The sequence below is a fragment of the Melospiza melodia genome, chromosome 2 (genome assembly GCF_035770615.1).
Source record: "Melospiza melodia melodia isolate bMelMel2 chromosome 2, bMelMel2.pri, whole genome shotgun sequence".
NCBI lineage: Eukaryota > Metazoa > Chordata > Aves > Passeriformes > Passerellidae > Melospiza > Melospiza melodia.
In genome coordinates, this window is record NC_086195.1 from 141,047,470 (window position 1) to 141,191,648 (window position 144,179).

The 144,179-nt window shown below is 40.8% G+C and overlaps 4 protein-coding genes and 1 long non-coding RNA gene across 10 annotated transcripts; 2 read left to right on the top strand and 3 right to left on the bottom strand.

The window, feature by feature from the left end:
• Positions 1-19,135: 19,135 nt before the first annotated feature.
• Positions 19,136-25,752, bottom strand: LOC134415262 (uncharacterized). The gene is made up of 3 exons (XR_010026990.1): positions 25,676-25,752; positions 25,353-25,411; positions 19,136-20,856 (listed from the first exon to the last, which is right to left on the bottom strand). It is a non-coding gene; the product is annotated as an uncharacterized LOC134415262 (long non-coding RNA).
• Positions 25,753-37,873: 12,121 nt separating this feature from the next.
• On the bottom strand, positions 37,874-51,546 carry NSUN3 (NOP2/Sun RNA methyltransferase 3). The gene is made up of 7 exons (XM_063150205.1): positions 51,457-51,546; positions 50,700-50,809; positions 49,825-49,875; positions 48,778-49,070; positions 47,364-47,518; positions 46,723-46,844; positions 37,874-38,501 (listed from the first exon to the last, which is right to left on the bottom strand). Exons 1-7 carry the CDS (start codon positions 51,544-51,546, stop codon positions 38,231-38,233), a joined length of 1,092 nt encoding a protein of 363 aa, XP_063006275.1. The 3' UTR covers positions 37,874-38,230.
• A 2,486-nt stretch (positions 51,547-54,032) lies between these two features.
• ARL13B (ADP ribosylation factor like GTPase 13B) lies at positions 54,033-84,463 on the bottom strand. Of its 5 annotated transcripts, XM_063150207.1 has the most exons (11): positions 84,324-84,463; positions 83,062-83,132; positions 81,012-81,261; positions 64,886-64,991; positions 62,410-62,612; positions 61,325-61,418; positions 59,919-60,135; positions 59,432-59,548; positions 58,912-58,980; positions 58,160-58,203; positions 54,033-56,133 (listed from the first exon to the last, which is right to left on the bottom strand). In XM_063150207.1, exons 1-10 carry the CDS (start codon positions 84,380-84,382, stop codon positions 58,196-58,198), a joined length of 1,194 nt encoding a protein of 397 aa, XP_063006277.1. In that variant the 5' UTR covers positions 84,383-84,463; the 3' UTR covers positions 54,033-56,133; positions 58,160-58,195. The 5 variants fall into 5 exon arrangements, with proteins under 5 accessions (XP_063006277.1, XP_063006280.1, XP_063006276.1 ...); XM_063150210.1 differs by lacking the exon at positions 58,912-58,980; XM_063150206.1 differs by lacking the exon at positions 58,160-58,203.
• Positions 67,442-84,864, top strand: STX19 (syntaxin 19). Its single transcript, XM_063150211.1, has 3 exons — positions 67,442-67,776; positions 76,028-77,403; positions 84,331-84,864. The coding sequence occupies exon 2, from the start codon at positions 76,128-76,130 to the stop codon at positions 77,004-77,006; it is 879 nt and encodes a 292-aa protein (XP_063006281.1). The 5' UTR covers positions 67,442-67,776; positions 76,028-76,127; the 3' UTR covers positions 77,007-77,403; positions 84,331-84,864.
• Positions 84,865-87,814: 2,950 nt separating this feature from the next.
• Positions 87,815-108,517, top strand: PROS1 (protein S). Of its 2 annotated transcripts, none has more exons than XM_063150212.1 (15): positions 87,815-87,909; positions 90,590-90,747; positions 91,170-91,194; positions 91,506-91,592; positions 92,868-92,990; positions 93,104-93,226; positions 94,956-95,081; positions 97,114-97,235; positions 98,889-99,007; positions 100,375-100,564; positions 101,227-101,394; positions 102,411-102,579; positions 103,011-103,159; positions 103,874-104,087; positions 106,169-108,517. In XM_063150212.1, the coding sequence occupies exons 1-15, from the start codon at positions 87,849-87,851 to the stop codon at positions 106,312-106,314; spliced, it is 1,980 nt and encodes a 659-aa protein (XP_063006282.1). In that variant the 5' UTR covers positions 87,815-87,848; the 3' UTR covers positions 106,315-108,517. The 2 variants fall into 2 exon arrangements, with proteins under 2 accessions (XP_063006282.1, XP_063006283.1); XM_063150213.1 differs by lacking the exon at positions 87,815-87,909 and adding an exon at positions 88,092-88,327.
• The last annotated feature ends 35,662 nt before the right edge of the window (positions 108,518-144,179 follow it).

Sequence of the window (144,179 nt, forward strand, 5' to 3'; positions counted from 1 at the left end):
GACATAAACTCTTCTTCTGCTTGGTATCATTTCCAAATGAACTTTCAGGAAGTCCTTCTGCTTTACCCAGTCACCACATTCCATCTGAAGCAGCATCCCTGCCATCAAAATAAAACTGCACTGGGCTCCAACACAATCAGCAGGCCCAGAACTGAATGAAAGTTCACAGATAATCTGAAAACAAGAACACTGAGCTTTATCTGGCTCCAGTTCCACTGAAGGCCTTATTCTTACTTATGATGGCATGCAAGCCACACCATGCAAAGCTCAGAATATATTACCCAAACAAGCTTAATTCCTTTCCTTGACAGCAGACTTCAAAATGGGTACCAGAGATAAGCAATTTGGGAATTATCTTTTTTTTTTTTGATACAAATTAGTGGAGTATCTCAGCTTAGCATGGCAGTCAGGGACCAAAGGCAATTTAATTGGATGAAATACAAAACCAAGGTCCTGACTCTCCATGTTCAGTGAAAAACTCAAGGGATTCTTGCAAGTTTGGGCATTCGGTCTCTGCTTTCTTTAAATGCCAAAGGAGATTAAATTCTGAATATCATGTTTCACCAGGGGAGGTTTAGATTGGGTATTAGGGAAAATTTCTTCATGGAAAGGGCTGTTGGGTACTCGAAGAAGCTGTCTGTGTGAGTCACCATCCCTGGAGGTTTTGAAAAGATGTGTAGATGAGGAGCTCAAGTCCGTGATTTACTGGTGGACTTGGAAGTTTGGACTTGATCTTAAAAGCCTGTTCCAACCTAAAAAATTCTTGAATTTGACTTGCGCTGTACTTGTCATTTGGAAAATTACGTATTGCAGGTCAAAAAAAAAAAATCTGTGAAATGCTGGTGGATTGCTTATTAAATGCTTCACGAGGAAAAACATAACAAATATAGCTTAAGATATCACTAAGCATTAATAGTGACAGTGGGCTATAAAAAATAAAATTAGGATAGGTAAATCTAAAAGCATGAGTCTAAAATGAAGTGTTTTCTCTGTGTAGTGCAATGAATTTGATGTAGTAAAACAGTTTTGCCTCTTTTAAAAAAATGAGAATTTTTCTCTCTCTGCAGCAACAGTTTCATCTTTTTCATTTTTCTTTTTTTCATTTTACCTAACAGCTGTGAGGTCAACAAAACATTCCCCACAGAAAAATATTTTCTTTTGTTTCCCAAATGCTGCACTTGCTCAGCACTTACCTCCACTTAGGAGAGAGCAGCAGCTGAGCACTCAGCAGTGCATCTCTCCCACGGCTGCTGGGGTACCCAAGGGCAGGAAAACATCGCTCTCAAACGCCTGACTAATGCTCTCAGCCTGAGAGAGACACGGATGCTGTCCTGGCCTCTGGAATGCTTGCCCCGACGGGGGCAGCAGGAGGAGAGCAGAGAAAAGGGCAAGGAGAGGGAGGCAGAGCAGGCTGTGCTGCTGCTGTGTCGCCAGAAATGCAACTGTGCTCTGTTTGTTTGCTAACAGAGATGTCAAACGCTTGCTTGATGCTTGGGAATTTTCACATTCTGTTCAGGGATTTCACTGCACTCTGTCTTGTGCTTGAGGAGCTTCCTGAGGACTTAGGGGTGCAGATTTTCCTTTTTTCTTTTTCCTTTTTTTTTTCCCCCTTTAATTTTGCTGACCTGTGTCTAGAACCGGAAGTCTAGAACTGACAAAATTATTGTTAATAAAGGCACAATAATCTTTCAAAGCAGCTTGAGAGACTTCTCCCGAGAGCAACACACAACCTTTGCATGTTCTGATGGCAACAGGGAGTACAAGACAGGCAGTGGTGCTGGGAATTTCATCCTTCCTCCTCCCCATTGCAAGGAGTGAACTGGAAGGGGCACCACTAAGCATTAATAGTGATAGTGGGCTATAAAAATAAAATTTGGATAGGTAAATCTGAGTGAAGTAGTTCAGTCTTTCTGCTGAGGCACACATTTAGGGCACTCGGTGAGGAAGGGAGGTGGGCAATGCAGGATGCAGAAACCACTGAAGTTTATGTACAATATATTTAGTTTATTAACACTGAAGATGTAATAAACTAAGCATAAATGTTGTAAGAATTGCTGAGAATTATTTTTGTAAATCGCTATTTGTAAAAACCAGTCTCCTCTCTACACATCTCACAGAGAAAATAAGCACATGATGTTTTCAGGATTTAGAAGATAGATTAAAAGGGTTTCCTCATTTCTGCAAATTTACTGATCCTTTGAAGAGAAACCCAAAACAAATCAGAGAAACAAAAGCTTTCTTCTGACCAGCCATTTTTAAAGGCCAACTTTTTTTTTTTTTTGCCAGAGATGCATTTGCTCCTACTTCAGACCTGCTTTGTTCCTATATTTTTTTTATTTTCCAGTATTTACTTTCTAAGCTTGTGTCTGAAACCCCAGCCTGTCCCTCACTGTGATCGTGTCACTGTGGATCCAAACAGCAGCAAGGAGGGATGAACCCTGAGGAGGATTCTCGGTCCTCTCCATGCTCCCATCATAGCAGTGATGCTCCCTTGACTGATTTGTGCCATCATGTGGCCACAGGCAGCAACGAACCAATTTTAAACAATTCCAAAGGAGGTGAAAGTGGGACAGAAGGGCAGAAAGAGCAGTGGCTGCAGGAATGCAGCATTCAGCCCTCCCTCTCCAGCAGGATCTCCACAGGTGACACTGCCCTGCCTTCTCCCCATACAGAACCAGGGGTTATAACCTCTGTGCCCCTGCTGAATGTGTTGCTGCCACAAAAATCAAACCCTAATGCATCTCCAGAGGGTTGTGCATCTCTAGTAGGCGCCTTTATATCCTGGCAGATGAGAGAGGAGCCCCATCCTGCTGGCGAGGAGGTGCTGACTGAGCACCGCGCCAAATGAACCACGCTGATGAGCTGTCTGCAGCAAACTGCCCGGGGCCCAGCACTCTGGGGTCACCTTACACACGGCAGCAGCAGCAGCACAGGAAAATTACAATTTCAAAAAACATCCAGACACTTAGCCTGAACCAGCAGATCCAGTCGTTCTCATGAGCGGCGCTCACACAGTTTCACGGCCTTGCGGCGCGGCTGAGCGGCATTTTCTGCTGGGGAGAGGGAACCAGGATGGAAGAGCTGGTGCTCCAAACACCTGGGACTTGTGTGTGTGTGTTATAAAAAACTGATGGGCACAGGGCAGTCCCTGAGTACCTGCTGGCCAGGCCACAAGCACAAACCAGAAACACAAACCACAGCCACAAACACACACCACAAATACCAACCACAAACACAAAAACACAAACCACAAATACCAACCACAAACACAAATAAAAACACAAACCACAAATACAAACCACAAACACCAACCACAAACACAAATAAAAACACAAACCACAAATACAAACCACAAATACCAAACACAAACCACAAACACCAACCCCAATCACAAACACAAACAGCAACACCAACCACTAACACAAACCACAAACAAAAACACCAACCACAAACAAAAACCATAAACACAAACCACTAACACAAACACAAACCACAACCACAAACATAAACCATGGACACAAAGACCAACCACAACCACCAGCCACAAATACAAACACAGACCATACAATCAATCCCTGGTTCAGGGATGCCCAACTGCACAGCCACCTCTCCTCCATCCCTGCATATAAATATTGGAGGGTGAAAGTAAGGCTTGAGCCAGAGAACAAAATGAAATACAAACAGCCTGTTGAATTACACAAAATGAAGGAGCTGGGCTTTAATTAAATATTTATTCATAGACCTTAAGCCCCTTACAACAGAGTTTCATGTCACTCTTTTCATCCTTGATAAGAGGAACCTTGCATCAGCCAGCCTGGGTGTTCACCTCTCAGAGACACTATTTAACATAATACTAGTAATTCCTGTGTATTTGCCATCTAACCGGTTAAAGATTATTAAGATATTATTTATTAGTATTAACCTGCCTTCCTGAAGGAGAAAGATGCATCTTCTGGGTCCTGGAGTGCAACACATGTGACATAGAAAAAAAAAAAATTAAGTTCTGGAATTTCAAATTCTACCACAATTTCACAGTATTTTTTTGTATCTCTAGTCAGTATATGCATTCTAAAGATTTTGAGTCTGAAGATTTTTCTACCTGAAGGTATCTTGAGTTGTATGACCACTGTAAGATAAAGACCACATCAACATAACAGAGAATTCCTCTCCCCTAGCACACAAGCCCCTTTTCTCACATACAAAAACTCAAATTTACACAAACTACTGACCAACAGAGCTCTGAGTCATACAGCACTGGCCACCAGACACAGGCTTGGTCAAAATAAAGTGTGAGTCAGAGAACATTAATTCCAGAACTGAAGATCTCTATCTTCCTGATGAAAATCCATGCACACCACAGCTCAGCTTAGCTGTTGAGCTAGGAAAAGCACACTTCTGCTCAGTGACAACCCAAGCTGTTTTGCAAAATATTGACTCTTGAATTTCTTGTAAAAGCAATTTGCAGTTTGATGCTGTTGTCAGAGACAAGATGGTCCTTGGGATTAGCATTAACAAGCTGCTAAAATTTGGCAGAAAGTGCACGGCTTACTTTATTTTCAAAAAATGTACTTCAACTACTTCAGGATAATAACAATTAATTCTGCAGATCAAATAGAAAAAAATTAAAATAGGCAACAGTCACTGAGATATCAGACACAGAATTAAAAATGAACAGCCAAAGCAATAAATATGAATTTCATTAACCAGATGGTGTTTCAAGGCACAGCTGAAGAACAAAACACCTTGGAGTCACAAGCTCCTTAGTCAAGATGAGTGAAATTGCCTCACCTTTATCTTTGAACTATCTTATCCTTTCATTTGGCTGTCATGAACTTCAAACAAATCACTAACCAGTCCCCAAATTTAAACATTATTGAAATGGATTGATAAGAAGATGGCAGAACTGAACTGATGGCATTGCTGTTCCAACCCCCTTTACTGAAAGAAGCTCAGAGAATCACAGAGACCCCTCCCAGAGCCAGCTGAGCCATGAAATTAATGCTGGATTTACATGGAGAAAACAGCATCAGTTCAAGGAAAAAAATCTGCCTAACCCACACCGAGTTTGGAAGTAGCACATAAAAATAAGAACTCACTAACCAAGGAATATGCTTGCCTTGGATCCACTATAAATAACACTTCAACTGGTCAGAAAGGGCTACAAAACTCAGGGATCATAATTCATTTATTGAAATGCTCCTGGAAAATGGCAGGTTACCATCAGATGAATATTTTTTATTCTTGTGAAGGAATAAAAGGTGGCTTCACATGGGAGGGCTTGTTCCTTATTTTGTGAAGGAGCAAAATGTGCGCCTCACCTGGAGACAAAAAACCTGGCAGCTCAGTTGTGACCAGCTCTGATGGTGGAACATGTTTACAGAACTATAGAGATAGAAGGGACCTTAAAAAGTGGTGACTTCATCCTGCCTCAGTCCCAACACCAGGACCATTATATCTGCTGAAGTTCAGTCCAAAATAAAAATTCTGTTTCAACCTGGGCTTAGAGAGGCAAGCATCCAACTTCCACATGGAAGATCAAAACTGGAAATATCTCCAAAACCAGAAATATCTCCAAAACCCTCAGGGAATGAAGCATGAATGCCAGGAATATTATGTTTATTGCAGCACTGAGTCTGATTTGCCATCACATATTTAACCAGGAAGTTGCCACTGCTCTTACCTTCCACACAAAGTCACAGAGGGCAACCTTCCAATCCAAAAAGTCTAACACAATGAAGCCTCATCCTGCACTTCATTAAATCAACTACCTGGAAAATTGTTCCAGACTGAATAAAAAAAAAAAAATTCTTTTGCATTTCTGTTAAGCTTCAGCATAGGTTACAAAACTCTCACAAAACACCCAATTCTGGGTGTGCTATTTGTCCATGAACTATCCTATATTTCTCATCTGTCACAGGTCATTTAGCTCAGACAGGATGATAATAATAGAAGGAAGATGCAGGAAAAAGAACACTTACAAGTTATCATGTTGACAGCGAAGGGCACAATGCATTTGGGTTTGTTTTATCTCTTACCATAAAATACTTGTCCAGACTTTGTGCTTTGTGAAGTTTTGGATATTTCAGTGCACCTTTCTTATGGATAGGGAAGATGGCACCACAGCCATTTCCACACCATATTCCTCTCAGGTTCATATCATATATAAATCTTATATAAGTATATATATAAATCTTATATAAGTATATATATAAATCATATATGCCTGACCACTGCATCTACATTAAACTTATTAATAAAAATAATGGACAATTCTAATGTACTTTTAATCTTATAAAGATATACATTTCAGATTGTTACAGACAAATATTGAGTGTTTCATATGATTTATCAGGAAGCATTAAAACTTAAAGCAGTGAGCTACAAATGAAGAGTGTCCATGAACAGAACTCTGCATCATTTGTGCTTTCTGTTTTCCTTTCCTGTAGCTATTTTTTAATTTCTAGATCCCCTTTCTGGGCAATCAATAAAAGGCTTTCACTTATGTTTTAATGTTTTATGTTGTCTCCCTCCAAATTTCATGGAGTGCAATATATTACAGTGGGCTGTCATCTGCATTACTGTCATAACTTGCTCTGTTTTAGTAAATGCAAATTATCCTTCAGTGCCTTCTGTGAAGAGTTGAAAGAACCAACCAACCACCAAGGAGCAGCCCTCCTGTGCATGGGGAGGAATTTCCCACAAGTGGGAAGGAACCCTTGTGCTGGGAGCCAAGCTACTGCAAAAACAGCTTTTGGCAGAAAATAACCTGGGGGTCCTGCTGGGCAGCACAGGGAACATGAGCCAAGGCTTCAGCAAGGAAGGCTGACAAGATCCTGGGCTGCAGAAGGCTCAGGGGACAGCTGATACTGGAGATAAATACCTGAATCATAGAATCGTTTGGGTTGGAAAACGTCTTTAAGATCTTAGAGTCCAACCCTAACCTAACACTGCTGAGTTCACACTAAACCATATCCCTTGAGCATCTCCAGAGATGTCCAGTCAACCCCTTCCTTGGGCAACCTGCTCCAGGGCTTGATGACCCTTTTGGGGTCTTCTTCATCTTTGGTGAAGAAATTTTTCCTAATATCCAATCTGAACTTCCTCTTGGGCAGCTGGAGGCCGTGTCCTCTCATCCCACTACTCATTGTTCCCACCAGCCTGAAGGGAGGCTGCAAAGAAGACTGAGCCAGGCTCTTCTCAGCAGTGCCCAGGGACAGAACAAGAGGAGATGGGCACCAGCTGAAACACAGGAGGTGCTGCCTGAACATCAGGAAACACTTTTCCACTGTGAGGGTGACAAAGCACTGGCACAGGTTAAGCAGAGAGGTTAGAGATGCATTCATGGGCCTTGGAGATATGTGGAAGGCATCTGGACAATTTCACAGTCCTATAAACCTGTGGGAAAGTCTCTTTCTAAACACAGGTTATTGCAAATTGGCATGAGGGTTTATATCCTTCATGGTCTCACCTCATTGCCAAGTGTTGCCCTTTCCATCAGGGATGAGGCCAGAATAAAGTGAATTAGCAGAGTCCCTCAGTCTGGCTGTTACATTCCTCCTGAAGTAGTTCTGGAAAACACAGAGATGAACATCTTCATCAACTTTGCACATCTGGGGAAATTATTATTTTCTGAAACAGATGTAAGCAAAGAGAAGTAAAGCATCAGTTTACAATGTTTTAAAACTGCCAGGAATCTATTTTGTTTTGTGTACTACACACACACAATTGGGATCAATGCCCATGCATATTTCTACACATATATTTTATTTCTTTTTCTCACTCAAAGATCAATAATGTTTTAAGAACTGCTTCAGTTAAGAGTGCAGCTACTTTGCCTGTTGTAAAGCCACTGAGATCTCTGGTTTGGTCAGAATTGGCCAGCTTTACAGGCTGCCTCATGGAGAGCATTTAGAGGTAAGGGTAAAAGCCACCCTCTATGAATCCCATAAGGTCTTACAGTAAGTCATATCTGACATCCCATTTGTCATCCTGAAATGCTGAGAACAGAAGACAAATAGTCCTCAAAGTTGAAGGGAATGCTTCAGACAGACCTCACTTAAAAAGTAATAAGTTAATAAAGCCATCAGGCTCATGGGCTGGGGTTTTGCTCAGACCTCTTTAAATAACTTCCTAGATAACGAAGAGAATTTAATTTTCCTGATAAAATTAGACCAATTAATCAGACAGCACAGCAAAGGATATATTTCCCTTCTATAAGAGGACAACCGGCTATGTTATGATAAAGAATTTATTAGCAAGAAGAGTTCTCCTTAGACTTCCTTGGGAAATGAAGGGCAAGCCAATAGTAAAATATTTTAAAGCTCTTTGAGGGCTTTTGGAGCACTGGTGAAATGTGCACCATCTATCAAGATTATTAAGATGAAACTATTAACCCTCTGACAGTTTAATAACCATTCTTTATGTTATAATAACACAGGGCCCCTTTGGGATCAAAGTTCCAATTTTGGAGGCGCTGTCCATCATTTGTCTGGGAAACTGAACCTTTGTGCTGGGCAAAACAGCAACAGGACCAGCCTACCCTACCTTTTGCTCCCTAAAATACAGAACCTTGCAGTTCAGGTCCAGGCTCCTCTTTTTATAGACCTTTTAGGGTAAATAGTGACCAGTAATTGTCACTGGGTCAGCACACTTGTTGGGGGATCATGATTCACAGGACCAAAGGAACAGATCTGAAAAAAGCATTAATGAAGTGTGGTCTCACAGATCTCAGCACCCTGCAGCTCATGGAGGTTTGGATCATTTCTAGGTTTGACATGTTGGGGTTCCAGACTAACATCCAATCCTACACAGCTATCAGGGTGACATGCCAGGGCTGCCCAAAACATTGCTACCATAACAAAGATGAGAACCATTCCTGCAGACAGTGAGTAATTAGTTCTGACAGAATGTGAAGATTCCACTGAAATCTCTCCCACAAGCTCATTAACGTCCTTACAGCTACCCCACACTCATAGTGTACTCTGTATGTTTTGCTTTACCCTTGTGAATATTAAATTTTACAATGCAACCAGGAACTCTGCTTCCCTAAGAAGTGGCAATGCATGATCTCCAGCAAAGGAGCCTTTTGTGGAAATGCCACTGCAGCCAGGTTAAAGTTTCAGCCAGACTGATTTCCCAGCTGTTTCTGTAGTAAAGCAAAGTGCTTTGTTGTCAGCCTGGTTTCCTTATCCAATCCATCCTCAGCTGCCACAGCTCAGCATTTGCCACATAACCCTTTGAGGGACACTGTTCTGGTTTTGGATGGGACAGAGTTAACTTTCCTCCTAGCAGCAGGTGCAGTGCTGTGCTTTGGATTTAGGATGGAATGATATTGATAACACATTAATTGCTGCTGAGCAGTGCTGGCTCCCCACCCTGCTGGGGACAGTGAGCAGCGAGCTGCACTGTTCTTTTGAGTCAGGGTTAAACCATGACAGACAATGCTCAAGACTGTGCTTGGATTTGGATCTGAGCTGTACCTGAGCTCACAAGAAAGCCAGTGATGTTTTGGAGGCTGTACCATACACCTTGCTTTCTCAAGAAAGAAACAGAAATAACAACGCCACCTATGCTTTTGCTCAGAAATGATATCCCAGCATTTAGATCATAGCTTTGTTTTTCTCTTACCTCCTCAGATTCAATTTTCTGCCTCTATTGCATCAGGGGGTAGGTTGGTTTGTCCATTCAGTGTTCCAGAAATATCTGTTCTTGAAACACCTGCAGCTCCATTTTGCAAACCAGCTGTGGCTGGACAGGCCTTGCTTCAGGTGGTGTAAGAAAACACTGCCAGGCACTGAAGCCAGCACAGCCATGGACAAAGTAGGGATACCTCTGTATTTTTTAATACAAAAGCAATCTCCAGGTGTTTTCCCAGCATCAATCACTGGCAAGATCTCAGCAAAGCTTGTGCTAGCAGTCAGGGGAAGAGCTGACAACAAATAGTGGGAATTAAAAGAAATCATACCTGAATACTCCTGAACACCAAAAAAGCCAAGGTGGGGAGAGAGGGGGAAGGAAAGGGGAACACACACAGGGCAGGAAGGATGAAATTAGAAAACTTTGGCCCAAAACCAGAGGCCCAATTAAACAGAGGTGATTATACTCACTGTCTGTAGTCAACAGTCCTCAAGAGGTGCCTTTTTTCCTCCTGTAATTTTTGCTGACTTGGTTTTACGTTTAAATGCAGAAATGACTCCAACTTTCATAAACACTGTGCACAGCAGCATTCCTAATGTGCACTTTTGGCCCTGTGCCTAATTTGATGTAGTTCACATCTGTAACCCTCGCTACTTTTTGAGAATTCAACCCTGACCTTCATCTATTCCTTCTCCAAAGCAGCTCAGCTTTCTCTCCCACCCTACACTGGGCAAAGTAGCACCGTGCTCCTGACTGACAGTGGGTGACCCCAGTGCCCTTCTGCAACTGCCAACTCTTCCCAAGCTTCTAATTTAAAACATCTCCCCCAAACCTCATCACTGTTCTGTGTCAGCAGTCTAGGAGGAAAAAAAAAAACAAACCAGAAAATGCACTCATTTGCATAACCTTTCCTTTCTGCAAGGATCTCAGTGCCTAATAAGACACTGAGGATCTTCCTAATGTCATCTTCTGTCCTCATGTTTAGGCAAGGTCAAGCTGGGCATTCCCACTGAACTGGGATCATTTCAGAAGAAGATGCTGATGTTTCCTCCTGTCTTTTCCACCCCTGGGAATTAAATGCGGCTCCCCAATACCCTCTCCCCCAGCTCATCATGCTAATTATAATGAGAGTTTCTCAGAATCCCTGCAAATGTAGGGATTTTCTTTTTGCTGTACTTACTGAAATCACTCCCAGAAAAAACACTGCATCCCAAACTTGACGTCATGTGGGAAGGCACCTCCATCATCCAACCGGTTCATCAATGTGTTCAAATTTAATGTGAATTTTTTTCATCAGAGCTCTTGAGGACTGTTCTCTTTTGACCCAAATCTTTAGGCTTCTGACAAAAAAATACCAACATAAAAATTAAGGTATTGCATCCTACATTAGATGATGATGCTAAAAAATCTCCCTCTCTGTGCAGTCCATTCTCCTCACATCAGAAGTGAAGAAATCTGCTGCAGTCAGTGCCTCTTTCTCCTCTTCCAATCCCTAAGAAGGTCTGGAGTTTCGCCCCTAGAATTAGAGTAAGGAAGAAAAGGAAGTTTTCTGTCATTTAAAGTTTTGATGGGTCAGTTGTTTTTGTCATTCTTTTCTCCAGCATGGTCTCCAAGAGTTAGTAATTTGTGCTACTCTAATTAACAAACTTGCTGTTAATTAAGCTGCACGAGAGCTTTGGCTGTCAGCAACATGGGCCCTTATTTTAAGCTTCCTTTTATTCCAAGCTTTTAAGAAGGTGTTTTTCAACTTCAGGCAGGCATTTAAGTCTCATGAAGCTCAATGGCTTTTAAGAACCTGTGCTCTTGGCTGAACACAAAAAGATTTGGAGGCATCTTTAATTAGTCTGATTAAATTGGAGCTGGAACGAACAGATTATGCTACTTTGTCTTATCTCTAAGTGTGTGCATTTTCCATGAGAGACACACAAAAAACTGCAGAGCCCTTTTGCCCATTTGCTATCCTGGTGCCTTTTAAACTCTCATGATTTATAAAAATATCCTTGGAATAGAAATCTAAATGTTTAGAATGGGAATAAATGTTTTGGAGATTACAGAACATTAAGGCACCAAGAAGCACACAGAAAAGACCCCACAGGCCAAAGACAAAAGAATTTCACATCCCTTATTACCTAAATGCTGACCATGTCTAGAGCTGAGCATCACAAAAAAAAAAAAAAGAAAAAAAAAAAAAGAAAAAAAAAAGAAAAAAAACCCCACAACAAATCAACTTAGAAATTCACTGCATACAGTTGATTAAAACAAAGAATAAAAGAGGCAAATTGGATAGAAGAGGCAGAGAACTGAAATTAGCAGCCTAAAAAGAGCATCATCAAAATTACCCTAGTTTTATAAAATAATGTTTTGCGGCAAACTCCAAAGCATTTAATTTCCTGAGAAAACTTTCAGAGAGCCTGAAGGCATTGTTTGACCAGCTGTACAATACATCAGCTAAATGTCCTCTGAGTGAATGGATTCTCCTAGCAGAGGCACCTGCAGGATGTGGAACTTGTATTTCACACATTCTTTCGAGGCAGCCATGCAGCTCCACTGGCTCATCGTTTGCATTCACAATGGACAGCTGGCATCACCCAAACGAAACATTACGTTTGTTTTTGCTGGCAAATAATCTGGAAAAAAAAAAAAAAAAACACTCCAGGAACAATAAAAACAGCAACCAAAAAAAAAAAAACCAAAAAACAAAAAAACAAAAACAAAACAAAACAAAAAAACAAACAAAAAAAAAAAAAAACCCAAAAAAAAACAAAAAACAAACAAAAAAAAAAAAAACTATGGGAATGTCTTGAAAGGTTCTTCTGGATTCTTAAATGGTTAACTGGACTTTCAACAAATCAAAATATGCAGCTTTTCATCTATAATGAGAACTAAGCAAACAAAAATAAAAACCACAAACCCTTGCAATACCCCAGAATTCCAAACAGATGAGCTTGCCAAATCAGGAAGCTTGAAGAGGGAAGCATAATTATCTTAAGTGCCTGCTTCATTAGCAGCCCACGATGCAACAGGAAAGTTAACCATATGCTGCACTTTGCTGAGGGAGAGGAGAGAACAAAACCAAAAAAGCCTGACACAGTCTCCTGAGCATCTGCTGAGTTCTGCAGGGTGAGAATCCTCCCCTTGCTTGTGTGAGTGGAAACACATCCACTGATTTTGAGATGTGGTCATGGGCTTGACACGACCCAGGTCCCAGTCTCCTGTCTAAGCTCACCCAATTGTGATGGTGCAGACACCACAGATCCTTGTTCTTTTTACATCCTGTCAACCTGCAAGGCTGAGGTTTGTTACACTGCAAGTTCTTAATGTGGAGAATTAAGCACAAGCAGTGGATGTGGGAAGCCCCACCAGACCCACTGTCGTCATTTCCAAGGCTCACTTTGCAGTGAGCAAATTGCAGCAGGAGAGATCTCAGACAGCAGCTCTCACTTACCTCCAGTCCTTCCCACTCTGGCAAATGCTGCCTGAAAAATTTCAACCCCAAGGGAGTTCTGGACTCACTTTGGTGTTGTAGAATAGTTCTCAAATTCCTTCTTTACCTCTGTGCCAGCAAAAAGAATAAAACTTCTCTCCAAGACCCTTTGATGGAAGAAAGATTTATGACTGTAAAGAACAGGATTAACTGATTACACCAAGCCATGCAGCTTTCATACAGTGAAGGCATTTCCTTCCTTTTGATGGAGGGGAAGCACAAAACAACAAGAGATTTAAAATCATCCAATCAAGTGGATGTCTATGCAAGAGAAAGCATCTTTAAACAGGCAGCCTGATGGAAAACATAATTGCATCCACAGTGAACAGAAGACACAGTCCAACTACCTCTTATCCAGGTGTTTCAGTGCTTTTATTTTTCTTACCTTCTTGCTATAATACTTTAAATGCAAAAGTGCATCTATAATTTTATTCCAAAAAATGCTAGTGAACATTTCTTGCTGTGCTCCCTTTGCCCTGCTCATTATTATTTGACAGCTCCTCACCAGGCCACCTTTTGTGATCTCATCGTAAATCCAGAACTTGGAGTTAAACACTGTTTCCTTCTCCAGCTCTGATCCCTTGGACCTCATATTTACCCCTCTGGCCCCAATCACATCAAAAACACTGGAATGGGGTGATGAGGGAAACTAGACTGAAGCTAGACTGAGTCTAGCATTCAAGAATAAATGCTGCAGGGAAGCTTAGCAATGTGATGCTCTCAGACAAAATATTTTTTAAAATTTAATTTTAATTTTTTTTAGATTTTTTTTTAATGTCTGACAAATTTACTTCCAAGTAGCACCTTTAAAATTAATGAGAAGCACATACTGGGAATATTTAAGAGCCCAGTGAGAGTTACGCTTCTTTCCTCTGGATTTTCAATGGAGCACGGAAGCCAAACCCATTTTGTGCCTTGAATAAAACCTCAGTATTATTCAAAATGCTGAGATCTGTGGAAATCTTGGTGCCTTCTTCCTCTCACTTCTGATGGCCACATTTATCAGTGGGTAAAGAGACTTGTGGCTGCAGGGATCCAGCAGTTCTCCGTCAGCTAATGCAGACGTAATTTCCTGATATTGTGAAGAAGTGCTAATTGTTGTTATCTCTCCCTTTGGTGCCATTAAGAAAAGGCTTAAACTGCTTCAAACTTCTGGACTGGTGAATCTCTTTTAAAAGCCACTTATTTAATCCTGGGAACATCAGGGAAATGCTACCAATGATAAAGTCCTGCTGTTAAAATAAATATTGAATTCTGGTTTGCATCTGTATTTATTTTTAATGCAAGCTGCTAAGGATTTGTTCAGCAGTGGGAGTCTATTTATCTGCATAATGCATGCTCTTGTTTACACATTATCCCTTGTTAAGTGTTATGTCTGCATATAAACAGACAAAAGAAAAAGCTGGACTGAAACCACATGAATCTGACAGGGGAACACTCTTGACAGAACAGACAAGGTTACGGGTTCTTAGCACAGCCTTTCGTGAATTACCAAGCGATGACAATAGCCAGAATTTTATTGAGGCTTATAAAAGGCTCTGCTTCACTCTGCTCTTAATCAATATGGTGCAAATGTTTGCATAAATAACATAAAATCCTGCACAGGCTGACTCTCAGAACAGAAGAGAGGGAGAAGAAATGGAGTTTCCATCCACTAAGAGAGGAACCACTGCATTTGAGCAGGAATTGCTAAGCCCATGTCTAACCCTCTCTAGCCATGACATTTTTGGGATGGGATTTTCTAGCACATTTATTATTGACATGACACTATTGAAATCCATCTGACTTGACTGAGTCAACATTTTGCCCACATTTAAAACATAATTCTGAATTTTCCAGGAGGCCACTTATACCTGGATGCAGCCACAGCATCAAGCCTTTCATCCATGTGATAATAAATCATTCAACAGACACCTCTCATGGCGGGTTGTGACCACTTCCAGTACCATGTAATTCCTCATTTCATACAAATTTTACAGGTAAAAATATTAATTAGGGTTAAAGATCTGCTCTTAGTCTCAAGGGAAGAGATTTAATTGATATTTCTTATGTAGCTGGAAAATAGATGTTCTAATTTATACATAATCATCATTTTTCATCACGTATTCTGCTAAATTCTTTGCTTTTACTTTTTTATTTTGTTTTTAATGGACAAACTATAAAGCATAGCACTGAATACTCTGTTAGGCTTTGCTGAGAATCCATTTTCATGCAGAATTTTTTCCATCACCCCTACAACCCAACCCAAGTCTGAAACAAGTAGTAGTGATATTTTCATTTGAATTACCTAACACTATTTCAAATTTTACATCAAGTGTAGGCTTCTTTTCTTTTTATGTGTAGCTTTTTTTTTAAGTCTGAAAACCAGCCTTCTGTTTACCAGGGAAAAATAAACATAATCTTGCTCCAAGGCAAAAACACATAGCCCAGTTTTGTGGAATACAATAAATAAATCTTGAAAGAAGCATCTGAATGAATTTGTATAAATGGCCAACTCACCATGAACTGCAGTGTGACGGGGTTATGATCTCCAAATCTTGCATTTCCCTTCCTTCAAGCACTGCCAGCCTGAGCTCCTTGTCCTGGCTGAAGTGACAGAACCAGAAAGCAGAATCAGTGCAATTTCTGTACCAGCTATCCCATTTCACATGGAAAAAGACTCTCTTAAATGCCAAGGAAAGAAATGTGCATCAAATTTATGTCCCTCAGGTACTAGCTCAGTAAATAATTTCCAGTGGACTCTTTTTGTCTATTCAGGGAGGACATGTACTATTTTAAGTCTGATAAACAGGAAATTTCTCACTTTTCTCCTGAAAATCATAATTTCTTTTTTGGGTCAGTTCTCAGGAAGCTTTATTAATAAGTGATTTATTACTGTGTAGAAACCCTGTGTTAACAATTACATCATGTTAAGCACTTAAGTGCCTATTAAATACAGCTCCCAGCATCCTGCAGACATGGGCACATCCTTTACAGCCTTCAGCTGTGCTTTCCTGGGAAAACACAGGAGCTGAACCCCAGACACTGCTGCCCCTCTCTCTCCTGTACTGGCTTTGGTCATCAGGGGAGAGAAATTATGGAGATCTGCTGTTTGCTACGTCCCCAGACTGCCTGAGATGTTTTTACCAGCTTCATCCTCTCCCCCCATAAACCAGGATAATCCTAATCTCTTTTAATGCTGGGCTCTCCACAGAACAAAGGGCAGGGAAAGATCTCATAGATTCCATCTCACTTAATAACCACTTTCTCCCTAACATTAGGAACTGGTGAAACTGAGGTTGACAAACCCATCATTCTTCTGGATTCATCCCACACTCCTAGATTCTTGGCCAGTTTTATTAATTGAACAGATTTTTTTTATAGGGATTAACTTGACAAGGTATTTGCTTCACTGTTTCTTCTTCCTTCATTATCATTTGAGAGACATTCGATGATAAACTCTTATTATATCCATCACAGCCATTGCAAAATCTGACATTTCCTGGATGATCAGATGGGAATTCACTTCGGAGTACATTGTGATAGGCAGCATGTTGTGATACCTGAAGCTGACACGCTTCACACACAGGAATCCTTTTTAGGACAGATTTGCCCACCTCTGGTGACACCAATGGATTAAGGCAGCCAAAATTTGGCCTTTACCCAGTCCCTGGCTAAGGAGGCAAAAGGCCAAATTTGGAGCATGGAAAGCAGAGCTCAGGCAAGACCCTCAAACCTCCCTGTGCTTCGTGTGTGCCATGGGGCCCCTCCAGACCCTTCCCTGTAAATATTTTATTCCCAGGAAAGCCGGGTTGTTTGTTTTTCTTCACTGTTTTAGAATGCTTTTGAGCAAAAATGCACAGAAAGAAAACCCGCTTTAGATGATCACAGCAACATAAATATGGTCAATTCAGGAAAGCTGTGCAAGGAATTCTGGTGCATCACTGTGCTGGATGATCCAAGTGTTTGCAGCTTTTATAATTTTCTAAGTTTGTATCAGTTGTTTGTAGATTTATAATTTAAAACCACTACAGATAAGAATAAGTCAGTGCAAACACATGAAAGCAGTTACAATAGCAGGGAACAATGGAAAAGCAAAAAAGCAATTACTGGGTTGTTGGTTTTGGCACGTGTTTGAGAAATGTCTAATGCCATCACATCTCCAAATTACACGTAGCTAACCCCTGCACTGAATGGAAATTCCAGAAACATCTAGCATCAGCTTCAATAACTGCTGCTGCTGCTGTGCAAACATATATATACAGAAGCACACAAATTATTTAAGCAACATTACCTTAGAGTTTAATGTGTTTGCATTTCTCGCTGCAGGCACACCACAAGGCTGGCATCATAAAATATCCCACACCTACCCATTCCTTCCCACCAGCTGGGTAGTCCCTTGAATTCCAATTATGTAGGAAACCTTCGTGTTGAAGGTGCTACTCATTTTTGCCTTCTGATTCCATATTTCTGCCTGTGACATGAGCAGCAAAAAAATCTCCCACCACAAACTGTATCTACTCCAGGCTGAATCAACACAGTACTTTTCCCTATTCCAGATCAAAATTTGCTTTGTTTTATTATTTCATGTGTATGCTGCTGTTAGTTTAAGGTAGTCTTAGTACGAAAGTCATTCCTACAGATAAAAATTATTACATCAGGACTAAAAATTCATAAAACATAAGCTACAGAATTGACTACAGTGAATGCAGAAGCAAGTGGCACTTTAGAATTATCTCGGTGAATGATATAAATCTGTCATTGTACACACATTTGACATATTTTCATATTTTTGCCTCATTTACTATAGATCAATCATTCTGAAGTAAAAGCATCAGGAAAGACAGGGACTCAATCATGAATGGTCAACTTGAAAATTAACATGGGAAATCACACAAAATTATTATGTTTGCACAAAATTCAGTCAGAAATACATCCATGAACAAGTCAGAGTGGGCCACTATATGGCAGTCACTGTATCTATGGATCATTTAGGGGATTCTTCAAGCTTCTCATTTACCAGTGAGAAAAAAAGGAAACTTACATGAAAAGCCAGGATAAATGAATGTCATGGTCCTTTCCTCACTCTTTTTCCTGAGCCTTAAACAGAAAACAAGCAGACCACCTCTCTTCTGTATATGGGGGGGGAAAGGAACACATGAGGAAAAGTGCTCCCAAAAGATGGAAAGTAATGGCAGCAGATTTCTTCATTTGGGGTGTGCCTGGGGATGGCACTGTAGGCTTGCAGGAATATTTTATTACATAGGTAGTGAAAAATATTTCAACTTTTGAGGCTCTGATCAGTGATACTTTTAAAGAACTTAAAATCCACCATTTTACACACTCACAACCTTCACCAGCTAAGCTAGAGCTGCCTAGGACCCACAATTTTCCCATGGATTGTTTTGAGAAGTGTTTTCCAAATGCTGTAGACCCAAAACCAAACACCCAAAACATTGTGAGAGGTTTCCTGCTATATATAATTAAAAAATGGGTGTTAGATACAGCTTAAGGCCTTGCAGCTAAACACAAACCTTGGCCAAATCATTCCTTTCTTCCTCAATTTGTTTAAGCAGGAAATAAGAATAAATTCTCTCCTTTCACAACAGCTTAGCCAAAAGGTTTGCATTGTGCTTGGAGATCCCAGGGGATAAGTCAGCACATAAAAATATAATATTCTGATTGCAAGGGGCAGGTATATTTTATCACCTGCTGAAAAGTCAGAGTGCAGGGATCAGAAGAAAGTGCATCAAAGGAAAAGTCTCTGTGTCTGTGAGACAGACACCTCCTATTTTTGTTTGTTTGTTTGTTTGTTTACCTTGAGAGAAGGAAGAACTCTCCCTCCAAGAACCAGCTAAACAACTTTGTGGTGAAAAAAGTGGAGCAAAAAAGACCTGGTAAGGACCCACACTTCAGTAGTGGCAGGAACCAGAAAGAGCAGTGTAGCTTTGTGAAGCAGCTGTGAACAACAGGACAGGGATTTAGAATAAATTTAGAATTTATTTTTAAATTTACCAGAATTGAGCATGCAAAACCACACAGTTTTCAGAATTACCCAGGAATTGAGGGGATCTGTATCCTGCTATCAGCAACCTGTGTCCTCGGGCACACTGGGGTCCTTTCCAACGTGGGAGAAATGGTCTCTCTCCCCCCAAATCCACACAGCATCTTCAGAGCCACTGCAAAAGTTTGGGGCAATCTTTGTCCTTCCTCAACAAAAACTTCATTACAAAAGCTGTTGAAAGACTTTCTTACACAAGTTGGAGCTTGATTCTAATGACCCTGGGACAGAATTCCAGAAATCACAGAAGATTTGTTGGCCTGAGCAATTTTACCGCAATCCTTCTCTGGGCTTTACCTAAAGCAGCATCCAACCCTCTCACACATGGGAGCAGCAATTCATCCAGAAACAGTCATTTGTTGCTGACAGCCAAAAATACTATGCAATAAACAGGATTCTTTGAAATTCTTGAAAAAAACCCCAGAATCTGCACTAGTTTTATACAACTCCAGTCACAAGCTCAGTGAAACAGCTTCTGATTTACAGCAACTGGGAACAGAACCAGGAGAAAACATCTTTACAGTAAACCCCTCAGACCACTAAGTGCAGCTAACAGAGCCATACAGGAGCAAAACAGGGATAAATCATGCTCATGTTGTGGATCTCAGTAAAAACAGATCCTGCTTCACTCCATGACTTTTCCCCACCAGGTGCAGATGTAGATTAATTCCATTATGACCACTCCAATGCACTGGCCCACCTGAAGGTCATGCCAATTCTTTGAGGGGTCTGGCCTTCTTTTTTGGTTTTTTTTGGCTTTTAGATTAGTTCCTGCTAAATCTGCTTTCTCTAAAGCAGCAGCTTTAGCAGCTCAGCCACCACTGCTAAGACAAAGTGGTTGTTGAGGAGAGCCTGAGGAAGAAAGAGGTGTGCTGCTTCCTGAAATGCAATCAGTTCTGGGGAATCAATACCACCAAAACAAAATAGGGACATTCAATAGACAGCCTTGCTTCAGAATGGCAGATCAAGTGATGATTGCACTTTTTAGGTCCATTCTCTGGATAAGTAGACCATTTTAACTTGTGCCAAAGGTGAGTCTATAAAGGTACTTACTTGCTAGAATTAGCTCAAACCAGATTGAAATCCCCTCATTATAAACAGCTGAACTCCTAAGTGCATTACAGTCCCCAGAAAGGAAGGAAAAGGGCTGAAAAGAGAAAACAATATCTGTTTCTGGGTACACCATCAGCTGTTGAAAACATAATAGTCCTTCTCTGACACCACTGCAGGCTGGAAGGATTTGGGGTTTCCATCATTCAGTCAAATTGGAATCACTCAACTCATTTTGATCAGAAACACAGCTCAGTGTTCCAACTGGCAAAAACTCAGTATGTAGAAAATCCAGTAGAACCACAGATGGATGAAGAGAAATAAGCATCTCCCCCACAAGGTAAGTAAAGGGTGACAAAACAGACAAAATCTTGTGGACAGAGTAACTGGGACATACATTGGATTTATGTATTTACATCAGCATATCCTTGCCACTGTTAGTCCCACCCACCAGCTGATCATCAATTTATTTTAATTGTGAAGGTCAGAGGCGACAGATTCAGCTGTCACATTCTCAGAACAGACATCTTTCCTTAAAAATAGTCAGCAGAATCATCCACCAGTGCATATGGCCTTTCTTCAAGCAACATTTCCCTCTGTGGATGGAACATGAGAGAAGCAACAGAATCATTTGACTTACAGGACCCTGCAAAAAAGAAAAAAAAAATTCAGGGCTCTCAAATAGCAAAGATACTTTTGGAAAGCAAGTATTTCATACTTGTAGGAAATATTTTAAGAAAGGAAAAAAAGAAAGAAGGAATGCACTTAGCACCTTATTGTAGGGAAATTATACATGTTCAGCTTAGATGTGAGAGTGCAGAGACAGCAGAGAAAAAGCGTTGGGAAGTTTTCTGAAATCAGAGCAGGTTTTGCAGCAGAGTATAAATTTTTAAAACAGAAACCAGAAATAGTAGGAGCCTCAGCATTATTGTCCCTACCAAGCAGTCACTTCCACAGGTGACAAAAGCCACACAAGCTGCTTTTGCTGCTGAGTAAAGGAGTCCAAGGGGTCAAAGAGCACCCCTGCAGCTCCCAAAATATGCTCAGTGACCTCCCTGGCTGCTCCTGCAGATAATGCTCAGTGAGAACACAGCGCCTTTGAATCTTTTTTTGCTGGTACAGTGTAAATGTCTGCACCCTCTGCTTTGCTGGTGTCCTGAAGATGAACCTGGCCGGTATAATTGACTCTCAATCTTCCTGATATAGTTACTGAAAATAACTTCATCTAATGTAATCTCTTTATTACTACTGTAAAACACTTTACTCCTCCTGCAGGTCACAGGCAGAAGGGTGAGCTCTCTGAATGCCTAGCATGGTCTCAGGAACACAAAACTCCAGCAAGCACTAATAGAGCTTCATATATAATCACCACTGCTCTCAGCTGCAAGGAAATCTGATTTACATCAGGCTACCGCTGCAGCAAAGCCAAGAAAGGTCCTGCAGAGGTGCAGAGCTCCAATAAATTCAGGCACCATTTCAGAAATTAAACCGAGGGTCACATTCTGCTCCTGGTAAGGCTGGAGAAATGGCCCCTGCATTCAGTGGAGTTGTTCTTGATTTATGTCATACCTGGAAGCATAATCTGGCCATCAGTCTCCTGAACCAGGCTTCATTCTCTAAAGAACTTCGAAATATTTCTAAGGTTGTTATTTTTAAGCTTGCAGGAACAAACAGAATAAGAGCTTTTGGAAGCAAAATATTTCCTCCTCCCTAATGAGGGTGTTAAAAGCAGGTCTCCCTTGTGTGGCTCACAAACATGCAAAATCTTGCTGAAAGTAGGAAGTAAAAGCAAAATCTGCAATAGTCTGATGGGCCATAAACCATCACTTTTCAGATGAATAGTCAACTTCCACCACTGAAGTAAGGAAAAAGACCAAAAAATCACCCTACAAACAAAATCTCACCCATTTTCTACATCCATTTACCACCAACAGAGACACCTGGGAGTGGCTATGAGGTGTGCAGGGTCTAAGGAGTGGGAAGAGACTGAAAAGCTCAGTAGCTGAAATCCTGATCTAACCAGGAATGTTAATCCTTACACTCATTTTATGGTCTGAAATTTACAAACTTTATGGTCTGGAGCAACAGCAGCAGTTGGTTGCCTCCTATCTATTGATTACAATAGCTGCACCTTATCAATGCATCAGTTAGATTTTGATAAACCACCAGGCAAGGCTATTTAAAAAAACACAAAAAAGAAAGGAAAAATCCTTTCTCTGCTGTCCATCCTTGTGGAATATGAAAAGCAAGGAAGAAAAGCAGATTGCTGCCTGGAGAACAGAAGTTTTGATGTCACCATCCCAGCTGAGCCCTTGTTTCCAGGAGAAGTGGGACAGGTCTGTGTCCTGTGCTGGTCCTGAGAACTGAAACAACCTCAGAGCCTGCAGCAAAACGAGGTCAAAGCTGCCTTGGGATCGATCCAGACCGTTTGGCTGTCACTCTGATAGGGCCACTTCTCATTTCCTAGCCAGAGCCAAACTCAAAGAGCCCTTAGAGTTGCTCTGGCTCCATCCATCCTTCCCTCGGAAAGGCAAACCTCCTTGCCTCCAGCCACTTTCATCTGTAGCACTCCACCATCAGGACTCAGCCACCCTTTGACACTTGGGGCTTGGGTCTTCTAATCAGAGATAAAACAATTGGGAAGTCAAACACACAGGCAAACAAACACCATCACCTCTTCAGAGGTCACAGCTCGTCCAACACCCAGGGCAAAGGAAGCCACACAAAGTGTGACTCATTTTGTGTTTACTGCCCTAGTGCAGAGCCCATCCACAGGTGATGCTGGGCTGTGCCCAGTATTGATTTGTGCTGGATGTTTTGATCTTAAGCCATTAGTCAGAGGAAGGAAAGCCTACATTTATATCAGACACGGCAGAGCAAGAGACCTCCACTCACTGTGTTACAAATCACAGTGCAATTAAAATGATTCATCACAAGCGATCCCCAGAAGAGTCAAAGGAAAAAATGGAAGTATTCCCACAGAGGCACTAGAAAACTGCTGTGCCAGGATACACATGCAATATGTTTTAATCAATATTTAATATTAATATTTTTATGGTATACCTGAACAGAAAGATATTGAATCCACTCAATACTACAGCAGGAGTTCAATCAGAAGGGGACAAAGCTCAAACTAAACTTTGTTCCTATCATAAGACATTAGCAGATGCCATATAAAGCAAAAAAAAAACAAAAAAAAAAAAGTATTCCAAATACACACTGCATGCAGATTGAAAAAGCAAAGATTTAGGTTTAATCTAAAATGGATGGAAAGAGTTTTTCATGAAGACAATGAAGCCATAAAGCAAGATCAATTATAACAGTGTAGCCTGAAATAATTGTAAATAATTGTCTGAGAAATATGATTCAGAAGAATCCTGTTCTTACAATGACACTTTGGAAAGGAACAATCACACCTTAACAGAACAGTGCAGGGAGGGGAGCCCAAAGCATACCTGATCTTTAGGGTAGAAGGAGTAGGAAAATTATTCAACCCCAGACTAATTTTAATGAGGAAACAGATATTTTTGCACATTCACAAACCAGATTTGAAAATGAAGAGAGATGGATGCTTTACCTGACCTTCAGTAAAATATATCTTCTCAATTTTCTGAGCCCAGTTTCAAGGAAACTGCCACAAAAATAATATGGGTAACCCTGAGCATGGCCAGGTGTGCTGGCTGTAAAAACAAAAAGATTATAGAAGCAAGATACCATGCTAGTAATTGCTCATTAACAAAACATAAAGATGGGAAGAGGCTGCAAATGAAAACAGCACAAAAGAAGAAAGATCTATAAAAAACAGGAGGAAGAGAAACTTTGCAGGAAAACCTTGTTCAGGTACAAATCTTCCCTCATTTCAGCAACTGGGTTTCAAAAACCATCTGGCATCTACAAATGGCAACCTCTCCAGCCACAGAATTTCAAGGACAAAGTGCCACCATTCTGATGCCAATCCTGTCTTTTATTATCTTAATAATATCCAACATCTTAATCCATCTAAGGTAATCGGATATGAACACACAACCTAGTATTGATCCACACAAGGCTGAATTGATGTTTACTACATACCTGCCTGACAAGCAATTTTTTTCTGACCTTTTTGTTCATGGAAAAGTACAACTGTCTCTCACATTCAGTATTCCCTCATCCTGCAAATTACAGAGAGCCTACAGATAAATTGATTTAAGATGCCTAAAAGAGCTGCTCAAGCCACCACTTATAATCTTCTGCCTCCCCACCAAAAGAGTTAGGATTAAACGTGGGGTGTCACTGATGCTAAATAAGTTTCTTTTTATCAGGTTGGAGGTAATAAACTGCATGCAACCCTTTCAAACCAATCTGTCAGAGTGCAATAGGCACGGGTTTTATTTCCCTCCACCGAGTAGGTGCTTGCTGTACCTGCAGCCATCTGTCTCGCATTCCTTGCAGAGGCAATTTCCCCCTTCCACCTTTGAAAACAGCACAGAGAGCTCCTGTCAGCACAGGGGTGACATTGGCCCGTGGGCCTGGGACAGGCAGCTCTCCTGCAGCTCTGCTGTAAGCAGAAGGAAAAATGAGGATGGAAAACCAGAGGATGTCAGTGGGAGGAGTTAAATAGAAGCGGTGGGGAGCAGGGGGTTTGGGGAAGGGGCAGTGAGTGATTTGGGAAGGACCAAAGGGATGTGAGGGATGTAACCACAAGCTCAGAGGAGAAGGTGAGTTTTCCACAGGCAGGATGCAGCCAGGGGAAGGAAGAGCAATGGCTGCGTGGGGCAAAAATCCTACAGGAATTGCTCCATTTTGACTGCTGCCCTCGAGCATCTCTGTCAGAGGAGGGCTGCAGCAAGCAGGAGAACAGAGAAGGGCGATGGATGCTGCTCCCTCCTCCCAGGCTCGGTGAGGCAATTACAGCTATTGGAATTACAATTAGCACTAAAGTGAACCAAGCTCAGTGCAGGTGAGGCTCCCACCTCTCAATCTGGATTTAGTCCAATGCTTCTAAGACAGAAGGCAGATGGTTTTTAGCTTAATTCTCTGACAAAAGCAGAACCTTTAAAAACGATGCTGTGTAAGAGCCCTGCAAGACGTTTGTTTATGAGCACTTTGCTAAATAGCGCTGCTTACTCCTTGGAGAAAACAGCATGTGTGAACTGCTCTCACCTTTCAAAGGCAGGGCACCTGCTGCAGTCAAGATTCTTCTTATTGTTGCTTCATTATTTCTGCAGACAGACGACAGAACATTAAACAGTAAAAGATGGAGCAGCCTAAATAAAGATGAGCTGACACTGACAGAAAAGAGCAGCAGAATACCATTTACTGAAGTAGTAGCCATGCACAAAGTTCATTAGGGGATAAGTTTTTTTCACTCACCACTGAAAATTAGCAAAGGCTTCTTGTTCTGATTAAGGGCAACAAAGCCATTGATTACCAAAACAGAAAGAAACAGCTCTTCTTTCCCAAGTGCCAAACCCCCTCATATTTACACATCAAAGTTGATGCCTAAAATCAATGTAGCTGTTTCCTTGATTCAGCCAGTTCTAGATCACACATGATGTGTTTGATTTTCTGAAAGGCAAAGCACATATGGTTAATCATTGATGGATATGAAGCACATACATATGTATATTAAAATGAAGAAGTGAAAAGCTCCAGCTCAGATGGAAATCACAAGCTGAGATCTGTACATTTGATTCTATACATCAAAAATACTATTAATTATACAGAATAAATAGTTATAAAAAAAGATTTGGTCAGTAACCTTCTTAAATTTTTACTGCAGTTTCCTTTTTATAAGGTGACTCCTTCAGTCAGGGACTTTGGTTCCATATAGAAAATTTCATTCAATGTTTATGCTCCTGTGCTTAATTTTATGTAAAGTGAGCACAGCACCCTTATCTTCTGTGCTAGGAGGGATTTTTCATGGCACTGTCAGCATTCGAGCAGCGGAGATCACAGAATCCCAGAGTGGGTATGGTTGGAAGGGACCAAAAAAATAAAACCCTCAAAACCCAAAACAACAAAACAAACCCCAAAATTTAATAGATGAAGGAGTAGAAGAGCCTCTCAGGCTGTGTTTGTGTCCATTCCCAAACAGGCCCAGCTGTCCTTTACTGATAACCTGCCTAAGCATTGCTTTTCTAGAGCAGGTGAAATAAGCTGCAAAAATAAAGTGTATTTGTCACACTGCTGCTAAACTTTAATTTGTTACCTGTGTGAAATCAATTGTTCAGATCTTTAGGAGGCGTGTCTGGAGGCAAAAAAGGTTAATTCTTTCTATGCCCTTACTTAGAAGGCTTCTGTATATTTAGAGAACAACCATTTAGCTAATTACTTATTCATCCTGAGCTTGAAGGATCAGAGGCCCACAGAAAACAGTGATGGAGCAGCAAACCCAGTGAAAACTGTCAAACCTGATACAGCAGGAATAAAACAAGGGTGTTTAATCGAAGCCAGGAATGTGCAGAACCGGGTACAGGACAATGTTCAGACTTTAAAGATGAATATTTCTTTGGCATGACAAATTGGACATCACTAGGCTGCATTTTTCTGATTTTGGAATCATCATCTGAATTAGGTCATTGTCTCAAGATGAAAATTCTGCTTGGTCTCTGCTCTCTCAAATAGGAATTCTCATCTCATTGGATATCAGGATTTGATATGTTGCATTCTTAACCACAGCCAGAAAGGTTTTTGGTTTTTTTCCATGCAATGTGATTAGCTGGGGGCATATACAAGGAAAATTAAAAAAAGAAAAAAGCAGCTTACTCCAGGAATGTTCACCCACTCCCACATCAACAGGAATGTGCTTCACCAGGTGTGTATTTCCCAATAAATATTCAGATGTGGAGCTGTGGGTCAGAACCCAATAACATCAGACCTTGCAGAAACACCAGAAGAGGAGGAAAAAAGGTGGAAATTGCCCTAGAAAGCCCCATAGAGTGAATGGTTTGACCTCAAAACTTTGACTTTTCTGGTGTTTTTCTCCCAGCTCCAGATTTATTTGCAGCCCCTTCACTGCAAAATTCTTGGATAAAGGGAAATACAGTAATGACTCAAAATATGCTGCCCAGCAATCTGCTGTGGAAAAAAAAAAAGTGGATTTCTGGTAGTAAAGAGTAAGTGTACTAATAATCATTTTTATGTATTATTCATACCCAGAATGCACAAGAATTTTTATAACTTTAGTAAACAGAAGTCAACACCAAGACCAGATGGGAAAGAGACTCTGGAAATTCAGCACCTATAGCAATTTTGATACAACAATGAGCAGCACATCTCTGACCCTCATTTGAATCTGAAATTTCAGATTTCTCTAATTAATGCCATTTTGCACCAGTCAATATATTTACATTATCAGAAAAGCAGGTCTGCCATAGTTACAATTAAAAAATACTAAACACCACTAAAATTAATACATCACTGAATAATTATATGCGAGTGTAAATGCCAATTCAACCATTGCTTATTTTGTCATTTCTGCAGGAATCTTTTTAAAGTCCCCTGTCAGTAACAGATTTGGTTTGTCCACATGAATCAGAATCACACAAAAATTCACCTGTTTGGAATATAAAAAAGCCCCAAACAAATAATGAAAATAAATTTTCTAGTAAACATACCTTAACCAACAGAAGAATTTTTTTCAATTAAAAGGCACACATGATCTTTTCAAGTAAGGAGTAATGCTCAGTAATCACAGACCCATCCTTGTCAAAAGTTTGGGTGTTTTTTTGCATTTTATGCTACTGGTCATACCGGGATTTCAACAAACCACAAGAAGGAGATACTCTACTTCTTTGTGGAAGGTTTTGTGCAACCTTAAAAAAGAGTAATTGGGACAATAAAATGCCATAGAAATGCCATGGATTTATGATGAAATTATTGTGAAAAAATCTGTGGGATTTGTTAGCTAGAATCTTGCTTTAAAATTGTGTTAAAACTTCCTACAGGAATGAATATCACAGATAATATTTCTATTAAACACTACAGCATGGCCCAGTTTAAGATTGGAGCTTTTCCATTAATAAGGAGTTACCTGCCGTTGTCCTTGACCCTATGTGGGCCATATGCAATATTTCATAGGTTTTTAACCTTTATATTTCACATATATCATGTTAATTTTTATTATTTATTAATAGGCCTACTAAAAAACCTCTATATTTCTAGTCCCATTCTTTGGGCTGTTTTACACCCAACAGCAACCATCAGGGGTAAACAGTTTTACATTAGAAGAAAAGAGAGAGTGAAAACTATTACTTACAGTGGCTGAAAGAGTATTAATAATTATAAATTTTGGCTGATTCGAAGCATTTAAATAAACTAAAAAATGAAAAAAAGAGATGGGATGAGCATCACCATCAATGGTGCACAACAAAGAGCAATAGTAAAGCACTTAATTTTATCTGCAGCAATAAATCAAAACCTTCTAAATAGTAATGAACAAAAAAAAAAAAAAAAAAAACAAAACAAAAAAACCTACAGAAATACAATACCAGAACTTAAACAAACTACAGGAGAATACTTATAGCATATTTTGAAAGCACTGCAGTAGGAAAATTCATGAATAATATTAGGAGCATTTATGTGATCCACTTTCCTCCTGTACAGTGTTTGTCCAACATAATGAGACCTGGATTGGCTGAATGTAATACAAATTTGAGAGTGTTATACTTGAAACTGATTGTGCATGTAAGGAGAATGGAAAAAAGGGAAATGGAGCATTTTTAATGCATAAAATGGCATATGAGAATATTGACACTCATCTGCACTAATATAGGTTATTGCTGTTGAATTAACAATGCTCACAAATTAACAGCCAGAGAAATCCCATTGATTACACTTGCATCTTCTGTGTAAATATTTTTTTTAACATTAGCTTCTCTTCAGGTCAAGGCCATGACATTCTAATTTCATTGGAAAAATTCAAGTCCCATTCTCTGAGGCAGGCAATGTGGGAGAACTATGACCCACAGAAGATGGCTTTGCTTTATTCTCCAAAATTGAAATGAAAATTACATTTGTGTCATTACATTACAATACAGTCTCCCATGAGTATACATACCAATATACATCTCTCTCTCTATATATATTTATATATATATATATTGAACTTATTACTATTCCAGACACTAAAAGTTTACAGCTGCAGGAATTCAAATAGGATTAGACAGAAAACTTTTACTTGTTTGCAAGCCCTGCATAAATTTTGAACAGCAGTTTTCACCAGGCAGAGAGCATAAAAGTCTCTGCCATTCTGAGAAGAAAGCCAGAAAATATTAGGTGGGATAGGATGGGTAGGAAGGACTGCAAAATTTCATGTTTTCATTAAATTCATGCCTTTTCAGGCCTGATCCTGCTTCATTCACTATAGGAATAATCCATTAAATAGTGTATACCAGTTGCAGATATTCCAGCAAAACTTTACCTTTGCTTTTCCCACACAAGTCTACACAATATTTTTATTAAAATCCCCCCACAGCAGATCAACAGGACTTTCCTCCACCAGCAGTTGTGTACCCGAGGAGCTGTCTTACAGAACTGAAACTTTGTCCATTTGGAGCATTAAGTTTAACATTTTCAAAGTGCTGAAATTATTTTGAAGGCCCAAGGAAGTGAAAAGGAAAAAAACTTTTTCAGGGTCACTTAGGCACTGTTAACCCTGCAGACAGACTAAAGGGATCATGTAAAGACAGAAAGGGAATTCCCATTTTCCTTTTAATTCAACAGAGGATGTGCTTTCCTGAGAAGTTTTTCTGAAATAGCCTGTAAAAAGGATCATATAAAAAGCACATTTCCTGCTTTCTTTTCCTCAACAGAAAGAAAAAGAAGAAACTTTAGATTTAAGAATTCTAAGATACTTCTCCCCAGCATAGGTTTGTTTCTTTCCAGATGCTCCTCTTATTCAAAGTCTATGAAGAAAAATCAATAATCAAACATGTTCAATAAAACAGACAAAACAAAACATACCCAAGTTTTAATGGTTAAGAATATGCTACTTGCATATTGTTAGGAGCTCCACAGCTACAAATTGATGCAAATCAGACATTGAAAAGGGACAAACCCACAAGTTCAGAGTTCTGTTCCCAACATTCTTAAGACTCTTTTTTCAAAGTTGTCTGCCACTTGAAAACACCTGGAAGTAACTGAAAAATTGGTGTTCCAGCCATTACTAAAATTACCTTAATTTTCTTTTTACTAGATCTGCTAGAGAGCTGTTGCACTCTACAGTATTTTGGTTCCAGCATGGGAAATCTGGGCTCAAAATCCATTTTATGTGTAATTTGCTAGTTCATGGGTCAAGCATCAATAACTTGAAAAAGCAGCTTATATCTTAGACTAAAACAAAGCTGAGTTTGGAAGCTAAAGCATTTTGAATTCTGCAAAAAAATAATAATAAAAAAAAGGAAGTAGTCTTTTGTCAGAAAGCCAGGCATCTGTGCTTTGGGGTTGGTGGATTTTTTTGTTTGTGTTGGTGGTTTTTTTTTTTTTTTGTCTAAGAAAGAACATTTTATACAATTTTTGTTTCACAACTTCCACATATTCTCATCTTTGCCATCTCTGCATGTCACAGTGTATTGCCAAGAGCCACTGTGACATCTGCTAGGGAGGGCAGAAATAATTTGCAGGTTACTGACAGCTGCTGTGGGTTGCCAGACTGTCATTTGAGAGTGTACATTGGAATAAAAATGTGTGGTAAAAAGCTTTCTTCATTCGCACCCTCTGCTATTAAAGTATTGTACATTCTCAGCAAAACCAGGGAATCCTCTTAGCACTAAATAGCCCTTGTAACTTAGAAAATAAATTCCCAGATCAGCTGTCTTCTGAAAATTGGTGGAGTTGAGTCAGAATTTTACAAAGATGTGAATTGCAGCAGGGGAGGCTCAGGGTGGAAATCAGGAAGAATTTCTTTACTGAGAGGATTTTCAAGCACTGGGACAGATTTTTCTCAGAGGTGGTGGAGTCACCATCCATAAAAGTGTCCAAGAAGTGACTGGATGTGACACTCAGTGCTATGGTTTTGTCAAAGCTTGAAATTCATGATCTTGGAGGTATTTTCCAGCTTCTGGGATTCTGTGGAAGTTAGCAAATGCTACTGGGGCAAGCCTGGTTTTGTTCTCCAAGATCTGTATGGCTCATAGGTGTGATTATCAGGAGAGAGATGAAAAAAAGAAATCCTGGAGACTTTGAGGGTAAACCGGCAACTAAGTCTTAAATCCAATCTCCAATAAGTCTTAAATCTGTTTTTGGGTAAGGCAATGGGAAAATTTGATTTTTGATAGCACTTAGGCCTACGCTGATTGCTTTTAAAAGCAATTTTCAAAGGAAATCAATAGAAATAGAAAAAGGAGGCAGGAACTGAACTGTGACCCACCCTGAGCCTCTCCACAAAGCCTCTCTGGTGGTTTCCAGGTGCTGGACAAGCAATGGTGCTGAGGTGCACAGCTGGGCACTAGGGACACAGCTCCACCTGACACTGCTTCCAGCACTGGAATTCAGGGTCTGAAATCTCCTGAGAGGCAGGAGAGGAATATAAATGCCAGACTAACAGTTCAGGTCAATTTTGTATCTGTAATTTAACCAAACAAACAAACTACTACCCATCCCAAGCAAAATAAAAACCAACAAAGCAAAAATATCCTGCTATCTAGGTATTTTAAATAAACAACACAAACAAATCAGAAAACACGAAGATGGTGAAAACCAGCCCACCAAAACCAGTGAATTCATGTGTGTTAGGTCAGTGCTGTTTTCCAGGAGTGCTGGAAGGGACTGGATACAAAAGGGCTGCTGTGCATTGAGATGAGGCTGTTCAAAGGCTTCGTCACCCCCATGCTGCACAGCCACTTAACACCATCAGAAAGAAGGGTTCTTCAGTACCCTGGCACTGCCTGTGCTTCAGCAAAAGCTGGAAAAGCTCTTGTGTACACCCAGCTAAGCAAAGAGTTGACAAGCCTTTTCATAATCCAATTGCAGGAGCTGTGAGTGCAGCCAGCACTAAGTGTAAGATGTTGTACAGCAAGGCTGAATTATGTACTCACAGGTACCTCCTACAAGTTTTAGTTACACTGCAAACTTCTTGTTTGATTCCTCTGCAAACCCTGCTCCTGCCCTCAACTGGGCACGTGCTGCTCTCCAGCATCCTTTCTGGTGAGGAAAGGAAGCTGAGTGAGAACCTCAGCCTGGCAGCTCATCCCATTTCCACTGTGCATACGCTGAAAGCTGCTCTGAATCCAGAGCTTTCAGTGCACAACCAACAAGGTTCACAGCCACTGAAATATGGCTCATGCATTGTGCATTTTCTTTAAAGAGGGTCAAGGATGATGGGTTCTGCAGGTAACAGGCACCTTGCCTCCATTCAAAACATTTCCCAATTAGAACATGAGTTAATGTACTCATCCAATTAATTTTTTTGTTGTTTGTTTGTACCTTGCTGATTGAGTGAGTCGCTATCCAAACAGCTGCTTTTCAAAAGGGACCTTTCTTAGCCTCTGCTGCTGCAGACTGCTGTGTTATGTACTAACCCACTGATCCGTACTGCCTTCAATTTTCTTTGATGCTTTCTAGTTTTTAAGTGCTGCAGCATAATGTTAACCTTGCAAGTGCAGCCTCTATTTCAAAAACAGTTACCTCGTGCAATTTATCTGGGCAAATTTGTCAAAGGCAGTACTCTACACATGGAGACGTTCTGCACGCATCCTGCGCCCCTAGCAAATTAAAAAACAGGTAGATAAATAAACGCCAGCCTTTAAATCCTGTTTTGGAGGCAGATCACATTATCTCATCAGCTGCAGACTACATCAATGGTCGTGACTTCACCACTTTATAAAACACTCTCTGAACCTCGGCTGAGGAGCACGTTACACACAAAAAATGGTGTGTGCAGGAAATATCCATTGTATATCTACAAAATGGGCCATATCCCAGTGCCATTAAAATTGATGGGAGTTCTGGCATTGCCTTCAATGGGATCAGCAGCAGTATATAAAGATGGATTGGCTCTGAGCGTGCACACTGGCGCTTTATGGGCGTGACAATATAAAAGCCCTGTTGAAGTAATGGAATGAATTATAACAGTGCTGGGGATGTCAATTTGCCTTCTTCTACCTTCACTTGCTGTACAAGGAACATTAAACATTTCCCTGGTTAGCCACAGAATCACAAAAATTACAGATAAAAAAGTACTATTAAGTCTACTTCCCACCAATACAAAATTACTCCTCCTTGTACCTTTTCTAATCCTCTCTGCAGCCCTGTTTTACACCACTCAAATGTTCTGGCATGTTCTCCTCCCTGTAAAGAATTATTCCGTCAGCTACTTATTCACACATTGAGACAAGATAGATTTTTTCCTAGAGTAAATCAACAAAGCAAAATAAAAAGAAAAAATATATAATATATATAGCTCTGAATTTGCTCTTAGCATTTTATTCCACTTTGGGCAATTAGAAAATACTTTTCAAGAACTTTATCAGTGACATTTTTCCCTGCTTTTCATGGCCCACCACATGCAAATGCAGGCAGGAAGAGCTGCTCATTTGTTAGTGGTGGGATGGTTCTCCATAAGGCTGAAATCATTAAACAAGGAAGCCACCTTTCTTTTCTACTCTTATTTGCTCCTCTCCCTCTTTCTCCCTACTGCCTCATCACACATCTGGGCTTTACCCTGTTTTGGTTAGGATAGAGAGCACTCAGTCTCCTATTTTTTAGGGTAGGATGTTCAATAAGGACCCAGTACATTAAGGAGGAAAAAGCAGATCTGAAGGATGTGCTACGTTTTGAGGCATCCTCAGATCAAGGGCCTCGAGCAGGTGACAATAAATGTTACCACAGCACTTATTCTGAGACAGAAATTTGGCCAAATGACATCAAAAGGTGGTTTGAAAGCCATTCCCAGGTTTCTCACTGAAGATATGTGACTCCAAAAATCTCCACAGAAGAAAGGAATTTACTGGAGACAGGGGAAGAATCAGCAGGAATTGTGTCAGGCCCATCCCCAACACAGATGCTGCTGTACAAGAATTACCCCAGAGCAGCACAGGGGACTGAGACACAGCAGCATCAACCCAAATCTGCTGTGGATGCTGCCAGATCTGCTCTGACACTGCATGCAAACAAGCCCCTTGTCTGCTCTGACTGCTTTATTTGACTTGCCTTGTCAGAGGTGAGGTCAGGCCAAATGCTTGTGGTCCTTAAAGATGAAAGCCTCATGTCAGGGAAGCATCATTTTGGAAAGAACAAGGTGAGAATGTCACTGACCAGCTGAAGTGCTGGCTCCATTTAAATTTGGATTGCTGTGCTGCCTCCTAGTGCCTTTATCATTAAAAAAATAGTTCTGCAGCAACATTTGCAGCACCTGTCACTATAGGATTATTACCTGTTTAGGGTTTAGGGCAGCAGATCCATTTCTTTTTCCTCTGAACCCACAAAGGGTCACATCACCATGACACCATGGTGACCATCTCAGAGATAAACAGCAGAAAACGTCGATGGGAAGAACCACCTTGGATGCAGCTGTAGGGAGCAGAAATTGCTCTGTGGAGTACAAAACACACCCAGGTTTAAGTCCCACCTCTCCCTCTCAAGAGCAGCTGTGACTTTTTGATCCATTTTGTTTTGGTGGCACAAAAAACATTTTTGAGATGGAGCTGTGGAAGCTGCATGATGCTTGACCCTGCTGAAAACTATGGAAAGCTATTAAGAAAATAAAAACTTCCAAGGTCAGGAGACCTTGACCTCAAGTCATAGGATGCAGACAGGAAGATCAGAGAAGGAAAACATTTTCTGACAAGTGATAAACACCAGTCTTTAGTCAGGAATCACGTGGTGGGGTGACATGTAAAAGCTGTGACCAGTGACTGTGTGTGCCCTGTGTGCTCTGACTCAGGTTTGGCAAACACAAAACTCCAAATTTCACTTTTTCCTGGAAGTTAAGAGACTACCAGCAGGTGCTGTTCTAATTTCCCCCAGAACAAACAATCTAATTTATAGCCAATACTGTATAAAGTTACATCAGCTTAGAAGTAAACCAATTTCTAATACAGCAAGGCCTGATTCTGAATTTTTCCTCCCACTCACCAAATTAATTTTTCTGATAGGAACATCTACCAATACAGCTGTTTGCCTGGCAAGAAGCAGGTAGACATGCTTGATTTAAATGCTTATAGCTGGGTTAAAGATCCTGCAAATTTAAAGCGATCCCACTGCAGTTTTCACAACTGATGTCCTCAGTTCTCCTTCTAAGGCAGTCAAATGAAATGAGGGGATATTCCCAGCCCAGCACCTGTGGCTCTCTCCCCTCTCCACTCACAGAGCTTTTCCTGAACAGGCTGCAGCACTGCTGCTCTTCCATGCTAAAAGTCACAGTATTTCACATTTTTCACCCACTGCTGCAAGTCCTGATCTTTTCATTCTGCCCCTCCTTCACCCTTCCCTTCCCACACCTTACTGAGACAGCCACGAGTTCATGAGTCCCCTGGTCACTGCATCAGCACACACACATTGTGTAATCTGTTTTTCCACTCCACTCCACAGTGGAGAATGCTTTTGACAAGCCATAATTGAACTGCGTCAGATGCCACTGAATAAAGGATAAAATTTGGTAAATACTGAAATTGCCTTTAGATAAGGCTTTCCAGTTTCTTATTGTGCCAACCCTCCTGACACAGGGAAGTGACTTTTTGGATGCTGGAAGAGGGAATGGCAGAAAAGGACGAGGGCAGCTGAACTCCAGAGCTCTCTGCAGCCTCTGAGGTGGTGGCTACACACACAACTGTGGATCTCTAATCTTCATTAGAGATCATGAAGATTTCTCTGGGACTCCCCAATGCAACAAAAATTGGTCATTTTCCTGCCCTCAACTTGCTTGGGGCTGCAATTTCTTCTATGATAGAAAGGTTGATTTGTTTTCCACCCCATCTCCATCAGCACTGCTCAGGAAAGAGAAGGAAGGATGTGACAAGGAATTAAATTACAACTACCTGTCTGAGAAAAAAAAAATAGGTGAAAAAAGGAAAAATATTGCAGCCCTGTAATGAAGGGGAACAGAAGTCAGAAGTATCCAAGAGATACCTGAATGGACAAGAAGCCTTTCAAGAAGTGCCTTTGAGAGGACAGTACTTGCCAACATGTGCAAATTTTGCCCCTCACCTCTACAGGCCTGCCTCCATCCTTTCTGCTTTTCCCTTCTCACTCCACATGTGCTCACCAAATTCCTGTCACCAGCCAGAACTGATTAGAACAGAAGGAAAAAACCAACTCCACAGCACTCTGGAATAGAGTATAAACCAGAATTAATCAAGTCCAAACAAAAATAAGTATCACTTATTAATTTGCCTTGCTTTCACCTCTCTTGTTGGTGCATTTTTAGACTGGCTGGGAGTGGAAAGGGACTCCAAGAGATCAGCAAAAGCTTATGCAGAACTCAGTGCAGCTTTTAGACACAGGTCCAAAACAGCTCACAGGGATTTGCCCATCTGCTGAGACTGAGTTCAGCTTCCAGGGGCCTCTTTGTTCTTCCTGTGATTACCCAGTCCACGTCCTCCTCAACCATCCAATTCCAGCACATATTTCAATTCCATCCCTGAGCAAGTTACATTCTTGCCTTTCCATTTCAATTTCCACAGGGCAAGTGAAGCTGATGGGAAGCATTCTGCCAAAGGTATGGTTATTTCGCCCAGCAGCCTGACATGACTCCAAATCTGGATATTACATTTAATGTTGCTGGGACAGATGCTGCCAGGCCTTTTCACAGTATCCTCTGCATACTCAAACTGCATCAACTCTACAGCCTCTCAAGTTTTCAGAGACATTGCTGACAATTTAACACTGCAGGGCCACCTCAAACATTTTTCATCCCAAAGCAGGGGAAAGGATAGCTGTGAAAGCTCACACAGCAAAGGATGAGGTTTCAGAGCATTTCTGATGCATCTGTTTGCCTCAGCAGAAGGTACAGCAGTGTTCTGAGGGCAAACTGCGTGATACACACATAAAATATACTAAATGTTTGCAAACTGAAGCAAGGCAGATTTGGATTTGATATTAAAAATAAATTCTTTACAGTGAGAATATTAAGACACTGGAACAGGTTGCTCAGAGAAGGTCCCATCCTGTCCCATCCATGGAATTGTTTAATTTAAGGTTTGATGAGACTTGACAACCTGGTCTACTAGAAGGTGCCCCTATGCACAACAAGGAAGTTGAAACTTAATAATCTTTAAGGTCCCTTCCAACCCAAATCATTCTGTGACTCTGTGAAATTAATAAATGTACAATGCCACACACCCCCCTTTCCACAAGCAACTCTTCTACCTCTGTTCCTTAAAACAAAGGTTTTAAAACCAGTGATTATCACCTTCCACCTGGGAAAGAACCCTTGGGGATGATAGGGTTCCACTCTGCTGCAAGACAAGCATAGGCTGGAATACACACAACATTACTCCAATTCATATTTTTGCAAGCTCAAAATAAAAGAACATTAATAAATTAAAAAAAAAAGCGCTGGTGTTGATCTAACTGCTGACCTTTTCATCTATGAACAAAAGACACCTTTGTTTTTTAAGCAAACAACTTAGCAAATATGAAACCCGTTCTGCCAGTGCTTGAAGATGACACTGCCCATACAAATCAGCTCTTGCAGAAACAGAGATTTCTAAATGTGTTTAGAGAGAATGCAGGATTTCCATGACTTCAGACCACTGAAAACAATTTATTTAAAAACATACTGTATTAGAACCAAGCTAGTAAAGAAATAAACCAAAACCAGTGCAAAACTCTACCACATTAAGCCCCTATTCTAGAATCCAAATGTCTTTAAAAGCATCACCTTGAAAACAACACAGATTTCCTAAGGACTTCTCAGAAGCTCACAAGCCCATGCTCGAAGGCACATTTATCATTTTAAGTTAAAGTATGTTAAATTTCTTGCTTCCTTTTGATCAGGAAACTGCAATGCTCTAAATTCAGCTGCCTTGGATGTGTCCACATTCACATACTGTATTTAAATCAATACTAATTTATCATATACTGCTCATAACCAACAGGCATCAGCTGGAGGACACTTTCTTTAATTTAGCCACGTACATGGGACCCCACGCTCTCCCTTTCTCTGGGAGAACCAGCAGCTCATGCTGCTGCATTCCACCGAGGAGAGTGAACTCCTGGGAAACACCTCTGGCCATCCCACTAATGTCCACAGGCACCACATTGCTGCAGGAGCTCAGGATGAGATTGATCACATCACTGTTTTCTGCCCTGGAGAGGGTGCACGTGGAATAGACCAGGGAGCCACCAGGACGCAGGGCTTCAACAGCAGACCTGCAGAGAACAACAGGGAAAAGGGGGAAAAATCAACATCAAAAGCGACACACTGCTAGTGGGAGAATGTGTACACTTATAAATCCAGAGTAGAAATAAATATGACAAAAATAACATTACAAAAATGTCTTAACTTTAGGTTCAAGAAACCACCCACAACACAATTTTGCTTTTCATTTATTGCTGCATTCTCAGTGAGCTGAAGGTATTTTTTACACCAGAGTGACAAGCACAAAGCAGCATCCATTCAGAATATACATCAGGCATCCCTGTGCTCAGCACTGCTGTGAAAATGCTGCAATTGCACACAGAATGGGTTATCCCACATCCAAAGGGCCTGTTAGACACTTGGCAAGATGCTTGTGTGAACCTGCAGTAACACCTGAATTAATGACTGGGCTGTAATTTTAGAAACATTCCTGCTAATTCTGCAACTCATTTAGCAGGTAAGAGGATTTGGGGGTGTCACTGAGGCCTTAAAAACCTCATTTTTTAAGGATCATATATTTATGTGCCCTTCGCTTATAAACCTGTTGACAAATTTTGACTAAACCAAGGTAAAACACTGGCTTCAAGCCTGAAAGCTTCACAACTACTGTTGGGCGGAGGGAACAGGGGCTCTTTACACTGAAAGTGAATTTAAATTTAAAACTTCTTTTTTCCCACTACAAGATCTGGCAAGTCCTTACTCAGACACATGAAATACAACCTATGAGTATAGAAATGAGACACACATGTTGTATTCACCTACTCCAAATTAAAAGAGTAAGGAGAAAACTCAAAAATGTTGCACCACAGAAGTCTTCTTCAAACCTGGTACCACCACATTTCTAAAAGAAGCTACACAAAAGATTAATTTTGCATTTAAAGCACTGTCTGAATATAAATCCCACTAAATCATATGTTTTTGAGCCATTTTTGGGTCAAAGACTGCATTGTAAGCTGGTATACAAACAGCTACTACAGGAAAACAATACATTAAATACATTTGTTCCCTTAATAAGATTTCTTTAATACCAAGAAAACCAGAACATGTGAATGGTGAATGACACTGAATAATCAGAGACTTGTAGATGTTGCTGACAAAACTGTGCCCAAACCCCAGGGGAAAAAATATCCTGGGACAAATAAAAAGAAGAAAAGTAACAAACATCTCCTCAAACCAGATGAGCTGAGCAGTCCCCAAATGCAGCAAGTCTGATTCCAAGTCTAGATAAACAAAGACAATGCCATGGAAATAGCAATTCCTCTAGAAACATGCTGAGGACTTCCCAGGGGTGATAGCTGACCAAAAACAGTTGAGAAAGGAAAGAAGAAAATACAAGAGGGAGAAAAGATAAGCCATTTAACAGAATTGTAACTTTTTGGGAAAATAATCAATAAATAAAAGCTTTAGCACAAGGGGGACCAAAGCTGATCACAGCTTTCAAAGCTGCTCTGAAAGTCCTGTCCAAAATAATATGGGAACACCAGGACACTGCTTCAGACAATGCTAAGACCAGGTGAAAACTCCTGAGAATGATACCAAACCTGTTTCTCTTGGGAGCATACACATGACCTTGCTCAATTCTTTCATGAGTCTTGATTATGATAACCAGTGAGCCAAGAATATATTAACAACCACAGTGCACCCACACATATGGACTTAGCTGCTAAATTCAAGCAAAGCAGGGATGTGCAACCTTCCCTTCTCAGGGGCACCAAACCAGCAAGAAAGCCTGATGCACTCTCTCTTGGCCTCACTCCCATTTGGGGAAATTAAAATCACTTTTTCCCCCCCATGTATTGGACTTTGCTTTTTACCTTTCACATTAGAACTCAAAGAGAACAGAGGTGAAATCTAAATGGGCTCTCATGAAGTCAAGCTGATCTTCAGATTTTTATCAGAGTCCACCCACATAACTCATTTTTGACAGACTTTCCCCTGCCAGCTACACCTTTTCCATGCATGCAGGAGTGCCAAGCCCTGAGGGCAGCCAGTGAGCTTGGGAACGCTTCAATGTGACAATTGAGATGTACTTGTAGCAAACCTGAGAATTTTACTCAGAGAAGCAGATAAAGGCAACAACTTTCCTTCCTCTAAGCCAGCATTTAGACAAGAGAGAAAATGCTTTTACCATGCAAAACTGGGAAAGGTAAAAGAGAATAAACTAGAGGTTAAAATCCTGGACACTTGCTAAATGTCTTTTTCTTCCCATTCATGACAACATTTTCAAGGGCACCATGCTGCTTCAACTGAGTCCATCAGAGCAGCACAGGACTCTGAAGGAAAACTTGAAAATCTCACCTCAAAACCCCCTTGTGTCTAAACCTCAGCTTGTGAATCTCCACTGGCCCGTGACCCAAAAAGGTCAGCCTGCTCAGTGCAGCTCTCTTCATTTGAACCTGCAGCAGGAATTAAGATATCTGAGGAGAATTACTTGAGGCAGCAAGGTTAATCAATGCGTCTATCCATCCTGGCAAGAGCAGCAATGCTCAAAGTCAGTGCCCCCAGCTCGGGTTAAACCTGCAGGGAGCTGCAAAACTCCAAGTGAGGAAGGAGGAGCTGGGCTCAGTCCCACGGGGTGACACTGAGCTGGGCCAGCAGAGACACACAGTTTGGTCCTCTCCTCATCAGCAGCACAGAGAATTCACTCAGGACAGGATCTGAGCATCAGGGAATTTGTTCAAATGTATTTAACCAAACTCCTCTCTAACCACTGGAGGGAAACCAGCTCGTCCAAGGGCTAGGCTGGAGATGAAGCACAACTTAGTCCTACTGTAACTCCACCATCTAGGAATTAAGATTTCTCTTTTATTTGGAAACTTAATTATCCACTCTTAGCTGAAGGAATTCAGTGCCTGTTACTTTGTGACTCCCAAAAATGGGAAGTCAAATCTAGAATGATGAAGATGCCAAAATATTTTTCCACCTTCCTCTTATTACAATGTTTAAAAAAACCCTCACATTATTTAAAAGTAGTTCATCTGCAGTTCTTTTCCTCTTGGCGGCACACATTACATTTATTTATTAAAGAGCTAAAACTCTCAGCTGCTATAAACATCTAGTTAATATCCTAATGCTATTTCAGGTACATATATTTATTGTAATGAATTTTACAAGTTTACAGGCACTACTACTGCAAGGTTTCATGCCTCACATGAAGAAACATCAGAACACCCAATAAGAGCCCTGGAAACTTTGTCTAGAGCCTTTCTCTGTCCATCTCATTCCACAAGTTCTGTAAAACAAATTAACATATGCAGATTGCTCCTTTTCTCTTTCTAAATGAGACTTTACAGCACTAACAAAAAACAAGTAAAGATATTATATATTTATATTTAATGTATAATATATAAATATTTTATATTTATATTTTTGCAGGGTGTGTCTCTGGGTACAAGCTCCTATTGCAATGCAGAAGTCAGAGGTACAACAGATGCATTGATCTATCCTAACTCCCTGTAGTACCAAAAAGACTTTGGAAAGAATGTATTATTTCAAAGCTTTTTTTTTTTTTTTTTTTTTTTTTTTTTAGTTTATTTCTCAAGATTTACCAAATTAAGGAAGACAAAACAGCATTACTGTTTAATATCTCAGGGGGAAAAACATTATCATGCTAAAGCCACATGACAAACCCAAAAAACTCTTCCATGCAGCTAATATGTAGTTAGCCAGGGCTTAAAAAGGATTTTTCCCACTGACAGAGGAAAGTCTTGGTGTCTCAAATATCCTTTTAAAATTGGACAGTAACAAAAATATGCATTTCACACTATAGGTAGCACCTGCATGTCCAGCCTATCCTCTGACACGTGGGTTTATGCTGCATGCCACGGAAGGGGCAGCATTAATTATGTTAATAATTCGACCATTTTCTGTATTAAAGTCCAAAGATGACACAATTTTAGGGCAATTTTAAACTAACAAAACACTTCAACAGTGCCATCTTTTGGCAACTACTATGTATTTCTGCTCAATAGGCAAGATAATGTCTCATCAGAATAAAAAATGCCAATTCTATTCTTTTTATTGACTTAAAATATCCACATTACCTTTTGCCTCTCACAAGAGTCCAGATACTCTGTGGCAATATGACCTGCATGTTAAAGGTTTTGCTTTTATTTCTTTGAACCTGGACAAAATGATAAAGGAAATCCTTCAGTGTCAAAATATCAATTCTTTTTAATATTTTGTGATGGGCAGTGACAGTAGTTCAGCACTCCCTCTGCTACTCTCTAAATAAAATTTGCTCTTGTGGAGAAACATTGCAGCTCAGAATAACAGGAGAATCATAAAAATCAACTGTCTTTTAATCAACATTAAATTGAATTATAAATAAAAGGAGACACAGGCATCACAACCAAACCCAGTCTGTTGTACCCTAGACAAAATTTGTCCCCAAAATCCTGATAAGCAACATTTCTATTGCAAATAATTCTAAATTATTCTGAAGCAAAGACAAAAAACGAGCTAGAATTATTGATCTTTCTCCTTTAATGCATGGTAACTTCTGGAATAACCATCCTGTAAAAACAGGGATATGAGACAGCCCAGGAGAGAGAAAGAAAGACCTTTGAAGCCCACTAAAGAGAACTTCAGGGTTAGTGGTTATCCTCACAGCTCATAAAAGACACAGAGAAAGCACTGAAGGTGGAATTAAAGCAAAATTTGTGCCTGAACTCAAATATGTGATCCCCAAAGGCTGCTGAGTAGCTTATTTATTCAGTCATACAGTTATTTATGTATTCAATAGACCTGGCTTTGCAACATACCCTAAGGGACTTGATCCATAAGTTATTCACAGTGTGCTGCCACACTTAAAATCAGAAACTAATTATTTCAAGATAAAACATGATGGAACACCTGATGGAATACCTGGAGCCACAGCAGTGGCCACAGCACTCACATTTTGTGAAGAAATTCCAAGCAACCATGTAAAACCTCCAATAACCCAATCACAAGTGCTTTGGGGAATGGCACAGCACAAACACACACAAAATATTCAGCTTTTTTAGGACAGAAAGTGGCTAAAGAATCCTACCATCCACACAACCCACATCCAGATTAGCTGGTCCAACAGCTGGAATTCTCAAAAATTCCCAGTGGACCTAATTGAGAGGATGGTTTTGGACAATAAAAGGATTAACTGGGCAGCTACAGAGGAGCAGAAGGAAAAATTCCAGGGGAAGGAGCTGAAGATGTGATGAAGCAATTCCCAGCACAATTTACCCCACACAGCAGAAATGGTACAGTGGTGACATATGCTAAATATATGATATTTATAAACACAATTTTTGCATTCACTCTATAACCACAAAAAAGCCCAGCTAAGAGCACACAATTCCTCTCCTGTGGAAAACTCCACAATTCAGTGAGAATACAGAGCTGTTTAATTACTCAGAGATGCTGTGTACAGAAGAGTTACAGTAGTCTGAATGCCTTTGCTGAGTTTTCTAAATTGTATTCTGTTGGATTTCTGTTCTGCTGAGCCCTAACACAAGTTCCTCTCAGCTGCAGAAACCAGTCTAAGAATAATTACAACATCCATAACAGTTTAACCACTGTGTAATTGGGCATTCAAGCTTAGCCCAAAATTTAATTTCTCTCTGAGAACTGATAACATTGGTAAATTTGCTTTTGGGAACTACTGTATTTTGTGTTAGCATTTAGCATCAGGAATTGAATATTTCTTTTTTTTTTTAACTTTGCAATTTGTTTTCTGCATGAGCACTCCAAATACTAACAAGATTTGCAGTATGTTCTTGGATTAGAGCACTCAGCAGGGATGCTTTGGTTTGGGTATGAACAATCATTACAATCTCAATTCCCTTCAAATCAGTGGTGCCCTCATTGCTTAGAACATTTGCTGTTCAGCATTTATATCACTTATCTGCATTTCAGATTTTATGCAGGCTGCAGGAAGAAAACTGTTGCCTCAGCTTCTTACAGATCTTCGTTCTCTGAAGCCTCTATGTACTTAATTAATTACACTGTTCTGCAAACCCTACTTTTCCTTCATTCCCTCTCTGATGACCCCAGCTTCCCTCAGAAACAGATCCATAAAAACAAATTAGAGGTGAAGCCTTTCCTTCATTAAGGAGGGAACCTCAAATTTTAGGCTGCTGCTTGACAGACATAAAAACAGAACTCCACTCTGCATTTCATTCTTATTTTTTTGTTACACTTCATCCTCCTGCTAAACTGAAATAATGCTTGGTCCCTCAAGCTTCACTTTCAAATCACAGGATGGTTGGGGCTGGAATGATCACCCATTTCCAGTCCAACCCCCAAACTATCCCAAACTGCTGCCAGCCCTGTCCAACCTGGCCTTGGGCACTGCCAGGGATCCAGGGGCAGCTCCTGTGGGCACCCTGTGCCAGGGCCTCAGCACTCTGACAGCAAAGAATGTTTTCCTGCTGTCCCATCCAAACCCACTCCCTCTCAGTCTGAAGCCATTCCCCTGGTCCTGTCACTCCATGCTCTTATAATGTATCTCTTACACTACTCTCAATGAAACTGCTGGGATTCAGCCTTACACTTGTTTTTGGTTACAGACACAGAACCAAGGTCAGGAACACCTGGGAGCATCAAGCACCAGGTAACCTGAATCAATGAACCAGAGAGAGCCCTGCATGAGCTGGCTGTGTAAAAAGCAGAAAAGCTTTTCTTTCTTTTTTTTTTTTTTTTTTTTTTTGTAGTAATATTCATGGAGGCTCAGCCCTCCTGAATATTACTGGAAGTACCAGAGAAGGGATTCAAACTCAACTTTTTATAATTACGCACTCTAGTCATTAAACAGAGGCTTGAATAGGGAAGCATTCCAGAATTTTAGTTCTAATGCACTTGTCACAACCCATTCAGCCTTTTGTGATCTTGCTTTATCATTTCCTTTTTCCCCTTTCACAGGGGATCTGAGATGTCTTTAGAACTGGGAATTCATTCTGAAGTGATCAGGTGAATAGAACAATAACCACCAAGTGGACAGCTATCCTTTAAATATTTTACCCAATAACATAAATAATTCAATCAATAAGCCATATATACTTTACCAATAACCCTTATAAACTCCAACTCTTGAAAGTAACCATCCTTGTACTACAATTTATATAGCAAAGGTATTTTACTAATTTATATAGCAAAGGTATTTTGTCTTTACAAATTCTTATTACTGTTGCTAAGGTAAAGAACATTTTCAACACAAAGTTCTCTCTCTATTTAGGAACAATTCAATTGAATCTGATTTGGGCTGACAGGAATGTATTTTGTTTTAAACAAGGTTTCTGCTGTCACGAGTTCTCCAGGATTACAATGTGGAATGATTTATGCAAATTCTCAAAATTTCTCTGCATGATGTATGCTTCCTTTTGCTACAGGTTCACAAATTGGATTTTCCATGTCAGATATTGAAAAGGGAAAACTGGAACAGGTCAGAGTTTTAAATGTGATTGATTTCTTCAAAGGAAATGGATGACATGATGCATTACTGCAATAAGATCCTCATATTTCTGCTATAAATCACAGGCTTCTGCCAGGCCTTTTTCAACTGGAAGTCTTGCTAAACTATCCTGAACTGCAATGGGAACTTTCCATAAAAATTGTCCTTTTTTTTTAATAATATGTTATTTTTCCCTCAATTTGCTTTGACAGATGGACTTCAGGCATGACTGTTACCCCACAAATAACATTCAAGGTTTTATTTTAGAAGGTTTTATTGAAAAGTCACTCTTTTTTCTCCCCCATGAGAAAAACTGTGCAGTTTGAAATGCTTCACAAATACCAGCCCAGAGCTGGTAGCTTTAAAATGTGTAATACATGAGAGCCTGGCCTTGGATTACTGGGGGCATGTTCTCAAAAACAAACAATCCTCTCTTTCCCCCACCAAACCTCACATTGTTTTACTTTTTTACCCTGCAAGTTAGGACTGGGAGCCTTTCTGTGCTGCAAACAATCAATATGGAATACATCTAAACCCATTTGAGCTGTGTACATCTGAAATATTTTGGTTTTACACCAGGCTGTTACGAGTCATCTGCAAATGGGCATTCCTGTAAGTAAGAGGACCAAGGGCTCACTGCTGATATCACCCAGCCAGATTCCCACATCCTTATCATCTCAGACCCACTGGTTATTCTAAACAACCACATATTCCTGGCATTCTTTCCAGAGGGAGAATCCTGGGTTGGTTTATTAAATCTTGCTGCCATGTAATTTTTATTCCTTTACCTTTTTTGCACTTCTCACCTTAGGAGCTGGAATTGCAAGGAGCACAGCTCCTTCCTTTGCATGAGCCTGAGCACAGCTTGCTGAGGGTCAGCAGAGAAGAGCCAGCTTCTGTCATTTGAACAAGGAGCATCAACCAGGACCTAAGCCATTAATAAAATAACCATTATTTTTTAAAAAGTCAACAAAGATGGTCACTTTCTGAACACCAAAATATATTAAATTTTCTTTTGCCAATATTAAGAAAATTTTATTTTCCATTTTGGGGGTGAAGTGATCCCATTACTATATTAGATGCTTTTATGGGGTTAGCAGCTGGGGAAATAAAAAATTAATGCTCTGAAAGTAAGATCCACCCGAGCAGCTCCCTCTTGTTGTCCTCCCCTTCCTAATTACACATCATGCAAAAATTACAGCTACAAGGTGTTCAGAATTCACTCCCAACATTATCCAGCACAGGAATAAATGCACAACAAGCTTCATAAGTGTTTCCTAAGGCTCTACAAATCCTGTACATTACTTTATTCCCCTTGATAGGTCAGGTATTTTTGTGGAGGGACCAGAAAAAAATTTTAAAAAAAGAAAATTAGAAAGACAGCAGCATAGTAAGAAGAAGAAGAAGAATCAGGATGCGGAAATATAATTTCCAATAATAATGTCACCTTGTCATAAAATTCAGGCTGAAGATCTCCAATCTGTCTACCATCCAGTTTAGAGACTGTTATCAAGTTAATGACAGGATCTGGGATGAAGGATTCTATTGTCTGCTCCAACCATCTCGACCTCAAATCATCATATTCATTACAGTGAAAATAACCTTAGAAAATGAAGGAAAAACAAAGAAAAGTAAACACCCAAAGATAAGTCTCTATATATTTTTTCTGGGTTTTTTTTTTCTTTTTTCACAAATATGAGGAGTTAGACCCATTTTGGAAGTTTTACTGCACTGCCATGACTACCATGGAGTTTACACCTTATGTGCCTGGGTTATTGCACTTTTTAGAATGCTGTTGAATTTTTATAAACCTAAATAAATTTCAACAGGCTCCTACAGAGCAAACTCTAAATATTTACTAGCAAATCCTTCCGTAGCAATAGCACAGTAAAACCAACTTTAATCATGACCCACATCCAAAGAGCAAGTGCCTTCCTGGGCTCCTTGAGCCACCATCTAAATGAAGGGCATGCTCCATATTAATAAACTGCCTTTAAAAAAAATAAAGTATCAATTTTTTCTATCTTAAGGTACATCTTAGCATTCACTGAGGTGTATTAAGAACCAAATTCTTCACATCTCCCATTCAGCAACAGCTTGGTCTCTTCAGAAGCAGACAGAAGGTAAAGTGCTGGGGTTTTTTTCTCTACCCTTCTGAAAGGACAATTCCTATTTAATTGACTTCATTAGCATCACCCCATTCCTCTAGAAGAGGGAGGGAGGGAAACCAGCTGTAATCAGCTGCTGCAAGTGGTTATAGTAATGGTCTCACCAGGAGGAGCACAAGGTGCTGTGAGCATTTTGAAACAAATAAACTGGGAAACAGCAATCCCTGCTTGCTTTAAGTCCTTGGCCCAAGCTGCTGCTTGCTGCTGCCTTCTCAACACTCTGATCATCTCAGAATCCTCCTCCAACCAATTCCTTACCATAAACCTTTTCCCTTTACCCAGATCTTGCACATTTCAAGACTGCATCTTGCATAATTTCTTAAGGTCTGCTTTACATCAGCACACTTAAATTTACCTGTAGTGTTTGCATAGTACTGAAAAAAGAGGTAACAGAGGAAAAGGGAAAAAAAGTAAAAAAGGAAGAGAATAAGATTGCAGATTACTTACATTCCTGTGCCAACAAATTGATATGGCTTTAAGCAACTTCTGGAGAGGTAACAGTTGAGAAAAAAATCCACAGAGCTACTCTACTTCTGCCAGTCACACTGCAGTAACCTACCTTGAAGCAAGGACTGCATTTTTAATCCTCTTTTAGGCAAGCAGATTTCATAAAATCCTTATGAAACAGCACAGAACTAGGTGGGACACAAACTGTTTGGTTTTTTCCCCCCCACCAGCACCTGGCTCCATTACCTGGGCAGGCACACTGCAGGATAGCCACAGATTTTCCCCCTGGAGCAGCACAGAGATCCAGAACACGTTGGCCATCCTCCACCTCCAAGGCCAGCACGGGCAGCAGCGAGGCAGCATTGAGCAGGTAATAGTCCTTCAGCCTGCCAGGCTGGTGCTTCTGGGCAGGCAGTCTGCCAGGAGCTGCCCTGCTGTAACACCTGAAGGCTGCAGGGAGGTAGGGCAGGGCTGCTGCGAAGGCAGGATGGTATCCCTGCCCAGCCAGGCTGCTCTCCAGGCCAGGGCTCTGGCTGAACCTGTGAAAAATGACCAGATAATACTGGCTTTCTCTCTTTTATACATGTTGTTAGTGATTAGTTAGTTATTAGTATAAGTACTTAGAAATAGTATCAATTATATCTCTTTCTAGCTGCTTTTAATATAATATAATCTATCAGTTTAAGGATGCACTCTGTTGCTCACAGAAATAGCACTGTAATGAATAGAATATCTATGTATCACTTATGGAAACAACAGTGTGATTAATGTATTGTATTACAGACCTCAGCAAAACATGAGATGTGAAAAAGGCTTTTGTGTAACTAAAAACAGTGCAAGGCCATCCACTGACCAACCTGTCCAAGTGATAAGACAACCATGACACAAACCAGAGCACCAGGGGACAATTAGAGATACCACATTAAATTTAAGGGGGACATAGCAAATCCTTATCAGAGGATGTGAAACAGCAGGATGGAAACACAGGAAGAAATAAAAGATATTGACCTGACCCCCAGGATGCCATGCAGACGAGGCAGTGTGTGAAGAAATCAAATAAAGGAGTTGCAAAACATCAGAAAATTAGCAAGAATGTTTGAATAATATATGAAACACATGAATATGCATGTACCTCAGTGATTTAAGAGTATAAAGATAACACTGTTTGTATACACAGAAGTTTCTCTGGCTGTTGGCCAGGAGCACCCCAGTGCTAGAAATACTGTCCTTCTTTGTCCAATTATTATTAAACTTTAAAAAAATTCTACAAACTGCATTCTCTTTTACACAAACCTGTTCAGCAGCACGGCGTGCTGCCAGCACCACGGCGAGGTCAGCACGTCCCTAGGGTGAAAAAAGGAAAAGTCATTCAATAACTCATCAAACTTTACATACAATCTCACTATTGGACAATTCTGGTGTAATCAGGAACTCATTCTTTTGAGAGTGAAATTAACCATTTTGATTAGAGAAGCACACAGGAAAATAATTTTAATAGGAAATCAAGCCACTGTTTTTTCTAATGATTGCACTTAAAGCACCAATTTATTCTGAAACAAGATAGTCTCTATTTTCTTAATGTAGGAGATATAAATGATGAAGCATAATGGTCTTCCTGACTATAAAGTACTCCCCCAGGGACAAAGAATAACTGTAGTATTAGCTGTAAACAACAAAAATAATCACACACACATTAGCTTTACAATGCTCATTCTAGCCAACACTAAAATGCCATTTTTACAAGTTTTCTTTTTTACATTTTGTGTTCTGCAAACACTGGGCCAGTAAAACTTAACAGATATTTTTGGAAGACAGCAGCGGTATGTGACAGAAATATGCTTGTTTGTATTTCAGTTTGCTCTTTCTTGCATGGATTTCCCCCCTTTCTGTTTGAATTCCTATTAATAATTTTTCATTTAATCTCAAAAAAAATTCTTCAGAAGTATTCACTGCCTAGAGCAGAAAAACACATTGATCCAATCAAAGTGCTTATAAGTTGACTCAATTAAACTAATGCTATGCGTGGATACCTTTTGTTTTTTAATAATGAAGTTCTTTAGCAGCTGTGTGATCAAGACCCAAACTCAGTGACAGCCTTTGCCATACACATCATTACTAATTCAATTCCTTATCTCTCCCTTTCCTTCCATGTCCCCAAAGGCACAGACCTGACGCTGCTCCATGCATCTCCCAGCTCTGCCGTGTACTGCTTCTCGAAGTGATCCAGAACCACCCGGCAGATCTGCTTCTGGAGCTTCCCTTCTGCCTTCTTCTGCAGCTTCAGAGAAAGCGAGAAAAAACAAAAGCAGTAAAGCCAAATTAAACCCTCTCTAGTTCTCCCTAGAATGAATAAAAACCATCTAATTACATCAACTGAGTTATCAATGTTATTGGAACGCTTAAATATGGCACCTTTATGTGATCAAGATGTAATAGACATTTCAGAGAGCACAGGAGTTAAGCTACAGCACGGCTGGTTAATAAATACCCTCCATATCCACTGTGCTGATAATCCAGCGCCGGCTGGCACTCTGATGGAGTTTACCCCACCAAAGGAAGGGAAAGAGCTTTTGGTGTCGAAGCAAACCCCGAGGGCAAACGCTGAAATTCCCTCCCTCGGGGCACCCAGCAGCCCTCCCGTCCCGCCCCGTCCCAGGGCGCTCCTTCCAAAAGCAGCACCGGGACGGAGCTGGGGCAGCAGGGAGAGCTCTGTCAGTGCCGGAGCAGCTGCCGGCCGCGGGTACAGAAGCCCAGGGCGCACTCGGCGCTGCGGAGGAGAAACACGGGCAGCACACACGGGACGGGCGGGCCCTCTGCTGTCTACGGCTCGCACGGCCCGCGCAGGAAGCGGCCGGGCCCTCCCTCCGCGCTTCCGGCCCCGGCTCTCCCGGCCTGGCTCTGGCTCCGGCCCCGGCCCCTTCTCACCTGCCCCGGGTCCCGCCCGGCCGCCCGGCCCGGCCCCAGCCCCAGCGCGGCCCCGGCACGGCGGGCGAGCGGCAGCGCCGGGCCCCACATGGCCCCAGTGCCCGGGGCGGGGCGGCCGCGGCCCGGCCCCCGCGCTCGGAGCCGCCCATGCCGGGAATCGGAGCTCTTCACAGCGCCACGGAACGGAGAGGGGCAGGGACGGGCCTGAAAGACCAGCTGGTCCTTAAAGATCAGCTGGTCCCAACCCCTCGGCCAGGGGTGCGGACACAATCCCCTAGAGGATGCTCGAGTCCCATCGAACCTGGCTTTGAACGCTGCCACGATTGAGGCATCCTACAACTTCCCTGGGAACCTCGTTCCTATTCTTACACTAAAAAAGCAAAACAAAACAAAACACAAAACAAACAAAAAAAAAACCCCTCCAAACTTCCTAATTTTTAGCTGCCTTTTTTTTTTCTTCTTCTTTACTGTGGCAGCCTGACTTGCCATCCCAACTCCTCTGCCTCACCAATAGCCAAACAGGATTAGACAGCAGCTGGGCTCTCACCTAATCAATTTACAAAAGCGATCCTCATCCCAGCGCCTGCTGGAGGGTCTGATGGCACCCACACCCCCCAAGCATCAGGTCTCTGCTTGTGCCTCACCAGATCTTTTTCCTTATCTGGCCAGGGCTTTAGAAGTGCTACTCAGCTCATCTGAACCACACTGGAGTTCAGCTCCAGCTTAACCCCCTGCTACTGATATGAAAAACTGCTGGAGGCTTGAGAATTAATTATTCACAGAAATTTCTGTCACACACTTTCAGATCAAACATGTGCTCCACTGTGCCCCAGTTCAGCTGTACCTGGTTTAGCAGCACTAAAATCGGAGGATGCTCTCATCTGATCCCTTCGTCTGGACAGAACTGAGACCTGCAAACTGCTCCTCCAAGGACGGGCATCCAGCAATCACTGTGTCCTAGCAAAACAAAAACAAACCCTTTTGTGCCCATTTGCCAACTCTCTTGCTAAGATCAAGCCTTGTGGAAGCAGCAAACTTGTTTAAGAGTGGCTTTAATTAAAGCTTCTGCAGGCTGAACCCAGCCTGGAAATCCAGACTGGAAAGGGGTGCAAAGGTAAAGGCAGGAGTGCTGTTGTATGGATAAAGATTTGACTTTCAGGCACCAGCTAATGAAGACCAAGTGGTTTTGCTCACCTCATGCAGATTAGCTTGAAAGTTGATTTAAAATGCTTCTATCAGAGTTGTGACAAAAGGCCTGGAGGCATAACAGACATCTCTTACATATCAAATGTGAAGGAAACCTGAAAGGCTTTTTGATAAGTGAGTTTTACTGACAGACACAGAACAAAACTGGTATAAAAAGTAGTTCTCTGTGGCTGTAATTCTGCCAAGGCAGTACCACACCAGAAAATGTTCGCAAGAATTGAACTTCACTGTAACAGTACAAAAAAATCTCTGCTGAAGGAGTCCCCTTCCCTTAAATCTATGGCTATATTCCACTACATGACACATAGTGCCATGCGTCTGACGCCAGGCTTCCACCAAAGAAAGGACTCCAGTTCATCAGCACCATCACAGCCAAACTGCAAACAGCAGTAATGCATCTTGGATCTCTCTTATGTGCTACTGCAAATAAACTTACTTCAAATTACACTTAAAACAGGCTCCATTAGTTATCCCATTCACAAATGAAATACAGTGGGTATGTTCTATTTCAAAATTGAATGAATCTCAGGAGCCAAGAAGCTAACATGATGGCAAAGTTATCGGGCAAGCATCCTGAAGTTACACTACTAAACTTCCCATTAAAATACTGCAATATATTACTGGAAACAATATTGCGTGAATCTTATTTAAAGGGGGAAAAAAAGAATCAGTGTTGTTTAACTTGTTACGGTCCATCAATCCTTTCCAATCTCACACCAGAGACCTAATGGATACCAAATATGTATATTTTTAATAATTTTGATTTTAAAACCTTGAAATCTATGAGTAAGGTCTTTGTCTGGATTCTAGGATGTGACTAAAAGGGAAGACAACTGAACAACTTATTTTAAAGCACTCTCTCACATTAATTCAGTTAATGAACATTACTCTTCCTTCTTAGAAGATACTTTTTAAATTACCTTTAAAATATTTTGTCTAAAATGTATTCAAGACATTAGACGCAGATAATACAAAATGTTCGGCTTAAATAGTGAATTTCTGTGTTCTTAACACTCCTGTATTTAAATACAAGTACTCTTAGCTGCATGCATTGATACATTTTGAAAGTCATGCTAAGGATGACAAAATACCTGGCAAAACCTAATTTGTGCTTTTAATTTACAGCTGCACAATTTTTCTCTCTCAAATATTAAGTGCACTATCAAAGCTTTTTATAGGTATACATATACACTCAACTTATTGCCAATCTATCAGGATATTATAAATGTGATCACATTTCTCCTGCAAAAATATGCAAAGATTCTGTCTATAAGGACTCTATTTCATACATTTAGGAACATGACACTTGTAGCCCTTAAATATTTATAGACTAGACTTACTCCCACAAAATTGTAAACACAGGAAACACGTTGAGGCTTTGCATTAGTTTTATTCTATACATGTCATCTTGAGCAAATAAAAAGTCATAGCAGTATAAATTACTGAGAAAAACCCCAGCATAGTAAATAATTACAAAGCATATTAATAAAACAAAAACTTATAAAACATTTTTGAGTACATTGGTCACATACTGGTAAAATTTTTTTAAAAGCAAAAATCAAAAATGATACATGTGTCCACACACACAACACACAGTTCATATATAAGCATCAACATTTTAGTTTCTCAAATTTGTTACCACAGCAGTATTTAGCTTTATTTTTAATAAAGACTTCCATGATTTATTGTAGGAAAGAAGGAAAACAAAACTGTAATACAGTCCTAGAAATTGAAGCTGTAAAAAAGTAAGTCTGCAAAAGTAGAGCCTTTAAGCCAAAAACTTAAGTGGTAACAAAACTAGTGTTAGTAAAGTGGAGATTGCACATATAAATTTTTGTGCAACCTCCCCTCCACTTCGTATTGTGTTGTCTGAAAGGAAAATGACCAAATCCTGAGAATAATTCCACTGAATCATGTTCCACTATTAGAATACAACAGAAGTATTCTCATGCTGGTAGTCACATAGAAATTGTTTCCTTCTTTCTCTACACTAGCAAACATAGAGGAATAAACCTCTCCACCTATTCCAAACTTAGTATCCTTAAGACTGATTCCACTTTACTCTTTAAAAATCTTAATTATTTCATTTTAATATGGCAGATGTTTATGCAACTCCTTGCTGCAAGGGGTGCATGGTGAGGATTTCCAATATCAAAGTGCTGAACACATAACACACCACATTGTTTCAACATCTCAACTCCTTTGGTAAAACCACATTATTGATGACAGACCATAATATAAAATAACCAAATACTGCTTCTCCAAAAGACCCCCAAATGGGGGCTTCCTCCTGTCTGTCATTAAGTGGCAGAACAATGAACCTTTACAAATACACCACTGGTTGTCTCCCATGTAACAGTAAAAACATTTAAACAGGAATATAACAAATTGTAACCCTTCTTGTTTAGGTATAACTGGTATGTGATTTTCAACACATTACATGGAAGTGTTAAAGAAATCCTTAAAAACACAGAGTTTCTTCAGTTTGCAAGATGATATTTTACTATTATTGAGATTAAAAACTGAAGGAGATCATCTGCATACTGGTTGATTGGGTTTCCTATCAAAACTGATTATTTATTTAGTGCAAGTTTCCCACTATGTGAATTCTCCTGTTTGTTGTAGTAGACAAAACAGTATTCACTCTATATTTTTCCACAGAATTTATTACCTATGTCAAACTCAGTTAACAAAACAAATAAAACAACAGGTAAGAAAACCTCCAGATAGTTCAAATAGCATTATTTTGTATAAAATATATTTTTTTTCATTTTTTTTATCGTACCCTCTGCTTCAGATTGTCAGAAATATTCAATATGTAGTGTAATACCTAAGAAAAGGTATTGGTACTGTGAAAGAAATATAAGAGTCAAACACACTTTATTTTTATGCACTTGACTATCAGCTTTATAATGCTCCCTAGGTATCATTCCATTGGTAGCAGGAACTGAGCTCCACTCAAACTTTCAGCTTGTTTTATAAAAAGGTAGAAAAATATATTCAATATTTGTTTAACCTTTCTATATTCATCCTATCATACAGGAATCTTACAAAATGCTTTAGAATAATTTATTCCCTGAAAAAATACCAACACCTGCACAGCACCTGGAGAAAGGTCTCGGTGGGAATGTACAATCCAGTATTATGGGATCTTGAAGGTGTTTTTCTTCAGGTTTACAGCCATGTCTTTTCACAAGTAAACCAAATAAATCCTGAAGAAGAGCTGGTGATGTGGAAAGTAAATGATAAAGTCTGACCATTAAGCACAACAGGAGGAACTCCACGTTTAGTTGCCACATACTGATCAAATGTCACGTAAAAAATTTTCCTTCAAGGGTAAAAAAAAAATAGGATTTTTAATTTATGTTTTTTTAGAATTCTCTTTGTGCTCCAGTCAGGCAATGACATCATGGGTATCACTGTTGGGTCTTTGGCGTAGAGTCAGTGGAGGCAGAGGCTTCCCATAGAAATCTGTGGAAGAAATTCCAGAGCAGAAAAACACATCAATCTGTCACCCATCCCCTTTCTGGCTCAAAGAATGCTTACTAAATTACTTCCTTGATGAAAGCCAGGTATTCTGTGAGTTTAGAGCTAATTCCTCCAAGCAAACTTTCAAACCTAGTGCTAATTCATGTCTAGAGATGGACTGGCCAAACGAGGGTTTAATTACATTTTGGTATACATGCATCAGCATTTGCAAGATCAAGCCCAAAGGGGATCTGTAAACATCCCTAAAAATAGGAAAGGAGAAATTCAAAGTGTACAATAACACTGAAAAATGAAACACTGAATTTAGTATGTTTCCATATTAGACTGCATTACAACATAGTTTTAAATGACAGTAATACTGAGCAGAATCCAAAATTTTGGAACCATTTATGCATGGCATTTATCTTCCAAGGTAAAATAACTTTCTAAAGTATCTATTTCGGAAGGTTTAGATAAAATTGCAGCATTTCCTTTAGTCAATAAAGGAATTCAAAGTGGTAAAATGGTACAAGACAAAGTTCATAAGTACATCAGAAGACAGTAACAAGTGTTCTCAAACATTTGTAATGGATGTAAAGTAAAAAAACCATGCAGACTGAACATGCAAAGCACTTCACAAACAAAAAAATATGGAAGATGGTAAGAGGCAAGAGGTAGAAATCAAGAAAAAAAAAATAAAAGCAGCTTTTTGAAGCATTCAAATCTCAATTCTGTTTACACAGACCACCTCTTCCCCAAGAAAGCCTTGATGGCCTGCCAACACAAAATTCAGCTTTAATAAATAATTTTCCAAGAATATATCCCACTTGTCCTACAGATGCAATAACTTCTGTTAGAATTGTACTCCTGAGCTAAGATTAACAAAAAGCAAACAAACTGGACTATACTACTGCAAGAATATGTGGAGCTGTCTGTAGGACTGAGGTTTTAATTATCTTTACATTTGGTCAGCAAAATAAGAACATTTTTATGTTATTGTCATAAATATTTTTATTTCAATAGCACTAATTACAGCAGCAAGAAAACTGCAACAAATGATTCAAAGGTCAATGAAAATCTGTCCACTGGATGGTTTTATTCATCCAATTTTTGAGGTTTAGCAGAGCACTTCAGGACTGGAAAAGAATTTTGCCTCCTATAATGAAAGAGGTTTAACATTCTTGCAAATGTATCCTCCTCAATGACAATAAGCAGGCACTCATCACCTCATGTTGTGCCAAAATTATTAGCATGACTGGAAAAATTGCAGTCTTCAGTGAATATAAGTGTGTAATTACAAAGTTTGAATGTGTGAAAAAACTTTTAAACCCATCTTTGAATTTTGGGAAAACTTGGGGGAATTAAAAAAAAAAAAAAAATCAACACTGATTTATTTCTCTGCTGAAAGGACAAATGGGCAAGGCCAGGTGGCAAATTAAATCAGTGCAAGATGGACTTGGCAGTGCTGGATTCACAGTGGAACTCAAGGATCTTAAGGGTCCTTTCCAATCTCAGTAATTCTCTGATTCTATAGATCTCAAATTGACAGTTAAAACCCCACAGCTGCTTTAAGCAAATGAAATAAATAAATGATGTTTTTGGAAATCAGGACCTAACTAAAGGTGTGCCAGTGCTGGGCTATGAATGTGAAGAACTTTGCTCATTTATCAGTAGTGCTTTCCTAATAGCAGTTTTCTTGCTGGGATTTCCAAGTGTGAATCTTGTGAGTGGTTCAAAATTCCTGGAATTAAGAATGCATCTCCCAAAGAGTAGGCAATGCCTTGAATTCAGCTATAAATTCTGAGTCCTTCAAGTTTGCTCTTACACCTCTAGTCAAGAGATAATTCCCCTACCAACATATTTGCCATTTTCAGCTTCCAAAATTATTTAATAATTGTAATTATTTTACAAATCAACATCTAGCTTAAGCAAGTTTTTTCCTCTTTGTCCCACCCACACTCTTCCTACAGAATGCAACGCCTCCATTAGGCACAGATAAAAACTGAGTTCCTTTTCTTCCCCTCCCTACCTCTTCATCTGGCTTTCATTTCTTGTCACCTTCTCTCTATTTGCCTTTAAAAAAAAGAGCAAGATGGGTTTAGGATCAACATTACAAATAACATTTTAGGCACATGAGTTTCTTTCCTGTGAGAAATAAATAGTTTGGGTTTAGAAATCTTATTTCCTCTTCAGGCATCTTTTGGTTCGCTGGCAGAAAAGCTCCTTGTTCTTGTGTTCCAGATGTCTCCAAATTCACTTCTCGAAATTTGAAAAATAAAAACGTAATAAAAATGAAGAAGCTATCATCTCAAAAATGTACTATCAACATATGAAAAAGTCTTCCACAATCTTCCAAAAATAGAAAATAGTAATTATTAAAGCAAGAAATCAAGACTGCTTACTGCACCTTGATATTTCCAGTTAAAAATTATCATTTTAAATGCAGTATGCATTTGGACTCAAGTAACTGGCACCATTACTCTTTGTCACTTGATACTTTTTGGGTGCAAATAACTTCAGATTATTTACAACTTATAATATCCCATACTACTTTAAACTTTATGAGGAAATTGGAGAGAACTCATTGTTTTTCCTAATAAAAAAAATCAGACTTGAAAAAAATCAAAAAGATGCTTTCTACTAAGCAAAAGGGAAAGCTTTTGGTCAATGAAAGCTGGAATTTAGAAATGAAAAACAGACAAAGAATGAAATGAATGCAGAAGTGAATGGACAATGGAGAATGGTTTGAAAAGGTGCAAAGCTCCAAATACTTTCAATTACCAGGATGATGTGTTTCACCAAGAGGCTCAAGTTTTCCAAGTCTATTAAGTTTGGGAGTTCCCCATCCAACTACAGGAAAACAAAAACTGTCAGAGCATTCTGTGACTGCACTGGACTATTCTGAGCTGTACAGACCCCACATCTCCCTGGGAGAAATCAAAGCATTTAGAAATGCCCAAGCTATGCACTACATTGCATCCATGGTGAAGAATAATGAAATACTTCAAAAAATAAAATGCTTAATCTTAAAAATATTGCTATTTTTAATCACTTCAGTGAGTCATCAAGTTTCTGGCTCTTTTTTTGGGAAAATAATGTTTTCTCCATGGAACAGGCCAAATTTATACTGCTGGAAGTTCACATCATAAAGTGGGAAACTGCATTAAAGATTTTCTAGAGAGGAAGGTTTCATACAGCTCTTGTCTGTATGAAAACCAGTCCCATTTCATCCTTCACAAATGAGACTTGTAAAGGATTACCAACTACAAATTGAGACATGAATTACTGTTTTTACACTTACCTGGTGGAAGGGCTGCTGGTGGTGTAGGATTCTTGGGAAGAGAGTCCTCTGCATTAACAGGTTCTACTCTGTGACCCCTTTTTAATTTTGGTTTTTTACTTTTTTTCTTATTGTTATCTACATCCAACAGAAAAAAAAAAAAAACCAAAACATTATATATCCTACAGTTATATTCAGGTAATATCCTACATAAGATTCTAATACAATTGTTGAGGAGATACATCAGAGCTTTCAGTCCAGACTTAGACATAAAATTATGGGAAATGTAAATCACACAACATTTTGCTACAGAAAATAAACTGTGGGCATAAAGTATATGCAAAATCTAGGTTTCCATAAAGAAATTCAACTTAGATAACCTACTCCTGCATTTTTGTGTTTCCAATAGATGACACCATTGGTCTGTGGTATCATGACAAATAACATGGACAGAAGGAAGAAGCACGTGAAAAATCCCATGAAATGATTTAAAAGGCAGCAGTTTTACCTGAGTCAAGGCATTCTGAGGCTTGTTGGTCACTCTCTTCTGCATGCTGCAAAAGCTGGGCAGTTGTAGAGTTGGACCCTTCCAGCCTGCTGTCATTTGTGTTTTGGCTACTGCTACTTGATAAGTGGTCCTGCTCTGCTTGGGATTTCAAGACAATTGTAGCCTTTTCAGTCTCCAACTTTTGTCTCTTCTTCTCCTTTTCCAGCTGTTTTTCATTCTAACAAAAAAAGGACAAGAATTTTTTAAAATTACTTCTAATGCTGTAAACTGACTAGTAGGAGAGAAAAGTTATTAAAAATGAAAATATTCCCCAAATATCTTACATTTAGCATAGAATTCATTTTCAAATAGATGAAGAAATTAAATTGCCAATATCCTATCCAGAGGAAAGGAGAGGGAATTATAAAACAAAAGGATCTTTAGAGGAAAGGAGAGGGAATTATAATACAAAAGGATCTTTAGATTTATTGCCTGTTTTCTTGTTTTATTTTTGATCCTATTAAAAATAAACCCAAAACAACCTTCTACTTTCTTTCTCCTCAATTACTTTTTTTTAATGTGTGAGTTAAAAAAAAAAAACAAAACAGATGCACAGAGCCTAATTCTCCAGAAAATGCTCCCCCAGTTTGGATAAATACCTATTGTGGCATACAGCCTCCATGACAGGCTGCTTCACAATTCTGTGTCACTAAATCACCATCTCTGCAATGTTCCCACCTGCACCTTTATTTTCTTGCTTTTGATGTTATTACTAAATGGATTATTGTGCATGTAGCTGCCCTGACATGTTCTGTGGATATGGGTGCTTTTGTCTTGGAAAAAAGCAAATGTTTGAATTACTTGCTGGAAAAGTTTAGGTGTTTCTTTAGATTGTGTTATCTCCAGGCAACTGAATTAAAAAAAAAATATGAACTCAGAGATGTAGTTAAAGGAAACTTTAACATGAATGTGGTTTTCATATTTCAAAATTAATTAAAAACTCTCAAGAGTCTATTTTCAACTGAAAAGAGGTTATGCTAACAAATCTGAATAAATTAAGAAGTCAGGAAGATTTGATATGGTGCACCACATCACTAAAACACCTTAGAAGAAACTAATAGACCTTGAATATTTTCCACTTCTGAATACCAGGAGTTTAATTAGGAAATGTTTTCAGTCATGTGTTTACATTTATTTTACTGTGTCTACAAAACTTTTGTTCCCTAATCAATAATAGAGGTTTTCTTATCACTAAAACATTGATTCAATGCACAGAAAACACAGCTGCCAAGATTAAAGTAAGAATTTAAAAAGTGCTGTGCAGACAGAACTAGAACAACTTTTTCAAATGACCATTTTTCTTATTCCCTCTCAGACATTTGTTAGTGTATAACTTAACAGACACAGATTTCCACATGTTCTCCTACCTCAGAAATTACAGCAGATATAGGCTGGAAGGGGTTCCCACATTTCCCAGGCTCAGGGTCTTCCTCCTCAGGTGCATTTCCTTCCTCTTTTTCCCTTTAGCATTGTTGTTGCGTTTGTGTTGTTTCAGTGGTTTTGGTGTTTGGTTTTGGGGGTGTTTTTTGGAGCAAGGGGAAGGGAAAAAAGAAGAATGAATAAATAATTATGAATAAGCTATAAATTTTACAGAGAACAATGTCAGCCCTCCCCACTACACCTCTCAGTGTGGCATAAACCCAACACAATCCAACGTGGTCAGAAGGCTTTGTGTGTGGCAGATTAGGAGCTCACCAATTTTTTAGAAATTTGTGAAATATATATGAAGATCATGTCAAGTTGCAGCTGTTTAAAATGTACTTTAGTAATTTACTTGCTTATTTAAACCAAAGCAGCCAAAATACAGTCTAAGATACTTCCCATCTACTTCTCACAGTAACTGAGCCTCAAATTCTCTGCCTATATAAGGCAGAGGAGAGGACAGGGGTGCTCAGCAAATATTTTAAGAATGCCCCTGTAAAATGATTCACATCAGCTCTTCACAGGCACCATAGCAGGTTGCTAAAGACCAGAAAGGGATTTGAAGGGGAGTAATAAATCAGTTATCCTGCTTTCCCTCACTGCATCATCTTTAGTTCCTTCATGCCTCACCTGTTGGATATCCTGAAGTTTACTAATCATAGTCTTATATAAATTTTCATATCTAGTCTTTGATATTCACATACGGGTTAGAGAGTCTAACTCAATACTTTATTTTAGAAGATAACTTCAGATTAAATCACAGGAATTATTTTTTAGGTCAGCCTTCTGTGAAGTTATATTAGTAAGGCCAAATTTATCCCACAACTACCTTGCAATTCTCATTCACAGTACATTTCCAGCATGCAGCAAATCAAATAAAGGAAATGAAGAGGCAAAAACTTCAAGAAAGACTCTTGGCTTGTGAGCTTTAAATCCTGGACATCCTGGTTCCCATAAGATCTATGCACAGGAATGACCCAAATGTCTCAGAGAAGGGAGGAAGGGATGGAGTGGGGATGACAGAAAATACCTCTGCTCCCGTATCCTCCTGACTCGCTCAGCTCGTTCCAGTTTCTTCTGCTCCTCAAGTGCCTTCTGCTCTGTAGTGTCTCTCTGGATACGCTCACTTAAGGCATCAAAATCTTTTGCTATGATATGGAGAAGCCAAAATAATCCCTTTTTGATTGATTTGTCAATTTTTTTCCCACAGCCCATGATCGCTGAGCAAGGCTCCTGTAAATATAGGGAAAAGGAGGGAAAAACTTGCAGTTCAGAACACATTCCTTGACTGGAAACAAGAATTTAGCTGAACAATTACTGTTGACTGTGAAGCTTGTAAAGCACTGAGAACATTATGGGTTAGTCCATGCTAGATTTATCTATATGGAAAAATCTGAGATGGAAGAGAATCAGCTTTGCTTCAGTTCATGAAAAAAAGTTCAACATGTTCATAAGCACCTCAAGGGTAAATAAAATCTCCTGTGAATTTGACAGAAAAGTTGTCAAACCAATTTTTTACATCAGAACAGACACTGCAATTCAATTGGAGTAATACTTTTTGTCATTATACTCTCAGCAGCAAGTGAGAGAAACATGATCTAGGCAAATCTGTTGAAAGAGAAATACAAACCTCATTGAGAAAATAGTTCTGAAATAGTTCTGAGAACACATCTGGTAAGAAAACATTGAAGGACCAAGAGTGCCTCTCTTGAGATTAAAGCACTTCAGGGAGATATGACAATAGCCTTCAAAAACATAAGGTGAAACTGCAAATAGGAAAAAAATAATTTCCTCTTAATTTTTTATGTCAGGAGGAGAAGTAAAATAGGCTTTAATTGGGAGAAAAGAGGCAGGGCTTGACTCAAGCTTGGAACATGGAAACAATACTCTCTCAGAATCTCCTGAGAGCTGTTTTCCAGATTGTTTTGGAACACTGTATGTGTCTTTTAAAACATTCTCTGAATAACAACTGAATAGAACCAGCACTGTGTATGACATGTAGAGATGATATTTCACACTGATCATGTTCAGGATTTGTGCTTATGAAGATTAAAAGAGCCTCTCCAATGCCAACATCTGAAAAACTCTCAGTGTTCTCTCCATCTGACAAGGATTTAAATGGCACCACAGTTAGATATGGAATGTCAAATTTGCAACAGAAAAAAACCAACTGACCAGTTATGTTTAAATTGAGGCTCAAATATGAGTCCTTTTCACTATGGAACCCTGCAATACCCTGTAGCAGAACCTACTCAGGAAGGAGATGTATAGAAGATGTACACAACTTGTTTCCCTCAGAAAACTGAGATCAAATACTGACCAGCACTGGGGCAATGCTCTTCTTAGTTTCCACCAAAATTATTGTTGCTGCAGTTTGGTTACAAAATATAAAAATTTAGAAAAATGGAATATACAGACATATTAAATAAGAAAAAGAGGAAGGTCATTCTCATTGACACTGTCCAACAGCAAGATAAATTACTCCTTCCTTTTGCTTTAATACTTTGTGGTGAAATTTAAAGATCTAGTGGAAAACTAACTACAAGAAGAAACAAAAGTTTTTTTGGTCATTGCCTAACTTTGCGTCTTGTTTCCCAATGCCTCTGTTTAAACTGACCCCAGGAGCTCTCCTACTGAAGGAATTTGGGACCATGTTTATCTTTGAAGAGCCTGGTACAGAAGGTGTCCATTAGAGTATGAAACACTCTTCAGAGTGTGTGATCTGGTGTCTTTCCTAATTACACATAAAATATAAATAGAGAACAAGAACAGCATGTCAGAAATTAAGCAATTCAGATGCATTGGAATACACTAGTATCTTTCAGGTCATCTTTTACTGAATATTTTTCAAGAAAATATTTTTGGCACAGAAGGTCCTTGGAAAAAAAAACAAGGATGAACTTGAAAATTTAATTTTTATGATTGCTATATGTGCATAGTGCAAAGCTCACTAACAGAAGAAAAACACTCAGATAATCATGACATAATAAACAGAGCTATGCCCTGCTCTAACTCAGCTATTAGAGAAAAGAATAGCAGTATGTAGTGCTCTGTGAATTTTGCAAATCTCCCTAATGAATTAAAATTATTTTTTAATTTTAAAATCCAAAGCTTAAATGGTTTTGCAAAACTGCCTTCTTATCTTGGTTAATAACACCATACCCTCGTTATCTTCCAAAATGTTGTTTATTGCCATCAGGAAAAGATTGTGGAAGTAAAGCCCTATCTAAGACATTGGGAGATTAAAACAAAGGCCTAAAGCAAAACTTCAGGGATATAAAGAAAAACTTTGGATATATTAGCTGAAATATTGACCAATATTAAGCAGCTTTCATAAAAGCCTTCTGGTTTTGGCTCCCCCCACAATGACTTCTGCTAGGTTTTTTCTTAACAGGACAATGAATAATACATCTAAATTTCAGTTTTATGCCATGTAGGCTGATTTCCTACCTTAATGGGAGCTTTACACAGATATGAGAAAACACAGCATCTTAAAATCTACTTACAATTTGACAGAGACACTTGTGTTCATTAACCAGCCTTTCCAGAGATAAGGACTCGATCACATCTGCTTCTGACAGAGCTCCTTCTCTGTCCTGCTTATTTGCCAGCCTGGAGGGAAGATCAAAAGAAACACTCAGCATCCTGCAACAAGAGAGGCTCTCACATCTCCAAAAGCTGAGCTGGTGACAAAACTAGGAGGAAGACTGAGAAAGAAAAGATGAAATTCCTTGTTTCAGCTTTAATCATTTCTTCTACTCAATAAGCATGTTCATCTATGCACTATTTTAATCTGATACTAATGTCAGATAATCACCAAGGTGCTTAGTAATAAATTAATATTATTTCTAGAGAAAGCAATTATATTTACAGTTAAGAAAATGGACATAAAAGACCATACTGCTTCACATCTTGGAGTCTCTGAAGGAAAGTTCACAGTTTTGCAGCTTCCCAAACTGAGCATTTCCCTGTTTAAAAGTGCTTCAGGATCATCTCAGCTCTTCCTGCTACCCAGCATTTCTCTCTCATGCTTAACAACATTTTGAACTTGCTCTTCCTGAGTAAAACTTAAAAGTGTAGAGGGAAGAAATTGCATGAATGGCTCTAAAGAACCTATATTATTAAATAGAGGAAAGCAAAAGACTCCCACATAAATCACAAAATAAGTATTCCGTAAGATGAAGATCATTGTCTTGTCACATTTCCTGTAGGAAACAGGACTCTAGAAGACAGACATTCATTTAGGAGTATAAAATTACAATCCAACCTTATTTTGTACTTTCTATAACATTAATAATCCAAGCTGAGAGTGCTGCAGAGCATTAGTAAATATGAAATTTGTACTTGCTTCTCTCTAATAAAGGAGTTCCACTACAATAATGTTCCTCTGAAATTTAGCAACATTTCAATGACATGAGAACTCTGATTCAATTTTCTGGATAAGAAGACAAATACTTGGCATCCATGAGCTCGGGGGCAGAAGGTCTTAGAACCAGACATCACAGCCTTCCTCCTGAAACTTCACGTCATTTTCATGAACTCAAATAGCTTTTAGGGATCTTAGGCCAAAGCTTGTCCTTTAAATTTATGTCAATTCCTTGCTGGGAAGGAACAGTGGTAAGAACTCACTCCACAGTTACCAGAACTTGTCAGCACTTGAATTTGATCGAAGACCTTACTTGTCTCTATTCTCCAGAATCCCAGTATGAGAGCTTCAATTCTTAATTGTTTCACTCCCAAGAGATTTCCCAGCATCAAAAACATTAGAAAAAAGCTGTGTTGCATCTACAGCCCAAAACCCCACATTCCTTCTCACCATTACCCTCATGAGCTACGATTCATTATCTAATCTTTCATCTTCCTTTTCAAGAACAATTTGTTTATGAAGGAGCCCATAGAAAAGCAGCTTCTCAAATGTCCAGGCTCTCTCAATCTTCACCATTCTTAACTATTTGTGGTCCAAACCATTCAAACCATTCACTTATTTATCATCATCCTGGGGATAAAAATCCCTATGTCTTAATGATAATGAGAACTTTGGTGGTTTGGCCTGCAGAGCTGATAAGAGCATAAAGCTCTTCCCTGCCCTTCCTTGATAATGAATTCCCACTTCTTAAAGAGAGAACTTCTGCAGTGTTTTGTATGATTTAGTGCAGGGATTCCCCAACTGCTGCTCAAAGCATATACAGCACCTGTGATACTTTCAGCATGTTTATAATACTCAGGCACTGCTTCTTTTCACCAAACAGCTAGAACAAGACTTGTCCTCTCAGCTATAAAACCAAAGCTAAACCAGGGAAAAACTGAGATGCAATGCAAAAAAAGTAATTAAGACTGGAAAAAAGTTACCTCCACTTTTTTCTCCCCCACACAACCTAATTTTGTTACAGTCTGAAAATCCTACTGTGCTGCCTCTTAAACTCAAAAAGCATTCCTCAGCAGTGCTGTCAATTCATCTAGAGCTAATTGAAGGAAATATTTCTGAGCAGTGTTTGTTGCCACAGCCTATTCCTCTCTCACCTGAAGATTAAATAACTGCACTATTTGCACTATGTTTGCTCTGCACAGCCTACAAAGCACAGCTGAAGCAGAATGAAATGCTGGTAAGCTGCATAGCTCAGTGGCAGTTTGACACTAACATCCCACAGCTCGCAGTAGCTGCTGATTTTTAACCTCTAACACCTTGAAAAGTGTCATATTTGTCTTTCTGGTCAATCAGCTTCCACTTTCCCTGCAGCAATACTAACAAAACCAAAGTGCTGTACCTGGAAAAGCAGCTCTCTGCCTATTGTCCCCAGAAAGTGAAGTGGTTTTGCTGAGGTCCATCTACTGATGGACCCCTCTGCTCACTTCAGACTTTAGGTCAGACTTCAAGTATTTTGTAGTAAAATGCATTATCTGTAGGGTCTATTTTTATCCCCATGAACAGATGCACCTACCCTCAGTAATTCCTTTTCCCTCCACGCTTTGGTGCTGAAGCAAGCAAAGCCTGCAGTTACACTTGAGCTTCCAAGGTAAGCAGCGCTCCACTCAGGGCTCCTAAAGGGATCTGCTCCCAACACTTCCTGCTCCTGGCACTGCCAGGGATCCGCCTCCAGCAGGGCTGGCTTTCAAACAGGCACGACCAGATTCCCCAGGCACAAAGTAATCAATTTGCCTGTTCCCTGCAGTTGCAAAAGGCAGTTTCTCTCTCACACTCTACCTACCGCTCCTGAGGATGATCACGCTTGGACGAGGGTAGAAGAATTAGGAGGAATGAAGGAAATACTTCATGGAATGTTACTCAAGACAAGTTGCCTAGGGAATATTCTGGAAAAATGTTTTTTGGGATTATACTGAAGCTTAACCTCAGGAGTTCCCGTGTAAAGGGTAAAAGCCACCAGCACAAGATTCAGAGGTAAACACTCTTCTCTTACTTAATGTTTATAAATTTACAAACATCAGAAAAAGTCTTTGTAGAGGGATTTAGAATGGAAATGTGCCTAAGTGTCGAGACAAAAATAATGCATGTCTGCCTTGCAAAGAGTTCGGTATTTCTGTGGGTGAACATGGACTCACAGCTCTGCTGCTCTTTCACAGGAACAACAGGGTTGGAGGCAAGTTTTATGCAAAATTAACCCCTTCTTTAGGGAATACATCAGTTATCTTAAAAGACAGACCTTGATTTTAATTTTCCAAGTCAGCTCAACTTCATATATAGCAATTTTTGATGTTTAAAAACCTGTAGGAGGTATATATCAAAACATACTTGAAAGCACAGCAGAGTGGCTGTTAGTTTATCATATTAAGTTTGCTCAGTAAGAAGCTTTCATCTATAAAATCAGGCTTGGCTTATTTCAGTTTCACATAAAGTATATATGAATTGTCTTAGTGTAACAAACATACCTCATGCAAGAAATAAAGAGAAAGTTGGCACCTACTGCTTTTAGATCAAGTAGGATTTTTCTAAGCAACTGGAGAGCTTTTCAACTTTAAGAGTCACGGGAAACAATGTAGAAAGGGAGTGTTATGTGTGCATTGGCACAACTGACATCTACAGCTCAGTGACAATATTTCTCTTAGAAGCCACTTCTGCTAGAGAAAAACAAAGTCTGAATGCTATGGAAGTTCCTTGACCTGTCTATAAAATCTCAATTACTGAGCAAAGAGGGGAAAAAAACCTAACAGAAACCAAAGCAGTATTAAAAGTTTACTTGGCAATACAAAATCTGTAAAAATGTCTCAGATATGCTACTTTTGGGGTTGTGTTTGTTTAGAATCAGGGATCACAACCCCAGAATTTTGTGAAATATCTGCATAGTGTCCATCAAAATTAATGAAGAGCAAAGCATCCCTGAGGCCAAACTATTACAGCCTCAGAACAATCTCCATGATTGAGAGCAACTATAGGAAAATGAATCCATATGAGAATGGTTTACCTACGATCAAGATTAGTCTTGAAGGCTACTTCAAGAAGTCATAGCTTTAAGGGATGGAATTAGCTGGGAAAACAAAGCCAGAACCTTTGAAATTAACAGCAGTCTAAACAAGGGGAAAGAACAAGGCCATATTCTTCACTCTACAGTGACTCTTCTATTTCAAGTGCTGTTCTACCCTTTTTCCCTTCGGAATTTTTATCTCTCATCCATTAACCTTTATCTTGAGCAATCCTGTGGACAGCCATCACAAGGATGCTTTATTGCAAAGAAGCAGATGCAGCCTGAAAAACTTTCTCTCTTTATGCTTTGCTTACGTTAACATCCATGAAAGTCAAACTCCTGACCCACACACAGGCAAAAATAAGTGTCCGCTTGTTTTGCTTGTTCCTCCTTCTTCATTTATTGGCAATTCACGAGATTTTTGAGGAAGTCATGGAAATATAGTTCTTCATACTTTTAACAAACAAATAGAAAAACTGATCAAGAGTTTCAAGTGGCCCACGGAAGGCACTCTTGATGAGGTCCTGAGCCTGCCCCCTATCTGATGATTTTTTGCAGATTGCCTTCCAAATGGAATTGTTGACAGATTTTCAAGCATATTCTTCTTTAGCATTTCAAGCCCCCGCCCCTTCTGAGTTGCTGACAACAATGACAAACCTATCAGTAAATTTTGATGGTTAACACGTGGCTCTTTCTCAAATTAAGGGACTTAATTTCAATTCATGCCTTCAATTCTCATGCAAAACAACACTTTGAATATTATGGTAAACTGTAATGAGAAAAAGGCGATTAAAGTGCTACAAGGTTGTTGGCCTGCTTTCATGCAACTTCAGGGAGCTGTAGGAGGCATTTCAATAAGTCAACATTTTCCCTAGACAGTTCCTCCAGATCAGTTTTAAATAAGAGAACAGTTAAAAATAAGATTCTAAACAACTCCTGTTTACAATATCTCTAGGCAACTTCAGTCTCATATTAGCTTTTGAACTGGTCATAAGAACAGCAATTATAATTAGTTTCATTTTCTTAAGTGGCCTCATTCTCACCACAGGTCTGAATCACATTCCTATTTACTGAAAAGGTTTCGTGACACACTGCTCTGCTCTCAGTTCAATTCCACCTCTTAGTCAAACAGGCTGCAGCCAACGATGGCTGAGCTCACCTAAAGCAAGTTATGTTCAGCTTCCAATGTGTAATTCCAAAACAAATGACAATAAGTGATATAACAATATATTTTTGGACAAGATTAAAAAAAAGTGAATTGGTTTCTTATACTCTTATTTCACCTTGATATATCAAGCCATAGGCAAATTCAGTATAGTCAAATAGCCTGTATTTTTTTTTTTTTAAAGCTGCCTTACATTTATTACAGGTGAGTTCCAAGGCTGTGATAGTCAGCTCTCATGTCTGACAGAGATGAAATGGGAATGTAAAGCAGGTGGGATGGTGCACAGCACAAATTCTGAGTCTGCACTTCTACTGTCAGGAAGACAAATCTCTCACACCACTTAGAGCAATACAAAGCTGTTAAGTATGAATTCAAACTACAGATCCTATTGTTTCCTACAGGTGGAAAAAATCCCACCTGTACTCTACCCTGCTGCAGCCCTTTCGCTTGTTCCTATTTTATTTCCAAATACTGCTTTAAAATATATCAGTATTGGACCTTAATGAAGTCATCTTTGGGCAGAGGAGATCATGACTTTCTAGGTTTCTGTGACCTCTAGGTTTGTGAGGATTCTTAAAGAACACCACTGACAGCAGATCTCTGGTTAAACAGGTGAAAAAAAATCACCATCAAAACATGAAGTTCTTACCAATTACATAGAATTAGCTGCAGACTAAGTGACTTGCAGAGTGAGATCATTGTTTTGTCAGTGAGGTGCAGTGTCCATCACCCTCACTGGATTATGTCAGTGCCAAAGCATGAACTCCTCACCTTCTACTACCCAAAGTATCAGCAGGAATGACTGCAGCCATGGAAATGCTGGCAGATGCTTTTCCCCAAGTCTACATCTGAAGCCACACAATCATAACAAAGATGTCAAAACTCTAAGGAACAAGCTCAGATTTGCAGCTGATTCACTTTTGGTTTTTTGAACCAAATCCTTCAAAAATAGCAAAACACCAATGCAAGACAGATATATCTCCTACAACAGTCTGTGTTACAGATTTGTGGTTAAAGCTCAAGAACATCTTGAGTCTCTTCTCCCTCTGTCCAGGTCTCTTGGAAAACTCACTCCAGAGCAGCATGATTTAGCTACACTTGGACAGGAACTTTGGCCTAATTCTTCCCCACCTTCTAAATTCTTTGAATACTCAGGTCTGCTTTACTGTACTTGAATTTCTTGGTTTTACTCAATATCCACCTTTCTCCCCCTCCCACAATCCATTTCACAATAATTAGACAATTCCAAGCTACCTCGCTTCAGATGCAGCATTTCTATTTTTGCACATCCTGATAATTTTGGTTTCCCTGGGGAAGTCTTGTGGCAGTTTTTCCACAGTAATAGGACAAGGCAGAAGTGTTTTAAATGCAAGAGAAAAGATTTACATCACGTTAGGACAAAATTCTTTACTGTGAGGGTGGGGAGGCTCTGGCACAGAGAGAAGTTGTGATCATCCCCTTTGCTCAAACTGTTATTGATTGTGCACTATCACCTCATCTGTGGCATATTTTTAGGCAGGGAAAGCTCTCTGCCTTTGGTATTTTCTTGTTAAACCACTCCCACACTTTCCACAAACAGAAACCTGAACGTACAACTATTTTTAAGTATGTTTTTCCAAGGACTTATCTTACACCGGAGATGCTTAAGAGCATATTTTCATCCAACCACCTTGTGTCTTTTAATCCTTGGTTTAAGTAGGCTTGTTTACAAGGTATTTAAGTTAAAGGAAACTTTACAAACAAAGGAGAAACTAAAAGTAACTTATAACAAGATGTCCTACTTTAGTAACCTCAGATACATCTTTGAGTAACAGGGCAAGATTTCAAAACACCACCAAACAAGTGCCTTCTTTCCTTGTGAGAACATGAGAGAGCACAAACTGAATTTCAACTCAAAACACCAGCTTAACCCAAAGACTACTGTAAGGATTTTAAACTAGAACCATTTTAATAATATATGTGTCTCACTAATTTCTTGTTGCTAACTTAAGACATTGATGCAGTAATCAAGCTCCAGAGTATGACTCCAAGATTTTCTCACTGCCATTGTGCTCAGAAAAAAGTTAGATGGGTTTCTTGGCACCACATGACAGAGCTGTAATGCAATTCCACTGAAGCTTGGAAATGAATAAGAAATAATAATTTAAAAAATGTTTAGGATTACATGTAACATGAAGTTCCCTTGGGACACAGTGCCTGAAAGTCTACCCAGTGCCCTTAACTGACTCATAGCTAAGGGTTGAGAAAACAAGCCTACCCTTATTTTTGGTGCAGTCATTTAAAAAAAAAAACCAAACCAAAAAACCCTCCCCCCCCAAAAAAAAAAAAAAAAAAACCACTAACAAACAAAAATCCAGCAATTTCAGCAGAGCTAAAGAAGGCAGCATGAGCCAGAACATGGGTACCAAAGAGCTCTAAAAGAGAGGGTTCTGTTCCTTGATTGCCTGCAAGTCCTCTTCTCTAGAACACACTAAAACCAAGGTGAGGCGGCAAATTGTATCAAAGATCAAAAAGAAACAGAGCCTTTGCTGCCAGGCATTTTAATCAAAGTGCTGAATAACTAAGAAATAGTAATCAAAAGCAGAAATTAAAATGAACAGGAAGCTTTGGTAATTTGGGGACTGGGAAAGAAATAAAACAATCCAACAAAGCCAGATTAGAAGACAATAAACCCAAGTACAACCAGAAACAAGGGAATTGCATATGATTAACTTTGCTATTTCATATACCTAATTATGTCTTTTAACTTAATGTAGCCCAAACCTTATTTCTGGATGTAGGCTCCATGTTTCCTGGGTCTACTGATAAATTTATCAGACAGGTGGAAGAACATTCTATGTGGCTGCTTTGCAATAAAGCAAGTGGTCCTTTCAGCTTACCTTTTTTTCCAAATGCAGAAGATAATATAAAAAATTTCATTTCTGTCAAACTCATTATCTTTGAGTTCTAGACATATTTTATCATGATGACAGATTCTAATGGTGGTCCAGCTGCCAGGATCTATTATTCCCCTAGTCAGCGTGCTGAGGTAATTGTATTTATCAAGACTTCCCCAGTCACACATGGCATTTAAATTGTGAGATTCACACAACCCTGTTTCTGAGAAGCAACACAGTCAGGTTATCAGAAGGCAAAGACTCTTGCAATACCCTTAAAACATATTTGACAAGGATGTGAAAAATGCATTTCTGAACCTGCCAACTATACATGGCTATAGATAAAGGTGCTTCAAGAAGAACAAACTTAATTACCAAGGGTTATGCATGATAACAACTGCATTGGGCAGTGAATGTAGGGACCACATTAAGTCACTGGAGTGCTTTCAGTCCACATATTCCATTTACTCCACTCTAAAGAATGGGCATATTCTCCCTTTACTGACAAAAACTTCAAGGAAAGTGAAGTGCTTTCATCTCAATCAAAAGAAAAACAGGATGTGCCCCTATATACAAACACAGGACAAAACAAGGACTCAGTAAAAGAACAGAGCTTGTTGTGGAACACTCAAGGAGCCAAGCCAACAATTTCCAAGGTTATCTCTGTCATGAAGACATCCTCATTTCTTTGAAACCAGCATGTGTTCCAATTGCCACTATAATCAAGCACAATTATTGGCAAGCCTGTTCAGTGGCAGGCTTTGAAGGCAAGCCCAACAGTAGAGAAGATATGAAACTAAGATTCAATTGCTTGCATTCCAGTCTTTTGTGAGACTGATCTTTAAACAAGAAAAAAAAAATCTCCAGTATTTTCTGCTCACTTCTCTGATATTTAAAAATATTTGCAGATTTTTTTTGCAGTTCTGTGAGGTTCCTCCCCACAACTCCAAGGAGCACAGCTTGGATGCAAGAAATTCTTGTCACCTCACAGCATAAGCATTGATGGTGCCCTTAGAACTTGCTTGTAATCCCAGGTTTGCCCAGCCCTGCTACATTAACTTGGGTCAGCAGATGTGTGAGGCTGGACTAGAACAGATTTTCAGGTCACTTCTCTGAAACCCTGTTTAGCAGCCCTGGGTCCTTTCACATGCCCCAGGCTGAACTTTCCCAGTTGGTGGTGCCAAGCAGCTCTGGAACATTCCTGAAGAATGTTATCAGGCAGAAACTGCCTGCTTCTGCCATGGGGACACCCACTGAAAAGTTCAGCAGTGGAGAAGCATTACTGTCATGAAATGAACACATTTTGCATTTTCCTCACCTGAGAATAACACTCCCCAATAAATAACTTGTAAACTCTGATCACAAGTCTTCTCTTGATGTGAATCAACAAACACTAAATTCAAATATTAAGGCATTTAGGGAAAAAAAAAAAAAAGCAGTAAAGAAAATTCACACAAGGGTAGAATATCAACATTCTTTCTCATGACTGACCTCTGAAGCATTTCAAGTTTTGTTTTTCAGCTAATCCTTCTGCAAAAAGCCAGATTTAAGTCTGTGAAGACGTGTCCACACTGCTCAACTCCATGGCTTACACAAAAATCTGTTTAGAGACTTGAAATATGCATGGGAGAGCAGAGATTCCACAACAGTGTCATTTGGAACTGTTCAAATAGAAGAGAATCATCAGCATATTGACAGGTTACTGGATAGACCCTTTGCAGTTTCTAAAAATCCATGTTTTGGATACTATTAAGAAATCCTACATTTGCTTGCTAAGAACCAAATAAAATGTGTAGAACCAGGGTTTAATAAGAGTTGTACCTATTTAATGCTATTTCAGAAAACAGCCCTAAAAGCTCTGAAACAGCCAAAAGATGCTACTGTGCTGTTGAACCTTTATGCTTGAACAGCCCTTTGAAAGCCACACATCTGATTGAACCAGAAGACCTTAAATCAAAATCCCATAATCTTCTAGTCCTGAACATGTTACTTCTTACTGAAATCTTCCATTCTTGATCACAGTCCAAGGAAATCATTTATGTAGAGTTTGAGAGAAATACCTTCTTCCCTGTGATTAAAAATAGCTGAACTTAGTTTCCATGGGCATGTTTTAGAAAATAGCTTGCTCTTAATTATCTCTCCAGTAAAGCTTGCACAACAGCTAGGGAACAAAACAAAACTATATCTGCTTTCTGTTAAATAAGAAGCAGCACTGACTTATAGCTCACTGTGGTTCACAATGCACATTTCCAGCAATTTTATGAAGAATGTAAATGACAGTAAGAGTAGATAACAGTAATTCAAAAAGGCTTGGAAAATCTTCATGCTGCAACATCAGTGATATGGATTCAGCTCCATAAAAACTGAAACATAAAGAATTAATTTGCTTTCATGCTGAATTATGCAATGATGAGAGCTCTGTTTTTCTGTTTTATTGTAGCTAACTGCTTCAGTCACTATCTAACTCTCCAGGCAAGGGAAATGGAGAAAGGTCTTTGGGAGTGGCCAAATTAATCATCTTAATTCATGCCAGAATGCTGATTTGTTACAAAGTCTGTCTCATAATGCCAAAAACTGAAATATCTCCTACTGAGAATCCAAAAATGGCACAGCCACACTCACTTCTACTTCCAGAAAGATTTATAAGTTGATTAGTTATTACCAAGTAAAGAGTAACAGTAAAGTAATTGGAGTGACTTGTCTCTTCCTCCCCAAAATAAAAGTCTTCTCTGCTGTTATCTTATTTCAAAAGTTCCATACCTTCTTGGTGATGTCTCACGGGCAGCTCTTCACAGCACAACCAACAAACTCCAACTCTCTTCTTCCAGCTAACCCACTCCTTTACAGCACTCATCCTTACCAGACACAGCTGTGGCCTGTTAAGGGCAGGCCTGTTCCTAATCTTTAGCAATTAGTACAGCTGCAACTCATCAGGGGTGAGATGATGGGGTACTTCTGCACTATCTTTATTTTCTAACATTCTACCTCTCCACACTTCTCCAGTCTCAGTTCACAAACAGACCTCAAAAATGGCTTTGAGCTACAAATCACAACTTGTTAAGAATACCCCCCATTCCAACTCATTGCTGCTTTTACTTTGGTGCAGAGAGAAGTAGCTCTGATCCCAAAACTGCTTTTCATATGTACATATAACCACTAACACTGATTGTTGTTACATTTTGATTACAGTGCAATGAAACAAACCCAACAAAAACGACACTGGAATTAACTTCCCGTGTTGCAAGAGGGGAGAAGAAAAAAGCAGCAAAGAATCCTGACCACAAAAACCATGAGAGACCGTCTGCAAGAGCTCAGACTGAGGGCTAAAGAACTACAGATGGGTGGGGAAAACAATGGTGCAACTGTCCAAGAAGAGGAGCAGGAGGAGTTTGAACAGCAGGCCATTATTTATGAAAAAGAGCCCATCACTGAAAGGCACTTGCACGAAATCCAGAAACTTCAGAACGAAATCAATAACCTGGTGGAAGAAGTCAATAAATTCAGCCAACAACAAAAAAGCCTCGTGTCCTCAATGAGAAGGTTCAGCGTTCTCAAAAAGGAGTCCAACATAGCCAGGGAAATCAAAGTGCAGGCAGAGCACGTCCGCAGAGGTCTGGATGAGCTGTCCAGAGCAGTGAGGAGAGCTGAGAGCGAGCAGGGGCCGGCCCGAGCCGCGGTGAGGATCCTGGCGGCCCAGCACACCTTCCTGTCCCACCGCTACCTGCACGCCATGCTCGCCTACAACGAGGCCATCACCGCCAAGCAGGACAGGTGCAGGACCTTCATCCTCCGCCAGCTCGAGGTGGCAGGCAAAGAGCTGTCAGAGGAGGAGGTCAATGACATGCTCCAGCAAGGCAAGTGGGAGATTTTCAATGAAAATCTGCTCACTGAAGTCAAGATTACTAAAGCTCAGCTGTCAGAGATTGAGCAGAGACACAAAGAACTGGTCAATCTGGAGAACCAGATCAAAGATGTGAAAGAACTCTTTATCCAGATCTCACTTCTGGTGGAGGAGCAAGGGCAGATGATCAACAACATAGAAATCTACATGAACAATGCTCAAGAATACACTCAAGCATCTAAAGAAAAGTTTGGGCTTGCAGTCAGGTATAAAAGAAGAAACCCTTGCAAAGCAATTTGCTGCTGGTGTTGTCCGTGCTGCAGATGACACCAGGAATGAACTGCTTGAAATACCAGTGGTTCCCCCACACCAAACTGATCTTGGAAAGCACTCTTGGCATCCCTCAACTGCTTCACTTTTCTTCCCATTTTCCCTTCAGCAGAGCTCTCAGGAAAAACTGCATCTGTTTTTCAAGACAGAGTAAAGAATTTTATGGTTTTCACAGAAATACATGAACTACAGGAAAGGGTCAAAGGATAAAAGTGACTTTTTTTGTGTTCTTATAAACTTCTTCAAAGTTTAGAAATTCTCAAGTTTAGTTTGGTTCTTCAAACTAAAACAGTGTGGCAACAAACTCCCTGTGCTGTTGGGAGGCATTGAAAATAGCGTTAATCTCAAAGACAGGATTCATAAAAAGGTTTTACTTACTTTTCACAAAATAGTAGTAAGTATTTTTAATTGCCTTGTGGTTTTTTACCATTTATATTTACTTGCTCAAATTGTAAATGTTTTTTCCCCCAGGAGTCTAAAATTCTACAAAACAAATCTCCACTCATGAAGCAGACACCATTAGTAACAATCCAGAATGGGATACCTAAACCAAACAAGAGGTCAGCAAACTTACCAGGAATGTTTCAATACTACATCTGTAGGAAAAGTTCATAAACTTTTCATAAATTGACACAGAGATACTTATATTATTCAGCTCCACAGGCAGAGCCCTTCCAGGATAGAGGAATATGATCCTTAATTACACTCCCAAAAGGCACATTCTTAATGCTGCCTATCCTGCCTTAATACACAGCCACATTTACAGACTCACTTTGCTAACACAAAAATTAATGAAAAAATAGAATAAAAAATAGAACTCCATCCTTACACCCCCTGCTCCTCCCCCATAATCTAGAACCAGAGAATGATTTAGGTTGGAAGAACCGTCCTGCCACCAACTCCTTTTGGAAGTGAGTGAGAAATAGCTCTCCATGCAGTTTAACAGACAATAGCAATGTCACTGAGACAAAAAAAGTTCTAAGAAGAAATAAAAAAAAGTTTCAACATTAAAACCAAAAAGGGCAAACCAGAAATGTATTCCTGAACTGCTTTGTGCTGTGCAAAGATGACACTTTTATTTGGATAGTCAGAGAAGGGATTAGAAACTGCACTGCAATTCAGCAAGACACTAAGTGAACTGGATGCCTGTAGTTGCACGTAGCAGGAAAAAAAAATCTACAATCAAAGTCATTTTCACATTGTGGTGTTTAGAAATAGTTGGATTCCTTCCATCCCAGAGCAAAACTGCAACTGAAATTAACTGCTATCAAAATATAATCAAAGGTCTCAACCTTAAAGTAAAAAATACTATTTACACAGTAGCAACAAAAAATAAACTTAGATGATGACATCACTGAAACTATTTCATTAAATACTCTCCACTTAACTGCATATATTAAAAATACATTTATGTTCCAAGGGCAGAGTAGAAATTAGCCAATAAACAGGCTGTACTTCCAGTAGTGGAATAAAACTCAAGTTTTCAAAATTCAAGTTTTAATACTTAGGAAAAGAGCTGCCTGATTAAGTAATTTCCAGATGTAAATTGGTTAGAAACAGGTAAAACAGATAAAACACACTGAAGGAGAACTGGGAAATGAGAAGGACTTGTGGAAAACTTTTCCTATTAACTGAAAATAAATAGCATGAAATAATAGTATGAGCTACAGTTTACATTGAATCTGATACTGAGCATTCAAAATGATTAGCAGTAGAAATCTGCAATAATCACTAAAGTAACCTCCCAGTGTTTTCAGTACTTACATAAATATGCAGAAAACTAAACAAATTAAAGCCCAGCTGCAAGGGTTCTATGAAGAGAAGTGAAACATTAATAGCTATAATCCCTTATCACCAAAATAACAGGTAGAAAAAGCTTTCTCCTAACAAAATACCTGCCCAAAAATCTCCTTGGTATAAAATATCAGTCACAGCACATGGACTTGCATTTCCTCGTGTACATGGTCCATGTCAACTTAAATAAAAAAAAACAAAACAAAACAAAGACTCCAAACAAACACAACTAATCCCCAAAAAACCCCAGGATTTGCCTGCATAATATGATGTCTGTGTGCTCCTTTCTGATAAAATAAAGGACAAAAATAATCCTAAGAAAATTTAAACTTGTATGCAAGTCTTGAGGATGCTGCCAGAAGAATTTACCCATAAATAAAGTGATAACACTGAACAGTAAAAAACTTCAAATGATAAGGTTAACATCTCTATGTAATCTATACCAAGAGATAGTAAAAGACAATACTATCACATTTGAGGAAAATTGTCTTAAAATGATTCTGTGACACCTCCATGGGCAGCAATAAATAACAACATGGGAGAGCAGCAATTAAAATTTGTAGAAAACATCACATGGAACATCAGATTTCTCATATTCCATATTTCTGTAAGGTAGAGTATTTAGCACCAATTTTATGTCCATATTGTGCAATTCAGCCTATTCTGCATGGATTAAAATGCACCAATTAAAAAATGTAGCAAGATATTGGGGAACTTCTTGCTACATGGGTAGCAAGTATGTCTTTAAAAAAACCCAACAAAACCAAAAAGCCCACAAACAAAATCTGAACATTAAAATTAGTATTTAAAAAGGCTAATTTTCAGCATAAATTAGGAAATCTGACAATACAGGAAAGAGTTCTTAACTCAAGAGGCAGAGTCACACAGGAGCATAAACCAAAGAACTTCTGGATCCCTCCACAGAATTGGGATACTGCAAAAGCAAAATCTGATCAAAGGCTTGAAGTTTAATCTAATAAAAAGTAGTAACATCAATAAACTTGGTTTAGTCACCATTAGAGCAATTAATAAATACACTCTGCTTTCCGATTAGCTACTGATAAGGGTCAAAAAGCAATATCAAGATCCAGGCAAGTGAGACAGTTCTCTGCAGCTCCAGTCAGCCACACAAATATAACTCCATTACAGGATTATAGAGATTTCTACCCAAAAAAAAAAAACCCCAACAAAACGAAAATACAACCCAAAACCCCCCATAAAGTTGTATTTAATTAAAAAACACAGCACAGCTTTCCACAGTCCCAGCTGCATTTTCATTTGAGTTAAACTAAGCTGGCTTTATTGCCTTGCCTGAGCCAGTAACATGCAGAGCAGTGAAAGGTAAAATCTAATCTATTTTCAACATAGACACCATTACTTGGCTGAACTACCCTCCACTTCATCAACACAATTAGCCAGGCTCAGCTTCAAACCAGCAGAGCATCACTATTTCTTAAAAATAAGAGTTCTCTCCTCTTACCTGTACAGATTCTTTATGATAGCACAGGGATGTTGTGCAAGTTATACATTTTGGAGGTCTTATGCTCACCAGATATGAAGATACTGACTTGACAAACCATTTTAAATTTTAAGAGTTTATTTTTTAATTTCAAAAGCTTATCTGTTAGCAAATATTTTTGGTGTGGAATTTAAAAAAATATGTTGTTTCCAATAGTTTTACAAAAAATATATTCTTTCCAATATTTTACAAACAATTTTCTCTATTAAACAGAGAAAAAAAGCAGGTGCCTAATACAACTAAAGCAAGCCTCCTTTAATGAGATTTTGTTGATCATATATCAGCAGCACCACGTATTAAGTAAATAAGACATTTATTGCTGAGAGATAACCCCATTGCTGAGCATAATCAACCATTTAGCATTTAATTAATTGATGTAGGCATAAGTAGCAACAATATTTTTGCATCATGTTGCTATGACAAATTTATAAAGCCTTTTAACCTAGTATTTCAAGTAATATTAGAATTTTAAAGTCTTAAAAAATCTCACTTTGTTATTTTTCTATGGCTAATGAAAGAGGAGAGAAATAAATATCCCTGAGAAGGATGAAATAAAACATAAAACCATAAAACTAATTGCAATATTGGTTAGTGCTAAAGTTACAGCAGTATTAGTTACAGAAATAGTTCTTTAGGTCTAAATTCACCCAATATCAGATTATTAGGAGAACATTTATTAAGCTACTTACACTAACACAGGTTTTCCTGATATCTTAGGGCTTTTTAACACTTCTGTCATGGCTTGTTTTGTTTCTTCCATTCTTTCAATGTCACTGGAATCCACCACAAATATGACACCGTAGGACTCAGCATAATAATTCCTCCAGATATTCCGGATCCGTTTTCCACCTCCTAAATCAAAGATGGTGACTTCAAAGCGTCCCTGTTTAAGATTAATTTTGGAAAACCCAACTGTTGGAGCCACATCTTCAGGAGACTCTGTCAAAGAAGAAATCCTTCAGTTTAAAGAGGATTTTATAGTAGCAAAATTCACATTTTAAAAACACAGAGTGAAACTGCCTTGGTAAATATTGCTGACAACATTTTTGCTTACATGAAGGTTTCCCCTCTCCTCAGGGAATTTTTAAATAACTAGTCTCTCAACTAGTTACTTGACATTAATTTAGATAGGAGCACTGGGGGAGTGGGAAGGGGGAAGAAAAGAGAGAGGCCCTAAAGGCAGATGTTAATATTTCACACCAGTTCCATTGCAGTGGTGGTTACTGTACTGCATTTCCACTTCCACTCATTTCCATGGTAGTAATTCAACTTTGAGAAGGAAAACAACCAAACCAGTTAATGCACTATCAACCAGGAACCCTTGTGCTCTGCCAAATTTATATTTTATCCTTCATGGCTGCCAAAACAGCTTCAGAAGTTCAAACTGAGGGCTGAGGTGAAGTGACTGAAACCATCTTCTTCTGAGATGTAAATGATTTGATTCCCTTTATTCAAGGTCAGGTTTTAGCCTTTGTTTGTTTGCTTATTTTTATTTGCTGCTTTTTTCTAATTTGCCATGCAATATGCTGAAAAATGACAGATTTCTATTTAATACTTTTGCTTGCTGCCTCCCTTTCCTGAGGGCAAAGAAAGCCTGGACTCATCTCACACCACTAAGCTGTGCCTGCAGGGCTGAGATAATTGGATCTCTGTTTTAGGCACAAGGCAGGACAAACATGGAAAATTCAGCTTGTTGAGAGAAAAAAAATGAAGGCTTGGCTAAAAGCACTGAGCTCTGAAGAGCAGTGCAGAAACTGAGTCCCCACCAGCCTTCTGTTCCTACCCTTAAGACAGCCAAGATGGGCATTCAGGACATTTAAACCCTGGGGAACACTCAAGGAAATCAGAACTATCTTTTCCTTGAGTTTCCCTTTAGAAATACACATATTTATCTCACTTTTTCCCCTGAAAAATAGGAATTTTAGAAATAACTGTTACATTCAGAGGGTAAAGATAGTAAAGGTGGTGTTCAAATTGAATGGAAGGCTAAATTATGAAACACTCCTGTTTTTAGAGCAAAGATGGAGGAATAGGAGAGAATACTCATGATTTTATCTGTGCTTTAGCAAGTCTGTGAACTTACATAACACAAGTAAACAAACTCGAGGTGGAGTCTCCAAGTCTGCCAAAACACTACTAAGTAAACTCTTGTTCTTGCACAAGATGAAAGTTATTTAGAAAGACAGTCCCACAAGTGGAGGAAAAAAACCACAGAATTTTTGTTTTCATAAGTTTTAAGTCAAATTATATCCTGCTTGCATGTGCCAGGGAAAGTACCCTTCAAAATCAAGTGGTCTTTTAGTGGCAATTTTATTTATCATCATTTTTTGATTATAAATCATGATAAAAAATATCTAACTAGATAGTATCTAACTAGAGCCATCCTTAATGTTATGCATACCAATTTCCTTTTTTTAGACCTTATATATACTTTCAAACACAGATTTTTAGATAAAGTTTACTGCTGTATGCACATTACTGGAATGGTCACCTGAAAGCAGCTTTAGCACATGCACACAAGGAAAAATGAGAAAAAAAACAAGTCCACTGATTGTATTGTCCATTGTAGAGTTTTTATTAAGATGTGATAAATATGGGATTTGGATGGTACAACCACCAAGATTTTCTTTCGACAAGATGGAAAGGAAAGATGCATTAAGAGATGAAGCAATATTTTCAGATTTAAATAACAGAATGATATTCTCAGTGCTGCATTTGGATGATAAATTAATCACTTACCTCCCTGAATTCCTCGGACTGTAGCAGTTTTCCCAGCATTATCAAGACCCACCATTATTAGTGTCACCTTCCTCCATAAGGAGAAAAGAAAACAAATATATTTATTTTTTTTTCCTCAAGCTACACATCATTTACTCTCTTTTTTTTTTAACACATGCACAGCAAATTTACCATCAAATAAAAGAAAGAAGAGGTTTCAAAATACCAAGGCACTGTTACTAATGTGTGTCTGGTGTTTAATATGTCCAATCATCTGATTAGACAGAACAGCAGTAGAAGGGAGGAAATGAAAAGTCTCCTGTCATGGTCTAAGTTTCATGTGAGACAATGATTGCTTTCAACTTGATACTTGCCTGCTGCAATTTAATTTCACAGTACTGTAAATTTTATTTGGTGTGGTCATGGTCCCTTTAGCAATTTCTGTTATTGCAGTTCCATTCCCCTGTATTTTACCATCTCTCTGCCTCAGTTTTTCCTGTATTAGATAATTATTTTTGTCTCCATCAGTGTGTCTGAACAACACCTGTGTTGTGCTGGAAATATGTGGGACTTACCATGCCTTTGTTTCTAGGCTGTAAATGTGCAAACCAGTGGTGCTAGGAATGCACAATTTATTAACAAACTTGTATACAGGTTAATATTTTCCCAGGACAGGATTTTAAAAGGCACAGGAAAACCTTATTTATGTGTGTATACCTCAGTTCTTCCTCCTGTTCACAAAGACTCAGTGATCAAATCAATTTGCTCAATTTTATTCCCGTTTAAATGTAATTCTAAAAAGCATTGTTATTTGCAGACTTGAAACTGTAATAGTAACAAACATGAAGTATAATTTGTACAAATTCTTTCAGAGGAGCAAGAAACCTCTGAGAAAAGAACTCAAAAATTAAATTGCACTTTAGAATCTCAAAATGCAGAAGCTGGAAGAGTAAGGCAAGAACCAAACAAGCTTTACTTTGAGCAGCTTAGAAGCTTTCTGTGATGGAGTGAGCAGAGCAGAGGACAAAGGAAGGATTACAGCTATCATTTATCATGAGTTTTGTCCAAATTGGAGACATGGGTTCAGTGGATAGAGCAGCAGGTAGATAACTCTTCTCCATTGCTGATACCCTGGGTCAGGGTATCAGCACATGGAGAAGAGCCCTGGGGAGAAAGAACTTGGGGGTGCTGGTGGGTGAGAGGCTGGGCATGATCAAATATGAAACAATGAATAAAACACAGTCTGGGAAGATGAGAAATGTAAAATACTTTCCCATGTTTACCTGACAGGTTCCCTCCACCGTTTCAACCAGTTGCAGCAATTGGCCATTAGATTGAACATCCCTCTTCAGCTGCCATCCAGAGCCACCAAAGCTGCAGCAATGGTGTGGGCAGGCCAGAGCAACCCAAGGAGACTGGCACAGAGACTGCAGAGCCAAGGTCTTTCTTGTCACTCCTAGAAAGGAAAAAAGGGACAAAAAAAAATTAGTTAGGCAGTCTGTAGAAAGAAGGCAACAGCCTCCTTCTCAGTGTGTTATATTCAGTCTTGTTATCTTTCCCTTTTCCATCCTCACACACTTCACCCACCCCCCTCTCACAGATCTGGGCAGCCACCAGACACTGCTTATCCCAAATAATGCCAGGCCACAGCACAGAAGGGAACTGAGAGGAACAAGACACATCCAGCTACACAATTCCAGTGCTTGTCTCACCAACACGTGCCACAGCCCTGCTGACTGACAGGGAATAAGGACCAATTTCAAGCATGAGTAAAACTTACAAGAATATAACAGGATAAAGCATTAAAAGCAAACAAAGAACATCCCTGCTAAGTGTGTTCATTCAAGTGTCAATATCTTTTGCACAAAAAGATCCCAGAGCAAGGAAGCTGGGGCTCTCTAGTGAGTATTCTGAGGAACTGGCAATGATAGCTAGTAAATGTCACTAATTTAAATCGAAGTACCAAGTACTTCCATCATTCCACTCTTCAAGCAGAAAGAAACAGAATATTCCTCTTTTTGAGAAATGCCATAACAGGTCTCCCAAAGCTTGTATCTCAAACTTCCCTTCATATTTTAAATTATAGTTACCCTCAAATTAAGGTAATTTTAAATGATGGCAAAAAGTGAATAATTAAAGATTATAGCAATCCTGCTCAACTGTGATGGCTTAGATAATATATAGAGGTAGGAACTGAACTCCTCCTGATCTTATGAAGCTCATTTTCAAGGATGCCTTTGCATGGGTCTGCTGTCATTCAGTGTCAGAAACAGGTCAGGTTTCATCCAAAGCAGAGACAACAGCTTCTCTTTAAATATTTATATTCCATTATCCTCAAGAACCTGAGAACAGCTTCTCCATGGGAGAGCTGAGTGCATGAAGAGTAGAGAAGTTTCTAAAAAGAACATGATGATTACAACTGTTACAATTATTAAAATCAAGCTCTGAAGAATACAAAATCCCTACTCAAAAAAAAAAAAAAAGGCCACATGCAGTGGGCTGCAGTGCCTCAACCCACGAGGAACTCTGAACAAAGCTCACTTTGAGAACAGAGCCACACAAATTTCTAGAAAGTAAAATGTAACAGCTCAGTGAACAAATGTGCCATTCTAATTGTGTCAAATGACATAAATGTAACATTTTCGGTGTCTGAACACCTCCACAGAGCAATTCCCATCCCATTATATGAAGACTATCTTTGCAAACTGCCACAAAATTGCTCTTGAGCCCATATGTGGCCCAGAGCATTCAGATGGGATTCTTGAGACGAACAGAACTTATTCAAGAGTGAAAAGCAGAGAACAGCTCAGCCCTAGCACAAGAATCTTGCTTAAATACAAGACCATTAAAGGAGGTGGGTAGGAATTGACAAATTTGATAAAAGTTTGCAGAAACAAACCACTCTAGGAGGAAAGAACATTCAACACTGCTGAAAATGTTATGGTAGGGAGGCAAATCCCATTCTGCTATGCCAGTTTGGAGAGACTGGACCTCTGAAATATGCACAGAACATACATCAGGTGTTTTATAGGGCGTTGCTATCATATTTCTAGAGTCCCATACCATCTGGCTGGTTTTCTCACAAGCTGCTCTTCACAGCAGGGTTGTTCCTGCTGCTTCTCCAAGACTCCCCCTAACCAGCCAGCCCAGCCCCTTTTATCCCAGTTATCTTCATTGGCCACAGCTGCCACCCAGTTAAGGACATCACAGCTGCAGCCCATCTAGAACAACCAGGATTGGGGCAAGGCCACTTACACAATACATAGATTTTACTAGGACTCCTACTATAATAGGGTGTACTAACAACACCCCAAACCTGTTCCAGATATTACATCTGTCAGCTTGCTGAGGACAAAAAAAACCAACAAGCCCAGAAACCTGTCAAACCTATCAGTGAAGCCTGCACACCATTCAGTAGAGCACATTCAGCACATCACCTTCACAAGAGACTTTTACAATAGAGAACTTATTTCAGCCACATCAAGCTTTCACGTTCTTGGAAACACAGCTAAAGAAATCATTTAGAGCTGACTCTGCTCACATAATTTAATTATTTAACTCCCTGCTGTAATGTTCCTTGTCTGAATATCAGTTATAAGGGCACTTTACTGTGTTATGTTTGGAACAGCAAACCGAGTGACTGAGCAGCAGAGTAGCTGCAAATTCAGCAAAGATTTGTGACCACCATCCTCTCTGCCAAAATTGTAGCTGAGAGCTAAATAAGGTGCAACAAGTGTGACGTGCTGAAAGCCCGAAGCACTCAAATCTTTGTGCGGAACAGCTTTAGGACCACCGCATTTCCCGTAAAGAGTTGTTACTGCAAGTCCAGCAGTTCATTGCACTTTCCGGCCGCGTTCCCACCATTCCTTTCCCGTTTCCAAGAGAGAAGCGACTCAAAAACCCCGCCCGTGTCACTCGCTCCTCTCTCCCACTGTGGCAGTTATAAACCCAACGCTTTGCACAAAACGCGCTCTCTGAGAAGCACAGAGCAGCCCTGAGGCTGCCGAGCCCCCGGGCCCTTCCCCGCCCCGCTCACCGCTGCCTCCGCCGAGGCCCCGCAGCTCAACGGCTGCGCGCGGCCCGGAGCGCTCCGCCACGCTCGGCCCGGCCCCGCCACGGCGGCGGCTCCTGGTGGGGAGCGGCGTGAGCTCCGGGCTGGGCTGGGCTGGGCTGGGCTGGGCTGGGCCGCTCCCGGTAGCTCCGGGCCGCTCCCGGTGGGGCGCAGCTCAGGCGGGGCCGCGCCGGGAGCTCGGCGGCCGCGGGGACGCCGCACCGAGCCCGTCACCCCGGGAGACGGCCTACGGCGGCCGGCGTGGGACACACTTAATGGCGCGCACGCAGACGCTAGGAGGCGGTGTCGCCGCCGACCAATAGGAAGGGGCGGTTCGCCCGGCGCCGGCGGAGGATTAGCCAATCAGCGGCGAGGATGCGCGCTCCGGCCCCCCCCCCGGGCTGTCCGGGAGTAAACACCGGAGCCGGGGCGGCCCCGCAGCCATGGGGGGCAATGGGCGATGCCCGCCCCGTCCCGCCCCGCTCCGCGCCCGCCGAGCGCCCTCCTCTCCCGCCGGGGATGCCCGCCGAGCCCGCCGTGCGCGGCCGCCGCCTCCGCGGGGCGGGCCAGGCGCGACCCGCCCGCGCCCCCGCGGCGCTGTCCCCGGCGCCCTGGTGACGCTCCCGCAGGGAGGGCAGCGCTGCCCGGCCCCGGCCCAGCCTCCCCCCGCCGCGCCGCCGCCCCTCCCTCCCGCCCCCGCAGCCTCGCCCGGCCCCGCAGAGCCGCAGCCGCGCAGTGCCGGCCGCCCCCGGGAGCGATGGGGCCGCGCTGCCTCCCGCTGCTGGCGCTCGCCATCGCCCTGGCCCAGGCGGCGACCTGTGAGTGAGGCGGGGCGGGGGACGCGGGGCCGGGTGCGGGGCGAGGGGCGCTCGGTGCCTGCAGCCCCTCGGTTCTCCCGGGGCTCGGGCCGTGTGTGTTCCTGCGGGCCGGCCGAGCCGGGGCTCCGGGCTGATCGCGGCTCGGCCGCCCACGGGAAGGTGTCGGCGCAGGGAGCTCGGCTGCCTTGCAAGGACAGCCCTCGGGAGATCGCGGTGTGCTCGGAAAAGTGGCTTTGGTGTGCGGTCCGGCAAGCCGCACTCACCCTGCTTCTAAATTCAGACCTCTAAGAGCTACGTGCTATCACATACAGATAAAAAAGAAGAAAAAAAAAATTTATTCCGTCTTTGACCCAAAAGTCTTTGAGCTTAATAGTGGAAGAAGGCAGTGTGGCTGAAAGCAGGAGAATTGCAGCTCAAAGTAAGCCTGTTTCTGGCCTGTTTTACTAATGATTAAACTGGCAGAACAGAAACCGAATGTTTACTATTCTGCAAGGTGCTGGGGTATCTGGCTTGGGAAGGCAGCAGTATCAAAAGATGAAAGTTCATTTTGTAATGTTTTTAACAGGTCCTAAAATAAACCTTCTAATAAATATTTCATAATGATTTTCTGTTTTCATCACGTTTTTGCTTCCATTTATCTTCTCCACTGCATACCTTGTCATTTTCCTTAAGAGCAGGAAATGAGCTGTCCTGCTCATCCAAAATTTCTGTGGTCCATAATATTTCCAGTTTCCTATGCCTGGCTCTGAACAGTGCCAGGGATTCCTGGAATGGCAGGGGAGAAGAGGGGGAAGAAGAGAAAACAGCTTTTAAATGCAGCTGGTACTGTTCAATAATCATAAAGTTGTCTCTGCAAGCCTCAGTGCAGGTGGGTTTGGTCAAACATCAGGTGAGGAACACAAGGTGCAGGTAAATATTAGTGGCCAATTTTATTTTGTTGCCTGCACAATGTCACTGAGGAGCTTTTCAGGATGGTCTTGTCACTGGAGTTACAGAGCTGTGCAAACAAGATTTTTATTCGGTTTTATTCAAGTGCTTTCCTTGGCTGAGGTTTTAGGTTGGCAGCTCTAAGTTATGTTTAAGTGGCCCACTTTAAGCAGGTTTATGGTGGCATCTGCATGACAGAACAGCTGTAAGAAAGCACTGAATCTCATCCTCTCCCACAATTTATTTTTTCTTTTTCAGCAGCATCACTTTTAGATGCTTGATAAGCATTCCCTACACAGTGGCTGTGCACCACCTCTGGAAATTGTTAGGCTCTGGAGTTGCACAAGGTTTCAGTGATCACTGCATGAAGCAGCCCGAGTGCATTAAGGGTTAAGTTGGTTTGGCAGGGTCAGAAAGGGGCTGGAGTTTCCTGTAATCAGACTGGCAGCAGTCAGGATTTTTTGTTTTCAATAAAGGTCCTGTCATAATCTTTGTAATTAAAACACACATGGATAAATACACTGCTAATTCTGTGCATGGGGATCGAAATATTTGCACTGAAAAAACATGGAATTTGCTCTGAGTTACGTGTTTTATTTAAAGTCAGAAGTTACAGGAAATCAGTTTGGGAGAAGGATGAACTGCTCTGATGTAGGGAAAAATACTTGTTCCCATTGCTCCACTGTACTGAAAACATGAAGTAGAAAGTGTTACATCTGTTTGTACACAACTGAAAATTTCTTGTCTTTTATTTACTGTAAAACTGTGTGAAAATGACAATGATGTAGCTAAATGACAATGATGTTTGTGGGGGTAGAGATCTCCCATGGAAATAAACCCAGCAGCTATAATACACAATTCTCCTATTTCTGTTGTCACTCCTTTTGCCTCAGGACAGATGGTCTTTCTGCAACTTTCTTATTAGTGAGAAATAAAGCATTTAGTCTAATTAATTGAACTTCTTTCATTTCTAAGCAACTTGCTTGTTTCTCTCTGAGGTAGAGGTGTGCTATAAAACCTGGGACGTGAGCTGTACATCCACCTTATTCTCAGGAAATCTTATTTACTGCCTTACCAGGATGATTAGTTTTACCAGAGTGAAAGCAAATAGATTAGTTTGTAGTTACAAGCTCAGCCCATGTCAGATTCACTCAGGAGGCTGTAACACAAAGGTTTCTTCAGGTGATTGCCCAACATTGCAGCACTTTAGATGGTCTGCCTTGATATTCCTAGGATAGCATTCTCACCTTTGTCTTGGTCTTCATTGTTCTGAAAAATAAAATTACATTTATGTTAATTACATATAACAGGTAGTCTAACTTTCTAAGACATAATTTTGTTCTCACACAAATTTAATAGGGTCAGAATATTTACTTGCAGATCATTGAAACTGGTAATATAATCAGCTTTTTTTATCTACTTGTTGCTTACATATCTCACTTTGAAAAAACCATAATCTAGAAAAATAAATCTTGTCCTGAGTATGACATGTAAATTATGCCTCAGACATGGATGCTATTCGAGATAAATAGCACAAGTTAAGGATTTTTTTTATCAGAAGCAGCTCCCCCACATACAGAATCCTAGAATGTCTTGCTTGCATTTTTAAAAACAATAGCAAACATCAACTCCTGACTAAGCATTTAATTCAGAATTTTATGTTAAATTCTCATATTTGCTCAGTGTGCACCAGCATTTTTAAGCTGTTGCAAAAAGAGATAAATAATAACAGAGTTGCTTTGTTTCTCCCAAGTTTTACCCCAGCAGTATGCATCTCAGTTCCTGCTGAGGAAACGCCGAGCAAACTCTTTCATGGAAGAAAGTAAGAAGGGAAATCTAGAAAGAGAATGCATTGAAGAATTATGCAATAGGGAAGAAGCCAGGGAAATCTTTGAAAATAATCCTGAAACTGTAAGTATTTCATAAGTATCTATGACACAGATAGCAGTTCTTTGCAGAGGGAAAGACAGAAGCACATGGAATTCACAGTTCCCAATAACAACATTGGGCGAGATCCTCCCATTTAAAGAGACAATTTTCAAAGTAGTTTTGACGCCCAATTCATTTGCATTGCTTTCATTTTGCAAGTGTCCAACTCAGTGCAGTATTTTAATCTCTCCACTGAGTTTTGTGTGTATTAAATAATCTTCTGCTTTAGCCCAAACTACAGTCATATAGAAAACCAGGCCTATATTCTGTGACTCAAAGTAACTTTTTCTTCTTCTGCAGTTATAATACCAGTATACTTCAGAATATATTCGGTGATGTATTTTGCTGTCATTTTATCTACCTGAAATTTTTCTTAGCCTTTCTTTTTCTTTTTCTTTCTGCAGGAATATTTTTATCCCAAATATTTAAGTAAGTACAAAAAATACCCCTAAACAACTGTAGTGTATGAGTCAGTGATGCTCTCATTTGGGTAATACTGGTTTGGTTTTTCTGCCCCTAGCACTGGGATGATTTCCATGCTGATTATAGTGCAGACAATGTCCTGTGTGCTGAGATCCTCACAGAGGCACTGAAGGTTGGGCTGTCATCAGCTGTCCTTAACATGCCCAGACCAGTTTTGCAATTCAGGCTCTTTGAAGATGCCATGCAGCAAGTGGTGTAATTTCAGTGCAAATGAGTTGTTTGGACCCTGAGCTGACTGTGTGGCTTTGCATTTGCAGGCTGCCTTGCCTCCCATCGAGCAGGGGTGTTCAGGGTGGCTGCAGTCACTCCAGACTCTCCGGCTGACCTGAGGGCTTGTGTCAAGGGTAAGTGCTGATGTTGGAACGCTCAGTGGCTAAAAAGCAGTTCACAGAGACACAAAACGGTTTAACTCAGGCAAACTCAATAATCAAAACCAGAAAGTGACCAAAAAATGTGAGGTGAGACAGGGCATTTCCAGAGAAAGCAGTTTAAGTGACTGCTTTTAACTTTATAAAGATAAAGGAACACAATTGACTGCAACATGGAAGGCAGAGTTCTTCTGCAAACAGAATTGTCTTACACCAACCCAGCAATATTCCCCAGTGTGTCCTCTGTACTCTACCACATTTTTAACTGTTATGCCAAACCCTTTGCCTCTAGCAAGTCATGTTCTGTCAGGTAGACTAAGAGAGTCTCTTGTTAATTGTCATTTCTACCTTTACTCTTTGGCCTGTAGTTACATTACCAGCTGAAAATTTCAAAATTTAAAAAACAAAACAAAACCAAAACATCATCCAAATATTATCTGGAAGACAGTCATTGATTCCAAACTAAAGGTCACAAAGCATGAAACTTGGCATGTTTCTCAATTGTTTGATTTTTATGCCTATGCATTCACAAGCCCAGCACGAATTGTGTTCTTTCTAGTAAATTTACAGCAAGCCATTTTTACCACATTTCCTACTGTCACAGTTTAAACATCTCTCTAATCCTCCTACAGCCTGGTTATATCAAAGCAACTTTCAGTTGAATAAGAATACTTATCCCTAACCATCTGACACTGTTTTTATCATTGAAAGCAATGGAAGGCAAAAAAAATCCTTAATAATTACACTGCACATGGTCATGGCTGAACATGTTTTCCAGATCAGTTTGTAATAGTGCAGTAAATTACCACTTTCTCCATCTGACCACTCTTGAACAGAGAAATTCAACTCTCTAATCTTGAATTCTTGAAACTTTGATCTTTCTAGTAAAATTTGTGATAGTATGATGGGGGCAGAGCACTGTTCTTTAAAAACTGAAATACATATTTTAAATATAATAATATCAAGTCTGGTCACATCTTGCAGGGATTAGCTTAACAAGTAATTTGTCTTCTAGTTATTTTCTGCCTGAAAAAGAAGAAGTACTGGTGGCTTTGTATGTTCTCACTCACTTAAAAATTTTTGCTGACAGAATGAGTTGCAAGATTGTTGTGGGGATGCTTCATGTTATATACATCAAGACCTTTCCTATTTCAAGACCTGTAGGAAGAGAAGAAAGAAGAGAGACTAAAGTGATTGTTGAGGAGAAATAACCCCAAATAACAAGGATCTCTCATGTTTTCCATCCCACAGAAATTTCAAACCAGTGCAGCCCCCTGCCATGCCATAAAGATGGGTATAAGGATTGCATCGATGGACAAGCCAAGTATACCTGTGTCTGTAAAGCAGGATGGAGAGGAGAGAACTGTGAGGAAGGTACAGTCTTCAGTTTCATGGCGTGTTGGTTCTCAGAAGCACAATTTAATATTTGCAGCTGGTCAGTTGATGCCCTCCTGTCAGCAGAGAGTTTGATTCCCTTTTCTTTATAGACATAAATGAATGTGAAGACTTCAACGGAGGCTGCAGCCAGCGCTGTTCCAATTTCCCCGGGAGCTTCCGTTGCCTGTGTGAAGATGGCTACTTCATGCATTCCAACAAAAGGGATTGTGGAGGTAGGGAGACTTCAGGAGAACATCTTTCCATGCCACCACAGTGCCTGCTGACAAGAGAGAGGGAAGAGTTTGATCCAATAGTTCCATAAATGCCTTGCCTCTGAAAAATCCAGCCCTGGTTTGGTTTGGCTGCTCATTCGTTACACACTGCAGGGATTTGGGCAGCCAAATAATGAACCAGATCAAGAAGCAAGGAAAGAAAGAGGGAATGGCTATAGATGAGATTCTGCTTCATTACTGGAGCTCCTTAAAGCTCATTTTGGTCTCACACCAGTTTCGCATATCCTTTAAGCGCCCTGAAACAGAAATCTCAAGTGATACAAATAGCTGATATTGTTACTGTGGAAATTCTCTCTGGTAAATACGATTTAGGCTAAATCATTCCTAGTTAGCCATGCTGCTCTTTCTGCAGTTTGAAGTTCATTGGGGAAGAAACTATTAATGAATCAAAAAAAAACTCTTAAAGGAGAGAAAGATTCTTCTTTGATTCACCCAGCATAATTTTTTCTGTGCATGCTTGTGTCTACTGTTGGCCATGATCTACATGCTTCATTCCATTCCAAATAAATACTGTGTATTGACATAATTAGAGGTTCTTACTGCATTTTTAGAAAAAATTACTACTTCATTCCATTTTAATGGAACAACAGTTTTGGATGATGTCAGATTTTTCTTTTGTCCAAAGACATGCCAGAATGACAGAAGTCTGTGGGTTTATGAAAAAGGGCAAGCAGATAAATTGGTTAGAACTTCTGTAATTCTGTAATTCTGAAATTCTGTAGTTCTCTAATTCTGAAAATCTGGTAAAAAAGTTATCGAAGATAAAAATAGACTAATATACCTTAGTGCCTTCAGTGTTAGTTTAATCATTTGATAAACTGCATTCAAATATTTTATTACATGCAACTACAGAGTTAAACAACCAGAAATTTGGAATACACTTATTAACTATAGAAGAGTAGTCTGAATTCAGGGCAGCTTTGACTTACTACATTTCCAGGACTCCAAGCAAGCCAGTGGCAGAATCCCCTGTGCAGCACCATTTCCACAGCTGCTACAAAACCACAGAGAAAACCAGAATGATCCCTGCATCCACGAGTGGGAGTGAAGTGCTGCCAGGGATCTGATATTTTTCTGTCTCAAAGACACTTAGTAAGATTGATACTATACCCTGAATCCCACTGTCACATCTGCATTGGGAAAATGACATTGACAAATTGAAAACAAGACAGAAGATAGACACTAAAATGGTTTGAGGGATAGAGAGAGACAGTGAGGGACTTGAACACCTCTCAGAATAGCCAATTAAAAGAAAACTGACATGAACTGATTGTAGCATGGAAGAACCTCTGATTGCATTATCTCTTGTCTTTCTGGGTGTCTTTTTCTAAGATGGAATTTTCCTATGCAGTCTGGTTTACGTTTTGGGAAATTTGTAGCCTGTTTCTCTCTCTGCCTTCCTAGACATGCATCCCTTTCCCTGTTACCCACATGAAGGGATGGGAGAGAAAGGCAAGCAGAGAATTTTTCACTGGGGGCATGCAGAAATGTCTTTTACAGCCCTCTGGGAATCTTTCTGGCTGTAGCTCTAGTCTGCTGTGGCAGCATGGTAGAGCTACCAAGAAATTTTGCCAACCTCACTCAGTTCGCACAGTGTTGGATAAGGTTGGGAAGAAAAATGGTGTACAAGAGTGGGAGCTGTTTTTTAATAACTTGTTTGTGTTTCTAGATATAAATGAATGTGTGCTACATCCAAACATCTGTGGGACAGCCACCTGTAAAAACACGCAGGGGAAATATGAGTGTGAATGTCCAGAAGGCTACACATATAATTCAACTTCCAAGACCTGTGAAGGTGGGTCTTTGCTCCAGCTCCCCCTTTTTCATATCTTTCCTCTTCGCCTTCCCTCCTTCTTTTTTAATCCACTTCTTTACCAAACTCAGCTCCTCATCTAGCAGCGCATTTCTGAATCTTCATATTCTTTATTAAATTAATTGTTGTCAGGTTGCATTACATGACAGCGTGGCAGTTCTCTAAAGTTTTTTTTAAATGTTTTTTTTATAAAGATCTCAGATGTCAAATAAATCTATTCCTAAATACTCAGAGAAAAAACTGTGAAAAAAAAGAGCTGCTCCAAAAGAATCTTTCCTGAAATGACAATCTTGAAAAAAAAATTTCCAAAGTTCTGTAACAATTATAGCAAAGTTGAAAAGTATTGATAGCTTGCAGTGAAGTAGCAAGAAGCCACTCATACAAAGACCAGAACTTCTACACTGTTAGAAGTGTTTGCATATTTATCTTAGAATATGCCTAATTTCTCTGTACTTGTTAAAGTTTCTGTTTACTGCACATCAGAAATTAAATTTCAGTTGCAAACAGATAGGAAAGCTCTTAGACTTTTACAATGAAGATGAATCTTTTACACTGTCAGTTTAAGGGAAATCTATCAGTGATTTCTATTTTAAAAGCTGCCTTGCATTACTGCTCAGAAGGACACAAAAGCAGCTTTCTGGTGGCCATGAATCTTCAGCTCCATGGCTTTTCCTGCAGGTCTTTTGTGCCAAAGCTCTGCACAGTGGCAGTGTTTACATATCCAGGTGTCAGCTCTTTGTCCAGTTACCATGGGATTGAAACACTACTGACAATTTTCTGTTCCTGCATGCACCAAAGTGAGAAAAATTTCACAGTAATTAATTTTTCCTCCTCTCAGGGTTTCCTTCAGATAAATCCAATTTGATGCAGCCCATGTAAGTGTTGTGTTTCTACTGGGACATGGATTCAGGAGGTTGCCAAGATGATGACATTCCAACGGGGAAAGTCTTACCTCCCTAGCAGGAGGATTATGCTGCTAAGCTTTTAGACCTTGTTGTAACCACATTAAATGAGTCACCAAATCCTGTCTAAGGACAGGATTGTGCAGCCTGACAGGAATGTAGCCTCACAGAAATACTAAATGACATGAGCTTTTCATTGTCATATTGCTTGTAGGTGGCTAAACTCAATTATGCTTATTAGGAAAATCGAATTTACATACATTTGTGCACAGCTATCTCTATGATGACAGATACTATTAGACTGAAGAACAGAACAGGGTTTGTTACATTTTTCATTACCTCTCTTCCTCCAAGCAACAGCAAAAAAAAAAAGTATTTTAGTCCTAAAAACCCCCATATTTAAATGCATGCATTGGTACAAAATGTTTTCTTCCCACTAGAAGAAATATTGGTTTCAGAATAAATGTTGCAGTTGCTTTAATCTGAAGCCAAATTCACCCTCATTGGAGTCTCTTGTCAGGGAGAGATTTTGTTTCTATATTAGAAATGTAAAATTTACATTGGCTGTTTAAACAGCCTTTCATTTCTAAATTACTTATTTTACACAACCTACTAAATAAAAAATGAAATTCTTTTATCGATTTAGCTTAAATCAGCTCAAATCAGACTATTCTTCTCCACAAATAGATACTATCTGAACCTGAGGCATTATGAGACTATTCTATATTATTTTAAAAGGTATTTTGCCCTGAGATTATTTGGGGTTTATATTAATAAAGCACATACTTTCTTCACATATTTGCCCTACATACTTTTAATAATCTGAGCTCTTAGCATGTCTTACAAGGAAAGCAGAAGATCTGACCCAGAATGGGATTTGTGCCATCTGTGGTAGCAATTTATGATATCTCTCACTATTCAGCCACCTTGTGCCTCAGAAATCAGACCAAATTGTCTCCAACTCTGCCATCCAGGCCTCTGTCAGATTGCTAAATCACCTTTTGGATTCATATTTTTCCAGAGAACCTCTCTTGTCTGTTAGTCCATTAATTTGTGTTAGTTTTCAGTCTGTTCCATGAAAAAAATCTTCTGTCTGCTTTGATTTTCCCTAGATATTGATGAATGTGCTGAAAATATTTGTGCTCAACTCTGTGTGAACTCACCAGGAAGTTACAGCTGCTATTGTGATGGCAAGAAAGGGTTCAAGCTCTCTAAGGACATGAAGAATTGTGAGGTAAAAGTGTGCTATGTAAAATTCCACGTGGAAAGTCACAAAGTTTGGTATTTCTTGACGAGAGGATAACTTAGATTAAGGAAGATAGGAAGCTATTTGAGAACTGATTAAAAATTCCTGAGAAAATGCTGAGGATTCTGATCTATGGTTTGGCTCATGGAGCAGCAGGGATTTGGATGCCATTCAGTTCATGCATGCTCATTTACAGGAGTCCTGTCAAAAGCAGCTTGCTTTAGCCAGGCATCTTTATTCCCTGCTGCTTCCAAAATAAGCCTCAGCTTTCTCCTATCAAACAAATAATTCCTGCTCAGCCCACTCAGAGACAGAATGTTCCTTTTGTCCATATGTTCCCAAGTTTTCCTTAGGCTGTGCAAAAGTTTTCACTCACTGTTTCAGAATTATTCTGTTTGAATTGAAAAAAACCCTGGATTGTTTTCCACAGTTCTCATCTGCCATAGCTTAAGGAAAAGCACTCAGTAATACTTGCCAGTTGGAGAACATCTTGCAGCCAAAATGGGCTGCTCTTGATCAGTTTGAAAATTTACACTTCTTAGGAGCAGAAAGTTTGAAACTCCAGAGAACTGAATTCAAGGATTGAAGTCCAAGGATTTTTTTTGTAAGTGGTTCTCTGTATACTTTGAAAAGTTCAGGCAGTCTGAGATGTCATATGAAGTGAGCTCAGATAACTGCCAACAATAAAACACTTCTAACAACAATAGAACACTTCCAACAGAGTATAACAAAATTTGGCTTAAACTGCAGGAACAAGATCTGACACAAGTTACAGGATCTGTGTATTAGGTCTTGTTTGTACTTTCTGAAATTTAATGAACAGCACTTGGCAGTCATTTGATTTTATTCTGCTCATCCTTGAAATGTTGACATGTAATGAGGCTCTTATTTTCAGTACTGTTGTTCAGCAGTGATTAATTCTCTATCTGAAAGTTAGTTTCATGCCTTTTAATTGGGGAAAAAAAGTTCAGTCAGCTGAAAATACATTCAATCTAAAGACTAGTGACGCCAGCAGCCATAAAATGAAGTAGCCATAAAATTCAAGGAGAGTGCCTGTACATTTAATGGAACTGCTGCATCAGGCATAGCAAAGTCAGAGTAGAAGACAGTCGTGGAGTGTTTTGAGGGATTCAAATTTGATCAAAGAGGCTTTGAGGGTTCTACTTGTCCATAAGCACTGTGATTCTGTAATTTCTCTTTAACAAAGTCAGGTCACAGCTCTTGTCTGTTCCCTTCTAACGCCTGAGCAGGTTTAGGTTCTGCAGAACTTTAATAACAGAGCTTGGTAGTTCCCTACAAGGTGGGTGTCATATATCCTTGAAAGAAAAGTGAAAGAAAAGTGAAAAAAGTGAAAAGGTGAAAGAAAAGTGCCTGATGGAAGATTGGAATTCTTAATTCAAAAATGAAGTATTCCACCAGAACTGTGTGTCAACCTGGATTATCCTCCAGCACTTTAAATAAGGGATGTTTGAAGCAAAAGCATACTATTTCATTTGTACATAGATATGCAAGTTTTAAAAAACCAAAAATCCCAGAGGTAAGCCATTACTTTAAAAATAAAAAAGGCTAGCAGGCAACAACAGGAGTTGCTTCATAAGCTATCACAATGCATTACAGCTTTTTTTTCTTTACCATTTTCAGTCTGTTACTGAGTGTATCCCACTGAATCTTGAAAAGAATTATCAACTGCTTTACCTGGCAGAGCAATTTATAGGAATTCCTGTTCTCTACTTAAAGTTCAAACTGCCAAATGTCACAAGGTAAGCATTTGCTATTGATAAAAGTATACATTGGAATGATATTTGTTTCCATTAATTTTCTGAGGAAGGAATGCATTGCATTGCATGCATTCTTAGGAAGAATGCATTGCATGCTTAAATTATATCACCATCTCCCCCTTGGATAAGATACCTTTACATGATGAATAAACAAGAAGGCATTTAGAATTATCAACATAAAATTCAGAACTTAGATGAAAATAGTTACAGTATGGCTTCCAGTTTTATATGGGAATGGCCACAAAGTCAGGCCACTGCCCCCTGCCCCTCCCTGGGCTTCCTCTCACACACAGAGCGTCCCAAGGACACTCACAGAGCACAGTGCCTCGTCTGGCAGCAGCTGGATGATTTTCTTCACAGCTGTCAGAGCGATTGCCCTTGGCACTGACCCCTTTATTGCTCTCGGACCTCTTTGCTGCAGCAGCAGAAATTGCAGCGTCCCTGCCTTAGTGACCCAACAACTGGAAGGTAACAGCAGCAGCAGCTGTGGAGCTGGTGATCCCCAGAGCCTCAGAAGCCCACAGATGGACATAAATACTGAGCACTCTGCCCTCTGCCGCTGTTCCAAGGTGACCGGGCACTGGTGCTGTCCTGGAAGGGCTTTCAGAGATGATAAATGTTTGAAGTAAATGCAGAGCGGGTGTGGGTGCGTCTGGCGAGGGACAGCCCCATCTAGGGGACACAGAGCAGCACTGCGAGGGACAGCGACCCGGTTCTGAGTTAGAGCTGCCTTGGCAAACCCCACCTTCCAAATGCTTTGATTTCTCCTTTCATCCTTAGTCTGTTTCGTCTAATCCCGAAAACTGCTTTTACTCTACTTCTACTCTCCTCTACTGCACAGTAAATCCTAACTTTGCTACATACAAACACTCAACCTAGATCCAGCCAACAAATCCTCAAATGAGAGCGTGAGCAAATTCCTAGGTCATAATTCTTTCAGGACAGCACTTGGCAACCCAGCTGTACTGAAGCACATCATAAATCTTCTATTTTGTCTGCATCACATCCATAAAAAATGCAATAGGGATATTACATCTCTCTTCTTGCTCAGGGGACTGGGATATCCTTCACAAGTGAAGGTCAGAGTGAATTTGGGAGTTGCACCAAGGTTGTTTCAAATCCCAGGTCAAGGTGTTAACCTGGAAACTTCCCACTGGATTTGAGTCAACAAGGCTTACGTTCCATCCTGCTTTTGACTAACTGTGCAAAAAATCACAACTGCTCAGATATAGAAACACCAAAAGTTATTATCTCTGAACCTTTCTCTAACCCTACTAATGAGTTATCCTAGGCTGTACAATCTTTCACCTTTCCTGTGTTCTTATTAAGATTCCTTCTTCACAACTCAGATTTACAGCAGAGTTTGATTTCCGGACGTACGACGCAGAGGGGGTGATCCTGTATGCAGAATCCCTGGACAGCTCAGCGTGGATCTTGCTTGCTCTTAGGGATGGGAAGATTGAGATCCAATTCAAGAATGAGTTTGGAACAAAAGTCACCAGTGGAGGCAAGGCCATTAATGATGGCCTGTGGCATATAGTAAGTTGGATTTTCTTCTCCCTTCCTTTTACTCACTGTGGGAGGATGCTGATAAATAAAGGAGGGAGAAACTGAGCTAAACTAAACCACTAAAAGGCTTAAAATGATGCACTCAAACCCCAGGTTTAAAAACCAGCCAAGAAATGCACAGGCATGCCTTGCATCAGGAAATTCCGCTACCTTTTAACAATCAAAGAGAAGATAATTACCTCTAGCTATGAACATAGCAATTATTAATTTTAAACATCAAAAGGAAAGTGGCAGGATATTCAAAACTGTGATTGCATGGTCAAGTGCACAGTTATTGGATACTCTGTGTTTAGAGCAAGTTTTACATCATCTAGACCAAAAATTCATCTTGCTTTTCAAGCCTTTACAGCTGAGATGAAAAGCCTTTCTCACACAATCTATAGAGCACACCAAATTTTTACTGTCAGTTAGATTTTGTTTGTTACCCTCCTGTGAATGTCCCTAGATATAGGCAGCTGTTCTGCATCAAGTTTAAATACAATTTAAATAGTGACTGCACTATTTTACAAGGTTTTAAGAAGCATTAGTCATGCTTCACAGGGCTTACATAATTATTTTATTAAAAATTTAAAAATTAATATATTCTACATTTTTGTATGTGTGTATAAGTAATTTTTTGCATTTTATTCCAGGTATCAGTTGAAGAATTAGAACACAGCATCAGTGTAAAAATAGCTAAAGAGGCTGTGATGAGTATTAACAGCCCAGGAACTCTGTTTAAACAATCCCAGGGTTTCTTGGAAACCAAGGTGTACATTGCAGGATTGCCTCGCAGGGTGGGCGGTGCTCTTGTTAAACAGGTAATTAAATAATAAGACTAACTTTGATTGATCATGCTCTGTTCAATTGTGTACTTCTGGAAGTCACAGAAGAAGCAAGCCTAATATGGAACCCAATTAGAAAATGAAAATGTGGTTATTAAACCACTGTTTTGAAAATAAACATGTGTGAAGCTTTTCAGTCTGCCTTCAGTAAGGCTTCACTTGTAAAAACACAGCACTTCTGGTCTAATCTTTGAGGATTCTGTGGCCTGTTTCCTAATATGGCTTTAAGATTCCCTAAATCACAGCACTGCTGCTGCAGAGAGTGCATTTCAGGGTGATTCATGTCCTGCTCCTGGCTTTTGCTAAGCTCTAAATGAGTGCAGCATTCAGTGTGCAGGCAGCACAGTGAGCTTTCATTTTTACAAGGTTTTACAGCAGCCCAGGCTGGACAAGGCCCATGATTCTTTCAGTCTCCCAGCCTCCAGAATGGCTACAGTCAAATTGTTGCAACTGTCTTCTTTACAGTCCTGGAGCCTTCAAACTAATTGGCAATCTCAACAGAGAGTTTAGATTTTTAAAAAAAAAATTAACGTAAAAAATCAATTTTGCTCAAAAGCAAAGCAGAGAAAAAAATCATGGAACAGTACAATAACATCCAATAGAAAACAATTCCAAAAATTTCTTGGTACTCTAGTGTAAAGATAAAGCTTTGAACAAGGAACATTGCTAGTGATGATTTTCTTTCAGCTACAGAAAATTTGCTGCCCTTTTGTCTAGGTCACAACACGAGCTTTAAAAGTAGAAGCAATCTCTTGTTGTCCAGATCCCTGGCAGCCAAGTGGGAAATGCTAAACCATAAATACCTTTTGAAGGCTGAGGTACCAAATGCCTGCCATTCAGTTTTCTCCCAGCATCACTGCTGTAACCTATAGCATTGTTAAGATTGGTATTGCCTACATAGAAATAAGCTGATATGGAAAAATAATGCCTCATTATTGACTTTTTGTACCAAACTTTGGGCTCAAACCCCCAATGCTGTCATTCTGCTGTAGATTAACCCTCGTCTGGATGGTTGTATCCGGGCCTGGAACTTGATGAACCAGGGACATTCAGGAGTAAATGAAGTTATTCAAGAAAAACAAAGCAAACACTGTTTAGTATCAGTGGGGAGAGGATCCTTCTACCCTGGCACTGGAATGGCAGCATTCCAGATAAACTATAGTGAGTATTTTTCTATTCCTGTGGTTTTTGTTGGACTGAGTGATGGAACTGATGAAATTTTAAAAGGAAGAAAATAAAAAAAAGGCTTCTGCTTTCACCAGTGATTCCCTTAACTTCTGTTAGGAATCTGCTTGAATGAGGATTTTGATCACAGTAGTGTCATCTGTCCAGTTTCTGGAGGGCTTTACAGTCAGAAATTTATTTGCAAAGGTTGGCCACTATTAAAGATCCAGGATTAAAGTTAGTTGGGTTGGTTATTTTTTTGTTTTATCTGCTTGTGTTTCTTTAGAATTATAGTTCTTTCTATAAGTTCAAAAATTTAGCACTAACTTTTCCACAGTAGGGAGGAGATTAAATACTAATTTTTAACCCCATATTAATTTTTCATCTGCAGGTGGATTTACTAATTTCAATTATTCTCTTTAAAACAGATAATCTTGACAGTGCTGAAGATTGGCTAATAAATGTGACTCTGAGTATTCGCCCATCCACAGACACTGGTGTTATGTTTGCCTTGGTTTCTAATGAAACAGTGCCTCTTGCCTTGTCCATAGTGGACTCTAACTCCTCTGACTCACAGGTGATCTTACAATTCTCCTAGCAGCTGCCAGGTGGAAAATCAAGCTAAAAAAAAGCTACTCACACACTTGCAGTGCAGCTGGTAGCCTCAGTATTGTGAAAATTAGATTGTGTAATAATGTGCAGAAAATATCTGTCTATTAATGATTGCTGCAGCAGTGACTAAGCACTAATCACTCATGCCAGGGAGATTACATTATGCAGTCTGAGCTCAGATCCATCCCACCATGTTTTCCTTAACTTTTCCTTCCAAATGCACAGAGCAGAAAGGGAACTATGACAGCAGTGTATCCAGTAAGAGCATTATCTTAATTCTAAATTATAAAATGATTTTGTTGTCCTTAAGTTTCCATTAATATCCCTCTACATCTGCCATCCCAAGCTAGAGCATAACTGCACACCATGGTTAATGCAGTTTTTTTTCCTCCAAATAAAAACCTGTAGTGAACACTTGGGTATCTTCAAAACTGTAGGTGAAACAGGATTTCACCTCAGAACTGTAGCCAAAATTGTTCCCTGTAAAACATTCTCACTTATAAATTTAAGAATGGCTTTCATCATCAGAAGTGATGGTTACACATCAGCTTTTCCAGCTGAAGGTATCAGTATTTAATATTTTCTCCTACTTGCAAGTACAAAGTGCACTAAAACCAAGTATAATGATTTATTCAAGTTGCATGTGACATCTTTGGTGATCTACCACTCTTCCATCTAGAAAATCACTGTGACCATTGGGAGCATCATTGTTGCACAGCTGGAATCAAAGAAATTATGCACCCCCAGAAGAGTGCAGGTTGGACTACTGGTGACCAAACAGGAGCTTGAACTGGCTGTTGATTCACACACTGACAGAAGCAGCTCCGAGCAGCTCTCTACTCTGCATCAAGCAATGATGGCAAATGTTGTCACCTACCTGGGTGGCCTGCCAGGTGAGACATCTTCCTTTTCATTCATTGCATTATTTCTACAAACCTGATTTTATTCAGCCTCACCCATGCTAGGAATAGCCTACAATTATTAAAAAAAAAAAAAGGTTTTTTTCCCCTCAAGTGCCTCTTGTTTGCTCCAGCCATTTCAGCTTTGGAGGCAGCCAGCTTTTTAACAGTAGCGTTATTTGGACATTAAGACATGGCTCTCTAGAGGTTTCAATTTGGAAAGTATCTTGATTTTTGAGTTGGGTGAGCATTGCGTGTTTCTGAAATGCCACCGTCTGGCACAGCTGAGGAACTGCATCAGAAATGCAAGAAAAGCAGGCATTTGTAAATAATCCAAGTGTCAGAAGTGCAGAAGGGGAAGTCAGGAACTCTGAGCAAGAGATGACTGGAAATCTTTACGAGACAGAGAATGTGTTGAAACAGCAAATATTTCATTCAAAGCAAGCTTCAAGTTAACATTATTGAGACATAATGTCAACATTATGTCCTTATGACAAGGATTATTTTGCCCAGGAAGTGTGCACATATTTCTGTATAAATAATTTTACTTCAGGCTGAATCAAGGGGCAAAAGAGCATTGCCCCAGGTGAGAAATAGTCAAAACCTGAATTAAAACTTGACAATTGCTAGAGGAAAGGTGCCATGGTTACAGTGTTGCTACTTGTAGAGCTTTTCTGTATCCTGTTATTATTTTATGGTGAACGAACCACAATTTCTAAGAAAATGCTACAAATTTGACTGACATGTTTTGAATTGACAAGGAATGAGTCAGTATTTACTTAGTAGAGGTGAGTCAGCAGTTTAACAGAGCCACAGTAACTAAGATTCCAATCATTTCTTGGGCCTCTTCATCTTTGTGATGCTTAAATGATTCTTTTTTAGTACTGCCAGCCGCAGAGAAATCAACATCTTGAGAATGAAGAGTTTTGCATTATTCAGGCATCTCAAAGAGATAAGAAGCAAGTATTAGTTACTTGCTGCTCCTTAGTTGCTTGTCATCTCTGTTTTTAGGTTTTAAAAGCTATCTTAAACATGCAAATTAACACATTAAAATAAGCAAACAAAACTCCCCAAAAAACAAGCCTCTGCATTCAAAAACCCCATGCATTTCATGAAGACCATAAGTCCCTGTTTTTGATACCCCTTTCCACAAACTAGTAACAGTGGTGGGAGTATTCCCCTGTTATTTCAGCACAACCAGTGCAGGTTAAATGAAACTTCCATGGTTCTGTGACAGCAGTGTTTTCCTCACTGGGGGAAAAAAAGCAGAAGGGAACAATTCTACAGGACTCTGCAATACCTCAGCTACCAGCAAAATAAAAATCAGGAGAAAAACAGCATTTCTTGTTCCTAAGATAACCACATCGATCTCCTAAGGAGGGATAGGGTGATTAACACCTGAAAAAACAGAGGGTGCTTTTGAGATCAGCTCCTAATCATCCTCATTCTAATTGCTGAAGGTACTTGCATCCCTCAGGTCTACCTTGTAAGAAGCCAGTTGTACCTTAAGACTTGTGCTTAACATATTGTTTCCTGCAAACATATCCATGATCTGATGCTGCCCTAAGCCAAACAATACCTAAACGAGCAGCAGATAAAGTGAGTCTTTCACAGAGAATTCACTTGGAAGCAGCAGTGAGGAAGCAGGAAAATGTGTGAAGTTCCCAGGGGTGCCCAAGTGAGAAGCTGTAGATTTGAATCTAGAGTAGCTTCCTGGCAAAAGCAGGACAGTTCTTTGTGTGACCTCTAAGCCCAGAAACAGCTGTTTGTAGCTCAGGGCAGGAACAGTGGGCTCCAGGAGACAAACTCTTGTTGTACAGGCAAAGCTACTATGGAAAACATTCCTGGAGTCCATTTTCTGGATGCATATTTAACATTTTACTGGCCTTTCTCAGCTTTGCTGACTTGATCTTGATCTTAAGGGAGAACTCAAGTGTTTCCTGCCAAACTGCTGCTTTTCTCCCATGACTGGATAATGGATGGGGAGTGGAGTATTCCCCATGTTTTGACTGACCTGAAAAACCCATAGGAGCTTGCATGCCTTGGCCTAATGAACTGAATGTGTTTCTGTGCAGATGTTCCTCTGGGTGCTACACCAGTGACTGCTTTCTACAATGGCTGCATGGAGGTGAAGGTCAACAACAGACAGCTGGACCTGGATGAAGCCATTTCCAAACACAACGACATCAGATCTCACTCGTGCCCGCTGATCATGCAGTAACTGTTCAGATCTTAATTTAACTTTTTTCTCTTTCAGATGTAATTCGTGTAATTAGTCTCATGCCGTAATGGAGCTTGCATTATTTCATGCAAGATGTGCCAGGGAAATAAGCAGCAGTGTGGTTTTCTCCCTTTCAATATAGAATGGAGGGAAAACCCCCTCTCTGTTCAGCTGGAAAGAGACAATCAAGATCAAAATTTTGTAAAACATTCTTTTATATATCAGTGGGAAATCTTGAAGCTAGATTTATCTTTCGTGTTCATGCTATGTCCTTTGACATATTTAGCTTGGACAGAAAGTTTAGGAATTTCTGTTTAGAAAGAATTTTACATCTTCTATTTCATATATCAGCACAAAGATGCAAGTTGCAAATAATTATAATGTATTAGAATCTAAATGAAACCAGACTTACTAAACTTTTTCAAGCATAACATGCAAAGAAAAATCCCTACATGTTTTGTGATACGTGCTTTTGGTAAAGGAAAAAATATCCTGGAATCTATAGCCCAGACTCTCTGTGAATATGTTTACAGGTTGTTTCTATGGTGGTAAAGCAACTTCAATATGGAAGTGTTTCTTTAAGTAGCTCAGTTTTTGAAAACAGTTTTGGTAATACTGGACCAGCTTTAATTTTTCTATCTTTAGAACCTAGCTTTAGAGTTTGAAAAGAGTTCTGGATCAGGTCAGGTCATTTACTTTCAAAGTGGGCTAAAAAACACCCTAGGCAATTTTGAAAAACAGAGGAAATGGCTTCAAGGAAGGAACTCTGCATCACAGGACATCAATCTGGAATTTGCTGAGTAAAACCAAGGAATTGCAGCAAATACTTCTTCCATCAAACCTAGCACTGTTCAACATAAGCACAGTCTGATGATCCATCATATTCCCTTTATTTAGGGTAACCTTGCCTTCAGAGAGCTCCAGAACAGATTTATTTGTGAGCCCTGCTGCCACTGAAAGCCTGAATTTTGCCAGTCACCTCAGAATGTAAAGCCATATTTTGCTCAGCCAACTTTAATAAACCAACAGGTAATTAGAAAAGTATTGCTTTCCTCAGGTGTGCTGATTTTGAGCATTTCCAATATTCCTTTAACATCCTTTGAGTGTTCTTGCCACTTCCAAGCTCATTTTCACAGCACCAGAAGCCTCCCTGTGCAGCTCACCTGGTGGTTTTGTTAACCCCAAACCAAATAAATTGCAAGAGAATTGCTGTGAGGTATAAATATATCCTCTCATCCATCAAGCATGGACATTTATCTGCCAGCATTGCTGACCCCAGCTCTGCTGTCCTCACTTCAGACACTGAAGTGGATGTGGATGTCCAGAAGGATGGATTGTGACAATATTCATTTGGAGGACTGCCTTTCTTCAGGGATATTCTGAGTGGCACCAGGGAGGTTTTTCCAGTGTTAAATGCAAGGGTCAGTGCAGATCTGAGCCCTCTCTCAGTGTTATTATTGCTTTGGCTGAACTTATTGCTGACTTCACTTCCCACTCGGGTAGTGCAATGCAGGATTTGCTCCCAGCTTCCACCCAGTACAGCCCAGCAAGAGGCTGACACCCAGGGGCTCATTGCCATTAATACAAGGCCATTTTTTCTGGGATGGCATGGAAAACAGGCTTGGAATTCTGACTCCATGCAGGGGAAATCCTTTCCTGCAGTCACCCTTCCCTGCTCTTCCACCACACCAGCACACACACTCTGCCTGCAGGTGTTAGTTGGAGAATAACTTGACTGAAACAAACATGCATGGCAGAGCTGAATTGAGACTTTTGACATCACATAAACACATGATCGCTTTATTTATGATATCTCTGTGGCACTCATTAATCTTGGAAAGCCCCTGGGTCAGACCCTGCCTCATACAACAAGCACAGAAAGTAAGAGATGAGGGACACAAAAGCAAAGTGTCATCAATGTTCTAAATGCTTCTGGCCTGCAGGAACAGAAGAAAAGGTTTTTTGCTGTTGTTTTCTAGAGATTTTTATAGGTATTGTTTGTTTAAATGTAATAAATTGTATAGAAATGAAAGGAAAAACCAATCACTTTGTCACACAGACACTATTTCTCTGTTTTCATGGAATAATACTTCCAGGTTTTGTAGTTAATAATGAAACCTCTGCACTTCTTTTTTAATGTAAAAGTGCCTCCCTATTGTAAGAATTAAATAAAGCAGCATTTGCAAGTTTCTTTTCATTTGAAGTTGTATTTGCATATTTTTGTTCATTTTTGCTGTGCAAGGCTTGTTCTGGTGGTCTAATGCCTTACTCAGGAGATTGTGATCACCTTCAACATCAAAGAAAAGAACTGGCTCCAATTAACATGCTACCCAAATAGGCATTCATACTCTCTAGATAATTAAGTTAATTAATGGTTTAATAGTACCTGAGGAAATTGGACTTTGCTTAAAACTGCATGTGGAAACAAAGAAGATGAGGGCAAGTAACCAATTCCTGCATTTTCTCCTTCATCAGATGTATTTCATTGTATTTTAAGGCATAATCATTTCAGCAAGGGCCATTCAGGGTTTATTCAGAACAGCTGGAGCTGCTCTGCATTTTCAGCTCCTGTGCACTTGTGCTACAACTCCACATGTCCCAATTTCCTTCAAAGTGAAACCCAGTCCTGAAATTGCTCCTCAATTACACTGCAGCAGTTTAGTTTACATGCTTTAATGCCTGCATGTTTTCTGGTGGATTGAGGGCTCTTGATGCTCAAGATGGGCTCTAGATCATCTTCAAAGAAATGGAGGCCACGCTCACTTCTGTCATTTTAGTCCTGCCTGTCACACACTGGTGATACTGGTCCTTTAATGTCGTTCATCATACGTACACACTTAGTGTTTTGTTGCCTCAGAAACCTTTTTATATCAAAATTACCACCCTGATTTGGACACAATTTTGCATTTCACCTGCCAGAAATACAAATTTTGCATTTCCCTGCCCCCTAAACAAACAAAAAAATACAAGGAAAACCATAACAGCTAATACCCAATGGATAAGTAAGTAATGCACCACTTTCTGAGTAAGAACCTGAGTAAGAAATAAGAGTAAGGCACTGAGATGTTCATGCTTTTGAAAAATGCTTTCAGTCCACAAAATAGCTGTAACATCCTTATTAAACTGGGCACATCCTCTGCTCAAGGGGCAGCTAAATTTCAGTAGGAATATGTGAATAAGCAGCTAAATTGTAAGGGTGTGTTGCTTACAGGCACTTGGATCTACTAAGTGGGTGCAAATTGATGCAACTCCGCACTTAATTATGTGACTTAAAAAAAAAAAGTTTTTATGGGTTTTTATTTCCGCAGGAATTTCTAATATCTCAACAAATAAAGAAAAAAGTCAGAAACACAACCCACCTCAGTGCACTGGTTTCTGTCCACTCTAGCTGAGCACTGAGGGGAAGGGACACACACAAGGAACCAAAATGACCATTCAAAAATAACACTAAACTTGAAACAACCTCCCCCCAATCCAAAACACACAATAAAAAGCACCAGCAACATCACCACCCTGCATGAGGAAACAGCAGGTGTGAGGGCTACAGAATCGGGGAGGAATAGTTCTAGAATTCATCAGATTGATCGTCTAAAATTCTTCATATTTAAATATTTTAATATTTAAAATATTAAAAATCTTCATTAGTAGGACACAAGACACATGCTAAACTACATGCAAATTGTTTTAAGTTTTGGGTAACTTACAATACCAAATAAAGATGGCTTTGCTCAAAACATGTCCCAAGAAAGAGCAGTTTATCTATAAAACAGTATTTCTCACTACCACTCAGCTATCTTACCTTTCCAGCAATGTTTTTTTTTCTCCTTGATTTCCATCAACCAGAACTCAGCTCACAGAAGAGCTCACCAAGCCACAGCTGTCATTAAAGCAAGGCTTTACTCTTCCCTGGCCTATCACAGAGCGCCTGATCATTGCCACCAGCTGGTGACAGACTCCTGCTAACTCAGCCCATGGAAAAGCAATCTGCTCTTCTAAACCTGGGTGAAATCCAGCCTTTTTCTTAAAGGGTTTTTTTTTTTCTGGGACAGGAGGTCGTGTGGATTTAACAAATCCATTTGCCTGGAGCAGGCAAACCCCATCACCTTGTAATTCCTGACTTTATACGAGCACTATGGGCAACAAAGGCATTACCCAGTACAGATGAACTGGAGTTTGTGTCTTGCTGGAGATTTAAACTCTCCCAGTCTTCCAAAATTTCCTAAGTAATTCATTGGCAGCTTCACCAAACACTCCCAGTGAAGTCGTTTTGCTGCATTTGCTGTTTCCCCGCAGACGGGAACCAAGCTGACACCAGGCTCTGCCCCAAACTGCCCTTGCACCTGCTGGGGTGGGTTCAAACCCAGGGCTTGGGGTGCCCTTCTCTGCAGGGGGAATGGAATCAGTCTGGGTCAGTCCAGAGAGGGACTGGTGTCCTGTCCCCACAGGAGAAATTAAATCAGCCTGGGTCACAGTCCAGAGAGGGACTGGTGTCCTGTCCCCACAGCAGAAATTAAATCAGTCTGGGTCACAGTCCAGAGAGGGACTGGTGTCCTGTCCCCACAGCAGAAATTAAATCAGCCTGGGTCACAGTCCAGAGAGGGACTGGTGTCCTGTCCCCACAGGAGAAATGAAATTAAATCAGCCTGGGTCACAGTCCAGAGAGGGACTGGTGTCCTGTCCCCACAGGAGAAATTAAATCAGTCTGGGTCACAGTCCAGAGGGGGACTGGTGTCCTGTCCCCACAGCTCTTGCAGCCACTCAGCACTTTAGACAAAGGTAAATGAACAGCATTTCCAAGCATGCTCTGTTTTAAAAAAGTCTTCCTCTTTAAATACACAACCTATAAAAACAAACACTTCACGGAAGGCAAGCACGCTGCCGGTCTCTTTTAAGCCTTGCACTCTTTTACACACAAAAGTCTTTCAACAAAGAGCCTGACAAGAATTTGAAATACAGGCTGATTTTTTTTTTCAGACAAGTGAACAGAATCTAATCACAATAATTTGGGTTAAGAGGGATTGGTGTACATGTCACTGAAAAGCCCAAGCACTGATGTGAATGATGTGTCACCTTTCCATATTTTGTTCCCACAGAAAATAAAATGTTTTTTAGAGCTACTGTAAAGCAGGTAACTTCAAAGGTTATTCCCTCACCTTTTTGCACTCTGTAGCAACCTTTCTCCTCAATTGGCCTTGGTCTTACATCAAAAGGTGGAGATCCCTGGAGTCCCAGGTTCCTCACCACTAGCAGTAATAGCAGTGGATGCATTTAGCTGTTCCTTGCTCTGTTTTGGGTGTCAGTGATATCCTTAGCTGAAGCTGGTGAAGCAGAGCTGTGATCTCAAGGGGTGAAAATGTAGTTTAGCTCATCTACAATGTAAGAACAATGTAAGGTAAGAACGTAAGAACAAACTTTGCCAGTTTTTGAAATGTCGAGCTACTACCAGAAGCCCAGAGAGATCATCCTTCATTGCTAATGAAGGATGAAATGGATTTAATCAGTTTTACTCTACACCCTGTTGTACGTCTTGATATGAAAAGAATTCTCCATCCCTCCACCCCACCCAGAACCCAAAAAAACCCCAAACAAATAAAATGCAACCAGTGAAACTAAAAGAGTGGGCATTCATTTCTCAGAAGTTTGCACAGTGAATATTAAACAGAGCCCCAAAGCTCTTTGTGTCTCTGCCCAGAACCAAATGGGTTTTCTTCCTTATGTGCACAGATTTTTCTGCTGCTAATGTTGGGTTTAACTCCTAAATTGCAGAAACTGCTTTTCTAGGCAAGTGGCAGAACAATATACAAAGCAATGAGCTCCAAGGGTACAGAAGGAATTTAGGCATCCCTTTGCTGTAGCAAGTCAACCACCCAACCACCCTTCATGCTTCTGGAATTCTGTCTTGTTACACTGAGGATCTCAAAGCCAAAATTTAGGATATATGCTGTTCTTCACCAGAACAAAGATCTGTCTGGATGCAATTGCAGAGGTTTATGTTTGCAGTCAGAGGAGAAAGGCAGTAAGTCCAAAGATTCTCTGACTTCAAACAAAAATAAAGCATGTTTGTGGCAGTCCTACATGGGGCCACCAGCTTTAAGCTGTCCCTGCTGCGTGGTGTATACAGAAAGTGAGAAAGCAACTTTCCAGACAAGCCAGAAATCTGATGACTTCCCATGTCTGCTGTACATTTTGCTATACATAAATGCACAGCATAAAGCCTTTTTAAAGTGTTGAACATAAGCCATGCTGGCTTTCTGCAGCAATACCAAGTTTAATCTCCCACTAGGAGCTTTCCCTCCAGGCTTTCAGTTCCTAAGGATGGAGGAAGTTGCAATGACACCAGTGCCTTTTGCAAACCGCAGCTGGGTTTGTTTGCCACTGCCTGCCCATTTGTGCTGCTTTGTTACAGGGAGAGAAGGCCCAGGCAGCCCTGGAGCTGTCCTTGTCTCCACAGACACTGCAATTCTCATGTGATCGTCTGCAGATGTACTTAGAGAAATTCACGTTACCTGTAAGGCTTTGTCTGCTCAAAGCCTTGGTGCTGCTGGCCACAGGGTTCACTTTTTCACTGAATGCAATGCCAGTTTTGTCACCCCGCCTCGCAGGGCAAAAGCCAATCCTGCCTCCTGAGTTGGTTAGAAAAGGTTTGTCCAAACACTGTCCCGAGGGAAATTCTCTCAGTTAGTCCCCTCCTTTCGTGTACAAGATGACCCGTTCATCATCTGCTCCTGAGAAAGCAGATTCCTGGATGTCCTCCTGCTCTCTGAGTGCTCCCACAGAAATTCTCCTGGGTGCAAAGGAAGCATTTTGAGCTCCCTGTGAGCGTCTGTGCCTGAGCTGCTTAGCTTAGCTTAGCAATAAAAGAGCTTGGTCTGCAGTGGAAAAGGCATGCTGGGCTCTGTACTGCAGAGCCCACCACTGGTATTGAATTATCAATTCCCTTGCTGTTCCAAAAACCAGGAAATAAACTGGTGGGTCATCTAGGACTTTACCTATTCCTCAACTTTTGTGAAATCTCATCTCTTTCACTCAGCTTTTCTCAGCTCCAAGATCTCCAAGTCTCCTCATGCTTCTGGATGAGGCAGCGCCTACCTGAGCCTCCTTCTCTGATTTGCCTCACACTCATTCTTCTGCTTCTGTTGTTGGGATTCAAAGCATCTGGTGACACCCAACGACATTTTGGTCTTAATGCTTTGGTTGAATAGCTCTTCAGGTTGTACTTCTGGGAGAACAGAGTTCCATGCTGCTTCCCTGGGCCAGCCTGTGGTCTCCATTCCACTGGGAATGTCCACCTCCAGGGTTGTACTGAGATGTTGTATCCCTCTGGGGTGTAGCTTTGAAGGAGAATCTGCATTTTTAGCCCTGTCAGAGTGGAGACAGGGCAGCAGAACTCCTCTCTGGCCCTCTGAGGTGACCTTACCAGCTGCTGGTGAATTCAGTACCTGGGCTCACCTCAGGAGCTGGACTTCCATCTCTCCTAGTACAAACTGATGGTGCTGTGACTTCCTGGGGACCAGGGTCTGCTTTCACGTTCTCCATCACTGTTTTTGAAACTGCTATTTCTTTGTGGAGGAGTTGGGCCCTTGTTTCAGAAAAGACAGGTCCTGACCCTCCCAAAACCCCACTGCCCTGGCAAAAGAGACCCAACATTGACATGAGACAGATCCTGCTCAGCTCTGCAGGGGAGAAGTGTTCTCCTGCTGCTGCCCCTCTGCAGCCTGACTCTCTATGTGCTGTTAAGTGCTGGTCTTCAGCAAATACCTGGAGAAAATCAGTGGTTTGGATCTATCACCGGAAAAAAAATCTGTAGATGCTTAGCTGGCCATGCAAATAGTATTGTTGCTACACTTATTAAATATCTAATTATCTCCTTTGGAACACAAGCACCAGACCTGACCTCTGTTTCTCCTACCTGCTGAGGGCAGAGGAAGAGAGTTAAACAAAATACTCTGATCCTTCCAGGAAATACACATCTGGAGTTGATGGTCTTGCAGAGATGCTGAGCAGCTGCTTGTTTATTAATTCTCTGGAAATCTTTGTCTTGTTTCCAATAAAACACTTTCTGTCACAGTTTCACTACGTTTCCCTAAGACTGGGGCACTGTTTTCCATTTGTATTCTCTGTTTCCTGGCCAAACATTGCATTACAACCAGAGAAAGCTTGCAGGAATGTAGCAGCATATTGGAGTGGAAAACAAACAGTCCAGGGGTATTGCAAGTGTTTCCAAAACAAGCAATGCACCCTCAGCAGGGTCAGAACCAAAGTTCATCCGAAAAGGAACACAAACACTCGATGTTTGAGACAGCACAAAGAAGAAATCCCATACAAAACACTCTGGGTTGTGGGGCAGGGGAGCTCCTGCTCACAGCACAAGAGGGGATGGAGCGTGTGCCATGTGTCTGCTGAGATCAGCCACGGCCAGGTGAGCCCTCAGACACACTACCTCTCCTCCTTGGGCAAGTCTGTTTAATTAGGATACCAAAACCAGCCAGAAAGGGATGCTTCTCACACGGCTGACTACCCAAGTGGAGCCTGTGTTTGTGGAGAATCCCATATTTTAGGGACAAAACACAGCATCCTCCCCCAGTCGGGAATTTCTACCTTGGCTGGCAAAAATCCTTTCATGTCAAACTGCGTTATTTTGGATGAGCAATTGCCAGTTTCTCACTCAGGGCTTTGATACTCCAGACCTTGTTGTGTTTGTATGAGCTGTTAAACCCAGCACGGCTACCTGGAAATACACAACAAGGCTTACGTAAAACATTTGCTAATAATCTTATCAGTCCAGTAACATCAGCTTGGAGTTTGGCGATCTTTCCTCATGCTCCCCAGTGACGATTTACATTTTTTTTCCCGAATATCCCCAGCCAGCTCCAGCTGGAGGAGGGAAGGGAGCAGCCCGTCAGGGGGGAGAGAGCGCAGCTTCTGCATCCCAGAGCCGCTCCAAGCCGGGGTCAAAGCCGGCTCCAGCCCCGCTCCGAGCCAGGCTCTTGCGGCGTTCGAACGCGTTTGTGTCCCCGCTCCCCGCGGGCTGGGAACGCCGAGATGCCGGGGACGCGCGGTGGCGCTGCGGCACCGGGAGAGACCGCATCCTCATCCTCATCTGCATCCTCATCCTCATCTGCAGCCTCATCCTCATCTGCATCCTCATCCTCATCTGCAGCCTCATCCTCATCTGCAGCCTCATCCTCATCTGCAGCCTCATCCTCATCTGCATCCTCATCCTCATCTGCATCTGCATCCGCATCCTCATCTGCATCCTCATCCTTATCTGCAGCCTTCTCTGCATCCTCATCCTCATCTGCATCTTCATCCTCATCTGCAGCCTCACCTCATCCTCATCTGCATCCTCATCTGCAGCCTCATCCTCATCTACATCCTCATCTTCAGTCTCATCCTCATCTGCAGCCTCATCTGCATCCTCATCCTCATCTGCAGCCTCATCCTCATCTGCAGCCTTCTCTGCATCCTCATCCTCATCTGTGTTCTCATCCACTCTTCATCTTTATCTGTATCCTCATCCTCCTCCTCATCTTCATCCTCATCTGCATCTTCATTGTCACCCTCATCCTCGTCTGCAGCCTTCTCTGCATCCTCATCCTTATCTTCATCCTCATCCTCATCTGTGTCTTCATCCGCATCCTCGTCTTCATCTGTGTCCTCATCTGCATCTTCATCCTCATCTGCACCCTCATCTGTCCTCATCCACATCCTCATCTTTATCTGTATCCTCATCCTCACCTGCAGACTCATCCTCATCTTCATCCGCAGCCTCATCTGCAGACTAATCCTTATCTTCATCCTCATCTGCATCCTCATCTTCATCTGTATCCTCATCTTCATCCTCATCCAAATCTTCATCTGCATCTTTATCCTCATATTCATCTGCATCCTCATCCTTCATCCTCACCCTCATGTCCTCCTCATTCTTATCCTCCCCCTCCCCACCCTCATCCACATCCTTCATCCTCATCCTCACCCTCACTCTCCTCCTCATTCTCATCCTCCTCCACATCTTCATCCTTCTTTTCCTTCTCCTCCCCATCCTCACCCTCACTCTCCTCCTCCCCCCACAGCCCCCAGGGCAGCTACAACTCCATGGCATTTTAAGCAAGAAAATGACCAGTGCAAAAATGCTCATTTCTGCTTTTTTTAAGATTTTTTTTTTTTTTTTTTTGGCAGAAACACTGCTGGGAAAAACTGAACATAAAGTGATCCTTGGGAATAGCTGTGGTACAAGTGAACCAGGTCCTGCCATTTGCAGACCTGTGAAGTTCTGTAAACACAGACATAACTTTTATATTTTATTTCAGTTGATGGGCAAAGAGGATTTTCCTCCACCAATGTAAAAGGTAGAGATTTAGTTTAGATGAACTTATGAAATGGCACGTGAAGATTTCATGAAGTAACTGTAGTACATCTGAAGCAAATCTCAGTAAATTCATCTTCCCTTCCATAATCTGTGAATTAAAGGAAATTAAGATGGTTCTGTCTCAGCTTGAAAAATTACAAAATTTGTAATTATGCAAGTTTCATAAAACTGGGAAAAAACCCTCACCCTATGAATTGCAAACAAAGATAAAAGCAAAAAATCATGAGTGCAGACAGCTATGATCATGATAAATAAAAAAATCATATATTTGAAGTATATTAGAGAGAAACTACTTACTTTTCTCTTTTAGCAAACCCAAAATGTTTCACAAAAAAGTATCATCAATATACTCTGAAGGCATTCTCAGGCAAGCAGGCGATCCTTTCCAGTTGTGTTCCAGTCTCTCTGAAAATCTGCTCATTCCTGGAGGTTTTGCAGGCAATTCCAGCACCACAGCACCCAAAAAGTTTTGTGTCTGACAGTAAAGAGGACCTAAAACAGGAGCTCAAAGTATAACAAATGCAACAACCACCTAGAGATGCTCATTTACAGTTACTGTCTCCATGTGCCATTCATGGCAAGAGTAAAGCCAAAACAAAACTTCAAATAAAACAACAAACAAACAAACAAACAAGTAAGATGTGTTTAGGGATCAGAAGTCAATATTTAAGATCTTTTTAAGTACAACAGGGTTCCTATTCCCCCTTTTTGGTAAAGCTCATCTCTTTGTTCAGATAAGTTGGCCACAGTTTTCCAGCTGGGAACGACCACCCTGTTTTTTGAAAGTAAAATTAAACCTTGACCCAAACTGAAAGTAGCAAGCCCACACATCACCACCACCACCACCATCCTCTGTATTTAGGAAGCACTAGGATGCAACGAGCCCATCTGGTTTGCATCAACAGGCACTGGGGGTTCACCTGCACACCCAGAACGTCCCAGCCCTGTCCCACACAGGCAGGAAGGGTTTTACTGCACAGAATTGGGAGCTTTGTGCTGTTACTGAGCACAGCCCTGCCACACAGCCCTCACCTGCTCCCAGCTCCTGGGAGTGAGTGTGTGCAGCCTGTTTATGGCGCCGACTGTAAAAACAGAGGGCAAAAAGGGGCCAGATGAAGTCATTTTCTGTGCAGAAGCTCAGCCAGGTACAAGGTGGGCAAAATGGATTTTTATCATCAAGTGTACTCCAGTCCTCCAGGCAGATGGCAGCTTTTGTACCAAGGAATGGGAGTGCTGAGGGAAGGAGATGAAGAGCAGAGCTCTAGGCTTTCCCCTTGCTTTCCAGAGCTCCAGAGGGACCCGAGGAAATTGGATATGAGCTGGCTGCTCTGGCTTATGCTGGTGATCAGGCAGGGACCAGGTGGCTCTCGTATGTCTTAACCAAAAATATCACTTAATCCTTATCTTCCCCCTGAGCACTGGGGACAGGGAACAGAGCTGAGGCCAGCCCTTCACACCAGCCACACCGATGCACATGGAAGTGGGAACACCAGCTTTTCTCCCATAAATATGAACCACCACTGATTTTTGGGTGGAATTGTTTCTTCCTCTGCACTCTAGTTGGGTAGCACATGAATCTGAATCTGACCAAAGGAGCTGGTAGGACTTCAAGCTGGAACACAAGGTCATCTCCTGTCAAAATCAAGCAAAGATAAAACCCCAATATTACCTTTCAACTGGATTTGGAACAATTATTCATGCAAAAGAACTGAGGCTGGAAATTTGAGCTGTTTTGCTCTGCAGTAAGCAGGGGCTTAGGTTGGGTTTTTTGTTGCCGTTTTGACTGTAACAAAGGAATATTAGATCCTTTTGGAAATATGAAAGTCAGACACACATTTGTCATTGCCTGGTTGTCCTGAAGTATTTTGGAAAAGCAGAGTCAGACACAGAATATCATAAATCTCTTAACCAAGGCTGACTGAAGGGGCAAGGCGCCATAAGAGGTGACTACTCTTTCAGTTTTATTACAAATTTTGCACAAATTGCATCATTATGACGTGGCCCTTGCCCCTTTTGCTGTGTTGATTTATTCAAATCCACTTTACTATCAAACTGCCCCAGGACCAGCAGCTCCTCAGGACAGCCCCCAGCAATCAGCTCCAACAGGGAAGCCCTCCTTAAGGAGCATTCCCTCTTGTGATACTTTCCAGCTTCTCTGTTAAGGACTTGTCCTTCTAGAATGGCTTTTCTACATTTCAGTAATATATTGTCCCCATCAGCTTGCTGGCAAGCTTCCTGCATTTGATGTATCCAAAAAAAAAAAAAAAAAAAGTTTTTATTGTTAAATTTTGAACCCTTCCTCCTCAAAATCATTTTTGGCCAGCTTTATTATTGCTTCACGTTTAGCTTGCCAGAAGGCTTATTATCTTTTCTGCAATCTCCATTTGGACTCCACTTATTGAAGGGTGTCTTTTATACTTCTAATAACCTCCTTAGTTTGTTCTTAGCCACGCTCCTTTCCAGTCTTTCTTGTCCCCGGTTCTCTTAGATTTCAGGAGTATTGGAATAAACTCCAAACACACACTCTGAAATGAAAAAGAATGCAACTCCTTGAAAGAGGCCAGAATTATTATTTATTTTTATAGTGATTTTTCAGTGAAACTGAAAATTACCCTCGCCCTGTAGCAGAAAATAAGGTTCAAACTTTCTCCCTCTTAAAGTCATCACAGTTTTCCAGGATGAACACAGAAGCATCTGCAAAGCTGAGGGAGAACGCCTTTATAATGTGGGGAACCCCGTGAGCCAGCAAGACTTCAGGGTGAGATGAAGTCCTTCAATATGCAAAGTCTGAAAGGTTTAATCAGCCCTTATGAAGGTTCCAAAGGATTTAGCATTCCTTGGAAAGAGCCCCGGGCTGTTGATAGCGCAGGGGGCTCTGAGGTGAGCAGTTCTCGGAGCACGGGCACGGAGCTGGCAAAGGCTGTGCAGACCCTTCAAGCAGCGGTCAAGAGGGAATGTGTGATTTGGCAGATCAGTCGGGCAGGGAGCTTTCATCCTTGGGGTCCTGCTTTATGACTCACTTAGGGCGTTAATTATAAATGCCTTGGGCATCCACCCCTCACCTGATTAATCTCCACGCTCGTGTGAAGTGTGAATCCAGATATCCAGATCTCAACCCAAAGCTCTCCCAGCACACAGAGTGCAGGAGAGGGGAAGCTGCTCCAGGATTTACACGGGCTGGGAAGGTGTGCAAATGCCTGTGCAGCCGAGAGCAGAGGATTTGCTTTTTTCCTTTTTCCTTTCCCCAAAATGCCAGCACAGCGTAACATCCCACCCAAGGAGGCTGTGCAGGTTTTTGTGCCCCCCCTACTGAAATCCCCGTTGAGGAAAGGAAAAGGAAGCTGGAAACAGTAAGAGAGGTCACGTGAAAGTGAGGAAGAACAGAGATCGAGGAAGAACTGGATGCCAAGAAGAGAAATACATAAAATAGAATTAAAAAATACAAAAATAGACACAGGCATTTCAGAGGCAATTAGATTTAAATGTTTCAGGACGTGGACTTTTCTCACAAAGTACATTAAGTGGGGAAACACTGGCAAACACGGTTTGTTTCACTGCACTACACAGAGCACTCACTAATTAAAAATAATTAAATCAAAACTTAGATTTCTCTGCACATTCTGGTCTTTTTACCTGTGTAACTTGATTTCTAAAGATTTTTGATGTCTTCTAAAGCCTTTTAAGTTACCATTCTATTCAACCAGCTTCAGCGTGAACATTCTTCCTCTGTCATTAGTCTTGCACGTGAGTTAAAGATCTAATTCCATAATGAACTCATCAGGTTATGGGAGCTTCTACATCTATAATTTATGCAATCCATTTATTACTGAAAAGGCACACACATTATTGCAAAGCATTACTAACCACTGTAACAACCTCTAAGCATTTTTTAAGAACTTTATTGTTTGGTTTTTCTGCCCACAGTCAGGCTTTAATTAAGATTGCAGTTAACTGAGGCCTCATGGGCTATGTCTGGGTCATTTTCAATTTGGAAGTTCATCTGTGTCTCTATTCTGGATTGCTACAGCACAACAATTCTCAGAGGCTAAAATTTTCTAACCAGGGGTTTTTACATGGAATATCTGACCTCTTTTTCCACACCTAAAGGATGGAAAAGCAATATTTCTCAGGTAATGCAATATTTTCCTGCAGAGCCACTGGATTTGGCCCTGAAACTCCAGGTGAAGATCATGCTTGATGAATAATCACTGATTCAACATCCTCAGTCCAACTTTGCTTCTGCTCAATATTTGCACCAGATAAAGTGAAGTTAAAAAATTGATTTGGGCAAAAAATATTTCTTCAGAATGAATATATGAATAGTTTTATCATGAAGAGTTTTTTTTTCCTGACTGTGAATGCATAAGTTTTACTACTCAGGGTAAAGCTGTGGTTCCACTATTATTATTTTAACAGAGACTAAAACAACATTTCCACTTTCTGAGCAGAACCAAATGCGTTACAGAGGCATCTGTTTATAGCTGTCAAAGGTCTGGCTTCTCAGCAGGTGTGAAATCTCCAATAACTGACATACCTGCAAATTCCAGTCACGTCTTTTATATGGAAACAGTCTGGCTGATGCTGCAGAAGTGAAATGTAGACAAAAGGCAGGGGTTTTTCCACCAAAGACCTGGCTGGGTTTCAACAGATAACCTAGAACAAATCTCTTTTGCAGAAATACAATTACCATCAGAGCACAGTAAAAAATATATGTATTTGCCATATCGCCCTCAGCATTGCTGCAATACTTGGAAATGTGCTGCTTAATAGCTTAGCACTGGAATTCAAACTGAGAGCACTTTCTTTTTACTTCATTAAGGCTTCTGATTTGGCTTTGATTTCCCGACTTTTTGTGACCAATTTTTTTTGAGCACTTGAGAATGGTATTTTTAGTTACTTCTTTTTCCAGTTAAGGTTAACCAAAACTTACCTTTCTAAATCTAATTTCTTCTTCTTGCTGCAAGCCCTGCGTGCGCAGACACAGATAAAGGCTCGTGGCTTCATCTCTCACGGACCCAAAGTGCTGCAGAGGAACAATTTCACATGCCATTACCTTTAAGGCCTCTCTGGACACAAGAGCATCAAGCTGCAGCTGCATTGCAAAAAGCCAAAATGAGTCTCAATTTTTGTTTTGCTTGGAACCCCGTGGACAATCTTTGGTTCAGACGTCAACCAGAGGAAGGCTCACGTAGCGACAGGACAAGGGGGAATGGCTGCAAATGGGAAGAAAATGGGTTTTGTTTGGATTTTAGGAAGAAATTCTTGTCTGTGAGGGTGGGCAGGCCCTGGCACAGCTGTGGCTGCCCCTGCATCACTGGCAGTGCCCAAGGCCAGGCTGGGCAGGGCTGGGAGCAGCCTGGGATAGTGGAAGGTGTCCCTACCCATGGCAGGGGTGGCACTGGATGGGATTCAAGGTCCCTTCCACCCAAAGCCATTCTATGGCTCTGTGATCATGAATTCATTGCTCTTGTCATTCTACACAACAAGATAACTCCATTCTATCGCTTCATCTGCATAGCTAACCTGGCCTCTCACTCCACATGGGGAAAACAAAAAGGAGACCTTCTTAAAAAATAAAAATTTCATACAAACAAGTAGGTGCTCAAAAAATACCCCCAAAAAACCACTGAGGGATTTTTTTTCCCCCCCACTCAAATAGGTTATACTGAAACATCACTCACCAAAACGCAATGTTTCAAATAGTTCATGCAGTCCAACCCAAACATAGGCAAAAATTCCACAGCCCCCATGAAAGTTTGCTTTTAAAAAATCTTTTTTGAGTCCACACCTCTGCCTCTTTGGGGGCACCACGGTGCAGGGAGAGGGGGGTGCTGCTGCAGGGTGTTAAGGGCGACAGCTTAAATAAGAGCCAGCACTATGTAAATACTTTGACAGTCATTTCAATTGCCTTTCTTTGTGATGGGGACAGACATCTGATGGCCTTATTTCCACATGAGAGAAACACATATTTTAATAAACCCAGCATTTCTCACCAGCAGGCTATGAATATTCAATTAGAAAATACATTTTCTAAAATATTTTTTGTCCTGGCCTTTTTTCCTTCCATATAAAATTAAAATAAAAATGTGGGAAAAGTCACAGTTGCTTGCTCTGCATTCCCATTTTCTATCTCTTTTCTGTGGACTTGCATAATACTAAAACGATTCAATAATCACAAGAAATCCTGGGTGGCAACCTCCAGATCTCATTCTCTAAATGCTCATCCTTAAGGACTTTTAAAAAAAAGACCAGAAAGTGGTAGCTACCACAGCTTTATCTGTCCTGTTATCAGGACTGTTTGACACAGAATAAAAGATGGTATAACCTGTACTAGGCTGACACCAGAAGAAGATTGAGCACAAAGTTAACCAGAAAAAAATTACTTTCATTGCTTTATCAGACCTGTAATCCTCCAGGACTGGAGGAGCACAAGAATTGGGGTCCCTGCTGGTGCTCAGCTGCTGCTCCTTAAGATTTATACCTGGGCAAGGATGACAGTTTTGTTGTGCCTCTACAATGCCAAATGAATATATAAATAGATTAAGGGACATCAATCTAGAATCCAACAGGAGCTACAAATATTTAGGGATTATTCTTACAGAAGTCAAGGGAAGAATTATGACAATTTTAGTGAATGTTGTACAAGATTTAAGGGCAGGGAAATTAAAGGTTTTGTTCCTGTGACTGCCTTACACCTATTTTGACTTCTGCTATAATGTTGGGGGTTTTTCCCCAAGCATTTAACAGGCACAAATATTTGTATAGGTGCTACACAATTGTGCTATGGGGAAATGTTGAATTACAAACTCAACTTAGTTCCTGAGAAATTGTAATTACTGCCCAGGAGAGTGTGCAGCAAGAAGCTGCTTCCTCTCTGGTGTGGGAACCAGGAGTGTGCTGTGCACCTGATCAGAAAAAGAGAAATAAATCCCTCAAATTAAAAAAGAAAAAAGAATAAAATTCCCACAACCAGAGTACTCGCACAGATTCACACCAATATGTTTGGGATTTCAGAGTTCTGCACAGATGTCAGACAGGGAATTGGGATGAGAGGGACCAGTGCCTGGTAATTATGGTTACATGAGCTGACAGAAAGGAAATTTGAGTTTAGAAACTCTCTCCCAAACCCAGAAGCCAGCAGAACACCTCCTGTTTGTCAGAACAAATCCCTTTCACTTCCACAGTATGGCTCCAGATAACAAAGGACACAAGCAAAGGGCAGGATCATGTCCTGCTTTTTCCTCAGTGATGTATCAGGAGTTCCAAAGATGTGCCACCATCACCTCAAAGGATTTAAAAAACCCTCTTCTATATGTCCAGGCTCAAAGTTCCTGAGACATGCTAAAAAGTAAACCTAAAAGTCAATAAATGCTTAGGTTTTTTAATTTGCCCAACCACACTCACAGTTTATAAAATTCACTTATTTCAAAATCCACGCTGGGGGCAAAAATTCCTTTCCAACAACAACTCAGGTGCAAAGCAGATTTCAGCCCATATTGTGCAATTCATGAAGCCACGAATGCACAAGGCAACGTGACACAATGTGTGGATGACAGCAAGAGCCGTGTGGCCAGCCAGAATTTCTTCTTACAAGGCAGATTTCTTCACCAGCCCGCAGTGAAGCCTTCATTCTTCCCATCTCCTACACCAGGTGAAGCCAGCCCAGAGAGAGCTGGAGATTCTGGTTACTGATGCAGAAACCGAAGTTGTTTCTCTCAAAAAGTGCCTCCATGTAGGTGCATTCTGAGCTGCAGCGCTTGCAGGATCACAGCCCTTGTGTGAGTTGCTGCTTTTCCCTGTGGTTGTATTGCAGGAGCAGCAGCAGCAGCAGGGCTGTGGCACAGCTGGAGACCCTTGGAAACCATTCTGATTTACTGGAGCAGCTGCTCACAGCACTGTGGAACTGCCCCTCTGCTCCTCTGAGGACAGAAAATTCACCTTTCCTTTCCACAGCGCCTGGCTTCAGAGCCCCTGGAGGGCTGGGGGCTTTCCAAACACACTCTGTGGAGGGTGGGGATGTGCAAAGGCAGCTCCAGGGCCCTCTGGGCTTTGCACCCAGCAGGATCCCTCTCTCCAGCCCAGCTCCAGCCTCATTAGGGACAAGTGCTCATTGCACCCATGCACAGTCACTCATGGGCAGGAGGATGCAGGCAAGAAAATTCTCCTCAAACCTTTGCCCCCATGAGAGAGAATTTGCATATTGCCTGCCCAGGTGGAGTTCTTAAGAGGTATTTGAACTTTTAACTAAGCAAAGTTTCCCAGAGAGCTGCAATCAAGGGAAGCATCAAGATGGAGGAGTCTCAGTGGTGGGGAGCAGACTTCCTGAAATATTGGAGAAGGAAAACCTGAATTTCCAAGCACAGATTCCTTATAGAGCAACCAAGCCACTTGTAAGGGCCTGTTCTCCAAATGTCGCTATAATCCATCCAATATTGGCAATGTGATTATTCTACTTTGGCCATAATAAAAAGCACAACCTGGCTCATTAATTTCCTTTATCCATCCTGATTCAGGAGTTGAGACTTTCAAATGGACTGAGAACCTCAGGAGCACACATTTGCCACCTTAAGCAGCTCCAAAATCATGGAGCACATTGAATTTCTTGCTCTGCAGGAACTGGAAGAGCTGAGATCCTCTTGCACTTGTCCTTGGCACACTCTGTGAACAAGTGAAGCTCATTTGGCTTTGAGAGCGATACACTGGATTTTAACAGCTGTCAAACTGTCCAGAACAGCTTTAAAATGCACTGTGGAGCAACAGGATGAAAGTAAGTCACAATACATTCTCACAGAGCTGCAGAAGCTGTGATTTCATGTTCAGTCTGTAAGTCTGAATTTCTTCAGAAGAAATGGATGTGAGTTCATTTCCTGGTCGTGCTAGTAAAGGAGCCCTGTGATTATAAGGCACAGGAGAGTCAGGGCTCTATAAATGTGAAGTAATAAACTTTCCTTGCCTAAATAACACAGGGGCTGTGTGTTCCTGTTTGAGCTACACCAGTTAAAGCAGAGTATAAGTTAATTCATCCAGGGGCTGCTACTGGACAAATTATACACAATAATGGCAAATGGTGCCTCACAAAAGGCATGGACAGTGTGGACTCTCCTCAGACATGGAACTGCCTGCTTGTGGGAAGTATTTAGTTCTGATTAAATCATTTGTAATCTGACCAAATGGAAGAAAAGCAAGTTGCCTGGTGCTAATGACTATTTTCCCTTTCTTAACAGCTGACCCAACAATTGGGCACCCTTCTGGGCTGAGGAACAAATTAATATTCCTCAACTGACTTGAAGGCATTTAAAGACTGGAAAAGGCTGCATATGGGGATGCAGCTAAAAGTAGGTTAAGTAGTGAGCAATTAGCCGCAGATAAACCATGAATCAGTCTGGCTGGATGATAAACTGTAATTTCAGCTTTTGCCTCCTCAGTGTGTTTCACAAACACAATAGGCAGGCTCACACTGAAATGTGGGCAAAATGTGATTCTCCTGTTGAGGGAGCACATTCCTTCCTTCCTGCCTGCTCTCTAGGAACCAGGGGGAAGGTTTGGTGGGGACACTTTCTCAAGTTTGCACAATCAAGCCCTTTACAAAAATCCAAGGAAATTATTCACATCACCACGTGAGTGCTCCATTGGGAAAGGAAAAACATCACCAGTGTAATGAGCAGATCAGACTCTCTGTTTGATATTATGCATTGAAGCAGTGAACTGTCTGTCCATAAAATCTGATTGATGACTACTGAAAAGATGAGGTCTTGTAGCTACAATTTTTTTTTTTTTAACTAAAGCTTGTTATTTCATGTTTCTCTGTCAAGACTGGTCTGCTTTAGTATTAAAATATACAAAACACTTACCTCACTGCCTGAATGCACAGAGTTAAGTTTCTACTAAAGTTTGAAAAGGACTAGAGGTAACAGAGAAGTTCAAGAAAAGCCAAATGAGAAAAACATTAATCTGGAGAATGCAAAACAAAACAAAAGAAACACTAAAAATCTCTTCAGATTAATCTTAGGATTTCTGCTACAAACTATTTAAATTGGAGTAATTTTAAGGTTCAACTCACGTGCACCCCTTGGTTTGAAAGACAGTGCCAGAGGCCTGTTCTACAGCTTCATTAGTAACAAAAAATCTGATCAAACACCCTGAGTTACACTGGGGTCAGTGTTAAATGGAAGTTAAATGAGAAGAAGGTATAGCCAGGGCTGCTTGAACCACTAACAGCAACATCAGGCTAATCTGAGCAACAATTTTGTAAGAATTAACTAATTTTCTCGTTTTTTAGTGGTTATTTATATTCTTTGGATGTAGAGACACAGGAGAAGTTCTAGGGGACCTGTTCACTGAGGCATGGTAAATTGTGATACATATTCCCAATAATTCTGTCAGCACTTCATGTGTGAAATACATCACCAAATTGTGCATATTTATTTCCTGCTACACACACACACACACACACAGAGGAAAAGGCCCTTTCTGCACAGAGGGAGTTGGGGGAAACTACAAAGGGAAACTTTTTCAGAGATGCAGCTTCCACCTCTGCTTTTCTTTAGCCTCTCAAAACTCCATGGCTTGCTTTTCACCTCCAGCTTTCTTACTGCTCCCACTCCCATACTCCATGCACCTCCAAAAGCCACTAATGAAAGTTATTTATATTGATAGAGCACTGCACCAAGTCCTGACCTGTTCTCAGAGTTTTTCTCTGCATGCCAATGCACGGGCAGGGCTGTGGGATTTGCTGCAGGCTCAAGCTGAATTCCACCTCCTCTCTAGCCATGAGCATGTATTTCTCAATATCTGCTCCTAACATCAAGTCTTCTTTATCTAAAATGGGCTCTGGAACACATTCTGATAGTCAGATAGAGACAGGAGTGTTTTGGAGCTGGTGATTCTCCTTACCACAGTTAACAACAGTGAGGATAGCAGGAAATTTAACTGGAATTTTAGTACCTTAGTTCTGGATGAGCAATGGAAAAAATATCTCACCTGGACAGCATTTTAAGGAGGCATTCACAGAGAAACAGAAGTGCTCTTGGTGTGTTTCTTTCGTAGAAAGACCTTACAAAGCGTAATAAGCATTTAATACACATATTTGTAGAAGTTTACTATAGTTGAATAGAATTTACTTATAAAGGCCTGCAGTAACCAAAGCACTTCTACCCTCAGCAAACAAAGGCCAGCTAAGAGACTGTCAAATAACACAGAATGAAATAATTTCTGGTTTTAACCATCCTATAGAGTCCTATGCATGTGATGTAATTCCCAGTTCAATTGCACAGAGAAACTATAATTTCCTATTGGAGTCCATGGGGCTGTTTGCATGCAGGTTTCCTTTCACAGACTCCTTAGCATGGCCAGAAAATTCATTTTCTCTGTGTAAACTACATGGTGTTTTCCTCTGAAGTCATGTGATGTCTGCCACCACAAAAAACAGCCTAACTCTTGTTTTGGAGCCTATTTCCTTTGCATATGGTTTCTGGATGGAGGCAAATATCACTGCACTATTTAACCAATGTACTGTCATACAGTGATTAATTTCTCCTTTATTTTCAGCATGAAAATCTGTGGCTCAGAACCCCATGTGGTAAAATAATAGGCTGAAAGATTAGCCACCACCACCATCTGTTACCTGTCCCTGACTTCACCCACTTTTTCAAGGGCCAATTGCAATTTCAAAATCTGTCACTGAACGAGTCTATTTTCTTTCACCTTATTACCTAGACGACTTCAGTAATTCTGCCTAAATGGGGCCTGAAAAAGAAATGCTGGGAGCAGTGAACACAAGTAATATATATTTGCATAATGCAGTGGAAGAGGGAGTGCTGTGAGAGGAAATTCTCAGGGCTGGTGCCTCCCATTGCCTGCCCTGGAGTCACTCCAGAGAGCCATGAGAGAGAGAAATGAGGTTTTCAGCACCCCACTCCTTACCAAAGTTATCTATTGTGGACAAAGAGTGAGAGATAATAACACAATTCTTTCAGTATGCCTGTCTATCACATGCTGGTTTTGTTGGATATAGTTGAGCTTATCATGTCCAAAACACAGGAAAGTAAAAGGGATGGGCAAAGAAAGAAGGACAAGGAAACCCAAGCAAAAAGAGGAAACATAGGAACGTATGAGGGGGAAATCAATAAGAAAAGTATTCTGTGATCAATATTCCCATTAATTCACAGGCTGATTACATTAATGTGCCCTGTAAGTGTGGCATGCAGCCCCTCAAACACAAGGCAAGGCCTTTGCCTTTTGAGGGCTCAGCCCTGGGGCATAGCACACTCTGGCTGCAGAGCTCTGGGATGAGCAGGAATCACTCCCATGGATCAAGGTGAGGCAACCAAGCACACATCTAGCCTGTGGCAAATCCTACTGGAAACAGCAAGAATCCATACTATCACTCTCTTCTTTTTTTTGCTTTGGGAGCCCTGCGAAGGCAGAAGCTGTGCCTCTGCATTTTACCAGCAGCAGCTTGGCAAACACCACTGCTGTTTCCACAACAGAAGCAGAAGCAAATGGCATTTCTTATAGCAGCCCTTTTTCTGTTCCCATCTGGGCAGGAGAATAACTCCCGCCTTTGTGCCTTTAGACAAAGTTATGTTTAGAGAAGTCCTCTTCCTTCTCTCTTTCTGCATGCAAATTCTAGCTGGGGTCCACCCTCAAGGCTGCAAAGTTCCCCTGGTTTAAACTTTGGAACTATATGAACATCAATAAAGAATGACACTTTTCTATGATATGTAAAATGCTAAGCATATTTAGCAATGAAGTTTAGAAATTTTGCTACCAAATTTTTAATTTTGAGTGAGCACTTGCTTTTTTCCAAGCTCTCTTAAATAGCACACTACAGCACCTGCCTGTGTTAATCCTCTTATTTTCACACAGGCACAGAAAAACTTTGAACTCGGCTGAATGAAGGCTGATGTGTCATGACTGCCCCACAAGCTGATTCACGTCCCACTCAGTGCTCTGAGCAGCCACGAAATCCCACTTCAGTTTGGTTTTGTGTTTCCCTGCCTGGACCGTTCCCTGTCAGCTTTGCTTTCTGAGTTGGGTTTGGGGCACCCAGCGCCGACTTCTGTGCTTGCAGAGCCCCGAGCCCACCGTGGGGACCCCGCAAACACAAAAACCCTGCAGAGACGCTTCACCCCACGGGCAGGGAGCTCTGTGCTCTGCCTCCATCCCTCGGATTGCTCTCCCTGGGATGCCAGGCCAGATTCCCCGGCCTGGCTGTGCGCGACAGAGCTGCCCCCAACATGAGCCACTCGTGTTTATGAGCAGCAACAGCCTCCGTGTCACTGCCGCTCCTGGCTCAGGAGACCACAACTGCTTGACATAACCCATGTATTTGTTATTTTAGGGGGCTGCTGGGGAGGAGATGGCAAAGGTTTAGGAGTCAATGATCTCCATCAGCTCCACAAACAAGGCAGGACCGCTGGGCTTTGTTTTCTTTTGGGAGCTCTCCAAGCATCGGTACTTTGCAAAGCTGCCCCCATAGGCAACTCAGTGTCTGTTTCAAGTTAATGCGCTTTGTTTTTCAGGCCACAAATAAAATCAGAACAAAGCAAAAGTTCGCGTTTGTTTGAAAACAACCCAAACTGTGTATCGTGTGAAAAGAAAGGTAAAAAGAGGGTCAAGGAAGCTGGGAGTAGAGAGGGCATGGGATAGAGAAAATCTCTCCAGAGGAGGGAAAGTGGTTTATAATACATAGGAAAAGAATACACTGAAGAGAGGGGAAAAAGATAATAGCGAGGAAGTCTGCATGAAAATAACTCTGAAATATTGTAGCTCTCTTTTTCCTAGTGAGGTTCTGGTCTCACTCATAAGAGGGTCACAGGGACTGAAGCTACTCTCGTATTTCCATTGTATTAGAGACACATAAAGTAGATGACATCAATAAAACCAAGATACCAGGCCAAATTCTGCCCTTGATTACAGTCATTCAACTAATTTAAGAACCTTGTTCAATGTAACCTTTTAATTCTGATTCCTGAGTAAGCCAGAGCAACAATGGAGGACTTGCATTAATCAGACATCAAACACACTCGTACCTTTGTTAAAACAAACTTAGCCATAGAAGGATTTAGAGGGATTTTTTTCTTTTTTTCTTGGTAACAGCAAAGATCTGTTTCCAGATCTGTGAATGTGATGCTGTGACAGCTGATTTCCCCCCTACCTTTATGCTTTCATGCCACAGCTGTTTTCTCAAGGATGGCACCAGAGTTAGGCTGCTCACCTGGTGCTTGGAAGATTTATTTTTACAATTCTTGGACCAGTTTTTACACCTCCACCCCTTCAGAAATACTGGATGAATCTGGAGACACCTGTCAGGTGGGGAATTCATTTCCACACAAGAAAAATAGGCCAAAGGAAAAGGATAAGGCTATGCCTCAGTGCTGAGCTCTTTTCTGGAGTGACAGGTTTTCTTTCCTGTGTTGGATTTGTGAAGTCACCCTCAGAAATTTCCGCTGACTGCCATGGCAACTGCACTGGGCCAGTAGTAGCCATCGTGATGCCAGATGGTGAGAAGTTATGCATATGACTGCCACAGAGAACTGCTCACTGAATGCTCAATTCAGATGAGTGCACTGGATCCAAAGTAAACAGAACAGAGCACAAATGCAGGCAGGGAACAACTTTCCCCCCCAGTGCAAAACCTCTTTAAAATAATACAGATATTTTTTGAGAAATTAAAGCAGATAAAATCATGCTCCGTGGTACAACCGCTGATATTCACTGTCAGTGGGGTAGTTTCACCCTATAATTCACTTGGCAGGTTTATCTTGCCATGAAAAAGAGAGAAAAAGAGGGGGAAAAAAAAGGCCAGAAGAGCTGATTTGACTAAGATGACTGCTGAGCAGCAGAACTGGCACACTCAATGAACTCTAAATAAGAGATGAAAGATTTGAAATCCATGTCACCACTACCCTAAGACTGGCTTCAAACCCATGGTGACCCACGGGCATCACAATGCATGGATGAGGCTTTGGTATCCTCCTGCCTTCACGTTCCTAATCCAATTAAGATCTGTTGTTCACATCAAGCAATTAAAAACCCGAACCTGCACTCTCAGAAGGCTGGAAGACATGAAAAAACCTAAATCTCATTTGTGACATTGAGAGCAATTGTGTCCTTTTTAGAAGCCTGAGATGAAGAAGGCCAAGACTTCCTTCCTGCACAGCTCTAACAGTGAACCTCACTGCCTGGATATTACAAGGAGAAATTCCATGAATGGGTTGTCACCTGGGATAAGAAAGGTGGCAGAAAAGACAGAAATTTTTATTGCTCCTGTAAGGTGTGAGTTTACTGTTTGCACTATTTTTGTTTGTCTGTTTTTTTCTCCCCAACTTAGAAAACTGTTTATGTAGAAAGCACAATAAATGTAGGTAGGCTTCAACATGCAGGGAAAAAAACTGGAATTGTCCAGTTATGCAAAAATTTTTTTCCTCTGCAAGAGAGAAAAAAAAAAACCCTTGCCTTTCAAAAAGTCCCTCAATAGAAACAACAAAGAGATGCAACTGAAAATCAAAGCAACATTTTAGATAGTTTCCTTTCATGACAAAGTTTCAAGGTTCTCTGTCAAGAAGCAGTGTCAGGCAGGGAGAAAAGCATGCAACACTCTTCTCTTTGATGATTTAAAAAAATAATAGAAAAAGAACCATTTCAGTAAAGCTGCAATAAGAAAAAAAGGAAGTGTGACCCGCTGTGGATGCTGATAGAGGAGCAGCCAACATGGTGAGATTAACAACAGCTTGAAAATGCTTCTCCACACACAAAATGCACACATGAGAGAATATATTTTTGTGCTGCTTTTAGGATTAGCTGACAGATGATCTCCCCAGATGAGATGGTCACTTACCTGATGTCTGGATAGATTTATTTCCACAAGGAGGGATGCTGATAACAACAGCAATTCCATGCAAAGCAAATCACACCAAACCACTGATATTTTAAGTTCAGCAGCTGATTTTGCATGGTTGCTAACAAATGCAGGCACAGAGGCCGCAGTGATTGCAGCACTGAGCTGCACTCATGTCTCGTGTTGGCTGAAGATGCAGTTTGACAAGTGCTGCTTAAGCAAACCTGAGCACATCAGATGTTTTCCAATTATTTACTTGCCACACTCACTCATAACATAAAAGCCAACAATCAATCATTAGCACACAGCAAAGGAAGCTTTCCCAGGGTATTATGCATCGTGTTTGGACAGTCAGAACTCACAGCTATTATTTATTCACACCACCATAAATTATTCTCCTCCAAATGAACCTGAGTCACGTAAGTGCTGACTTGGAAACTACCAGTGGCCTCTCCTTTCCTGCACTGTCTATTTTTCCTTTCTGACAAACTTCCTACCTAAAAATGGAAAACCAAAGTGAAGCTGAGGTGTTTAAAATCAATACCCTGGAGGCACTTGGGTTAACATTTGCTGCGTCCCTTTCAAGGCTCTAAATTTGTCAAGGGCTAAAATTGTCTCAGCACTGCAAAAGAGCACCAGTGGTGCCTTTGAGTAACTTTCATGCTAGTGTAAGCATCATATTGTTTTTCAGAGGCTTTTGCCTCCCTCCTTTTTTTATTTTAATGCCTATTTTGTCCTGTCAAACAATACCCAACCAGGCACTTTAGACAGGCCCTGTAAAACCAGTGCAGGTAATGCAAACTTCCTGATGGGAACTGATGTCCCATGGATGTGGTTAGCAGTGGCTGGGTTTAAAGCAGGGGAAAGTAGGACTGAAAACTCCTTGGGAATTGTTACAAACAGCCAGGATCTGGTGCTGAATTATCACTAAATTGAAGTCATTTAACCATGTCTGTGGGGTGGTCCATTTCCCCAGACACTTCCACAAATAGTGGATGACAAATAACTCTCCTGTTAAAAACAGTGGAAAAAAATCCAAACAACAAGAAAAAAAAAAAAAAAAAAAAAACAAAGCAAGCAACCCTATGAAAGAATAACAACAAAAAACTACACACACACACTTTCAACAAAATAAACCACTCACACCTACCCAGATTGCTTGCTGTTACATTCTGGAATTACACGATTTTGAAAGAGAGGTACCAAGCATGAAGTGACAGGAGAGAAACTGAATTGCACTCACAGGTCTGAGGGGTTCTCCTGGGCTCATCACACTCCTTACAGAAATCAATCAATAATGCAATGCCCTCTGAAGTTATCCCCACTGTGGCAGAGTTAAAGCCAAGCATTTCAGTGGGTGGCCCTTGAGCACAGACCCTGTCACACCCTCCCAGAGCAGCTCTAGATACATCCCAATGTGTTGTGGGGTCCAGGTATCCCACAGGGCGTGGTCCAAGCAGTGATCAAGTTGGAAATGTCAGTAGAAAGTTGAATTTATCACGGAGTTTAGTACTTCCTGCATCACTCAGCCTTTGGTGAACACAGCAGACCACCTCAGCTGTTCTCAGAGATATTTGTGCTACAGCTCCTGGGTCTGACTTATGCAAACACCCAGATCTGCTCTGGGGCCAACTGCCTGCTCAAATCTCTGACAGCTTTATTGTCAGGCCACGGCAGAAGGAGATACCTCCTTAGAAAATAACTTGAAAATAACTTTATCGTTATTTTAGGCACCTCTGACACTTCTTTGGGATTTTCTGTCTGCAGCTCCAGCAGACACTGCTGGGAGAGGAACAATTCTATTGACAAGCTGTCCCTGCTCTAAATGTGATATTGTGCCTCACTTGCACATTTTGGAGATGTCTTCTTCTTTAAACCATTTGGCAAAAATTGTCTCACACATGCTGGAAACATCCATGCTGAAGGAAATTATTGTTACTTAACTCACATAAACAATGCAGAAGGTATTGGCAAATAAAAGGGTTGACCTCCACTGATTGCTGCAGCCAGAAAATGTCTTTGGATAATTGTTTCTCCTGAGCCTTCCAGAATATGAGACAAGTGGTTTTAAATAACTGTAACTGCTTTGATAATTTCTTCTATGCTTAAATACATCCATCTCCTTTTTTTGCTTCAAAACAGAATCAAAACCAGTCAGCCACTGTCCAAATCAGGTAAACCTGATGTTACCTTCATCTGCCATTAAAGCTTGAAGAGACAGACTCCCCTATAGGCTAAAATCAAACAAGATCAATTCCTGCAAGCTCAATAAGACCAAATAATGTGAACAAGCACTGAGAGACAGACCTTTGATTGACATGAGTTGCGACCAACGCTGCACACAAATTAAGAGCATGGCCCTGAGCTTTGGCATTTCTTCTGCAGGACCTTAGCTTTGAACTTCTGAGGTCCCTATTTACCCATTTCCTTGCAGGGAATGTTTCCCATTTAAATAAACACCATCAGGGCTCTTCACATAGCACAGGAAGTCCAGGACTGGGATTCGCTCAGGGTCTTGCTGAAGTGAGTCATTTATTATTTCAATTAATTGTTCAGCTATACTTATATGTTTGCTATCATTCTAGCAGGTTCTGAACTCTTTCCTTTTTTTAAAATTTTTTCCTCGTTCTCAGGGCATGATCTTTGCAGGAAGGGGCTGCACAGCCGAGGCAGCTGCTAAAGAAATATGTCACTCATTAGCTTCACACTGGCAAAGTAAATATGCTAGCAAAAGTCTTACACGTCTGTTTATTTGTGAGAATGTCTGCGGCTGAGCCTTACGTGAAATAAACCAAAAGAAGCCAAACGTCAACACCCCGGCTGACAAACCCCAAACAAAGGGCTTTGCCCCAAACTGAGGGTCCTTTTTGCCTGCAGCAGAGTGCTTGCAGCCCCTCTTGCTGCAGAGCAAAGGCTCAAGGAAAGCTCAGGAGAGCTGCAGGCACAGCCCTGAGCTCACCCTCCCTCCCAGGCTGGCGGGGATGCAGCTGCCCAGATGTTTGTTTGCTTGCCCAGATGTTTGCTTGCCCAGATGTTTGTTTGCTTGCCCAGATGTTTGCTTGCCCAGCTCCCAGCCCTGTCCCCCCTTGAGGCATCCCAGGCACTCCTGCAGAGGCAAGGCTCTTCCCCCTGTGCTGGATAACAACTCCATTTCCAGCACTTCATTAACTATTGCAGCTAATGACTATTAACAGACCCGCTGCAAGGGGGGAATGAAAAACACGTCAAAACAAACCAAAGAACAAACACGAATCTCATCGATGCTGCCACATCCAGCATTAAGGATGGCACAATCCACACCATTTTTCAACCTCTTGAAAACATGTTTTTTGCCTCGATGTTTACAGATACACCAACTTCCCTCATCCCTCCAAGTCTCAGCATCAAATCACTGTGATCTGGCACTCTCAAAAATCTGAATTTCTGAGTGGAGCACAGCCTTCTGCACTCTGCCTGTCCCACTGGCAAGTGGGCCACAACCAAAGTCAGCTCTTGAGGGATCTCTTAGCAAATCCAGTTTGCAGTTTCCTCCAGTTTGGGATTTTGCCTAATCACCTCAAATTTAGGCTATAAAAACCACTAAGGTGTTTACAATAGGTTGATGTGCATGTAAGAAGTGGCTGACGTGCATGCAAGTTCAGAAAGTACAAAGCTCTGAATTTCACTGTTCAGCAAAGAAATTTTCATTTTCCTACAAGAGGATTTTTTTTCTTTTAATTTTTTTTTTCTTAAAGAAGAGCTATTTCCTGGGCTATTCGATTTGCATTAGTAAATGAATTATGCACACTAGCTGAGAGTCACACTGAGAAGTAAAGCTTTGAATGGAATACAGGATGTATTGGATTAGGGAAACCTCAGACTACACAAAATCCCAGTTGTTTCTTGCAGTAGATTTGCTGCAAAAGGACTTTTTTCCCCCTAACCCTACCAGCTGAGATGTTCTGAGCATGCATCCTTAAAGCTGTTTTCATAATTATATAAGAAGAATATAAAATCTCATAAACCTTGATTGAACACGGAATTTAGGCAATTCATGGATTTTCCTGTCACTTATGAGCTCCCATTTTTAAAGTTATTAAAGCATCCAGCCACCTATGATACCGGGACAGGAACATGATAAGAAAAGGAAATCCAAGAGATGATTCCCACAGGAATTTTGAGTTGCTGCTCACCCCTAAGAGGTGCAAGTGTGTAATGCACAGTTTTATGCACACACACACCTGAAAAATTAGGGTTGGATGAATGAAATTCTCTGGCAGGGACCATTCAGTAAATCTAACAGAATGAAATGTGGAGACAGTGATGACAATTATGGAAGCCATACAGAAGATAGACTTTAACTTGAAAGAGACAGAAATTGAAAGACCCTTATTGAAATGTTCTAAGCTGTGAAATTGCCTTTTTGATGGAAATAAAATGTTCAAAACATATATATTTTTCATCTCTCTCTAACAAAATCCTCCCCACCCCAATCAAACCGTGTACATCTCTGCTAACAGAGATTCTGACAGTCCAATTTTCTTCATTTGACTTTGATATTTGCTAGAAGCACAGAGCTGGCAAGAAAAGCAGAATTCCTGCTCGCCAAGCAAACGGACCCCATGGTGCTGGCAGCGGCTGCCTTGTCCACACTGACCTGGAAGGAGACATCTCGGGGGAAGAGGGCTGAACATAATGTCACAAAAACGCTCTATTTTTGCAGCTGAAACTGCACATCCCTCCCTGCACACTGTGTTTTTGCAGCTGGAATACCTAATTTGTCTTATTATCCACACCACATAGAATCTCACACAGAACGCTGTCGCAGAGGTATCAGGACAAACCAAATGTGTATTAACTATTGCAACATATTTTGCCTTCATTTTTATTGTGGCCACAGCAACAAAAAATTGCCTCAATCAACCAGTTTCAGGGCAGAGAATCACCTCTTACAGGTTCATTTGTGCTGCAATGACACAAAACGTCACACATAAATGACATTTTCCTGAGCTCTGGGTAACTTCAGTGGGCTGCACATGCCCTGACTTGGCTTACTGGGGCCAAAATCTTGGTGAGGGGCTCCAAACAGGGGGTTAAAACTCTCACTAAACAGTAACAGGGAGCAGGATGGTTGGCAGAGAAGAGCCAGTGCTCGGACCATAAAGGTCCAGCTTTAACCACAGGGTTATGTGGAGAAGCACAGAGCAGCCAAACCCTGCAGGCTGGAAGGATGGGAGCTTGGAATTAGTTCCTTCTCCTCACCCTCATTCTGAAACAGAATGGCTTAGAAACCATGAGAAACACTGTTCTTAAAGGCCAGAGGATTTCTATGGACTGTTCAGGGTTTTTCTGTGGCCTGGAGAGGTCCCATTCACCACCCTGACAAAGGGGAGCCATCATTCTGGGGAAAATTTCTCCAACTTCAGGTTCATACCTGTGGTTGATCTTCAGAGAACTAATACAGAACTAATGTGCTTTTGTATCTCTGAAGCTCCTTCTGCACAAACAACCAAATGTTAATCATGATCTGCCCACGTCCAAAGGGACATCCATTGATCTGAGCACTGTGCAAACATGTTAGACTGCAATTTAAATGCCACGTTGCATAAACCCACCTGCATGCCTAACAAAACTCAGCACTCCTTGGCCACACCAAGTCTCAGCCCCTAATTAAAAAAACTCAACAACAAACAAAGCAAGGAGATGGCTACACCTACTTCTTGTTGTCTAAACAAAACCAGCTTTAAAAGCAGAGCTCAAGGAACTTTGTGAAAAACCATGGTTTTGTGCTGGATGTATTTTCTGTAGCAAAACCAGGGTCTCTTGCCCAGTCATTGCCAGAGATCTTTCAAATGAGGATTACAATTTATTATTCCAAATATGCTTTGAGATAAGGAAAGGAAAAAACACCAAAAAAAATCCACCAAAAAAAACCAAACCAACAAAACCCCTCAGAAACCAACAAAAACCACAGCCAATCAAGAAAGTCCCAGACTCATTTAAAATATCTACACTGCTGTCTATCTTCACTTAAATCAGCTTGTCTTCACTCAGATTCTTATCTTGTTTAGGTTGCTATGGGAACTGCACAGTTTTTAATTTGTAAAGAGAAGAGTATAGTACTAAATGCTAATTGAATATTGGGAGCCTGGGAGCCTCCCAGATGTCTTTTTACAGACTCATAGAAACATTTACCAGACGTGGGGAGAGACTGAAACTTGTGGAAAATGGCAGGAAAAGAAATCACCTTACCTACTCCCCTGGTTTCTATTGGAGAAGATGAAGTACATTTTACTTACAAATAGCTAGTTTGAGGAATATAATCATATTTCAGTTTGGTTTTTTCCCAGTATTTCCCATGGAAGAAAATGGGAGAGTCTCACTGGCATACATAAAAAACTACTCAAACGTGGAAAGGATAGCTCCTCTTTTTATTTCTTTTACTCCAACCTGACAGCGAATTTCTCTGAGGGCCTCTCAATTTAGCCTCATGCACTCTTTTCCCTGGACGCTCCTGTGCCCCATGTCTCACACAAATTCAGGAGCTGCATATATTTCAGACGCAAGAAGAGGTTTTCTGAAAAAGTCTGTGTACAGAAAGCACAAGGCAGATTCCTTCAGCCTGTGACAGAGAGATGACAGAGGGATAACAGCCCTTACACTGTCACATGGGGTGCAGCCAGAGCAGAGATGCAGCAGCAGGCTTGCACTTTCTGCATTGCCCATTAATCCCTTTCAGAGAGGCAGAGCTCTCTCGGGGCTGACACCGATGTGAATTTAGCAGGGCTCTGGCTTAGCACCACTAATTAACAGCTGAGCCCTGGGAAGATGAGCAGGGCAGCTCTGGCTGCAGGAGGTGATGCCAAGCCTTTAGGTGCTGTGATATCACACACTTGGCATCTCCAGCGTCCAGGAGCCAAAATCTGAGAGCGGCAGCACCAGCAAATCTGCATCCTTAGCCTGGTGCCAGAACCAGGACTAGCAAAGCCCTGCCCAGCTCCTGGCTCAGCATTCCGGTCCTGCTGAGCATGTGTGTGATGGCAGGAGGTGAACAAACAGCAAACCCTGCCAACCCAGGCACTGAGGGGCACCTGCCCTGCCCAGCCCCGCTGGCTGCTGCTGTTTTCAGCCCTCGCTGCTTCCAAGGAACTCAGCCCTTAGGTGTGCTTAGGTAGAGAAATAGAAACAAACCCTGTGTGAGAACCTCAGCTGGCACTGCACTCTCTGCAGCAGCGTTACCTCAAAGTTACCTACAGCTCTTCTAAAGTTAGCTCCTCTTGAGGCTGAGCACACCTGAGGCCAGTCCAGTGCCATCTCTGAATGGCCCAAGCTCATCAAACCATGGAAAACCTCCTGGACTCCTCACCCACATGCTCCAAAACCATTCCCCAGGCAGCAAGCCTTGCAAGTGGATTTTAATTTTCCTTTGTATTTATACCTGTGTTTACACATGCTGTAAGGTGTAATGTTTGGGATGTAACCTGTATGTTCTAAGCAAAACATAAAATTTGTTGTGTTTACATTGTAGTGCTTCAGAAAAAGAAACAAGAAACAAGTCATTTCCCACTTGAACACATCAACAAACCAAGAATTCCAAGCACTTTTTCTGTGACAGCAGGGGAAACAAATACCTGGAGCACCTTTCTCCTTACTTGCTTGCTGTTATTTGATGCATTTATTTATTCACCCCAAACTGTGAGAAAACATTTCTTCTTCAGGTTATTAGACTACAGAAAATCTGTCAAAAAGTTATCAAGGCTTGCCATAAATATGTCAAGGTAAACTGAGTAAATGACACACCCAGGGAGGCTGTCTGGTAGTTACTTACAGCCAGTATTCAAAAATTACACCAAATTTCAAATTTGAACCTGAATTTCCTAAGCTCCCTGAAACTGCATCTTGAAATACCTCTGCTGAACGAGACAGCTTGTTAGGATCAGAGGAGAGGTGCTCTAGCAGGATGGCATCACCTGCCATCTGCTGTGGGAGAGGCAGCTCAGGCATTTTCTGAGTGCTCTCTAGACCTGGGGAACCATGTCTGAAGCTGCCTGCTTGTGCCCAGACAGATAAAAGCAGGCTGGGGGTGACTCACTTGCAACAAAGAAAGAAGATTTTTCAATGAACTGTGACATTTCACAGCAATGTTCAAGACATTAATAGAGAGAAGGGATGAAAGGTGTCCTAGAAGTATTTTTTTTTTTCCTGGGCAGAAAGAGCTGAATTCATTTCACCTACAAATCTTTTCTGGGCTACAACTTGAATCTTTCTTTGACCCTTGCTGTTCCATTCTTCGTGGCACCTTTCCAAGTCATCTAGACCAAATATTCCACACTGAATACCTGCACAGATGAAACACAAATCTGGAGCAGCCCTGAAGCTGTGAAGGGGAGACAAGTCTGCATCCCCTTTCCTGCTCAGCTAGAAGTGCTTTGCATTTTGGGGGAGAAGGCTTGAAAGTGAAAAGCAAAATAAAGTAATGGAAAATATTTAATGAATTCCAGATGATTCACCAACTGCTCGGCTCGAAATGCAGAGGGGAGCTGACAGACAGAGAAGGAAATGCAAATTAGATAAGCAACAAAGCAGGAGAGCTGCACAGCCCCACATTCTCTTCAGATTTCTCAGAAGTCAGTGTTTAGATTTGGCTTTGAATTGACATAATGGGCACATTTTACTTGATGTCTTACTAGCGAGCGAGCCAAATCACAGTGCACTTTAGTGCTCCAGTGTTCTAATAAGTATTTGCTTCAAAGCAGCAGTTCAGATCTCCCTGTGAATTTTGTCAAGTACACATCATATCAAAGGATAAGCATTTGTCAAAGCCTTTATTCAGCCACAAAGCAGGGGGAAGGTTTGTTTAAAGAATGTCAAGTTGCACCTGCTGGCTCACACAGGGAGGATGAAAGGCACGACTGGAATGTCTGTCACTGTTGAATTTTTATTTTTCATTTCTTAAAGTATTTTTAACCGATGTGAAAAGACTTGTTGTATTACAAAAGCAGAGTGTTGCCATAAGCTATTCAGAGCCTTTCAAATGAGAAGATAATGGATTTGGGGCTAATAAAGTGGTGCTTGTCTGTGAAGCAAAAGAGTGGAATTAGGCTGGCATGTTAACAAGATGTGCATGCTAAAGCAGCCTGAAGTATTGCACGGCCTTTGCTATGCCAGACTTTCAAGACATTAACCCCTAAATTTGCAGCAAATGTGAGATTGTTCCTTTGGCCTCATGGGCAGAGAGTCAGGACCCACAGCCCTTGTGGGGTTTGGCCTCCCTTTGGATATGATGGGGATGAGGAAGCTTTGATTCTGCCCTTCAGCCTCCCCCAGAGTGATTTCCCCAGCACAGGGAGCTGGGGCAGACAGAATCCCCTTCCCAGGGCAGGCTGGGGAGCTGTGGCTGAGACCTGCCCCTTGTACAAATAAATCCAGCTGCACTAATCGTAAAACAATCCACAGCATCAGATCTCCACGTCCTCTTAGCTTGTAATATAAGTTATGATCATGTGCACAGAATAAAAATGGGGTTTTTTTTCTATGAAACAATAGTTTCTAGAAGAAAAAAATAATAAAAAAAAAAAGAAAAAATTTGAAGAGAGAGACAACACATACCTACATAAGGGTAGATTCATGTTACCCTGAGTGTAGTGCACAGACCCAGCCTTTCTGGGTTTGTATATAATATAATCATATATTTATTTAATTATTGTGTACAATCAGCAGCCTCTTTGCATGCCTCACCTCTGTTCCTGCTGCAGGGCTTTGGCAGGGTGAGCTCTAAAAGGAATGAAGTGCTGAGATCAGCTCCACAGCAAGGAGCCACGTGAAGAAGGATTGCCTACAAGGGGATGCAGACCCATTCAATCAACCTCAGCCACTACCACAAGAGCACATGGGCTGTCAGGGAGGAGAAAACAGGGCTGCCTTTGCTGCAGCCCCACAGCACTTTCTCCCCTTCTCTGCACAGCAAGGGATTACAGAGTGGAAAGTAACATTAGGCAGCACAACTCCAACCAGCCAGCCTGAGAATGAGGGGCTCAGAAAACCAATTAGAGAGGCTCCTCTGGTTTTTGTCATCCACATTATTAACAACTGCCCACAAAATTGTTTTCCAGGCTTTGCCTTTTGCTGTTCTGAAGTTCATTTTCAAGCCATTGCCTCTTCTCATCTACACACTGCTTTGGGAAAGTGCAAGTTGCTCCTGATTTGCAAACTCCTTAAAACTGCTGATAACTTCAGAGGTTACCTGGCTTTCATGTTTTAGGAGAGCATTCACAGATGTGTCTCCTAAATCCAGCTGGCTGTAAGGAAGACAAGTTACCAAAGCAGATAATGAGTTGGGGTTTTTTTTGCTCTTCAGGTGTTAAACCAGACTGCTCTGAGCAGCCCTCAGAGACCAGCCCTGGAGACGGTTTATAAAAGCCCTAAAACCTCAGCAGAGCAGACAGGTAGCACAGAGCTGCTGCTGGCAGCGCACAGGGCATTTCTCTGTTCAGGTAGGAGCCCTAATTAGAACTTGGCTGGAGCCGAGCCCTTGGACCAGGTACAGCAAAGCTCTGCTGCATCCCGAGCCCAGACACAATGTTTAGACATGATCCAAGCCCCAGCTCAGCCCAGCACTGTGCTCACTTGGAAGGGGATGGGGCTCGTCTCTGACTCCAGCCAGGCTGGTGGGAGGCTGGCCAGAGCTGCCATCTGCTGCCTGAGCTGATGGAAGGAGTTTGTTTGCTGCTCTGCCTCGCTCTCCCAGAAGGAGGCCGGGAGTACCGGCAAAAAAACCTCCTAAAATAAAAATCCCTAACCAAGCAGTTATACCTACATCTACTTTATTCAGCCTTTTTTTAAAAAACTTTTTCAGATTTATGAAGAGGCTGAAGTATATCCTCACACCACTGCAACCGTGTTCACAGGGGTGTTGGGATGATGGAAGAGACCAGGATCTGACTCCACGTTTCAGAAGGCTGATTTATTATTTTATGATATATACTACATTAAAACTATACTAAAAGAATAGAAGAAAGGATTTCATCAGAAGGTCTTCATTCTATTCTAGCTAAGAATAGAATAGGAAGGAATGGTAACAAAGGTTTGTGTCTCGGACAGAGAGCTCGAGCCAGCTGTGATTGGCCATTAATTAGAAACAACCACATGGGCCAGTCCCAGATCCCCCTGTTGCATTCCACAGCAGCAGACAATCAATGTTTACATTTTGTTCCTGAGGCCTCTCTGCTTCTCAGGAGGAAAAATCCTAAGGAAAGGATTTTCCATAAAAGATGTCTATGACACACCTCCAAATTTTGGACCCCCAAACCCCTTCGCAACGTGCTTACATTTCTAATCACACATGGACAATATTACAGGATTCTCTCTGGAATTACTAATTTCATTCATCCACATCCCCTTCAGCTTTGAAACAAGAAACATTACTGCAAAGAACTGGGCTGGAGGACTGTGCTCATGAATTTTCTTAACTGTCCACCTCCATAGGGTGAACAGTTCCTGCCTACTGCCTCAAACTCAGCACAGCATCCTATGGAACAGCTTCTGCAAGGCATCATCTTCCCCAGGCTCCCTGTACAGGATGAAAATGATTTTCCACCATCACAGCCCTAGAAATCCATGCCCAGAGGTACCAGGCTCCAGGGAAGAGGGCAGGGGCTTCTAAAAGCCACTTGTGGG

Excerpts from the sequence above, each read along its gene's own strand:
- NSUN3 (XM_063150205.1), bottom strand. The coding sequence starts at position 51,546 with ATGTGGGGCCCGGCGCTGCCGCTCGCCCGCCGTGCCGGGGCCGCGCTG. Across the intron at positions 50,810-51,456 it reads CCGGGCGGGACCCGGGGCAG|CTGCAGAAGAAGGCAGAAGG; the intron begins GTGAGAAGGGGC and ends CTTTCTCTGAAG. Across the intron at positions 46,845-47,363 it reads AGCCTGAATTTTATGACAAG|GTCCTGGTTGATGCTCCTTG; the intron begins GTGACATTATTA and ends TTAATGGCTTAG.
- STX19 (XM_063150211.1), top strand. The coding sequence starts at position 76,128 with ATGAGAGACCGTCTGCAAGAGCTCAGACTGAGGGCTAAAGAACTACAG.
- ARL13B (XM_063150206.1), bottom strand. The coding sequence starts at position 84,382 with ATGTTCAATCTAATGGCCAATTGCTGCAACTGGTTGAAACGGTGGAGG. Across the intron at positions 83,133-84,323 it reads CGGTGGAGGGAACCTGTCAG|GAAGGTGACACTAATAATGG; the intron begins GTAAACATGGGA and ends CTCCTTATGGAG. Across the intron at positions 58,981-59,431 it reads ACCAGCAGCCCTTCCACCAG|TTGGATGGGGAACTCCCAAA; the intron begins GTAAGTGTAAAA and ends GTTTTCCTGTAG.
- PROS1 (XM_063150212.1), top strand. The coding sequence starts at position 87,849 with ATGGGGCCGCGCTGCCTCCCGCTGCTGGCGCTCGCCATCGCCCTGGCC. Across the intron at positions 93,227-94,955 it reads CAACAAAAGGGATTGTGGAG|ATATAAATGAATGTGTGCTA; the intron begins GTAGGGAGACTT and ends TTGTGTTTCTAG. Across the intron at positions 101,395-102,410 it reads GCGGTGCTCTTGTTAAACAG|ATTAACCCTCGTCTGGATGG; the intron begins GTAATTAAATAA and ends ATTCTGCTGTAG.